The 137,287-nt window shown below is 36.5% G+C and overlaps 1 protein-coding gene across 1 annotated transcript; it reads right to left on the bottom strand.

The window, feature by feature from the left end:
* Positions 28,106–134,998, bottom strand: MROH9 (maestro heat like repeat family member 9). The gene is made up of 21 exons (XM_021063956.1): positions 134,944–134,998; positions 132,970–133,016; positions 130,072–130,151; positions 126,281–126,416; positions 125,636–125,722; positions 123,121–123,225; positions 112,367–112,502; positions 98,904–99,028; positions 92,787–92,936; positions 87,980–88,134; positions 85,284–85,449; positions 83,909–84,051; positions 82,770–82,907; positions 81,044–81,164; positions 71,874–72,011; positions 68,857–69,033; positions 61,717–61,869; positions 61,501–61,617; positions 60,832–60,934; positions 30,469–30,531; positions 28,106–28,449 (listed from the first exon to the last, which is right to left on the bottom strand). Exons 1-21 carry the CDS (start codon positions 134,996–134,998, stop codon positions 28,106–28,108), a joined length of 2,739 nt encoding a protein of 912 aa, XP_020919615.1.

Below are 137,287 nucleotides of genomic sequence, written 5' to 3'. Positions count from 1 at the left end.
ACCAGTGACTTCCATTGAGCACAGGAAGAGCCCCAGCTCACATACAGCTCTGACTCTAGCCCCTCCATCTCCAGCACCACCTCCTACCAGCACATCTTGGAGCAAGACATGACTTGTACTCACTTAAGATCCAGCTCTCCCACCAAAGCCACTGAACAAATGCAAACTGCATATGGATGCTCTCACACAAGGACACCCCTTCAAGACAAGGATAGGTAACATAACTCAGAGAGATAGAGAAAATTAACAAAATGAAAAGACAAGAATATATTTTGAATAAAGGAACAAGAAAAAAAAAACTCTGAAAATAAACCCAATAGAACAGAGATATATAATTTCTCAGATAAAGAGTTCAAAGCATTAGTAATAAGAATGCTAATTGAATTTGGGAAATGATTAGATAAATACTGTGAGAATTTTAACAAGGATATAAAATTAAAGAGGAACAAATCAGAGCTAAAAAATATAATAACTGAAATGAAAAATACACTAGAAGGAATTAACAACAGACTAAATGATACAGACGGATGCATACGTCATCTGGAAGATAGAATAATGAAAAACACACAATCAGAAAAGCAAAAAAAAACTCACATTAAAAAAATATGCATAGTTTAAGGGAGCTCTGAGACAATATCAAGCATACTAACATTTGCAAAATAGGGGCCCTATAAGGCAAAGAGAAAGAAAGGAGTAGGAAATGTATTTGATGGAATATGGCTGAAAACTTCCCCACAGTGAAGAAAGAAATAGATTTCCAGGTACATGAATCACAGAGAGTCTCACACAAAACAAACCCAAAGAGACCAACATGAAGAACATATCACAATTAAAATGGAAAAGGATAAAAGATAAAGAGAAAAATTTTAATGTAGCAAGAGAAAAACAGCATCACATACAAGGGAAGCCTAGTAAGATAATCAGCCTACTCTTCTACAGAAACTTCTCAGGCCAGAAGGGAGTGACATGATATATTTAACATGCTTAAAGGGAAAAATTTACAACCTAGGCTACTATGTGTAGCAAGAGAATCATTCAGAATTGAAGGAGACACAAAGAACTTCCCAGACAAGCAAAAACTAAAAAAGTTTATCACTACTAAACCAACATCACAAAGAGTGTTAAAGATTCCCTTAAGTGGAATAGGCTACAATAAAAGTAAGAATTTAGGCATTCTCTTGTGGCACAGTGGGTTAAGGATCTGGTATTGTCAATGCAGTGGCCAGGATTGCTGCTGTGGTGTGGGTTTGATCCCTGACACAGGAACTTCCAAATGTCATGGGTGCATTCCCAAAAAAAAAATAAATAAATAAATAAGAATTTATAGGAAAGGAAATCCCATTAGTAAAGAGAAATATATAGTAAGAACTGAAGATCAATTGCTTAAATAAGCTACTACAAAGATGAAAAGGCAGCAATAATAGAATCAACTATAACTACAATCAACAGTTAAGGGAGATATGAAGTTGTAAAATATGACATCAAAAACAAAATGTAGGGGAAGGAGTAAAATATGTAGATCTTTTAGAATGTGTTTGAACTTAAATGAATATTAGTTTAAAATAAGTAACTATAGTTATAGACCAACATATATAAAACTCCATGATAACCATAGATCAAAAACCTGCACTAGATATACAAAAACTAGAGAGAAAGAACAGTAGAGGAGACTATCAAACCAAAAAGGAAGGAACAAAAAAGAAGAAAAGAACAGAAGAACTACAAAAACAACTAGAAAACAAGTAACAAAATGGTAATAAGTACATAGCTATCAATAATCACTTTAAATGTCAATGGATTAAATGCTCAATCCAAAGACATAGGGTAGCCAATTGGATAAAAAAAAACAAGAACTTATTTGCTGCCTATAAGAGACTCACTTCAGAGCTAAAGACCCACACATACTGAAAGTAAGAGGATGGAAAAAGATATTCCATACAAATGTAAATGAAAAGAAAGCTGGAGTAGGAATACCCATATCAGACAAAGTAGGCTTTAAAATAAAGTCTATATCAAAAGACAAGGGCACTGTATAATGATAAAGAGATCATTACGAGAAGAGGCTATAACATTTACTAATCAAAGCTACAGCTACCAGTCTACGCCAGAGCCACAGCAAGTGAGATCTGAGCCATGTCTGTGACCTATACCACAGTTCATGGTAACGCTGGATCCTTAATCTACTGAGCAAGGCCAGGGATTGAACCAGCAAACTCATGGTTCCTAGCCAGATTTGTTTCTGCTGTACCATGATGGGAAATCCTGGATGGTGATCATTTGATTCTACCTCTGCGAAGAGTTGCCATCCAGGAAAATATGTTTACTCCTATGGGAATCACAATTACAGTGGCTGATGTAAAACATGATTGTTTGTCAGTGTCTCTACCTACTGTAAATATATGGTGGGCTCACATGATAAATCTAAAAAAGCCTATGGCCCAAACTACTCCTATACATCAAAAAGGATCTTCTTTCCCCTAAATGATATGTAACAATATGAGAAATTATTCCAGATCTGGGTAAAATAAGAATGTATACTTTTAAGCGACTGAAGAATTTGAATGGATGTTAATATAAAATTGAATCACCTCTTCTTGCAGGATCAAAAACAGCAGTACTTAATTATGATCTGTTAATAATAATATAGTAATACCAGGCACTAGTATTGGGAGTCAAAGTATTAATAGTACAGCTGTAATTAGAAGGATCAAACCATGTTTGAAACTGAGATATGGATCATGGTTTTATATTGACAATTCCAATAATAAAATGGATTTCACCTAAAAATCATGAGACACCTGCTAAATGTAATGAGAGGATGGTCAAACCTATAGAAGTTCCTTCATGGGCTGAATTACTGGTTACGGTATATATACTGTTCATCCTGTTCTTGTTTCAATAATAGATGAGGCAAGTACAAGTAGGAGTTATGATGGGAGAAGTAATAAATTATATTTTCTATTCAAAGAAATACCATATCACGTGCTCTAACCACTAATGGCACTAATCAATTGCCAAAGCCCCGGATTATAATAGCTATTACTATAAGAAAGATTATTAGAATGTAAAAGCAATAACAATTACATTGTAATATATCACCATTGTATTACAATGACAAATACATTGTCACTGTATTTTTTATTTCCTAATAAAGTTCAGGGCTAACCTAATTCATCATAGAAACAAAGGCTTAGGGAGGTTCCTACTGTTCTGGTTCAAGCAACCAATAGTAAATATGAAAGTAGAAATCAACTACAGGAAAAGAAATGAGAAAAAAACTGACTACATAAAGACTAAACAACATGCTACTAAAAAAAAATGGGTCAATGAGGAAATCAAAAGGGAAGTTAAAAAATACCTTGAGACAAATGATAATGAAAACACAACATTCAAAGTCTTTGGGATGCCACAAAAGCAGTTCTTAAAGGGAAGTTCATAGCAATACAGGCCTTCCTCTAAGAAGAAGAAAAATCTGTAATCAACAACTTAACCCACCACCTAAAATAATTAGAAAAAGAAAAGCAAACAAAAGCTAAAGTGAGCAGAAGGAAGGAAATCATAAAGATCAGAGAGGAAATCAATAAAATAGAGGTTCAAAAAACAATAGAAAAAAAATCAATAAAACCAAGAGCTGGTTCTTTGAAAGAGTAAACAAAATTGACAAACCACTGGCCAGACCCACTAAGAAGAGGAGAGGAAGAACTCAAATAAACAGAATAAGAAATGAAAAAGGAGAGATCTTAACAGATACTGCAGAAGTACAAAAAACCATGAGAATACTATGAACAATTATATGCCAACAAAATTTGACAACCTAGAAGAAATGGACAACTTTCTAGAGAGTTACAGCTTGCTAAAACTGAATCAAGAAGGATTAGATCAATTGAACAGACCAATCACCAGAAATGAAATTGAATATGTCATAAAACACTCCCTATGAAAAAAAATCCAGGACCAGCTGGTTTCACAGTTGAATTCTACCAACCATACAAAGAACTTATACCCATCCTTCTTAAAAATTTCCAAAAGATCAAAGAAGAAGGAACATTTCCAAAGATATTCTATGAAGCCACCATCACCCTAATACCAAAACTAGATAAAAATACTACCAAAAAAGAAAATTATAGGCCAATATCTTTGATGAATATAGATGCAAAAATTCTCAACAATGTATAAAAAGGTCATACACCATGACCAGGTGGGTTTCATCACGAGTTCACAAAGATGATTCAACACATGCGAATCAATCAATGTCATACATCGCATTAACAAAAGAAAAGTCAAAAACCACATGATCACCTCAGTAGATGTAGAAAAAGCATTTGACAAAATCCAACATCCACTCATGATAAAAAGCTCTTACCAAAGTGTGTATAGGGGGAACATACCTTATCCTAATCAAAGCCATTGATGACAAACCCAAAGCTAATATAATACTCAACAGAGAAAAGCTGAAAGCCTGCCTACTAAAATCTAGAAGAAGAAAAGGATGCCCACTCTCACCACTTTTCTTCAGCGTAGTATTGGAAGTCCTTGGCATGGCAATCCAACAAACAAAAGAAGTAAAATGTATCCAGATTGGAAGAGAAGAGGTAAAATGATCACTCTATGCAGATGACATGATACTACCTATATATAGAAAACCCTAAGCATTCCACACAAAAGCTACTTGAACTGATCAATGAATTCAGCAAAGTAGCAGAATACAATATCAACATTCAGAAATTGGTTGCATTTCTGCATACTAACAATGGAAAATTAGAAAAGGAATATAAAAATACCATACCTTTTAAAATCACACCCTGCAAAATTAAATTCCTAGGAAGAAACCTGACTATGGAGGTGGAAGACTTATATGCTAAGAACTATAAAACATTTTTCAAGGAAATTAAAGAGGATACAGAGAAATGGCAAGATATTCCATGCTCCTGGATTGGAAGAATTAATATTATTAAAATGGCCATACTGCCCAAAGCAATATAGAGTGTCAGTGCAATCCCTATCAAATTACACATGACATTTTTCACAGAACAAGAACAAACAATCCAAAAATTTATATGGAACCATAAAAGACACAGAACTGCCAGAGCTATCCTGAGGAAAAAAACCAAAAAACAAGCAAGAGACATAACTCTTCCAGACTTCAGACAATATCATAAAGCTACAGTAATCAAGACAGGGTGGTAGTGGTACCAAAACAGATAGACATAAGGAGCAATGGAACAGAATAGAGAACCCAGAAATAAACCTAGACACTATGGTCAATTAATGTTCAACAAAGGAGGCAAGAATATAAAATAGGAAAAATACAGTCTCTTCAGCAAGTGGTGCTGGGAAAACTGGACCAGCTGCCTGTCAATCAATGAAGATAGAACACACCCTCACGCTGTGCACAAAAATAAACTCAAAATGGCTTAAAGACTTAAACATAAGGCAAGACACCATCAAAGTCCTAAAAGAGAACATAGGCAAAACATTCTTTGACATCAAATACACCAATGTTTTCTTAGGTCAGTCTCCCCAGGCAACAGAAATGAAAACAAAAATAAACCAATGGGACCTAATGAAACTTACAAGCTTTTGCACAGCAAAGGTTACCATAAAAAGAAAAAAGAAAAAAAGAAAACCCATGGAATGGGAGAAAATAATTTCAAATGATGCAACCAACTAGGGCTTGCTTAATATCTAAGATATACAAACAACTTATACAACTCAACAGCAAACAAACGAAGAAACAAATCCCAGTTTTAAAATGGGCAGAATTGAATAGGCATTTCTCCAAGAAGATATACAGATGGCCAACAGGCACATGGAAAAATGCTCAACATCACTAATTATTAGAGAAATACAAATCAAAACTACAGTGAGGTACCACTTCACACTAGTGAGAATGGCCATCATTAACAAGTCAACAAATAACAAATACTGGACAGGGTGTGGAGAAATGGGAACCCTCCTGCACCGTTGGTGAGAATGTCAATTGGTACAACCACTATGGAAAACAGTATGAGATACCTCAGAAAACTAAATATAGAACTACCATATGATCCAGCAATCCCACTCCTGGGCATATATCCGAACAAAACTTTTTTGAAAAAGATACGTGCACCCCTATGTTCATTGCAGCACTATTTACAATAGCCAAGACATGGAAACCACTTACGTGTCCATCGACAGATGAATGGATTAAGAAGATGTGCTATATATATATATATACACACACACACACACAATGGAATACTACTCAGCCATAAATAACAAAATAATGCCATTTGCTGCAACATGAATGGAACTAGAGACTCTTATACTAAGTGAAGTAAGTCAGAAAAAGACAAATACCCTATGATATCACTCATATCTGGATCTAATATGGGGGAAAATGAACCTATTTACAAAAAAGAAACAAACTCTGGACTTGAGGACAGACTTATATTTGCCAAGGGGGAGGGGGAGGGGGTGAGATGGACTGGGCATTTGGTGTTAGTAGATGCAAACCATTGCATCTGTAGTGGATAAGTAATAAGATACTGCTCTATAGCACAGGGAACTATATCTAGTCCCTTGTGATGGAACATGATAGAAGAAATGTGCAAAAAAGAATGTATATATACATACATGTAGATAGGTTCATTTGTGCCATAGTTATATGACTAGGTGAACTTGCTGTACAGCAGAAATTGACAGACCATTGTATTTTTTTTTTTTTATCTTTTTGCCATTTCTTGGGCCACTCCCGCGGCACATGGAGGTTCCCAGGCTAGGGGTCAAATCGGAGCCGGAACCACCGGCCTATGCCAGAGCTGCAGCAATGCGGGATCTGAGTCGTGTCTGCCACCTACACCACAGCTCACAGCAATGCCGGATCCTTAACCCACTGAGCAAGGCCAGGGATTGAACCCGCAACCTTGTGGTTCCTAGTCGGATTTGTTAACCACTGAGCCATGACGGGAACTCTGACAGACCATTGTAAATCAATTATGATAGAAAAAATAAAAATCCTAAAATTTTTAAAACTTAACTTTTTTTTTTTTTTTGTCTTTTTAGGGCCACCCACAGCATATGGAGGTTCGTTCCCAGGCTAGGGGTCAAATCAGAGCTGTAGCTGCTGGCCTATGCCACAGCCACAGCAATGCTGGGTCTGAGCTGTGTCTGTGACCTACACCACAGCTCACGGCAACACCAGATTCTTAACCCACTGAGAGAGGCCAGGGATTGAATTTGCGTCCTCATGGATGCTAGTCAGATTCGTTTCTGCTGAGCCATAATGGGAACTCCAATAAGTTACACTTTTTATGTCCTACAAGTGTTGGCTAATTAACTCCTTATGGTTATCATGTTGTTAATTAATATCAGTTTAAACTCACCTACAAGTTCCTTTAGTGTGTTAAGGTCTCTGATGCTCATAGCTGAGTCACAGAATCGCCCTAAATTAAAAGTTATAAAATGCATGGCACCACAGTTATGTGGGAACATGTGATAAAATAATCATTAGTCTGTCAGGATGCCTTATTTAAGGGAAGGGATGGACACTTTCAAGTAGAGTGATCCTGTATAGTAAGAGCCAGAGTCGGCTATAGTTTCCCATTGGGCCTTTCACATATCTGGAGCAATAAAAAGGAATGACCCAAGTGACTTAGTGGTTTCTCAGAGCTTAATAATTAAGGAAAGATAATGGTCATGATAAACATAGTGATAAGGATTGATATAATCTGTAATAAAATTTTGATTGTGGAGAAAAATGTGAATGGATATATATAATAAGTTCTTAACAAGCTTTACCTTTAGGGATAATTATACATGAATGGATGAAAAAGATAAGACTAAGTGACTGAAAGAAGGAATATACAGATAAATAAAAATTTTAAACATTAAGGAAAACTTAAAAGTTTCGATCAGGAAAATAATAAAACCAAAATATTCTAGAACTTAGGAAATAAAATGTTACATTTCATCCAGGAGCTAACAAACAGGTAAAGATTGGAACAGAAATCTGTGACAAAGTTTGGTTGTATTTCACTGTGATTTTTGACCCTTAGATCAGCAGAAACACAGACTCAGAAGTTGGATTTAATCACAGGCACTGAGTGGTTCTTCTACCTTGTATTCTTTTACAAAAAGGCAAGGCTACTGTTACTCATACTGTTAATATTACTCCAGGAGCAGGAAGAATCAAAGGGTGGTGATCAAAAGAACTAAATAAAAAAGAGTTTATCTTGCAGCTCTTGAGTTCCCATCAATTGTACAAGTTACAAATAATGGTGTCATCAGGAAAATGGCAGCAATTACCACAGCCTTCTATCTAAAGCAGGTAGCCTGAGGAATAAAAGATAATTACTTTTATGGCTCACTAGAGTGAGATTCCTTGTCTTTGTGGCTTTGAAAAATTTGATAACAGGGGGTTATGAGGATAAGAAAGCCTTTTAGCCCTGTTCTATTTCCTAGAGTCTCTCAGCTGGAACTGAGGACCAAAAAGATATCCCAGGCTATTTCTGGATCTATGAGGAACAAGGACATGAGTTTGAGGTTGACACCAGAAAAACTGGCCATTTCACTCATAGAGTAGCACCAGCTGTACCTGAGAGAAGCATGCTAGCTAGGAACATGCCTAAAGGCAAATTGGCAGCAAAAAACAGGAATCTTATTAGCTGATGTTAGCTTGATACTCATGTCCACATTTTCATAATTTTTTTTTTTTTTGTCTTTTTGCTGTTTCTTGGGCCGCTCCTGCACCATATGGAGGTTCCCGGGATAGGGGTCAAATTGGAACTGTAGCCACCTGCCTACACCACAGCCACAGCAACGCTGGATGCGAGCCGCGTCTGCAACCTACACCACACACATTTTCATAATTTTCAAAATAATAATAATTAAAAAATTTTACTTTCCATTTAGAATGGTGGAATTCTAGAACTTGAAAGGATGTTAAGGATTAAAATTCTGAATGGCTTCACTGACACTTTGGACATGGCAAATCTTCAATGTGGGGAACTATTCTAGTGATCGCAGCATATTTAACTTCCTTCTTACCTGTTAATAAATGACAATGATACCTCTCTGGCATTAGTGAAGCAAACAAACGAAAACCTGTTCTCAGGAGCATTTGCTCCTATGTGGAAGTACTGCTGCCATGGAGAACCACCTATAAAGAAACCCACTTATTTTGGTTTTATTGGCTGTGTCCATGACGATGCGGGAGTTCCAGGAACAGGTATCAAACCCATGCCACAGCAGTGACCCAAGCCACTGCAGTGATAACACTGGATCGTTAACTACAAGGCTATCTGGGGATTCCTAAACCACTTATTTTACTTTTAGACAAAAAATGTTAAAGGTGCTAATTGATTTATCTATATCATCCCTAACTATTTCAGTAAACACTTCACAATTCTTACCATGTGTCAGGCACTGAGCTAGAACTTGAGTACATAAAGACTTACAAGACACAGAGTGCATAGTCTAGCAGAGGAGATAGACACATAAATAGTTAACCTCTCTATTATATAAACGCACATGCACAGCCAGAGTGCCAAGTAAGATGGCATGTTGAAGAGGCAAAATGAATAGATAAATTTCATGGAACTGGTTGAATTTATAACCCTGGAGAATGCACATGCTACTTTTCATTTATATCTTACACTAAATTCCTATGCACTTTTCATTTGTTAATCTAGTAAAGGAGTGCCTACTGTGTGCCAGATAAATTCCTTCTTGTAGCTTATATCTGAGTGATTTCCTTAGTTGCAGCTTTTCCAGACCTCCTCCTAAATGACTGAAAACAGTGGTGTATCTCTAAAATTAGGATACCATCAGGAGGTTTTAGAATAAGTATTTCATTTCACTATCCCTTCCGACCCAGAATATCCTAAAGAGGAGGAAACCCATCACTTATTAGTCTATATGTAATACAGAAGCAATTAGAAAGAAGTTATAATAAAAAAATGACTTTTGAAATTGCTTTAGAAATTTTAAAGTTTATGAAAATGTTACATATAATAAGAAAAATAGTATAGTGATGGCTACCATGGATTTTATCTATAGATTAAGTTGGTTTGAAGATTAGCATCTTTTTTTTTTTAATACATGAAATCTAGTCTGGGAACGAGTTGGCTTGGCTTCTGGAGATACTGGAGAATCAAATGTTCTTTGATATTTCACCAGAGAACAAAATAAACTCTTTTAAAGCACATAGCTTAAATATTTTCTGGTATGATAAAAGTTAGAGTTAAATGACTGTGCCTCGATTAAAACAAGTTTTAAAAAAGTTAAAGTTGTATTATTTCTGTTTTATAGTAAAATGATTTTTTCCTTTCTTTCCAAGTAATTACTTAGGCTCAAAGACATACCCATTTATTTTGACATCTGAACTATCACTATACCCATTATCTACTATTGAAAGAAAATTCAGAGAGCTTTAGTGGATATCAATATTTTATTGAGTGAGAAACTGTTCTTGAACAGGGATGTTTCAGGATGACTTAAGTGAAAAATAGGTAGTCATTTAATCTTTGAAATGATGATGATGATTATCATGACTGTTAAATTGGGGTTGGTTAAAAGTGATAATCTCATACCATTTTATAATCTCATATCATTTTAAGATGAATTAGGTTTCACTACTTATTATAAGAGGCATTAACATGAATAACCTAAGGTGTACTTATATCAAGGAAATGAGATAGATAGTTTAAGTGGCTTAGAGGATTTTCAAGTCTGGTCTCCATCATATTTCATCTTGACACTATGATGTCTTAGTTTTATTATCATTGCATAATATTTCATTTCTAAAAGTAGATGATATATTATTACACATGTCAGAATAAGTCTCAGAACCATAATACAAGATAAGCATGAGATGAATGAATATGGAGTAGAAAAGACTTATGGGTAGTCTCTCTAACACCAAACAATAATATTGTTGGTATTTTTAAATATGCATCAAATCAATAAATTATCCAAAAGACTCATATAAGAGCAGAAAGCCTGGTCAGAAATCTACCTAACACCAGGTGGACAACTTCCTCAGCTTGTGGGTAATATTATGGACCTCAAGATTTGGACAGCGAATAGAGGCAGGAGAGAAAATGAAGTCGAAGAAGGAAAAATCAAAGAAGAGTGATTTAGAATCAGACAGGCTTGGTTTGAAACTCAGCTCTGGTATGTATTAGTTACATGAACTTTAGCAAGTGCTTTCATTTCTTTTCTTTTTTGTCTTTTGTGTTTTTAGGGCTGCACCCATGGCATATGGAGGTTCCCAGGCTAGGGGCTAAATCGGAGTTACAGCTGCTGGCCTACACCACAGCCACAGCAACGTAGGATCTGAGCTGTGTCTGCAACCTACACCACAGCTCACGGCAATGCCAGATCCTTAACCCATTGAGTGAGACCAGGATCAAACCCACAACCTCAAGGTTACTAGATGGGTTTGGTAACCACTGAGCCACGATGGGAGCTCCTCTTTTTTTTTTTGTCTTTTGTCTTTTGGCCTTTTCTAGGGCCGCACCCATGGCATATGGAGGTTCCCAGGGTAGGGGTCTAATCGGAGCTGGAGCCACTGGCCTATGCCAGAGCCACACCAACTCAGGATCCGAGCTGCATTTACAACCTACACCACAGCTCATAGCAATGCCGGATCCTTAACCTGAGCAAGCCAGGGATCGAACCCACAACCTCATGGTTCCTAGTTGGATTTGTTAACCACTGAGCCACAATGGGAATGCCTTTTTTTTTTTTTTTTAGTGATTTTTATTTTTTCCACTATAGCTGGTTTCCAGTGTTCTGTCAATTTTCTGCTATATGCAAATTGACCCAGTCACATATACATATATACATTCTCTTTCTCACATTATCCTCCATCATGCTCCATCATTTCTTAATATATATTTTAATCATCAAAATATAGAATGTGACTACTGTAAAAGGTGGCCATAGGAACAAATCAACTGATATATGTGGAACATAAACATAAGCTTCTTGTCAAGAGAGTATCTTTGCACACATATACACATTTAGCAGCATGTCATGATCTTTCTGGAAGAAAGCACAAATGGGGAGAAAATATAGACACACAAGTATACTCTTCTGTTTAAGAGAATCTTAGGTTAAGGCATTGCACTTTGTACTGCTTAGTAGAAGTAAGCAAATAGCTCTAGAAATCAAGTTATAAATCATTGTATGTCATCTGTATTTAGTCATGTAAGCCAAAGCTAAACCTAATCAGTTTTGCCCTGAAACATGCATTAGAGCAATTCTTAAACATCAGTGAATTTACAAACCAAAATAAAACAGATTGCTATGACTAGGCTTCATCATAAGCCTACTGGATCAGAAATGAAGAGTGAAGCTCAGGAATTAATCACTTCCCCTTTTAGTACCTGTCCTGAAAGAAAAAAAAGCAAACACTTTCTGCAGATGTAAGAACTGCTGAGTGTAAGGATCAGGAAGGTCTCGTACATAAACCTGACCAGAACACACTAGATTTAGTTCCCTTGGTCACACAGGCTAGGGTAATGGCTACTTTGGCCAGCGTCTTAGTAAGGACTACCACACATTCATATCATCATTCTGCTTCACATTTTTATAATGATTTTTATTTTTTCCATTAAAGCTGGTTTACAGGAAACTATGTCTAGTCACTTATGATGGAGCATGCTTCACGTTTATAAGGTTAATGCTACTTATATTTATGCTTCACTTAGCTACAGGGAAAGCCATCTGGTTTCTATTCCAGAGTGTGAGTTTGAGTTACTCTTAAATTCTTGTGTGACCCACAGAAAGTCTAGAATTTTAAAAATTGCTTTTTTTGGGTTCTTGTGGCTCAGTGGTAATGAATCCAACTAGTAACCTTGAGGATGCAGGTTCAATCCCTGGCCTTCCTCAATGGGTTAATTATCTGGTATTGCCGTGAGCTGTGGTATAGGTTGCAGATGCAGCTCGGATCATGCATTGATTGCTCTGGCTGTGTACAGGCTGGCAGCTGCAGGTCTGATTCGACCCCTAGCCTGGGAATTTTCCATTTGCCATGGGTGTGGCCCTAAGAAGGAAAAAAAAATGCTTTTTCCACCTATTGGATATTTAACCCTGGCCAAATTTAACCTTGGCCAAATTTGTTGCTATTTCTGAGCTTCAATTTTATTCTACATAAAATAAGGATATTAATAGTAGCATCTTGATAGGAACACATTATAGTAAATTCCTATATATATAATGACTACTTCTGATTACAATGAGACTTTGAAGTCTCAAATAAACTCAGGCAAATAGCATTAGTTATGCAATGCTAATTAACAAAAATTTTCACCAACTGGAGATGGCTTAAACTATAAAACCACCCAGTACAGAGCCTGGCTTAAAGCAGGTTCTCAGAAGTACCAATTCTCTCTATAACTCCCTTTCCCTAACTCATGAAAACATTTTAAGTTCTGCCTTGCTTGTTATTTTGCAGAGTTATTATTATCACTTTTAGGATTTAATATCTTATTTTTCTTGTCTTTCCCATTACCCTTTAAACTATTTGAGAGAAGGGGATATATACTACACACATGGTGATGTCCCCAGTACCTAGTATAGGACCTTGAAACAGAAAGTACTCAACAAAAGTATCAAATTATGGGGGATAAAAATACTAAAAAAGAGTGATAGGAGAGACAGGAGTTTGTCGTGAGAAGGGTTAAGTGAGTCAGATGCAGATAGCCTAGTGCTAGGGATGTTTAACCTCTCCCAAATTGTTGGGCTTTGGCTTCTGCAAATTCTAAATTTTATTTATCCAAATTTTATTTATCTTATCACTTAATCTGAATACATATTTGAAAAGCATTTGAATAGTGTAAATATTTTCCAAAGATAAATATTTGAAGCTAAATTATGATAAATAAAGATAGCTAATAACACTAAATATGGCTAAATATGCTAGACTGGACCTAGGGTATGTAGACTAGCAGATACACTTATACTCAGTATCCCCCCGGCAATTGAGTGGCTTGAAAATATTAAGTTGAGCTGAATCACATGCTTTATTTCAGGGAAGGGAAAAAGCATGACTCAGGTAAAATTTGTTTTTGAAATTGGATTATAAAAATAAGTAGGCTCCCTACTAAGAATTGTGATTTCTGAAATATTCTTTCATTTTTAGTCAGAGTAACCAAAACAGAGGATAGCTGAAATGTGGAAAAAATGTTTTTAAAAGAAAAAATATATATCATTTACTTATTCAGTTACACTAAAAATACCACTTACCTACATTTGAAAAACAAATTATCTCTTCCATCAAAATGTCTTGTGTCAATGCAAATCAGAGTGTTGGTAGCTGCTTATGGGACTGTATAAATTTAGAAAAGACCAGCAGAGATAGCGCCAACAAAACCTTCCCATAGACAGGGAACATGGTTAAAGGTTGTCAACAGGAGGATGATTGAACAAGGTGGATTAAACTTGCTGGATTTCAAAGACAGGAACTGGATCTCTAGATCTACAAAAGAGTTCCGACAGATGAAATACCAAATGTATTAGATGCAGTTTGTAATCATAGGAGCCCAAACCAAAGGCACGGAGGAGTAGAAATAGGATCCTGAGGAGTGAAATAATTATTTGTCTGTTGTATACAGCAGGAAAATAATCAGTGTCCTTGGACATAGGAGAGGATTCTGATTAGATGAGGCTTTGCCTGAGAAGGGATAACCAGTGGCAAAGATGATGGATCAGTGTTTTCCTTATTTGTGCCATCTTCAAAGGTACTACTGTTCTTGTAAATGCCTTCAACTTCATGATAACACAGCCTGAGGGAACAGCATGATTATTACTACTGTGGGAAATTGACAGGCAACTTGTCTGTTGAAATTAAAGAGAAGGTGTCTAGGATTCCAGAATGTGTTGGCTCATGTTTCAGCTGTGAGTTGTGCCTTACTCATCTAGCCAGCAGGCACAACTCTGTTATGAATGTACCGTTTAAAAATATATATATCCTCCTTCATAAAAAGATAAAGCCATGGCTTCAAAAGAGGGCAGTCATTGGGACAGTTTTTCCTGTAGTCGTATGCATGGGTTAAGGAGACGTGGTTGCTTGTGCTTTTGTGTCAGATGGCAGTTGGTGATGTTGTGGTTTGGCAGTGCCAGAAATGAAGCTATACTGAAATAGAGGAATCTGCACTTGAGCCTAGTGCAGGAAGTGGGAGCAAGAGATAAAGTCCCAGTAACATTTGGGGTAAGGAACTGAGCCTAGTGGCTTTAGCTCCTTGAAATCTCTCTTTTGGAACCACAACGCTGGCAAGAGTGCCACCCTCTCTGTTCTTCCATGTAGAAGAACCCTGGACTAAATGCCAAACCTCTAGAACTGTTATTGCTGTAAATGAAACTGATGTAATTCCACTGTAAATGGAAGAATCCCTAGTCAAGTATTTTATGATTTATTATTATTTTATTGTTAATAAATTATTCCCTTGTCTTCCCTAGTCAAGTATTTTATGATTTATTATTATTTTATTGTTAATAAATTATTCCCTTGTCTTCCCTTGTCTTATTTTATTGTTAATAAATTATTCCCTTGTCTTCCCTTAAGTTGAATATATGTCAGCAGGCCAAAGTGCTTGGCATATGTATGGAAATCCCTCATGACTTGACTATTAGGCATGTAATTTGGATAAAATTCTGAAATGATAATCTATAGTGATTGGTCATCATCTCCTTAGAGGTGGTTAATGGTCAGAGATATTATGAATGGCTGTTCTCTGGCTCTGTCCTTGGTATCACTTTCCTGTGGGTAGTAATAAAATGTCAGTTAGTTTGTGCTAATTTCTGGGAAACAGGAACTGAGAAAAATGAAAGCATTAAATAAGTATACATGAGATTTAGTTGGTACAATTTATACTTTCTGACCTTCCCTTGTTCTAAGATATTTGGTCCTAACCCATTCCTGGCTGCTTTACATATGCTGAAAGCCAAGTTTTAGGTACTTACCATACTTCTGTCTCCCTTAAATCTGCTCTAGGAGACTAAGCATAGCAAAATAAACTTTCCTCCAACTTATAATTGTTGGCTACCTATCTTTCAAGGAAAAGTGATGAACTTTATCTAGATATTCTATTGGGTATTGAGAATATAAGACTATGCCTCTTTATCAGTTAACAATCTGAGAGGTAAAGACATTACCATAATTAAAAATAATAATTTATTAAAGTTAAATTGGAGACATTAATTTAGTAGAGTGAACCTTGGATATTGGAGTTAAAAGATTTAACTCTCCTCACTAGCTATCTACATTATTGTGCACAAGTCATTTAGATTCTCTAGACTTCAGACTCCTTGTTCATTACAATGTATCTCATGGTGTTGGTATAAGAGTAAAATGAGCTATTGCACACAAAGGCTTTGAACATGGAAAAAGGCACTAGGCATGGTGCAGTGGTGTTAACTTCAGCAATCTGTGTAAGGAGTTTTGAGATCTCTCCATGACTAGGTGTAGAAAGGTCATCTAGACACTACTTCTGGGTTTTTAAAAGCTTTCCTTACAAGGATGTTGCCTTAAATATAAACACAGAATCTGTACATATTGAAGTGAAATGAATATATGGGAATAACTTTTGGAATAAAAAGCAAAGTCAATTAAAAAAATTAATATGTGAGAGATATTGAGATTGACTTTAGAAAACAGTGCCAGATTTTTCATGTTAGTGATACATAGATCTGCAATAATTCATGGTGACTCTTTACTAAGGGATACTTTTTCTCAGTTGAGAAGATAAATTTTTGCACTACCAAAATGTATGTGATTGATAAAATATCACATATGTAATCTAAAAACTCCTTCAAGTTTGCAGCTAAGCTTCTTTTCTGATTTTTTTTTCATTTCTAACATAATAACTGAGTTAAATTATTTCATGTTTATGTCTTTAAGCCAATGGCTATACTGGAGATAAGAAGTGATTCATGTTATCACCTCTGAGAAAATTGAGTGCAAGGAGATATTATATTTAAGAATGGAACAATGGTTAAATAAATTTAAGAAAAAGCAAGGAGTGGGGAAATAGCTGAAAAGGAAGGAGAGGATGAGAGGGATGGGTCAGGGTCACCTGGAATCTTTGTCCAAATCTCACACAATTGGTATGTGGTCTAATAGGCTTAAACATTGGAGCTAAATATAGTTCCAGGGCAGCTGTCCTGTAGATATTTATTTCAAGTGTGTATTGTGTGCATATACAAGCATTGTTCAACTTCCTGAGTTTGGGTTTTCAAATTTGACTTGTAACTTTTATAAGACCTTCTGATATCCTCTCAAGAAAGAAGAAACATGCCTATTTTAATAGAGCTTGATGAACACAATATTTTGTTTTGCTTTTATGCTTGACTGCAGATTAGAAATAATCTTGCTAACTCCTTTTTCCCTCTCTCCTGTCACCATTGATACTGCCTTCTTTCAATAGAAATAGAATACATGAGTTTTGGAATCAAATACCGAATAGAAAGTTAAGAAAGGGAATAGAAACAAATATTCATGGGTCAGAAACATGGATTTGAGTGGCTTCCTGGATGATGGTTTCTATTTTTATTTTAATTCAGGCAGTGAAGTCCTCTATGGAGAATGATCAGGCAATGGATAGAAGAGCAGATCTCAGGAGATTTTAAAATGTAGGAAATAGCTGTAAGGCTTGCCTGGGGCACCAGGGTCTAATTGAGGTGGAGGAACATGAATTTCTAACAGAATATAACTTGTTCATGTGCAGTAGCACCATTCTGTGTGCATTTGTGTGATTTTTATTTAGGAACAATGTTAGTTTAGAAGCAGAGGAGGGATGACCATCAGATGAACTGATCAGTGGTTTGTGTTTCAGTGGAAGAAGGGTGATAGAATTCTGGCTTTTGTTAGGAGGGTGGCTAAAGTAACAGATAAGAGTCCTAGGCCACACAGAGAAGAAAATGAAGATGTGAGAGGATGGGCTTAACAACCTTACTGTCCTATTAAAGTAGAATACCAGGGGTAGTAGGGGTAAAATTATGGGCTGAATTTTGCCATCTCCCATTCCTTTGTTGAAGTCCTAACTCCCAGTCCTCAGACTGTGATTATATTTGGATGCAGGATCTTTAAAGAAGTAATTAAAGTTAAATGGAGTCATTGGGATAGGCCCTAATCCAATATGACTGATGTCCTTATAAGAAGAGGAGACAAGGTACAGAAATAAGTAGTAAAAAAGATCATGTGAAGACACAGAGAGAAAACAGAAAATGGTTAACTTTAGGTGTCAACTTGCCTGGATTAAGTAATGCTGGTAAAACATGATTCCTGGGTATATCTGTAAGAGTGTTTTTAGAAGAGATTTGTGTTAAATCAGTAGAGTTGAGTAAAAAACATCTGTGGTCACTAATGCTGGTAGGCATCATTCAATCCATTGAGGGCCTGAATAGAACAAAAATTTGGAGGAAGAGTGAAGTCACTTTCTGTCTTTTTGAGCTGGGACCTTCAATCCTCCCTCCAACATTGAAGTACTTTGGACTCAGCAGAATTATCCCAGCACCTGTCCTGGTCCTCCAGCTTGCAGACAGCAGATAGTGGAACTTCTTGGCTTTTATAATCATGTGAATCAATTCCTACAGTAAACCTCATGTTGAAAGATCTACAAATTTCTCATTGGTTCTGTTTCTCTGGAGAACCCTGACTGATCCAACAGTGAGAGGCCTCAGAAGAAATCAAACTTGCCAATACCTTCATCTAGTACTGCAGCCCCCAGAAGTGTGAAAAAATACATTTCTGTTAAGCCACCCAGTTAATGGTACTTTGTTATCGTAGCCCTAACAAATGAATACAGGAGGTGTCGGTGTTCTGGAAAGATAAGAGATTAAGGTCCAAAGCAGGATTGCTTGTGTTTATATGAGTGGTGTAATTCCTGGTGATGACGAAGTCCAGGGTGTTGCTGTGGGAGTGGGGGCCAAAGTGGCAAGGAGGTTAAGGTCACTGAATGCAGAAAGCATATCTGTGGTAGTGAACCTGAGCCTCTTGCCCATATTTATAAACCCAGAAAAGTGCATGGGGGCTGTTTAGACTCCAGAGTCCCTGGCCCAGCATGTAGTGGGGACAGTAGAGCATAAAGCGCAAAGCACCTTAGGCAGCCCTATGTAATTTCTTAGAGCTGACGTTTAGCACAAGGAACTGATTGTTTCTTGGAACAATCTCCAGTATAGTAGGTGACATTCATTATTGTATATATACCAAGAACTGTACCAAGTGCTTTATAATAGTTTTCTCATTTAGTCCTCATAATAAATTTAGGACAAGGATTCTATTTGTGTTCCCCCATTTCACATATGTGGGAATTAAGTCTTGCACTAGGCAAGTTGCCTTCCCCAATTTACACCAACTGGGTCACAGAGTGAGGAGTCAATTTCTGTCTCACTAGATCCAAATCTTCTGCCTTTAAACATTATAGCATTTCCTCATAATTTATCTCCTTGGAGTTGAAATAACATAAATTTTGGACTAATCTTTATCACTTTGTATCTTTTACCCTTATATACAATTTTAGACCTGTGGAGTCTATGTCTAAGATACACACTGACTCCATCCATATCTTTGTTTTACCTGGTACCACGTAGTTCACATTACTGTCAAAACTACCATATATATAGACTAGAGGGAAACCTGCAGGCCATGGAAAGCTGGGCAAGCACTGCCTTGACAGGGTTCAGAGTATCTTAAAAGGGGGAACTGGGAAAGGTACTTACACATTTTAGGGCTAGAGTTATCAAAGGGAGGCTTTCAGGCAAAAGGAAGAAAGCAAATTCTTGGTCAGAATTTGTGAACCAGGCAGGAGACACTTATCTTGGGAAAGCAGTTATGAGTCTGTGCAGTTACTGATAGGTCTGCTGTCTTTTCCCGGAGTACATGGGTCTGAATGAGCTGGTAACCATTTGAACTTGGTTTGTGATACACACCATAGTTTGGTATGCTTTATCTATCTCATGAGTCACATTACAGTTCACCACCACTTCTTTCTTGGTCTTGTGCAACAGCCTCTTTAATTTCCCTGCTTCTACACTTTCTCACTTCCAACCCTTTCTTGACAAAGAAGCCAAAGCAATCTTTTTTTGAATCTCAGATTGGATGTCATTTTCCTGCCTAAAACTCTTCAGTGTCTTCTCATTGAACTTGATATAAAGCCCCAAATTCTTAGCAGAGTCTTCAGCCCTCAATAATTCTGGTATTATTCTATGCCACTCCCCTGCCTTGCACATACTGTGCTCCATCAACCCTAGATGTCTTTGTTTCTTAAACACACCAACTCATTGCTGCTTCCATTCTTCACACATGTTGTTCCATCTGCCCGAATGATCGATCTCTAGCTCTTCCCCTACTGCATATAACCCCCACATCTCAGTTTAAAAAGTTACTCAAATCCACCTTCTATATTAGGTCTCTTTAGGACCCGATCTCAGTGCAGATTGCATTTTCTTTCACAGCATATATAAATTTTATAATTGTACACTTATTTATATGCTTGTTCAATGCTGCCTCCCCACTAGATAGTTAACTCCATGAACTTAATATTGCATCCCCAGTACTACTTGATGGTCAGCCCTTGATAAATATTAACCTAGTGACAAAGGAAAAAATTTCAAGGAGTGTACCTGGGCTTGGTTTTTGGAGAGAAGCTGGGTGTTTTTTTGATGCCACAGGCTTACCTTTTCTCTATTCATCGAAGGTGAGCTCAGTCTATGACCAGCTCTTAATTGGGAAAGATTATAAACCTAAAGTTTAAAATTTTATCTTATATAGGGATTTATCCCATACAATGAATAAAACTGTGAAGGTAACAGTTGTAAAAGGGTTTTGATAATCAAGATCTCTGTACGAATCTAAGGTACCGGAAGCATAAAGTATGAGGCCTCATAAGGTTGGAAGCAACAGAGATTAACAATCAAGAGTCAGGAAATCTGGGTTTGAACCCTTGAACTTCATGTACTAGTTGTGTGTCCTTGGGAAAATTACTCTCTGTCTTTGTGCCTTGGTCTGTCTATAAAAAGAGAATTAAAAATTTACCTTCAAGGATTGTGGGTTAAATCATATAGTGAAGTTCTCGGCTCTTACTAAGGGATTACTCAAAGAGTTCAATAGAAATTCACTATGCTCAGCTTTAGACAGAGAAATACACTATGGAGAGAAGAGTGGGAAACCTGTGGAGCCTACAAAGCCAACAAGTTATCTGCTATTTTTTTTTTTTTTTATTGTGGCTGGTTAAAAAAAATGGGAAAAATTTTAGAAACCAATGCTTCAAATGAATAGTATTAAAAATATTTTTCTTGGGAGTTCCCTTCTTGGCTCAGTGGAAATGATTCTACCTGGTATCTGCGAGGATACAGGTTCAATCCCTGGCCTTGCTCAGTGGGTTAAGGATCCAGCATTACCATGAGCTATGGTATAGGTCACAGATGTGGCTTGGATCCTGTGTTGCTGTGGCTGTGGAGTAGGTCAGTGGCTGTAGCTCCAATTCAACCCCTAACCTGGGACCCTCCATATGCCAGGGTGCATCCCTGAAGAGATAAAAATTTTTTTTTCTTCATTTAGTAAAGACTTGTTTGAATATCCTCTGAATGCATGGATTCTGTTTATTTTAAATTTCTTTGAAGTAGTTAAAAAGAGTTTCCTTGTTGGGCTTATTTTATGACTTTTAGTAAATATCTTTCAAGTGATGAACAATTTATGAGCAAGGAATGACTTAAAATACTCCCACATCCAAAGATACTACTTAATGATTTATACAATTAATATTGCATGTGTATTAAGCTTTGTTGACTTACACCTTAGCATCTTCTTGAAAACATTGTGAGTCACTAAACTGATATATTGCAATGCATTTTAAGTTCATTTTAGCTGCTGTTGGCTCAGACAATTATTACTTGGTGGTTTTCTACCATTCACCTCTTCTCCTAAATTAAAGTCATTTTTTGGGTTACTCTTGGTCAGTGTTACAACCCCTTAATGGAATAATTTTCTTTACAGCTGATATCAGCTGATTTACAGCTAAAGGAAATTTTGTTTAGGGGCATATTTCTATATCTGCTAGTGGTGAAATGGGAGAAGAAAAGAAAGTGAGAAAGACATTAACTGAAATCAAGCTGTAAAGAAATAGGACCTCGAAATATCAGGAATTGAATTCCTTGACTTTGTGGGATAGCTTGGTGTTTCTGGTCTCGTGAATATATTTTTAATGTGGTGATCCATTTGTGTCAATGTATTATTATAGACTTGAATTCCCATCACCTATGACAAAGGACCTCCAGAAAGAATATCCCCTATCATCTCCTTTTAGACTATAGATTCATAGGTCTACTGGATTATCTCTCTGTATCATAGTAAGGTGGTAGAAGGGGAGGTTTCCTTTAAGAGGAATCAGCAGAGTTTGGTGAAAAGAGAGCCTTAGGAGTCAAATATCTAAATTCTCTAGCTCTGCAATTGAGCATCTGGCCTAAGGAGGCTTGTTTAACTTTTGGAAGCTTTACCTTTTGCATCTTACCCTAATGTTACTGGGTTAGGAGGAAAAAGTGTGATATTGCCTTTTGTGATAGATAGGCTTGATATAGAACATTGCATTTTTTAGTATTCAAAGTGCAACAGAAATGCAATGTTCCCCATCTCATTCCTACTGTCGGTCTTGATAGAATCTCTCATGTAACCCCACTTGCAGTACCACAGTGGCAGCTTGGCTGGATTCCCTGACCATATTCTTGTCCCTTGGAGATCTAGCAGATTGCTAACAAATCAATTTTTCATGATAGTCTATGTTAATCACAGCCCAGCTCAAAACTACTACTTCATGTTCAATATATCTAGCTTAATTTCTTCCGCATAATATGGTTTTATAATTCTCCAAATATTTATCTAGTTTCCAATATGGGTCAGACATTGTGCAGAGTTCCAGGGATTCAGTGGCAAATGTATTTGGTCTATAACACAAAGGAGCTTATAGATTACTGATGAGAAATATGATGATTTCTGTCTTTGTCTGTTTGGGCTGCTTAAAAAAATATCATAGACTGGGTGGCTTATAAACAACAGCAATTTATTTCTGGCAGTTTTGGAGGCTGAAAGTCTGAGATTAGGTTGCCAGCATGGTCAGGTCATGGCCCCCTTACAGGTCACAGATTTCTCAGTATATCTTCACATGATGAAAATGTCTGTGAGGTGTCTTTTATAAGGGCACTTATCCCATTTTGAGGGCTCCGCCCTTATGACCTAATCACCTCTACAAAGAGGGTGGGGGTTTACCCAGTACCATCATATTGGGTGTTAGGATTTCAACATACAGATTTGGAGGAACACTAGTACCCATACCATAGGAATTTCTTTATTTACTTTTCATTGACATTGACATATTTAAAAATCATTTATTTTCCTCATCCAACAGGAAGTTCAGGAGTTGAGAATGCATGATTAAAGCATGGCTTTAATGACTCACTAGGGCTTAGCCTCCTTTTTTTTTCTTATACTCCTCCTGGTGGTCACAAAATGGCTCCCTTTCCTCTCTAGAGTGTGACTCTTTTGCCCTCCCAGGCAAAAAGAAAGGATGTTATCTGCTTTTAACCGTTCAATGTACAACAATGGAGAAGAAACAAGGTGACCGTTCATGTCACCTAGAGTACCCTGGTAGCCCAGGTCACGTTTACCGTGTCCACCACTCAGAAAAGGGGAGGGTGGGATACATGTGGTCACTGGTCCATGGATATTGCAAATCCTGCCTGGATGACCTTGTGAGGATTCTGGGCCCTAACAAGTGATTAATAAGCTCACTGTTTAGGTACTCTGTCAACTCCTGTTTCCACTTCCTGAATCTCCTTTGTCCTCTGTCCTCTGTGACTTAGGTCTTTCCTCTCCAAGATGAGGATTATGATGGATGCACTTCTAGGGGTTTTCTCATCTTTTAAAGCACCCCCCCTCTTTTTTTTGTGGGAGTTTGGGTGCACTGAGATTATTCTAGCACTGAAAAACTTATAAAAACTATAGAGGCTAGGCTTGGGGTTTCTTTGACCAATTTATTATGTCAAGACTTAGTGGGCTTGTTGTCTGTTTGTTTCCACATGTCAGAAACAATATCCATGGACATTGAAAGACATATATTTCACGTCTGAAAATTTTAATCTTTTACCTACTGTCTTTTGTGCTAGCTCTTTAAATGGCTCCTGCTGTGAGGAAATTTGAGAAAATGTAAAATGACAATACCCTTAATCCCATCTGTGAGAGAGGTCTTCTGTCTTTGTATGAGAGCAGTTCTGAAATTCTAAGCCTCTGCTTCTAATGCTTTCCACTTGAAGTACTGAGCAGTTCACTTTCTGACTTGATAAAGCTACAGCTATGGGGCTGTGGCATACCATGTTCTCCCCAAATGGGTGCAATATTATCTCAACTCCTCCATGACCTTGTTGTCTTACTATGATCCTCCTCCTTCTAAGTGATGGGGTCCAAGCATCTGGGTGGGCTTATGACTATAGTAGAAGTGGCGCTTTTCATTTCAAAGCAAAGGTTATAAAAAGCAATGCAGCTTCTTCTAGTTCTCTTGGGATGCTCACTCTTGGGGCTGTGAGAAAGTTCAGACCACATAGAGTAGCCATGGGCGGCTCTTCCGGGTAAGAGATCCAGCTGAGTTTCTAGTAATAGCCCCATCAACTTCTATTCATGTGAATGTTTGGAACTAGTTAATCAAATGAAATCAAATTAAAAGGGTCACTTTCAGATAATACTGAAAGTAGATCTGTGGATGTGTAGCATGTCAGATAACATAGAGATGTGGGTCTAAAAGATGATTAAAAAAAGTTTTTAATTACAGATTATGTTCTTCATTCTCCTCCAGAAAGGATCCTTTAGATGAAAATATTTGTAGACACAATTAAATGCTACCTCATTATGCTAATGCTTCTTGAGATACACTGTTTGCATTTTAACAGAGGTGTTTTTATGGCACAAGATAAAGGTTTAAAAGTATAACTACAGCTTTAGGGAGCTGGGTATTTCGACAGGGGCTATATTAATTAGAGTGAAGACTAAATCACTACAACAAAAAGAACTGTAAATGCAAATATGAAATAGGCAGTTGTTTATTTCTCTTTAATGTAAAAATCTAGCATGGACAGGGCCTGCTATGAGAAGCCATCCAGAGAGCCAACTCTGGGGATTCTACCATATTCCAAGGGGCATATTATTATTGTCTGCAAGGTTGAAGCTGAGTTCCACATCTACATTCAACCAGCAGGAGAGGATAAAGCAGATTTCCTCCTTAAGCCGGTGATTAGGCTAAAGTTGTATACTTTCTTCTGGTTATCATCTGTTGGTGAGAACTTTGGCCACTCAGTCTGAAGGGGACTGGCCCCTGGTTAAGTAGCCCTGTGCCCATGTTGGGTAATCAGTTAACTCAGTCATGGGTACTTTCCTTTGCCTTGAATAATTTCCTGAGAGCTGCTTCATATGCTCCACTACCACTCAACTCCGTATTTAGAAGTTATACTTTCTATTCTTTGAAAAAAAAAGATATATCTGCTGCTATGATGGTCATGGACATAATAGCTGAAAACTTCCTTAACTTGGGAAAAGAACCAGACATTCAAGTCCAGGAGTACAGAGTTCCATAAAGGATTAACCCAAAGAGAAACACATGAAGACATGTTGTAATTAAAATGACAAAAATTTGAGAGGAAAAAAGGCAAAGAGAACCAGGAGGTGATGGAGGAGGTTACTGTTTCAGGTTGAAAGTGAGGAAGAAATCCCTAGTCATCAGCCTAAAGGACTTTGAAGAACATGTAAATATCACAGGATATCATATCTTTTACAAAGTCTTCAATGTTTGTATAAGATCCACTATACTTCTTGCTATATCTTTTTTTTTAGGGGGTGAGGTTGGGAAAGTGTAGGGGGTTATGAATTGGTTTGGTTTGCTCTGCTTTGTAGAAATCTAGGAATGTATATTAGTTTCCCACTGCTGCTTTAGCAAATTATTACATATTAGTGGCTTAAGACAACACAACCAACTTATTATCTTACAGTTTTGGGTTTCAGATATATAAAATGGGTTTCACTGGGCTGAAACAAAATGTTTGTAGGACTGTGCTCACTAGGGGAGAATGCAGTCCTTGACTTTCAGCTTCTAGAGTTACATTCCTTGGCTCATGGTCCCCATCTCCATCTTTAAAGCCAGCATCATTGCATCTTTAAAAATATTTCCTAACTTCCCACCTTCCTCTTATAAAGACCCTCTAGGATACATGGGGTCAGCCTAGATCATTCAGAATCATCTCCCCATATCAAGGTTTTTTAATTTAACCGTATCTGTAAAGTTCCCTTTGCCATGTAAGCTAATATATTCATGGATTCTGGGGATCAAGAATTGGAGATCTTTGGGGGGGGTATTATTTGACCTATCATACTAGGCAAGCTGTTAGTTTAGAAGGTGGGAAAGAAAATTTTCCCTGATTTTGAAAAATTAGACCTGGAACATCTGGGCAGTATGAAATAACATGGGTGAAGGAATAACTTAAAATAATTCACTCTTTCATTATTTCTAATATTAAGTAACCCTCATAAATATCTGAAAATTTTTATTGACGCATGAGAGCAACATGTCCTGATAGCATTTTATTTATTTGGCACGTATTCATTGAGCATATATTAGGTGCAAGGTACCATGAGTTCAGGGTACTTAAGCAAGTGTAAGATACAATATCTGTTTTCAAGAAACTTCAATTTTGTGGGTCAGAAAGAAAAGGACATTGGTAATTTCAATACAGTGTGGTAGGTGCAATGACAAGTACACAGGACATTAAAGCAAAACATAGGAGCACCACTCAACTACTTGATCAAGGGGAACTGGTATCTTGGATCAACTGAAACAAGCATCTCAGATATCATCCAGGGTTCAATTAGAGAGTCAGAACTAGAGGTTTGACCATAAGCAATTGTGGAAGCAGGTTAAGAATTGTCTGCAAGGTGGCTGTCTTTACATCTGATGCTGGAACTTGAAGACTGCAGGCAGGAGGTTGGGAAAGGAGGGTGGGTATAGAGAGTAGGGACAAGCAGAACCCACAAGTTTGGGACTGCGTCATCTCTTTTTGCCTCCAACCCTAATGATGGTGTTGATGTGGTGTCCTGAAGGAGAAACTGGTATCCTTTGTTAATATTACTAACCCACCTGACCCAGAAGTCAGAGAAGCTGAAGGAAGACCCAAGGGAAGGTGGAATGGCTGCTGCCTCGCATCAGTGAGGTGAACCAGTAGAGAAATGGACACATGTGAACCGCAAGTTGACACATTCCAAAGCCCCAGCACCTGTGTTGACATAAGAAACAAGTCTTTCATCTACAAGTGCTCCCATGTGGCTGGAGTGGGTTTTTCTAGGGTGTGTTACAGGGGTGGGAGGAAGGTAAGGTGAGCGGAGTGAAAGATGAGCCTGGAGCTTTTAAGTTAAGCAAGATCACTGCAGATGAACATTTATATATCAACTTTCTTATAAAGTATTAAACTAGATCCTGATTGCCATGGGAACAAGTAACTATGTTGACTATCCAATTTTCATTTCAGAAAGTTTAAAGCCATTAGCACAGCACAATTTTTCCTTTAGATCTCAGCTCTCCACATTCTTTCCTACATGTATCCACGACAAACTCTCCAGCTTCCCGTAATACTATTCTTGCTTCAATATCTCTACCTTGAATAATTTGCTCTAAGCCCTCCTCCCCTGCAAATTCCATTTCTTTCTTTGTAAATACCGCACTAAGGAGCATTCATCCAAGCAGGATGGAAATTAGCACACTGTGTGCCACTAGGCTGTGGCCTTCCTGAGGACAGGAACCTTGTTTACATCATCCAAACATCCCCACTGTCTAGCACAGTGTCTGGCATTTAGAAGATGTCAATAGATGTGTATTGACAGCATCAAGCTCTAAGAGCTTGTCATCCCACACATTGCTTATATGATTTTTTGATTTTATTAATGGTTTTCATGAAGTAAGTCTTCTGATCAGTTTCAGACAGAAAGAGGCAACACATTTCTATACTTGAGAATAAAGAAGAGACATCAAATCTTCTAGTGTCCTTCAGAAAAGCATCTACACATATACTCAAGTTATCAAGAGGGAAAGGAAAATCATTCCTTTTCTGAAGGGTATTCCAAGAGACAGAAGAACCTCCCATTATTTATTGATATGTCTTCATTCTTTACCAATTCATCTTCATAATTATCCTCTATAAAGGTTTCGTTATCATTCTTGGTTTCTTTAATCTCCATAGGACTGCCTGTCAGGTCCTTGGGCAGGTTGTAATTATAAAGAGGCTTCAATTTTTTGATGTAGATGAAGTTAAACAATCTTCGGAAGCTTAGTTTAATATTTGAGGAGGTCAGTCTATGGGCTATTTCCTTAAAAAGTTTTTGTGTTATTCCTGCCAACTCCCTGATTGTAGGATCTTCATCCCGAAGCACACGATCAATAGCTGTGACAGTGGAAAGGACATTCGTTTAAGGTATCTCTCTCACAGTCTGTCTGAGCAGCTCTAACCCTAAATAGCCTCACCACCTTTCACAGAAGCCCCCTGCTCCTTTCCTCTACTCCAATTTTTGTTACTTTGACAAGTAGCATCCAGGAAGTTTTTATCCCCTGTCCTCACCAGACCTCATTAAAAGGACAGTGGAAATATTCACTGAGAATTTATTGAGTGCCAGGGGAGTTCCAGTTGTGGCGCAGTGGAAACGAATCTGACTAGGAACCATGAGGTTTCAGGTTCGATCCCTGGCCTTGCTCAGTGGGTTAAGGATCCGGCCTTGCTTTGAGCTGTGGTGTAGGTCACAGATGTGGCTCAGATCTGGCATTGCTGTGGTTGTAGTGTAGGCTGGTGGCTACAGCTCCGATTAGACCCCCTAACCTGGGAACCCCCATATGCCCTGGGTGAGGCCCTAAAAAGACAAAAAAAATTTATTGAGTGCCTATTATGTTCTCAGCCACCTTCTAGATAGTATCAATATATATTCATGAAGAGGTTTGGTATTATTGCTCATAATAATGAAAAAAATTGGACCATTCTAAATGTTCACAAAAGGGAAATGCTTTAAAATTAGAAATATCACAAAGTGAAATAACACATACACATTAACATGATGATGCACAGCTATATTTCTTGACCTGAAAAATGTTTATGACATATAAGTGAAAACATTTTAAAACAGGATAGTTTTAAAAATAAATATGTAATAGCTTACATCCTTTAAGAATATCTGTGATAAGGTATATAACAACATGATAATATAATTATATCCAGATGCTGAACTTGTGGGACATTATAATTTTATTTCCTAATAAAAATAAGTAGAGAGGGAAAATAGGACAAATTTAGAAAAGAGAGAGCGAGAGGAGGAGGAAGAGAGAAAGAAGAAAAATATTCTGAGAGATATGGAGGGAGAATTACAGTGCTTAGTATTTAGCAGGTGGTCAAAAAATAAGTACTGAATGATAAATGAATGGATAAAAAATGAAAAAAAAAAAAGAAGGAAGATGATGTGTCAATACAGGTTCATCAGTGTAGCCAATGTACTGAGTTCTGTAGGGGTGCCATCTAGTGGGGAATGTTGGTAATTGGGAGAGGTTATGCATGTGTGGGGGTAGGAGGTACATGGGAAATCTCTCTCTCTATCTTTTTTTTTTTTTTTTTTTTCTTTTTTTTTTTTCTGCATACACACTGGTGGAAGTTCCTGGGCCAGGGGTTGAACCCACACCACAGCAGTGACCTAAGCTATGGCAGTGACAATGCCAGATCCTTAACCCCCCTGCATCACAAGGGAACTCTGAAATCTCTGTATCTTCCACTCAGTTTTTCTGTTAATCTAAAACTGCTCTAAAATATATTACAAAAAGTTGTAACTTATAATTACAAAAAATTGTAAAAAAAAAAAAGAAGGCAGCCACTGTATTTTCTACATCACCTGTTTGTATATCTTATCCCAAAGAGGAAATAGGCAGAGGCTGAGAGAGAGAGGCTGATGATCCAAACATTTTAATAGAATAAACATTACCCTTCGTTAATTTCTTCTGCTGCAACTATACGTTGCTATGCCCTAAAATGTAAACTTTCTGAGGGATTTGCTTTGTCTGCTGTTGTATGTTCTACAGATAGAATGGTGTGGCCACACAGTCAATGCTGGAAAAATAATTATTGAGTGGATAAATGAGTGAATGAATTCTTAACTTTCTGTAGTTCCCAAGGATTCTAGGATGATTGTTAGGTTTCAAATAATGAGAGGTATAGATGGAGATATTGAAACAGAGAGAAAGAATAGAAAAGAAAAAATATGCCCCCTTAACCCACTCCTTCCATTGATTCCCTCTTAACCATCTACCCACCTCAACCACTCTCTTCCCATTCCTGGCACCACTATAGAACTCATATATAAAGTGAATAATAAATAGTGAAGTTATTTAGGCCCATACTTAAAGATTTCATTATAATTTCAATACTTACCCTCAATCATGACTTCAATTTCATCTGTGAGCAGTAAATGGCCACCCAATTTTGCCAAGTACCCTATGCACAAAGTAAAATTAAAGTTACCCCCAAATACATTATGAAAATACATTATCTTATATTATCTGGCTACTTTCATTGATTTCTTCAAAGCAAAGTATCTCTAGGTTATCCCTGAATCATCTTTTAGTTCTTTTAAGTAATTATTGTTTAGTAAAGTCTTTATTGTGATATATGTATGTGCATAATGTGCACAAATCATAATTCTACAGCTCAATATGGATGACCACAAAATGAATACATCTAAAGACCACCTAGGTCATTAAATAGAATATTTAATCCTCCCTCATGCCCTTCCCAATATCCTTCTTCCCCTTTCAGAGTACATTCTTTTCTCAACATTACATAGTGAAACTCATCCATGCTTTTCTTTTTTTTTAATTACTCAATGAATTTTATTACATTCATAGCTGTACAACAATCATCACAACCAATTTTATAGCATTTCCATTCCAAACCCTCAGTGCATCCCCCCATTCTGTATTATTTGCAAACCATAAGTTTTTCAAAGTTTGTGAATCAGTATCTGTTTTGCAAAGAAGTTCATGATGTCCTTTTTTTAGATGCCACATATAAGCGATAGGATTTGATGTTGGTGTCTCACTGTCTGACTGGCTTCACTTAGCATGATAATTTCTAGGTCCATCCATGTTGCTAAAAATGATGTTATTTCTTTCCTTTTAATGGTTGAGTAATATTCCATTGTGTATATGTACCACTTCTTCTTCATCCACTCCTCTGTGAATGGGACATTTAGGTTGTTTCCATGTCTTGGCTATTGTATTTGGTATTGCAATGAACACTGGAGTATATGTGTCTTTTTGAATCATGGTTTTCTCTGGATAGACGCCCAGGAGTGGGAATTATCAAAGGGTAATTCTATTTTTAATTTTCTGAGGAATCTCCATGCTGTTTTCCACAGTGGTTGCACCAGTTTACATTCCCACCACCAACAGTGTACTAGGGTTCCTTTTTCTCCACACCCTTTCCAGCACTTATTGTTTGTAGAATTTTGATGATGGCCATCCTAGCTGATGTCAGGTCGTACCTCATAGTGGTTTTGATTTACATTTCACTAATAATTAGTGATGTTGGGCATCTTTTCCTGTGTTTTTTGGCCATCTGTATGTCTTCTTTGGAGAACTGTCTGTTTAGATCTTCTGCCAACTTTTTGATGGGTTTTTGTTTTTTGTTTTTTTGGTTCTGAGGTGCAGGAGGGATTTATAAATTTTGGAGCTTAATCCCTTGTGAGTCACCTCATTTGCAAATACTTACTCCCATTCTGCGAGTTGTCTTTCTGTTTTGTTTAGGGTTTCTTTTGCTGTGCAGAAATTTTTAAGTTTAATTAAGTCCCATTTGTTTATTTTTGTTTTTATCGTCATTACTCTAGGAGGTAGATCTGGAAAGATTTTGCTGAGGTTTATGTGGGAAATTGTTTGGCCTATGTTTTCCTCCTAGAGTTTTATGGTATTCTATCTTATATTTAGGTCTTCAATCCATTTTGAGTTTATTTTGTGTATGGTGTTAGGAAGTGTTCTAATTTCATTCTTTTACATGTAGATGTGATTTTTCCCAGCACCACTTATTGAACAGGCAGTCTTTTCTCCATTGTATATTCTTGCCTCCTTTGTCATAGATTAGTTGATGGTAGGTGTGTGGATTTATTTCTGTGCTTTCAATCCTGTTCCACTGATCTATATTTCTTAGTGCCAGTACCATATAGTTTTGATGACTGTAGCTTTGTAGTATAGACTGAATTTACAGAGCCTGATACCATTAGCTCCATTTTTCTTTTTCAGGATGTCTTTGGTTATTCTGGGTATTTTGTGCTTCCAAACAAAGTTTAAAAAATTTTGTTCTAATTCTGTGAAAATATCCTTGGTAATTTTAAAGGGATTGTATAGAATCTGTAGATTGCCTTGGGTAGTATAGTCATTTTGATAATATTGACTCTTCCAATCCAAGAGCATGGTATGTCTTTCCATCTGTTTGTGTCATCTTTGATTTCTTTCATCAGTGTCCTATAGTTTTCAAAGTATGGGTCTTTTGTCTCTCTAGGAAGGTTTATTCCTAAGTATTTTATTCTTTTGGATGCAATGGTAAACAGGATTGCTTCCCTAATTTCTCTTTCTCATCTTTCATTGTGAGTGTATAGAAATGCGGTTAATTTCTGTGTATTAATTTAGTGTCCCGCAACTTTGGCCAATTCATTGATGAGCTCTAACAGTTTTCTGGTAGAGTCTTTAGGATTTTCTAGGTATAATATCATGTCATCTGCAAACAGTGATAGTTTTACTTCTTCCTTTCCAAGTTGGATTCATTTTATTTCTTTTATTTCTCTGATTGCTGTGGCTAGGTCTTCCAAAACTATGTTGAATGGTAGTGGTGAGAGTGGACATCCTTGTCTTATTCCTGATCTCAGCAGGAATTCTTTCAGCTTTTCACCATTGAGAATGATGTTAGCTTTGAGTTTGTCATATATGGCCTTTATTATGTTGAGGTAGTTTCCTGCTATGCCCACTTTCTGAAGGGTTTTTATCAGAAATGGGTGTTGGATTTTGTCAAAGGCTTTTTCCGCATCTATTGAGAGGATCATATGGTTTTTATGCTTCGGTTTGTTAATGTGGTGTATCACACTGATTGATTTGCATGTGTTGAAGAATCCTGCCTCCCTGGGATAAATCCTACTTGGTCATGATGGGCAATCCTTTTAATGTATTGTTGGATTTGGTTTGCTAGTATGTTGTTGAGGATTTTTACACCTATGTTCATCAGTGAAATTGGCCTGTGATTTTCTTTTTTTGTGGTATCTTTGTCTAGCTTTGGTATCAGGGTGATGGTGGCCTCATAGAATAAGTTTGGGAGTGTTCTTTCCTCTGTGATTTTTTTGGAAAAGTTTCAGAAGGATAAATGTTAGATCTTCTCTAAATGTTTGATAGAATTTGCCTGTGAAGCCATCTGGTCATGGACTTCAGTTTGTTGGAAGTTTTTAAATCACAGTTTCAATTTCAATACTTGTGATTGGTCCATTCATCTTTTCTATTTCATTTTGGTTTAGTCTTGGAAGATTGTACTTTTCTAAGAATTTGTACATTTCTTCTAGGTTTTCTGTTTTATTGGTGTATAGTTGCATTTGGCAGTTTCTTATGATCCTTTGTATTTCTGTGATGTCCGTTGTTACTTCTCCTTTTTCATTTCTAATTTTATTGATTTGAGTCCTCTCTTTTTTTATTGATGAGTCTTATAAGGGTTTATGAATTTCATTGATCTTTTCAAAGAACCAGTCTTTCGTTTCATTGATCTTTTCTATGGTTTTCTTCATTTCTATTTCATTGATTTTTACTCTGATCTTTATGATTTCTTTCCTTCTACTAACTTTAAGTCTTGTCCGTTCTTCTCTTTCTATCTGTTTTAGATGTAAAGTTAGGTTGTTTATTTGAACTTTTTCTTGTTTCCCCAGATAGGCTTTTATTGCTCTAAACTTTCCTCTTAGAACTGCTTTTGCTACATCCCATAGGTTTTGGAGTATTGTATCTTTGTTGTCATTTGCTTCTAGGTATTTTTTAATTTCCTCTTTGATTTCTTCAATGATCCATTGGTTGTTTAGTAGCATGTTGTTTAGTCTCCACATGTTTGTGTTTTTTGCAGTTTTTTTTCTTATTGTTGATTTCCAGTCATATAGCATTGTGGTCGGAAAAGAGGTTTGATATGATTTCAATTTTCTTAAAGTTACTGAGGCTTGATTTGCAGCACAGGATGTGATCAATATTAGAGAGTGTTCCATGTGCACTTGAGAAGAGTATGTACTCTGTTGCTTTTGGATGGAAAGTCCTATAAATATCTATTAAGTCCATCTGGTTTAATGCATCATTCAGGGCCTGTGTTTCCTTATTGATTTTCTGCCTGGATGATCTGTCCCTTGCTGTAAGTGGGGTGTTAAAGACCCTCACTATTATTGTGTTATTGACGATTTGTCCTCTTAAGGTTGTTAGCAGTTGCCTTATATATTGTGGTGAACCTTTGTTGAGTACGTAGATATTTAAAATTGTTTTATCTTCTTCTTGGATTGATCCTTGATCATTATGTAGTGTCCTTCCTTGCCTCTTAAAACATTCTTCATGTTAAGATCTATTTTGTCTGATCTGAGTACTGCTACTCCAGCTTTCTCTTGATTCCCATTTGCGTGGAATATTTTCTTCCATACTCGTACTTTCAATTTGTATGTGTCCCTAGAAGTGAAATGGGTCTCTTGAAGATAGCATATATATATGGGTCTTGTTTTGGTATCCATTGAAGCCAGTCTATGTCTTTTGGTTGGGGCATTTAGTCCATTAACATTTAAGGTAATTATTGATATGTATGTTCTTATTGCCATTTTATTAATTGCTTTGGATTTGTTTTTGTTGCTCATTTTTCTTTCCTTCTTCTCTTGTTCTCTCCTCTTGTGGTTTGATGACTATCTTTAGTGTTGTAATTGAGTTGATTTTTCTTATTTGTTTGTGTATAAATTGTGGATTTTTGGTTTGCAGTTACTCTGAAGTTTTGATATGTCTATATATACAAGTGAGAATATTTTAAGTTATTGGTTTCTTAATTTAAGTGCATCTCCAGTGTTTTGCATTTATACCCTTCTCTTCTCATGATTTCTGATTTTGGTGGCATAATTATGCATGGATCATTTCCTATCTTTAGCGTTTATGTACCTTTACTGATGAGCATTGTCATTTGTGGTATTTTTGTTTCTGGTTGTGGCCTTTTCTTTCCTGCCTAGAAAAGTTCCTTTAGCATTTGTTGTAAAACTGATTTAGTGTTTCTGAATTCTCTTAGCTTTTACTTATCTGTAAAGCTTTTGATTTTTACTTCAAATCTCAACGAGAACTTTGATGAGTAAAGTAATCTTGGTTGGAGGTTTTTTTCCTTTCATCATGTTATCATGCCACTCTCTCTGGCTTGCAGAGTTTCTGCTGAAAAATCTGCTAATAACCTTATCGGGTTCCCTTGTATGTTATTTGTTTCTTTTCCTTAGCTGTTTCAATATTTTCTCTTTGTCTTTAATTTTGGTCAGTTTGATTAATATGTGTCTTGGGTTGTTCCTCCTTGGGTTCAGTTTATATGGTACATTTTGTGCTTCCTGGATGTGAATGAGTGGTTCCTTTCCCATGTTAGGGAATTTTTTGGCTATTATCTCTGAATATTTTTTCTGTCCCTTTCTCTCTCTCTCTTCTCCTTCTTGCATCCCTATAATATGGATGCTGGTGATTTAACATTGTCCCAGAGATCTCTGAGACTTTCTTCATTTGTTTTCAGTCTTTTTTCTCTTTTCTGTTCCACATCAGTGACTATGTCTCATCTGTCCTCTGCATCACTTATTTGTTCTTCTGCCTCCCATATTCTGCTGTTGGCTGCTTCTAATGAATTTTTTATTTCTTATTGTATTTTGCATCTCTTCTTGTTTAAGTTTTATATCTTGTATTTCTTTGCTCAATGTTTCCTGTAAATTATCTGTCTTTGCCTCCAGTCTATTTCCAATGTCCTGCATTATCTTCACTATCATCAGTCTAAAGTCTTTTTCCTGGGGGCTGAGAATCTCCTGAACACTTAGCTGTTTTTCTGGGTTTTTTCCTTTCTCCCTCATCTGAGTTATAGCTGTCTGTCTTTTCATTTTTATAGGTTTTTTGTGTGGTGTTCTTTTTGTAGACAATAGAATTGTAGCCTCTCTTACTTCTGGTGTCTGCCCCCCTTGTGGCTGAAATTGGTATGGGGGCTTGCTGTAGGATTCCTTATGGGAGGGAATGGTTCCTGCCCATTGGAAGGTGGGGCTGATTCTTATCCCTCCAGTAGGTGGGGTTTTCTCTGGGGTGAGATTAGAGGTGGCTGTGTGCCTAGGGGGCCGTTAGGCAGCCAGTTTACTGATGGGAGGGGCTGTGATCCCACCTGGATTGTTGTTTGGCCTGGGGCTTCTCAGTGCTGATGTGCATGGCTAGATTTTCCCAAAATAGCCACCTCCAGAGAAATACATGCTGATGAATATTCCTGAAATCTCTGTCTCCAATGTCCTTCCCCCACAACAAGCCACAGTCACCCCCTGTTTTCTCAGGAGATCCTCCAAGAATTGCAGTCATCTCTGACCCAGATTCCTTTGGAGCATTTGCTTTGCCCTGGGATCTAGTGCACATGAAATTCTGCATGTGCCTTTAAAGAATGGGGTCTCTGCCTCCCCCAGTCCTGTGGAGCTCCTGTGCACAAGCCCCACTAGCCTTCAATGACAGATGCTCCAGGGGCTTTTTCTCCCAATGATAGATCCCCAGGTGTGGGGATTTGATACAGGGCTCAGAACTCTCACTCCTCTAGGTGAGTCTCTGCAATACAGTTACTTTCCGGTCTGTGAGCTTCCCACCCAGGAGGTATGGAGTTGCTAATATAATGCAATCGCCTCTACTACCTCTTAATGTGGCCTCCTCTTTGTCTTCTGGAGTAGGACATCTTTTTGAAAGTTTCCAGTCCATTTGGTTGAAGGTTGTTCATAATTTGGTTGTAATTTTGTTGTTTTTATGAGAGAAGTTGAGCTCCTTTTATTCCACCAATTTAATCCCATCTCCTCTCTCCCACTCCAGAGTCTTCCATGTTTTTCAGCATAGCAATAATTCATTCATTTCCATTGCTACATGACAGAGGTTGGCAAACTTTTCTTGAAAAACAGCTATACTTATTGACTTATTTGTTTATGGATTATCTATGACTGCCTTAACACTACAAAAGCAGAGTTGACAGAGACCATATGGTACTCAAAGCCCAAAATATTTACTATCTGGTTCTTTACAGGAGTTTGCTGAATGCTTTTTATATATTTCATCTTATGAATGAAACACTTTTTATACATTCTGCCTGTGATGGATAACGTGTTGTTTCCAATATTGGGCTATTATGAATAGTGATGTTATTGTGGGTATTCTGTACATCAATTTTGGTGTGCGTTTGTATGCATTGCTGTTTGGGATATAATTAGGGGTGGTCTTACTAGCTAGTGGATATGCTTATGTTCACCTTAATTCATTACTGCAAGACAGTTTCCAAAGTGGTTGTACTAATTTTCACTCCTACCCGTATTATATGAACATTTGCATTGTTCTTCATTCTAACACTTGATATAATCAGTCTTTCTCCTTTTAGGCAGTCTCATGGATTTGGTGGCAGTATCATATGGTGATTTTAATTTGCTTTTCTTGTGATGACTAGTAAGTTTTGCATATTTCTTGACAACTTGAATATTTCTTTTGTGAAATGTCTTTTCAAGTAAGTCTCTTGTCTGTTTTTATATTGAGTTGAATTTTTATTGTTTATTTGTAGCATATTTAATTCTGCATACTAGTCTTTAAAATATTACACCCTTTATAAATAACTTCTCCTATCCCAGGGCTAAACTTTTCTATTTGTATTTTTTTTGGATGAACAGATGTCCCTAATTTTTTTGTTTAATAATTTTTTTCAGTTTAAGTATAGTTAATTTTAATATTGTGTTACTTTCAGCACATATAGCCCAATGATTCAGATGTGTATATATATATATATATATATATATATAGTCTCAGAATCTTTCCTCTTATAAGTTATTACAGAATATTGAGTATATTTCCTTATGCTATATAGTTGCCCCTTGTTAATTATCTATTTTATATATAGTATCATATGTATGTTAATTATAGACTCCTGATTCATACCTCCCACCACCTCTTTTTCCCCTTTGGTAACTGTAAGTTTGTTTTCTTTGTCTGTGATTCTCTTTTATGTTTTGGAAATAAGTTTGTGTGTGTGTGTGTGTGTGTGTGTGTGTGTGTGTGTATTTCATATTGAGATTTATGAGCAGTTTGTATATTGTTGAGATTAATCTCTTATCAGTTGCATCATTTGAAAATATTTTCTCCCCTTATATAGGTTGTATTTTCATATTGTTTATGGTTTTATTTGCTGTGCAAAATATTTTATCGTTAATTAGGTCTCATTTATTTATTTTTATTTTGATTTCCATTATACTTAGAGGTGGATACAAAAAGATATTGCTGTGATTTATGTCAAAGAGTGTCCTGCCTATGTTTTTCTCTATAGGTTTTATAGTATCTGGTCTTACATCTAGGTTTCGAATACATTTTGAGTTTATTTTTGTGTATGATATTAGAGAATGTTCTAATTTTATTCTTTTACATGTAGCTGTCCAGTTTTCCCAGCACCACTTATTGAAGAGACTGTCCTTTCTCCATTGTATATTCTTTCCTCTTTTGCCATAGATTAATTGACCATTGGTGAGTGGGTTTATTTCTGGGCTTTCTATCCTGTTCCATTGATCTATATTTGTTTTTGTGCCAGGACAAATTTTTTTTGATGGCTACAGCTTTGTACTATAGTCTGAAGTCAGGGAGCATAATTTCTTCAGCTTCATTTCTCTTTTTCAAGAATGCTTTGGCTATTCAGGGTGTGTGTGTGTGTGTGTGCACGCGTGTGTGCGTGTGTGTGTGTTTCCATGCAGATTTTTTAATTTTATGTTCTAGTTCTTTGAAACATACCATTGGTAATTTGATAGGGATTGTGTTGAATCTGTAAATTGCCTTAGGTAGTATAGTCATTTTGACAAAGTTGATTCTTCCAGTCCAAAAACAGGGTGTATCTTTCCATCCATTTGTGCCATCTTTTATTTCTTTGATCAGTGTCTTATAGTTTTAGGAGCACCTGTCTTTTTCTCCATTAGGTAGGTTTATTCCTAGCTATTTTATTCTTCTTGATGCAGTGGTAAATGGGATTATTTCCTTAATTTATCTTCCTGATCTTATATATTGTTAGTGTATAGGAATGTAAGGGATGTATCTATATTCATTTTGCATCCTGCAATGTTACTGAATTCATTGATGAGCTCTAATAGTTTTCCGGTAGTATCTTTAGTGTTTTCTATGTATAGTACCATGCCATCCTCAAATAGCAACAATTTTACTCTTCTTTTACAATTTGGATTTTTTTCATTTCTTTTTCTTATCTGATTGTGATGGCTAGGACTTCCAAAACTATGTTGAAGAAAAGTGGTGAGAGTGTCCATCCTTGTCTTGTTCCTGATCTTAGAGGAAATGCTTTTAGCTATTCACCATTGAGAATAAGTGGTGTGGGTTTGTCATATATGGCCTTTATTATTTTGAGGTAGGTCTGCTATGCCCACTTCCTGAAGAGTTTTTTTTTTTTTTTTTTTTTTTTTTTTTTTTTTTTGCAGAGTGACAAATGCACAGACCATTGGTACCACTGACCTTGGACACCACACACTGAGGTCCTTGGGCAGGGGCTGGGTGTTGAGACTCAGGCTCTGGAGGTCAGTTCCTGGGAGATGCCAAGGGTTGGTTGTGTGGAGACAGCCTAAGGTGCTAGGAGGTGGTATGCCATGGGCTGGGGAACAGAGCTCCACAGCTAAGGGAACCAAGGAGGAGGTCTTGGCTCACAGGAGAAACAAGGAACCATTGTTGGGGAAGGCATGAGAAGTAGGGGCAGACTACCATAAGTATTTTCCCTGTACATACACAGACTCTCAGAGGGCAGGGCATCAATGGCACAGGATAGACATGGTAAGCCACCGCTCCCATGGGCTATGGGTGATAGGGAACCTCTTATGCAGGCTACATGTGCCAGGGTGCCTCTTGAGCAGGCTAAAAGCAGTGAGGAGCTAAGCATGATGAAGCACCTCTTGTGTAATCTACAGGCAGCAGGGACAAACACTGCAGTTATTTCAGACACCAGAGGTGGACATGGCCTGCCACCACTAGGGGTCCATGAACAGGCACCACCTGCTGCCCCAGGCACCTCAGAGGTTGGCACAGAGGAGGTCATAGCAACTGAGTACCATATCTTGTTGCTCTCACTCCCCTGTAAACACAAACACCCTGCTGCTTCCACTGCCAAACTCTCTGGTGCCACCTACACTTGCCTGAGGATCACTGCCACTTCCCAGGATGCTGCAACTAGGATCAGCCTGTACCACTTCCATGTAGCTCCTTGCAACAGTCAAAGTCCCAGCAACAAAGCACTGGCTACTAACCCTGCTCATTGTATCCATCTCCCTGGAAGCAAATCTGACACCATATTAAGGGGATAATAACATACATACACTGAGGAAAGAGACACAAGAGCAGCTCTCACAAAATACCAATGGTCACTCTCACATATAAACAGCCCTCAAGGACTACAGTAGTTGTTTTCCCTAAACTTACAGGATAAAAAAATATATACATATAAGCAAAATGAATTATCTCAGGAAACACTTCCAATTAATAGAACAGGAGACTACCCTGGAAGAAGCAGTCTAACAGACACAGAGTTCAAAAAGTAGATAGCAAAAATACTAAATTCAGGAATTAAGAGCAGATATGAACAGCAGATTACAAAGGAAATAGAAAATATAAGGAAGAGCCAAGAAAAATTAGAAAATTCAATTGCAGAGACAAGCTGAGTTAACGGCACTGAAAAGCAGAATGAATAAGGCAGAAGAATGAATTAGTCACTTGGAAAATAGAATAATGGAAATCACTCAATCAGGACATTCAGAAAACCAAATAAAAATATGAAAGCAATATAAGAAATCTATGGGATAATACAAAATAGGCCAATCTATGCATAATAGGGATTATGGAAGGACAAGAAAAAGAAAAAGGGATTGAAATTTATTTGAAGAACTTATGGCTGAAAACTTTCCAGATCTAAAGGAAACAGATATCAAGACACAGGAAGCACAGATGACCCCAAACAAGTCAAACACAAACAGGCCCATGCCAACACATATTATAATAAAAATGGCAAAAGCTAAAGCTAAAGAGAGGATTCTAAAGGCAGCAAGAGAAAAACAAAGAGTTAATTACAAGGGAACACCCATAAGGCTATGATTTCTCTACAGAAAAACTACAGTGCCTGAGGGAGTGCCAAGTTCCCTTTAAAGTTCTAAAAGGGAAAAATTTGCAGCCTAGAATACTCTACTGAGTGAGAATATAATTTAAAATAGAAGGAGAAATAAGGAATTTCTCCAACAAACAAAAACTAAAAGTGTATAGCAATACTATACCAATTCTAAAAGAAATACTGAAAGGGCTCCTCTAAATAAAAAAAAAGTAAGAAAAAATAGGATGGAGGAAATCACAATTGGAAGCAATCATTTAAATAAGCCAGTATACAGATCTAAAAACAAAAAGCAAACAAAAAACGTATTGTAAAAGTGATGATAAACAAAAGGAACAGCAAAAGAACAAACATGAAGATGTTTAAAAAGGACTTCAAAATCACAAAATGTGGAGAAGGAAAGTAAGAAAATCTAGACTCTTTTTTTTTTTAAAGAACATGTTTAAACCTGTATGACTATCAGGCCAAACATAGAATCAACTGGAAGACAAGATTTAAAATGGAAGTAGGGTCATGGACCTGGCATTATGTGAGCTGTGGTGTATGTTGCAGACATGCCTTGGATCCTGCTTTGCTGTGGCTATGGCCTAGGCCGGCAGATATAGGTCTAATTTCACCCCACCCTGGAAACTTTCATATGCTGTGGTTGAGGTCCTAAAAAAAAACAAAAACAAAAAAGGGGTGTTTACTAAATACATATTTATCAATAATTACCTGGAATGTCCATGGACAAAACACTCTAATCAAAAGACATAGAGTGGCAGACTGGATTTAAAAAAGAAGAGCCTACAATAATGCTATCTACAAGAGACCCATCTTAGGGCAAAGGACACATATAAATTGAAAGTGAAGGGATGGGGAAAGATATTTCATGCAAATGGGAAAAGACAGGAGAGCAGGAGTTGCAATACTCATATCAGACAAAACAGAATTCAACACAAAGGCCATAGAAATAAAGAAGGACACTATTTAATGATAGAGGGAGCCATTCAAGAAGAGGGTATTAAAATCTTTAATATATATGCCCCTAATTTTAGGAGTACACAAATACATAAATGCTAACAGACATAAAAAGAGAAATTGATGGGAATACAATAATAGGAGAATTTAACATCCTACTCACATCAATGGAAAGATCCTCTAGACAGAAAATCAATAAGGCAGCAGAGATCCTAAATGACACAATATAAAAGTTAGACTTCATTGACATTTTCAGGAGAGGACATCCAAAAATATCAGAATATACATTTTTTTCAAGTGCACATGGAATATTTTCAAGGATTGACTTCATACTGGTGCACAAAACTAACCTCAACGAATCTAAGTGTACAGACATTATTTCAAGCATCTTCTCTGACCACAATGGCCTGAAACTAGAAATCAATGACAGGAAAAAAATGAGAAAAAGCTGACTACATGGAGACTATAAACAACATGCTACTAAAAAAACAATGTGTTCACAAGGAAATCAAAAGGGAAATTAAAAAATACCTTGACAAAAGATAATGAAAACACAACCATTCAAACTCTATGGGAACTAAACCATATACAAAAATAAACTCAAAATGGATTAAAGACCTAGATTTAAACAAAAAAGGGGTGTTTACTAAATACATATCAGGCCAAACATAGAATCAACTGGAAGACAAGATTTAAAATGGAAGTAGGGTCATGGACCTGGCATTATGTGAGCTTGGATCCTCTTAGAGGAAAACATAGGCCAAACACCCTCTGACATAAACAACAGCAACATCTTCTCAGATCCACCTCTTCGAGTATTGACAATAAAAACAAAAATAAACAAATGGGACCTAATCAAACTTCAAAGTTTCTGCACAGCAAAGGAAACCCTAAACAACACAAAAAGACAAACCACGGAATGGGAAAAAATCTTCGCAAGTGAATCAATTGACAAGGGATTAATCTCCAAAATTTACAAACACCTTCAGCAACTCCTTACCAAAACAAAAACAAAAAAACAAACAAACAAAAAAAAACCAAACAACCCCATCAAAAAGTGGGCAGAAGATCTAAACAGATAGTTTTCCAAAGATGACATACAGATGGCCAAAAAACACATGAAAAGATGTTCAACATCACTCATTATTAGAGAAATGCACATCAAAACCACAATGAGGTACCACCTTACACCAGCCAGAATGGCCATCATCCAAAAGTCTACAAACAATAAGTGCTCGAGAGGGTGTGGAGAAAAAGGAACACTAATACACTGTTGGTGGGATTGTAAATTGGTGCAACCACTGTGGAAAGCAGTATGGAGATTCCTCAGAAAACTAAACATAGAACTACCATTTGATCCAGCAATCCCACTCCTGGGCATCTACCTGGAGAAAAACCATGACTCACAAAGACACATGTACTCCAATGTTCATTGCAGCACTATTTACAATAGCCAAAACATGGAAACAACCTAAATGCCCATTGACAGAGGAGTGGATCAAGAGGATGTAGTACATATACACAATGTAATATTACTCAGCCACTAAAAAGAACGAAATACTGGCATTTTTAGCAACATGGATGGACCTAGAAACTATCATGCTAAGTGAAGTCAGCCATACAATGAGACACCAACATCAAATGCTTTCACTGACATGTGGAATCTGAAAAAAGGACAGACTGAACTTCTTTGTGGAACAGATGCTGGCTCACAGACATTGAAAAACTTATGGTCTCTGGAGGAGACAGTTTGGGGGGTGGGGGGATGTGCCTGGACTATGGGATGGAAATCCTGTGAAATCAGATTGTTATGATCATTATATAACTACAGATGTGATAAATTCATTTGAGTAATAAAAAAATAATTATATATATAAAAAACTCTATGGTCAGCCTAAAAGCAGTTCTTAGTGGGAAGTTCTTAGAAATACAGGCCTTCCTCAAAAAAGAAGAAAAATCTCTAATCAACAACTTAACCCACTACCTAAAATAATTATAAAAAGAGGACAAACAAAAGCTAAAGTCAGCAGAAGGAAGGAAATCATAAAGATCAGAGAGGAAATCAATAAAATAGAGGTTCAAAAAACAATAGAAATAATCAATAAAGCCAAGAGCTGGTTCTTTGACAGGGTAAACAAAATTGACAAACCACTAGCCAGACTCACCAAGAAGAGGAAAGAACTCAAATAAACAGAATAAGAAATGAAAAAGGAGAAATCTCAACAGATACTGCAGAAATAAAAAAAAAAACATAGAATACTATGAACAATTTACATGCTAACAAATTTGGCAACCTAGAAGAAATGGACAATATTCTAGAGACTTACAGCCTGTGAAATCTGAATCAAGAAGAAATAGATTAATTGAATAGACTGATCACTAGAAATGAAATTGAATATATCATAGAACACTCCCTACAAACAAAAGTCCAGGACAAGATGGCTTCAGAGGGGAATCCTACCAACAATAAAAGAAGAACTTATACCCATCCTTCTTAAATTTTTCAAAAGGTTGAAAAAGAAGGAACACTCACAAAGACATTCTCTGAAGCCAACATCACCCTAATATCAAAACCAAAAATACTACCAAAAAAGAAAATTATATGCCAATATCTTTGATGAATACAGACACAAAAATTCTCAACAACATTTTAGCTAACTGAATCCAACAACATATAAAAAAGGTCATACACAGAGTTCCTGTTGTGGCACAGCAGAAATGAATCCAACAGGTATCCATGAGGATGTGGGTTCTTCTTTGGCCTTGCTCAGTGGGTTGGGGATCAAGCATTGCCATGAGCTGTGGTGTAGGTCTCAGATGTGGCTCAGATCTCACTTTGATGTGGCTGTGGTATAGGCTGGTGGCTGTGTCTCTGATTTGATTCCTAGTCAGGGCACTTTCATATGCCACAGGTGCAGCCCTAAAAAGCAAAAATAAATAAATAAATAAATAAAAATCATATACCACGACCAAGTGGGATTCATCCCAGGTTCACAAGGATGATTCAACACATGCGAATCAATCAATGTCATACATCGCATTAACAAAAGAAAAGTCAAAAACCACATGATCACCTCAGTAGATGTAGAAAAAGCATTTGACAAAATCCAACATCCACTCATGATAAAAAGCTCTTACCAAAGTGTGTATAGGGGGAACATACCTTATCCTAATCAAAGCCATTGATGACAAACCCAAAGCTAATATAATACTCAACAGAGAAAAGCTGAAAGCCTGCCTACTAAAATCTAGAAGAAGAAAAGGATGCCCACTCTCACCACTTTTCTTCAGCGTAGTATTGGAAGTCCTTGGCATGGCAATCCAACAAACAAAAGAAGTAAAATGTATCCAGATTGGAAGAGAAGAGGTAAAATGATCACTCTATGCAGATGACATGATACTACCTATATATAGAAAACCCTAAGCATTCCACACAAAAGCTACTTGAACTGATCAATGAATTCAGCAAAGTAGCAGAATACAATATCAACATTCAGAAATTGGTTGCATTTCTGCATACTAACAATGGAAAATTAGAAAAGGAATATAAAAATACCATACCTTTTAAAATCACACCCTGCAAAATTAAATTCCTAGGAAGAAACCTGACTATGGAGGTGGAAGACTTATATGCTAAGAACTATAAAACATTTTTCAAGGAAATTAAAGAGGATACAGAGAAATGGCAAGATATTCCATGCTCCTGGATTGGAAGAATTAATATTATTAAAATGGCCATACTGCCCAAAGCAATATAGAGTGTCAGTGCAATCCCTATCAAATTACACATGACATTTTTCACAGAACAAGAACAAACAATCCAAAAATTTATATGGAACCATAAAAGACACAGAACTGCCAGAGCTATCCTGAGGAAAAAAACCAAAAAACAAGCAAGAGACATAACTCTTCCAGACTTCAGACAATATCATAAAGCTACAGTAATCAAGACAGGGTGGTAGTGGTACCAAAACAGATAGACATAAGGAGCAATGGAACAGAATAGAGAACCCAGAAATAAACCTAGACACTATGGTCAATTAATGTTCAACAAAGGAGGCAAGAATATAAAATAGGAAAAATACAGTCTCTTCAGCAAGTGGTGCTGGGAAAACTGGACCAGCTGCCTGTCAATCAATGAAGATAGAACACACCCTCACGCTGTGCACAAAAATAAACTCAAAATGGCTTAAAGACTTAAACATAAGGCAAGACACCATCAAAGTCCTAAAAGAGAACATAGGCAAAACATTCTTTGACATCAAATACACCAATGTTTTCTTAGGTCAGTCTCCCCAGGCAACAGAAATGAAAACAAAAATAAACCAATGGGACCTAATGAAACTTACAAGCTTTTGCACAGCAAAGGTTACCATAAAAAGAAAAAAGAAAAAAAAGAAAACCCATGGAATGGGAGAAAATAATTTCAAATGATGCAACCAACTAGGGCTTGCTTAATATCTAAGATATACAAACAACTTATACAACTCAACAGCAAACAAACAAAGAAACAAATCCCAGTTTTAAAATGGGCAGAATTGAATAGGCATTTCTCCAAGAAGATATACAGATGGCCAACAGGCACATGGAAAAATGCTCAACATCACTAATTATTAGAGAAATACAAATCAAAACTGCAGTGAGGTACCACTTCACACTAGTGAGAATGGCCATCATAAACAAAATCACAATAGCCAAGACACAAAAGAACCTAATCATCCATCAACACATGAATGGATTAAGAAGATGTGGTATATACATACACAATGAAATACTTTATAATTATAAGGGCTGGCCTATTTTAAGTTTACTCTTATTCCTAGGGTAGAGACACCAGGGATTTCAGCTGAAGATCTGATATTTTTTCTTTCCAATTGACTAGCAAGTAGAAGAGGATGCAGGAACTGGAACAAAAATCTTGGACCTGCTATAGGAAACTTTGTGATAAGAATGGTAGAGAACAAAAATGTTGGCACTAGTTTACTTATACAAGGCTTGTTAAATGAGAGAGAAATAAACTACTGTTTTGTTCAAGCCATAATTATATTCAAATATTTCTTAGACTGTATAAAACTAATAAATACAATATTACCACTAAAGGAGCAAAATAGGTGGCAAAATTAGACAAAACCATCTGAAAATTAAATGGCTTTATTGAAGTGATGTTTTTGGAAGTTGCAAGTTAACTTTCAAACAGATATTTTTTTTGTCTTTTTAGGGCCACACCCATGGCATATGGAGATTCCCAGGCTAGGGGTCGAATCAGATCTGTAGCTGCTGGCCTCTGCCACAGCCACGGCAATGCCAGAGCTGAGCCACATCTGCAACCTACACCACAGCAACACACATGCTTAACCCACTGAGTGAGGCCAGGGATGGAAACTGTGTCCTCATGGATGCTAGTCAGATTTGTTTCCACTGAACCATGATGGAAATCCTATTGTTTTGAAAAACATGACAGATTAACCCAAATGCCAAAAAAGTGCTCATGGGTGTCATCTTAGCTGTGTGGAAGAATGAAGTTGATAGTGGTGGGGAGCATGAGGAATAGGAAGTGCAAGATCCATTCACAAGTAGGGCTGACAGTCAGCTCTGTTAAGTTGCTACCAGGCGGAAATGCAGGTTCAGTGTAGCCTTCTCTTGCTATCAAATAATTGGAAATCAGAGATACTTATGTGATAACTCTTTAAATTTTAAGTGTTGGTGATTGTGGCACACTGCCAACTGTCAATCTTATATCTCTGTCTCTTTCTTGTCCATTAAAAACTCCTTCAATTCCAAGTATCTCTTAGAACTTATGATTGGCATTGTGGCAGTTCTGATCACTAGGAATATAAGATAAATCACTTGTTGGGACTTTGAAGAAAGCTTTGTAAAATTAGATTGACTCAACAAACCTTTTGCCCTTTACTTTTGAGTTTCTTCCTTGGTATAACTGCAAAAATTCTGAAGGTAATCAGTAAACACATGCTAAGGATGATGGCATTATTATAAGGGCAATGATGCAATGACTATCTATATACACTCATCCTTTCTCATATATGAATGTATCAGGGGATGAATTCTCTGGAGATTGTTGAATCAAAAGAATATGCCTTGCACATTTGGGTGGATATTATCAAACTCTTCCTAAAGATTATAGTAATACACAGTCTGAACAGTAATATAAGTGATTACCTACTTTGTGCAACATGGAAAAAATGTGTACTATTAATCTTTTTGTTGTTTGTCACCTTGATGGATGGAAACACTTTCTTAATTCAATTTGCATCACTTTTTAAAAATGGCCACACCCACAGCATATGGAAGTTCTCAGTCCTGGGATTGAATTTGAGCCACTGCCACAACCTATGCTACCACTACAGCAAAGCTGGAACATTTAAACCCACAGTGCCAAGCTACAGTTTGAACCCAGGCCTCTGCAGCTACCCAAGCTGCAGCAGTTGGATTGTTGATAGCCTTAGCTATAGTAGGAACTCCTGCATCACTTTTTTGATGAAGCTATGAAAAAAACTTATGTGTATGAGCCAATGATTTTTTTCATGTACTTGTCCATATTTCTAGCAGGACAATGCCAGAAATTTGTCTTTTATTGTGGATTTGTGAGGATTCTTTAGACATTAAGAATTCATTCACTCTTTTTATGTGATATGTTATAAATATTTTATTACAGTTTGGCTTTTGACTTTGTTTATAGCGATTTTACCTTTGAGAAATGTTTTGTTTTACATGCTTTGTCAATTTTTTTCTGTATGATTTTTACATAGAATGATTTTACCTATGCTATCATTATGAAGCTAATTCTGCTATGCTATTTCATCTAATTTTATTTACAATTATGGTTTATTTTTAGCATTTGAGCCTTTGGCCATCTGGAATTTATTTAGCATAAAGAGTGGAATAGGAATAAAATAATTTTAACAATTTTAGATGGCTCATCAAAAGTCCCCAAATCATTTAAGGATTATTCCATATTTTCTTCTCTATTAGTTAAAGCCAATGATTCACTTTGAAATATTACATGTTTTGGCAGTTATTTCTGAATATTATTTTGTTCCATTTACCTGTCTATTCATTCCACATTATTTTGATTATTGTAACTATAGTAATATCTGATAAGGGTAGTTCTCTCTCGTTCTTTTTTTGGTTAGAATTTACTGGATACTTTAATGTGGTAATGTTTGTACTTTAATTTAAAATTAGAATGTCAATTTTGGAAAAAAAAGCTCTTGATATTTTAACTGACATTTCATTCTATGTGTAGATTAATTTTGAAAAGAGTTGGCATATCTAAAATTTTTATTCTTCCCCAAACTGTGGTTTAAACCTTTCTCCTTATTTAATTTTTTGTGTGTCTTTTAGTAATGTTGGCAAGCTTCTTCATAGAAGTATTGCATACATTTTAAAGTTCCTGAGAGTGAAGGGCAAGATGGTGGAAGAGTAGGGGGATGTGGTTGCCCTCTCCCACAAACACAACAAAAAAAACACATCTATATGTTAAATGACTTGCATAGAACAGCAACTGAATGCTGGCAGAAGAACTTAAACCTCCAAAAATGGCAAGAATCTCATGACATAACTGGATAAAACAAGAGAAAAGAGGAGAGAGAGAGAAGGGGAATCAGGACTGGAGTGGCACTCCTGAGAGGGAACTGTGAAGAAGAAAGGGAACCCATACCATGGAAAGTCAACTAATTGATTGAAAGATCAACTGAGTTGGAGGGATCTGCAGACACCAAGAAAAGCACAGCAGTAGGTATGAGATCTGAAAAGCAGAGTGAGAGCTGCACAGATCATCTGAATTACTGGCACAATCACCAAAAACTGACACACTCAGGTGGGGGCTGGGCACTGAGACCTAGGCTCTGGAGGGTGGCCCCCAGGAGTAGGCTGGGATTGGCAGTGTGGAGACAGCCTGAGGGACTAGGAAGCAGTGTGTCATGGGTGGAGGGAGCAATATGCTAAGGGCTGGGGAGTAGAAAGCTGCAACAGAGGGAAGCTGGGAGAAGATCTGGACCTGCAGGAGAGACAAGGCGCCAGAGTTGGGGAGAGGAGGAGGGTCAGGCTGCCATAGAATACTCCTTGCACCCCAGCAAGCATGCTTGCCCACCAGCTAGCAGAGAGCAGAGCTTCCTAGTGCATCCCCCTCCCCAACCCCACACACACCTGGCCAAACGCAACCTGCCACCCCAGAGGACACTGGCTTCACCACTTGCAGGAAGCCAACCACCTCTAGGGCTTTCCCCAGCCTGGCCTACCCACCCTCCGGAGGCACCGCACTCCCATGGAGCAGCCGCCTAGCATTGCTCACCCCTGGAAGAGCTCCACAGCCCAAGAGCACTGGGGCAAGTCCTGCCCGGCTACAGGAAGTCTGTTTCCATCGTGGTGCAGACCTGCTAGTACCATCCACCCTCTAGAAGTGTTCCTTTGTCTCTGAGCCAGCCAGCTAACCCCATCCACCTCAGAAAATGCTCCTTTGCCTCAGATCAAGCCGCCTAGCCCAGCCTACCCTCAGAAAGCATTGCACTCCAGCAGAGAAAGCCACCCAACACCACCCACCCCCAGGAAGAGCTCTGCAGCTCAGGAGCACCAGGGCAAACCCTGCCAGGCCATGGTAATTGTGCCACCACTGGAGGGTGGTCCTGCTAGTCCCACCTTCCCTTGGGAAGTCCTCCTTTGCTCAGGAAACACCCCACTGTCTCAAAGAGGGCTGGCCAACACCACAAGCCCTCAGGAAGCACTCCACAGCAGTGCCAGGGCAAACCCTGCCCAGCCACGGGGAGTGTGCCTCCACCACGAAAAAGAAAATAACAAGCAAGATGAAGAAACTCAGAAACCATTCCCAGTTAAGCCAACAGGAGAACTTACCTAAAGCAGTCAACAATGAAACAGACCTCTTCAGTCTGACAGACTTAGAGTCCAAAAGGGAGATAGTGAAAATACTGTAGGAATTAAGAGAAGATATGAACAGTTATGGAGACTTCCTAAGAAAGGAACTAAAAAATATAAGGAGAAGTCAAGAAAAATGAGAAAATTCATTTGCAGAGATACAGACTGAGCTAAGGGCAGTAAAAACCAGAATGAATAATGCAGAGGAATGTATCAGTGATGTGGAAGATAGAATAATGGAAATCACCCAAACTGGACAACAGACAGAAAAACAAATGAAAAAACATGAAAGCAATATAAGAAACCGATGGGATAATATAAAGCAGACAAATCTATGCATATTAGGAATTCCAAAAGGAGAAGAAAAAGAGAAGGGGATTGAAAATATATTTGAAGAAATTAACACTGGAAACTTTCCAAATCTAAAGGATACTGACTTCAAGACACAGGAAGCACAGAGGGCCCCAAACAAGTTGAAACCAATAGACCCACACCAAGACACATTATAATAAAAATGGCAAATGTTAATGATAAAGAGAGGATCTTAAAGGCTGCAAGAGAAAAGCAATATGTCAATTATAAGGGAACCCCCATAAGGCTATCAGCTGATTTTTCTACAGAAACTCTATAGGTCAGGAGGAAATGGCAAGAGATATTTAAAGAGTTGAAAGAAGAAAATATAAAACCTAGAATACTCTATCCAGCAAGAATATCATTTTAAAATGGAAGGGGAAATAAAAAATTTTTCAACAAACAAAAGCCAAAAGAATGCAGCAATCCAAAACCAATTCTACAAAAAATATTGAAAGGGCTTCTCTAAAGTTAAAAAAAAAAAGAGGAAGAACTAGGATGGAGGAAACCATAATCAGAAGCGTACAGATATAATCATGAAGATGTTTAAAATAAAATTAAATTAAAAAGAAAAAAGAGACATCAAAATCATAAAATGTGGGCAAGGGAAGTAAGGAAATAAATAGATACTTTTTTTTTTTCTTTTTGTCTTTTTGCTATTTCTTTGGGCCACTCCAGTGGCATATGGAGGTTCCCAGGCTAGGGGTTGAAATGGAGCTGTAGCCAACGGCCTACACCAGAGCCTAAGCAATGCGGGATCCGAGCCGCATCTGCAACCTACACCACAGCTCACAGCAACGCCAGATCGTTAATTGACTGAGCAAGGGGAGGGACCAAACCCGCAACCTCATGGTTCCTAGTTGGATTCGTTAATGACTGCGCCACGATGGGAACTCCCTAGATACTTTTTTAAATTCTCTTTTTAAAAAATTTATTATGGTAATGAAGTGTTTGAACCTACAGTACTATCAGGCTAAAACACAATTATAGGAATGGGTTAATACACTTAAAAAACAGGGCAAGCGCAAAACCAAACCAAACATTACATTCACAAAAAATGAAAAGAAAATACTCAAGCAGGTAATAATTGGAGACCATCCAACCAAAAAAAGAAAGGAAGAATGGAGAATCATAGAATCAACTGGAAAAAAAGGTTTAAAATGGCAATAAATAATCATCTATCAATTATCACCTTAAATGTCAATGGACTGAATGCTCCAATCAAAAGACACAGAGTGGTGGATTGGATAAAAAAGCAAAAACCTTCAACCTGCTGCCTACAAGAAACTCACCTTAGGGCTAAGGACACATACAGATTGAAAGTGAGGGGGTGGGAAAAGATTTCATGCCAATGGACAAGACAGGAAAGCAGGGGTTGCATTACTCATGTAAGAGAAAATAGACTTTAAAGCAAAGGAAAGAAAGAAAGACAAGGACACTACTTGATGCTTAAAGGATCCTGAATGGAAGAGGCTATTACAATTGTCAACATATGTGCCCCAAATATAGGAGCACCCAGATACCTACAACAAATATTAACAGACATAAAGAGAGAAATTAATGGGAATACAGTCATAGTAGGAGACCTTAACACCCCATTCACATCAATGGACAGATCTTCTAGAGAAAACCAATGAAACAACAGAGATCCTAAAGGAAACAACAGAAAATTTAGACTGAATTGTCATCTTCAGGACACTACATCCAAAAAAATCAGAATGCACATTCCTCTTAAGTGCACATGCAACATTCTCAAGAATTGATCACATAGTGGGGCACAAAGCTAACCTCAACAAATTTAGGAGAATAGAAATTATTTCAAGTATCTTCTCTGACCGCAGTGGTATGAAGCTAGAAATCAACCACAGGAAAAGAAATGAGAGAAAACACACTATATGGAGACTAAACAACATGCTACTAAAAAAATGCAGTGGGTCAATGAGGAAATCAAGAAGGAAATTAAAAAATACCTCGAGGCAAATGGTAATGAAGACACAACCACTCAAAATCTATGGGATGCCACAAAAGCAGTGCTCAGAGGGAAGTTGATAGCAACACAGGCCTTCCTCAAAATAGACAAAAAAATCTCGAGTCGACAACTTAACCCACCACCTAAATGAATTAGAAAAAGAAGAACAAGAAAAACCTCAAGTCAGCAGAAGGTAGGAAATCATAAAGATCAAAGAGGAAATCAATAAAATAGAGATTCAAAAACCAATAGAGAAAATCAATAAAACCAAGAGCTTGTTCTTTGAAAAGGTAAACAAAATTGACAAACCTCTGGCTAGACTCACCAAGAAGAGGAGAGAAAAAACCCAAATATACAAAATAAGAAACAAAAAAGGAGAAGTCACAAACGGATACTGCAGAAATACAAAAAACCATGAGAAAATACTATGAACAATTTACATGCTAACAAATTTGGCAACCTAGAAGAAATGGACAACTTTCTAGAGACTTACAGCCTGCCAAAACAGAATCAAGAAGAAACAGACCAACTGAACAGACCAATCACTAGAAATGCAATTGAATATGTCATAAAAACACCCCCTACAAATAAAAGTCCAGGACCAGATGGCTTCACAGGCGAAGTCTACCAGGCATACATAGAGGATCTGGTGCCCATCCTCCTTAAACTTTTTCAAAAGGTTGAAGAAGAAGGAACACTCCTTCAAAGGCATTCTATGACGCCACCATCGCCCCAATTCCAAAACCAGACAAAGACACCACCAAAAAAGAAAACTATCAGCCAATATCTTTGATGAATATAGAGGCAAAAATTCTCAACAACAGTTTAGCCAACCAAATCCAACAACATATCAAAAAGATCATACACCACGACCACGTGGGATTCATCCCAGGTGCAAAAGGATGGTTCAACATACGCAAATCAATCAACGTCATACACCACATTCACAGAAGAAAAGTCAAAATCCACATGATCACCTCAACAGATGCAGAAAAAGCATTTGGCAAAGTCCAACATCCATTCATGATCAAAACTCTTACCAAAGGGGATACAGAGGGAACATACCTTAGCATAATCAAAGCCACTTATGACAAACCCAGAGCAAGTACAACACTCAATGGAGAAAAGATGAGAGCCTTCCCACTAAAATCTGGAACAAGGCAGGGATGCCCACTCTCACCGCTGCTATTCAACATAGTACTGGAAGTCCTAGCTACAGCCATCGACAAACAAAAGAAATAAAAGGCATCCAAATAGGGAGAGAAGAGGTAAAACTGTCACTGTATGCAGATGACATGAACCTATCATAGAAAACCCTAAGGACTGAGCCCAACAAATGCTTGAACTGTTCAACCAATTCAGCAAAGTAGCAGGACATCAGATTAACATTCGGAAAGCAGTTTTTGATTTCTGTATACTAACAAGGAAATATTAGAAAAGGAATACAAAAATACAATGCCTTTTAAAAGTGCACCCCAAAAATCAAATACCTGGGTACACACTTGACCAAGGAGGTGAAAGACTTATATGCTGAGAACTATAAAACATGAATCAAGGAAATTAAAGAAGATGTAAAGAAATGGAAAGATACTCCATGCTCCTGGGTTGGAAAAATCAATATTGTAAAAATGGCCATACTGCCCAAAGCAATCTCCAGATTCAATGCAATCCCCAACAAATTACCCAGGACATTTTTCACAGAACTGGAACAAGCAATCCAAAACCGTGTATGGAACCACAAAAGATCCAGAATTGCCAAGGCCATCCTGAGGAACAAAATCCAAGCAGGAGGCATAACTCTCCCAGACTTCAGGAAATATTGCAAAGCCACAGTCATCAAGACAGTGTGCTACTGGTACCAAAACAGACAGACAGACCAATGGAACAGAATAGAGAACCCAGAAATAAACCCTGACCCCTGTGGTCAACTCATCTTTGACAAAGGAGGCAAGAACATAAAATGGGAAAAAGAAAGTCTATTCAGCAAGCATTGCTGGGAAACCTGGACAGCTGCAGGCAAATCAATGAAACTAGAACACACCCTCACACCGTGCACAAAAATAAAACTCAAAATGGCTGAAAGCCTTAAATATAAGACAAGACACCATCAAACCCCTGGAAGGGAACATAGGCAAAACATTCTCTGACGTCAACCTTACAAATGTTTTCTCAGGTCAGTCTCCCAAAGCAACATAAATAAAAACAAAAATAAACCAATAAGACCCAATCAAACTGACAAGCTTTTGCACAGCAAAGGAAATGAAAACAAAAAGACAACTTTCAGAATCGGAGAAAATAGTTTCCAATGATGCAACTGACAAGGGCTTAATGTCCAGAATATGCAAGAAACTTATACAATGCAACAACAAAAAAGCCAACAACCCAGTGGAAACATGGGCAAAAGGCCTGAATAGACATTTCTCCAAGGAAGATATACAGATGGCCACCAAACACTTGAAGAAAAAGTTCCAAATCACTGCTTATTAGAGAAATGCAAATCAAAACTACCATGAGATACCACCTCCCACCAGTCTGAATGGCCCTCATCAACAAGTCCACAAATAACAAGTGCTGGAGGGGCTGTGGAGAAAAGGGAACCCTCCTGCACTGTTGGTGGGAATGTAAACTGGTACAGCCACTATGGAGAACAGTTTGGAGATACCTTAGAAATCCATAAAGAGGGCTACCATATGACCCAGCAGTCCCACTCTTGGGCATATATCTGGACAAATCCTTCCTTAAAAAAGTCACACGCACCCACATGTTCATTGCAGCTCTATTCACAATAGCCAAGACATGGAAACAACCCAAATGTCCATTGACAGATGATTGGATTAGGAAGATGTTGTATATATACACAATGGGATACTACTCAGCCATAAAAAAGAATGACATAATGCCATTTGCAGCAACATGGATGGAACTAGAGACTCTCGTACTGAGTGGTCAACTCATCTTTGACAAAGGAGGCAAGAACATAAAATGGGAAAAAGAAAGTCTATTCAGCAAGCATTGCTGGGAAACCTGGACAGCTGCAGGCAAATCAATGAAACTAGAACACACCCTCACACCGTGCACAAAAATAAAACTCAAAATGGCTGAAAGCCTTAAATATAAGACAAGACACCATCAAACCCCTGGAAGGGAACATAGGCAAAACATTCTCTGACGTCAACCTTACAAATGTTTTCTCAGGTCAGTCTCCCAAAGCAACATAAATAAAAACAAAAATAAACCAATAAGACCCAATCAAACTGACAAGCTTTTGCACAGCAAAGGAAATGAAAACAAAAAGACAACTTACAGAATGGGAGAAAATAGTTTCAAATGATGCAACTGACAAGGGCTTAATCTCTAGAATATACAAGCAACTTATACAACTCAACAGCAAAAAAACCAATCAATCAATGGAAAAATGGGCAAAAGACCTGAATAGACATTTCTCCAAGGAAGATATACAGATGGCCAACAAACACATGAAAAAATGCTCAACATCGCTGATTATAAGAGAAATGCAAATCAAAACTACCATGAGATACCACCTCACACCAGTCAGAATGGCCATCATTAATAAATCCACAAATAACAAGTGCTGGAGGGGCTGTGGAGAAAAGGGAACCCTCCTGCACTGTTGGTGGGAATGTAAACTGGTACAGCCACTATGGAGAACAGTTTGGAGATACCTTAGAAATCTATACATAGAACTTCCATATGACCCTGCAATCCCACTCTTGGGCATCTATCCGGACAAAGCTCTACTTAAAAGAGACACATGCACCCGCATGTTCATTGCAGCACTATTCACAATAGCCAGGACATGGAAACAATCCAAATGTCCATCGACAGAGGATTGGATTCGGAAGATGTGGTATATATACACGATGGAATACTACTCAGCCATAAAAAAGGATGACATCATGCCATTTGCAGCAACATGGATGGAACTAGAGAATCTCATACTGAGTGAAATGAGCCAGAAAGACAAAGACAAATACCATATGACATCACTTATAACTGGAATCTAATATCCAGCACAAATGAACATCTCCTCAGAAAAGAAAATCAATCATGGACTTGGAGAAGAGACTTGTGGTTGCCTGATGGGAGGGGGAGGGAGTGGGAGGGATTGGGTGCTTGGGCTTATCAGTCACAACGTAGAATAGATTTACAAGGAGATCCCACTGAATAGCATTGAGAACTATGTCTAGATACTCATGTTGCAACAGAAGAAATGGTGGGGGAAAAACTGTAATTGTAATGTATACATGTAAGGATAACCTGACCCCCTTGCTGTACAGTGGGAAAATAAAATTAAAAAAAAAAAAAAAAAGAATGACATAATGCCATTTGCAGCAACATGGATGGAACTAGAGACTCTCGTACTGAGTGAAGTAATTAAGAAAGAGAAAGATCAATGCCATATGATATCACTTATATCTGGAATCTAAGATACAGCAGAAATGAACCTTCTCACGGAAAAGGAAATCATAGACTTGGGGAATAGACTTGTGGTTGTCAAGGGGGACGGGGAAGGGAGTGAGAGAAATTGGGAGCTTGTGGTTAATGGATCCAAACTATTGCTCTTGGAATGGATTTGCAATGAGATCCTGCTGTGTAGCACTGAGAACTATGTCTAGATACATCACAACACAACAATGGGAGGGAAAATTATGTATACATGTATGTGTAACTTGGTCTCCATGCTGTACAGTGGGAAAAAAAATAAAGTTCCTTTTCAGATCTTGCTCCTTCCTTCCTTCCATCTACATGACTTGTACACCTAGAATTAATTTTTGTGTAGGGTGTCAGGAATTTGTGAGTTTGTGTGTTTGTATTACTTTTTTATTTAGACTTTTTATTAGACATATTTTGATCTGATATGCTTTGCCAGTTCTAATTTTTATATTAGGTGTCTACATGTATGTGGGTTTCACAGGTCTTGCTTGTCTTTCTTTGAATGGGTAATAGATGGTCTAAAATTCCCTAGATATAATTTCATACCTTGATCTTTTGCTCTTCCACATGAATTTAGAATCAAGTTGTCAAGATCTATGAAATTATCTGTTGGTTTTTTATTGTAATTGCACTGAACTTATTGATCAGCATTTTTCAAAGGCATCTCAATGGGGATTGTAAATGGAATAATTTGTGAATAGCACTCTTACAATTTTTACTGAATATTAAGCATATTCTTGAACACTAAAATGTGTTAATGGACATTAAATGCTGTACCAACCTAGGACAAAGCTGGCAAGAGAGCTTGGGAGACTTAGACCATAGCGATAAGTTTTTTGAGGCATAGAGAAATATAAAAATAGTGAAGAATAGATTGGGAGCTGGAAGTCCTACAATTAAGTAGGTAAGGTTTGCAATTTTGCAATAGTTATCCATTCATAGCTGAATTCCATCTATCAATGATTTCTTCAAGAAGGAGTTATGGTAAAAAATCTTATGCTGAACCTTGTGTTTTGCAAATATTTTTCTATTATCTTTATAGTTGGATATAATTTTGATGAGTATAAAATTTTCAGTCACAACTTTTTTTCTAGTTAGGATTTTGTAGGCACTGTTGTACTATATTTTGGAGTTGAATACTGAAGTGGAGATATCTAATGACAGATTTATTTGTTTTGTAACATAAGTGATTTTTCCCACTTAAATTCTCAAAAATTCTTTAACTCTGAAGTTCTATAACTTCATTAGGAAATGTCTTAATGTTTCATTCTTTATGAAATATTTCTTGAAAGTTTTTTTTACTGTCTCAGCATATTTAAACAAAATTTTTTACTTCTTAAATTTTTTGTATACATTTTTTCCATTCTAATTGTTCTTTTTTCAGGCATATGATTTATGCGTATTTACATTTCTTTCTTCTATCTTTTCTACCCATCATTTCTCCCTAATTTTTCAAACTCTTACTGGTTAGTTTACATTTAATTTTGCTAACATTTCTCAACTTTCACTCCTTGTCCCTTACTGGGTTATCAATAGTACACATTTTCTCTTCTGTTGGTTGCAGTGTAGTTTTTTTGTAATGGTTATAGATTTCTTCTTACACTTTACCCCTATACTTTGAAAGCTTATTTTTCATGGGTTCTCATTATCCATTATGTATTCTCCTATGTGTTTGTATCTTTGGATCTTTATTTCTAACATTTTTTGATTCATGGATGTATTTATCACAACTTTTATCTTGTCTGTACAAACATTTCCTAGTTTGATTTTCTTCTTTCTTTCCTCTCTTTCCCTCCTGGAAATCCTGCTTTAGAATGATAATGCTATTTCTTTTTAAAATTACTTATTTTTGGATCTTGCAATATTATATACAGAGGAGTGTTTGTGGAATGTTCCAGTGTAGGATTAAAAATAGCATAAATTCTTCCTGGTTTGAAGCTCTTATAACACGAGGTTTTCTCTCTCTCTTTCTCTGTGTGTGTGTGTTCCTTTACTCCTCTCTGATGTACTGTAGTGCTGATCATAATTCAATTTGTCTTCTACCCTGACTAATGATGGACTCTTCCGCTCTTTTTCACAAATATGATGTGGCTAAGTATTTCCTCATTCCTTTGTGCCCTGGCTACTTCATGATGCCAAATGGAGTCAAGGGAAGATCCCACTACCAAGTTAGACTCAGTTCCTATCATTATAAATAAAGGAATATTAGTTTTGATCTTCAGTGATGAAAATCAAGTGGGGGAAAATCTATTTGGTCAGGTCTGTCCAAGGTCAAATACTTTAGTTGTCTTCTTTAAGAAATTTCTGGCCATGCCTTAACTTTACATTTTCATTTTAAACTTTATTGGATTTACAGTTCTTCCTCATCTGTTGTTTGTGGTCACAGATGTTCATGTTTTGTTGAAGGTAGCTTTGAAAACACATATTAAATATATTATTCTTATTCTTTGGGTGGTGATTTTTTAGCAGTGAAGAGAACAATTAGTAGCGGTTTGCCACCAGCTTTAATTTTGAAATTTACCCTGTTGAATATACTTTGTATGAAAATTTAATCTCACATCTATGCTCACTGTATATTATAAAATAGAATGCCATTCTCATCATAAATGTTAACTTCTGTTCATCATAGATATCACCATGACAGATAACTGCCCATACAAAGAAAATGTATAATTTATAATTTTTAAAGGAAAACTGGCTGCTACCCCATTGTTTACCTTTTAAGACAAATTAGGGAGTGAGACTTGAATTTTACTTACCTATTAAAATAACTGATGCTCTCTTCAGATATGGTCTGGAGCTCCCTAGGAACCCTAAGGTATCAGATATCAAATCTGTAATGTAGTTCACATGAGAAATGAGCTGAGAATAAAAAGGAAAAAAATATTCTCTTACTTCCCAAAAGAGCACATTTACTTTCTCCAGAGACGCTTCAAGAGAAAAGAACTTGGTTGTTTTCAGGGCTAGTTTGAAACTTTGGGGTTTCTATGTATGAACTTTACTTGCAGGTATGATTCAGCTTATTACAGGATACTCAAACTTTTAGTTTCCAACATTTGGTAAATATCCTTCCATCCCTATTTGTCTACCTGCAATTTATCCTGGTTTTCTGAGAAAGAGCTTACTAGGCCATCGACAAGAAATTCCAGCTTTTCTTGTGGTCATCTGAAATGCTATTCCTACCTTTACAACACTCAAAGTAGGTGGGTTGCAGAAAGAAAAGATAGACTATCAATGTTGAGGAAGAGAAAGTAGAAAATTTTAATTTCCTCTGGTCTCAAACCCTAGGTGTAATTGCTCATTTATTATCTTCTCTTTGTATTCTTTCTCCAAGATTCACTCTTGTGCCCACCATGCTTTTCATTTCTTTGTATATCCTTTAAGTTCTTTCCATAACTTATGATACTAAATCCTGAGGACTTACTTACAAGATTGTTACAAATGTTGAGTACTACCAGCTCAAAATTGTAATATTCATCCTTGAGCAAATATGATGTTGACCATTTTAATTCTGAGGCACAGATTTCTAATGTATGTTTACATGCCTGTGAAGGAGAGAAGTCAATAAAGATATAATCATCTGGTGTTACATAAGATACTGTGAATCTCTGCAAAACTAAGAAAACCAAAATCACAGGACTTACTTTAACTACTCTTGCCTCTGTATCTTCCAAAAACAGGATCAGAGGTACCAAGCCTCCAAGAACTACATCATTCAGCATCCATGTGTACTGACTCATGTCTCTAAGTAACTCACCAAAGTGTCGAATGGCCATACTCCGAATGCCTCCGTTACTCTAAATACGCACAGAGAAGACATCATTTGAGGATATACATATACATGTATATATACATATTATATGCTATAGACACTATACATAGTATATATGCATATGTTTATATGTATAATTATTATCATTTAGTTTTATAAAAGATTCACCTTGGGTCAAAGTAGTCAGCTTTTCTTTCAAATTTAAAATAAGATTTGCTTACTAAAATTCAGAAAATCCCCTGTGAAAAGTGAGTTTCTTTTTCCTTTTTTTTCTCAATGAATTTTATTACATTTGTTTTATTTTATTTTTTTTTTTTTTGCTTTTTAGGGCCACACCCACAGCATATGTAGTTTCCCAGGCTAGGGGTTGAATTGGAGCTACAACTGCTGGCCTACAACATAGCCACAGCAATGCCAGATCTGAGCTGATTCTGCAACCTACACTACAGTAATATTCCATCGTACATACATACCACATCTTCTTAATCCATTCATCCTGCAGTGGACATTTAGTTTCTTTCTATGCCTTGGCTATTGTGAATAGTGCTGTTTTGAACATAAGGGTGCATACATCTTTTTGAATTTTAGTTTTGTTTGGAGATATGTCCAGGAGTAGGATTCCTGGATCATATAGTAATCCTATATTTAGATACTTGAGGTACCTCCATACTGTTTTCCATAGTGGTTGTACCAATTTAAATTCTCACCAACAGTGGAGGGGTTAGCTTTTTATCCACACCCTCTCTGGCATTTGTTACTTGTTGACTGGTTCATGATGGTCATTCTGACCAGTGTGAGGTGGTACCTCATTGCAGTTTTTATTTGCATTTCCCTAATAGTTAGTGATGTTGAACACCTCTTTATTGGTCTACTGGCCATCTGTATGTCTTCTTTGGAAAAATGTCTATTTAGGTCTTCTGCACATTTTTTGATTGAATTGGTTTTTTTTTTGAGTTGTATGGATTTTTTGTATATTTTGAAGATTAGGCCCTTGTAAGTCGAATCATTTGCAAATGTCTCCTATTATGTAAGTTGTCTTTTCATTTTTCTAATGGTTTCCTTTGCTGTACAAAACCCTTTATGTTTTATTAGACCTTGTTTGTTTATTTTTGTTTTTATTACTATTGCCTTGGGAGACTGACCTAATTAAACATTTGTATGATTTATGTCAGAGGATGTTTTGCCCATGTTTCCTTCTAGGAGTTTAATAGTGTCATGTCTTAAATTTAAATCTTTCAGTCATTTTGAGTTTATTTTTGTGCATAGTGTGTTCTAATTTCACTGATTTAAATGCAGCTGTCCAGTTTTCCCAGAACCACTTACTGAAGAGAGTGTCTTTTTCCTATTTTATATTCTTACTTAAATTAATCAACCCTAGGTGTCTGAATTTATTTCTGGGGTTTTTATGCTGTTCCATTGATCCTTATGTCTATTTTTGTGCCAATACCACATTTTCTTGATTACTGTAGGTTTGTAATATTGTCTGAAATCTGGGAGAGTTATGCGTCCTTCCCCACCACCCCAAGATTGCTTTGGCAATTGAGTCTTTTATGGTTCTATACAAATTTTTGTATTATTTGCTCTAGTTCTGTGGAAAAGGTCATGGATAACTTAATACGTATTACCTTATATTTGTAGATTGCTTTGGATATTACAGCCATTTTAACAATACTAATTCTTCCAATCCAGGAGCATGGGGTATCTTTCCATTTCTTTGAATTCTCTTTAATTCCCTTGATTAATGTTTTATAGTATATAAATCACCTCCTTGGTCAGGTTTATTCTTAGGGTTTTTTTTTTGGTGCAGTTTTAAATTTCTTTTTATTTTACATTCCCTTTCTGATACTTCATTGCTAGTATACAGAAATGCAAGTGACCTGAATGTTAATCTTGAATATTGCTGATTCGCTGAATTCATTTATAAGATTGAGGTGTTTTTGTGTAGAGTCCTTAGGTTTTCTGTGTATGGTATCATGTCATCTGCATATAGTGACAATTTTATCTCTTCTCTTCCAATTCGAATACATTTTATTTTTTTTTCCTTGTGTGATTGCTGTGGCTAGGACTTCCAATGCTGTGCTGAACAGAAGTGCTAAGAGTGAGCATCCTTGTCTTGTTCCAGATTTTAGTGAGAAAACTTTCAGCTTTTATCCATTGGGTATTTTATTGGCTGTGAGCTTCTTATAAATGGTTATTATTATGCTAACATATGATCCCTCTATACCCATTTTGGTTAAAAGTTTTTATCATCAATCAATGTTGAATTTTGTCAAATGCTTTTTATGCATATTTTGAGATGATCATGTGATTTTCTTTTATTAATATAAATCGATATGCATATGTTAAACCATCCCCATGAAGTTGAGATAAATCCCACTTGGTCATGGTATATGATCTTTTTTGTTTGTTTTTGGATTTGATTAGCTAAAATCTAACAATTTTTGCATATATATTCATCAAAGATACTGGCCTATAATTTTCTTTTTTGGTAGTATCTTTAGTATTGATATTAGGTTGATGGTGGCTTCATAAAATGCCTTTGGGCATGTTCCCTTCTCCTCAGTCTTTTGGAAGAGCCTGAAAATGATAGGTCTAATTACCTTTATGTATGTTTGGTAGAATTTCCCTGTGAAGCAATCTGGTCATGGACTTTTGTTTGTAGGGAGTTTTTTAAAAACTACTTATTCAATTTCACTTCTAGTGCTTGGTCTGTTCAAATTATCTCTTTCTTCTTGATTCAGCTTTGATGGGCTATGTGTTTCTAGAAAATTGTCCATTTCTTCCAGGTTGTCAAATTTGATGGCATATGATTGTTCGCAGATTCTCTTATAATTATTTTTTTTTGTATTTCTGCAGTATCAGTTGAGATATCCTTTTTTCATTTCTTATCTTGTTCATTTGGATTCTCTTTTCTTCTTGGTGATTCTGGTAAAGGTTTTGTCAATTATGTTTACTCTTTCAAATAATCAGCTCTTGTTTCTGTTGATTTTTTAAAAATCTCTCTTTTATTTATTTCCTCTCTTTTTATAATTTCTTCCTTCTGTTGACTTTAGGTTTTGTTTGTATTTATTTTTCTTTTTTTTTTTTGAGGCAAGCCTGTATTACTATGAATTTCCTCTAAGTATTGCTTTTGAAGGATTCCATAGAGTTTTGTATGGTTGTGTTTTTTCTTTGTTATTTGTCTCAAGGTATTTCTTAACTTCCCTTTTAACTTCCTTTTTTATTAGACCTATTGGTTTTATTAGTAGTATGTTATTTAATCTCCATGTAGTAATTTTTTCCTCACTTCTTTTCCTGTGGTTGGTTTCTAGTTTCATGTTGCTATGGTCATACAAGATGCTTGAAATCAATTTGTCTACCCCTAAATTTGTTGAGGTTAGTTTTGTGCCCTAGTATGTGGTCAATCCTAGAGACTATTTCATGTGGATATGAAAAGAATGTATATTTTGGTTTGATGTCCAACTTATTGTATTATTTATCCAACTTATTGTATTATAATTATAATAATTATTTACAATATAATTATTGTATTATACATCTAACTTATTGTATTATTTAGGATCTCTGTTTCCTTATTGATTTTCTGTCTAGATCTGTCCAATGATGTGAATGGGGTGTTAAATTTTCCTATGATAACTGTATTCCTTTATGTCTGTTAGTATTTTGCTTATGTATTGGGGTGATCCTGTATAAGGTACATATGTGTTGACAAGTGTAAAATTCTCTTCTTGTACTGATTTTTTTTCATTATATAGTATCTATTTTTATCTTTCTTTATGGCCTTTTTGAAAATCTATTTTGTCTGATATGAGTATTGTCACTCCCAAATTCTTGTCATTTCTGTTTTCATGAAATTATCTTTTTCTATCCACTGACCTTCAATTACTTGTGTCCTTTGCTCTAAGGTGGGTTTCTTTTAGGCAGTATATTATAGGCATTTTTTTAAAATCTGGTGTGCCCACTTTATCTCTTTTGATTGGCTCATTCTGTCTATTGATATTTAAGGTAATTATTGAGAAGTATGTATTTATTGCCATTTTAAACCTTGTTTTCTAGTTGATTCTAAATTTCTTCTTTGTTATTTTTATTTTTGTGGTTGGTGATTTCACTTTATTTTATGGTTGTTTCCTATTCTTTTTGGTTTTTGTAAATGTATTGTTTGGTTTTGATTTGCGGTTGCCCTGTTTTTCAAGTATGTAACTCTTTCCAATATTTGCTTGCTTTAGACCAATTGTCATATAGACTCAAACTCATTTAAAAAAAAAAGTCTAGATTTCCTTACCCTTTTCCCCCATATTGTATGATTGTGATTCCATTTTTACATCTTCATGTTTATCCTTTGGCTGTTCATTGTGGTTATCATTTCTTTCACAAATAGGTTTTTGTGTGTGTGTGTTTGATATGTATACTGACTTATTTAAGTTATTTCCTTCCAGTTGTGATTTCTTCCTTCCTATATTATTGTGGTTCTATTCTATTTAAGGAGACCTTTCAATTTTTCTTTTTTAGTAAACATAGGTTTACTAGTGCTCTATTCTTTTATTTTTTTGGTTGTCTGAGAAATTCTTTATTGTCCTATTCTAAATGATAATCTTTCTGGATTAAGTATTCTAAGTTGCAGATTTTTCTCTTTCAGAACTTTGACTATCTCTTGCTACTCCCTTCTGGCTTGTAGTGCTTGTGTAGAGAAATAAACTGGTAGCCTTATGGGGAGGTTCTCTTATAATTAACTCTCTTTTGTTTCTTTTTCACATTTAGAATCCTCTTCTTATGTTTAAATTTTCTAATTTTTATTATAATATATCTTGGTATATGCCTGTTTGGGGTCATCTTATCTGGAACTCTCTGTTATTCCTATATCTAGATACCTGTTTCCTTCTTTAGATTTGGAAAGTTTTCAGCCATAATTTCTTCAAATAATTTTATTTCATCTCCTTCTGGGATCCTTATTATGCATAGACTGGCATGCTCTGGATCTCTTATAGAGCTTGCTTGCTTGCCTTCCTTCCTTCCTTCTTTCTTTTTCCATTTGACTTTCTATCTGCTGTCCTGCTTAGGTGATTTTCATCATTTTATCTTCTGAGTCACTTATCTGTTCCTCTGTATTATTCATTCTGCTATTCATTGCTTTTGTCTTGGAAAATTAATTTTCTCCTTAGAGTTTCTAGTTTCTTTTTACAGTAATCTGCATTTCTGTCTATAACTTTTCTTAATTCCTTCAGCATTTTCAATACCTCCTTATTGAACTCAGTGTCTGTTAGACGAAGAGGTTTTGTTCCTTCATTATTTACTCCTTCAGGGTAAATTCTCTTGATCTTAAAACTCGGAATATTTCCTCTGCTTCATTTTGCTTATAATTCTCTTACCCTGTGAGTTTAGGGGAAACAATTATCTACTGTAGTTTTGGAGGGTTATTTACACATGGGAGTGTCCCTTGGTAGCTTGTGTAGGTTTACTTTTTTTTTTTTTTTTTTTTTTTTTTTTTTTGTCATGAGAGCTGCTTTTGGTTTGGATGCTTGCTATCTATTATCTCAATGTTTACAGGCCATCATCCCTTTGATAGGGCTTGTGCAGGTCTGCTTCCTGTGTACACTCCTGGTGAGATTAGGGCCACAGGTAGCACCCAGTCACAGGGCTCTCAGCAGTGCGGGCAGGCTGTGCCCTCCTCTGGAGTCAGAGATGACTTTAGTGTCTTGCACCTGCACTTGTAGCCTATACACACAGGTAGAATTATTCCTATGTCAGTCCCACCCTCCCTTTCCTTAAATGGCACACTCCAACAATGGCATCTTGCTTCTCTGGCCATCCTTCACATTGTCCCATAACCCCTGGCTGTGGCACAATACTCCTTAGGCACATCAGGCTGTTTCCATGGAGCCAACTCTAGCCCTCTATCTGAGCCTCAGACTCAGACCCTGCCTGCCTCAGTGGACTAGTGTCTTAGGTTGAGGTGTTCTTGGCAGATGCACTATCTGTGCAGCTCTCTCTCTACTTTTCCCTCCTCAGACTGGCTGCTGTGATTTTCTCTGTGGCTTGGAAGCTCCCTCTCTCTCTCAGCTAATCCCCCCACCAGTTTCTTGCAAGTGTGAGAATTCCTTTCTTCACTCACAGCTTCTTTCCAAAAGTGATTGTCCTATCCATCCTGATTCCCTTTTCTCTTGTCTCTTTTTTTCCCTTTTATCCACCCAGTTATGTGGAGATTTTTCTTATGCCTTTGGAATCTTGAGACCTTCTGCTAGCATTCATAAATGTTTTTGAGACTTGTTCTACATGTAATATTGTGGGGGTTTTTTTTGGCATATTTATGGGAGAAGGTGAGCTTTACGTCCTACTCCTCTGCCATCTTGATCCAATTCTCCTGATGAAATACATTTTTTTTTGGTCTTTTTAGGACCACACCCATGGCATATGGAAGCTCCCAGGCTAGGGTCTAATCAGAGCTACACCTGCCAACATACATCACAGCCACAGCAATGCCAGGTCCTTAACCACTGAGTGCAGCCAGGGATTGAATATGCATCCTTATGGATAATATTCAGGTTCATTACCACTGAGCCATAGTGGCACCTCCTACAAAATACTTTTTAATTGAAGTTTTATATGATAGTAATATATTCATTTGGGGCATTGCACCAAGAGACTGAACAACCTGCTAAAGATTTTACAGTTAGTAATTGTAGAAAAGGGATTTGAATCTAGAAAGTCCAGATTAAGAGTTAACCAATATGTAGGCCACTAAACTACAATTCCTCTTTCATCTAAGAACAGAGGCCATGCCTGCATTCTCTTTTCTTATGGAAAGACTTTTCCAGGTTCTCATAGTGTAGCTTAAAACCAGAAAACAAACAGAGCTTACCTGATTAATATCATTATCCCTGGAAAAGAAATGGTGGCTCTGCACAAAATTATTGCCTTCTGTTGACTTATTCTGAGATGTAATATACTGCCTTAGATGGGGCTCTAGCTGAATGATGAAACCTAAAGATCTCACATATCTAACTGTGTAACTCACATGATCCATAAGAGGACAGTAGCTTAAAGCTATTCTGGTACACAGAGAAGAGTAGGTCACTTTGTCCAGTTTGCCTAAAAGTCTTCGAAGTGTCATCAAGGCCCGAATTACAACAGTCTTGTCTTTGGAAAGGAGAGCATCCAAGATGGATATTAATAAGCTGCAGGAATTTTCTATCTACATATAAAAGAAAGAAAATGGGGGAATTTGGGATGTAGAAGGAGACTTGAGTTAGCATTTGGTATGTACATCTCTGATTCTGGGCAGAATTCAGTGACGCCCAAAGCATTCAGAGCTGGCTTATAGAGTCAACTGTTATATTGTCAAAAATTTTCCAAGCTGATCATTAAAAAAGTGACTATTAAAAATTTTATAGGAGTTCCCACTGCAGCATGGTGGGTTAAGAATCTGACTCAGTGGATTGGTCACTTCAGAGGCATGGGTTTGACCCCTGGCCAGGAACAGTGGGTTAAAGGATCCAGCGTTGCTGCAGCTATGGCATAGGTTACAGCTGTGGCTTGGATTCAATTCTTGATCCAGGAACTTCCATATGCTTCCATTTATGGGTTTGGCCATAAATTAAAAAAAAACCATTGCAATGAACTCAACGTTGTCTCTGTGAGAATTCAGGTTCTATCCCTGGACTGGCTCTGGACAAGGATAAGGATCCAGCATTGACATAAGCTGCAACATAGATCACAGATGCAGCTCAGATCTGATGTTGCTGTGGCTGTGGTGTCTTGTCAGCAGCTGTAGCTCCAATTAGACTCCCAGCCCAGGAAATTCAATATACCACAGATGTGGCCATTAAAAAAAAAACCCATATTTTTTATAAATTTAGAAATAAATAAAAACAATGGCAATAAGTATTTTAAACTCATCATTTCCTATTTCTTTTGCTGCCTTTTTCTCTCTTACACCCTTGAGTTTATTTGGGAATATCTGTATGGGAAGAATACTAAATAATGATGTGCTGCTGTGAATCTCTGCCCAAATCAGTGTTTACTGACATCCCTTTTATAGCTTTAAATCAGCCATGGTGAAGTATTTACACCAAAGAAATTGGTCTTTTTACTAGAGGGCTGATTGCTTAAACATTTATCAACACACCATTTGCAGTATAACCTCTAAAATAGGTGACAATGACCTGTTTGGATATTAGGGCCACTGAGCTGCTGAGCCATGTCATGGCATAAGTTGCAGATCAGAGACAAATGGAAGATAAAGCAACTAAAACATGCAAAGGAGACACCAATGAAGATAAAGAAAAAACAAACTAAAAGAAATAAATACTTACATGTATACATTACAATTACAGTTTTTCCCCCACCCTTTCTTCTCTTGCAACATGAGTATCTAGACATAGTTCTCAATTCTATTCAGCAGGATCTCCTTGTAAATCTATTCTAAGTTGTGTCTGATAAGCCCAAGCTCCCGATCCCTCCCACTCCCTCCCCCTCCCATCAGGCAACCACAAGTCTCCCCCTTGCTGTACAGTGGGAAAAAAAAAATAAAAGCTAAAAAAAAAAAAAAAAAGAAAGAAAGACATACTATTTGCCAAGATAATAGCCAGAGGATACTTGTGTTTGGCTAGAAAATTGAGTCTTTATAAATACATATTATGTGAAACTTCAGTCTGGATTAATCTCCACTATTTATTTTTCACTTTTCTTTTTTTTTTTTTGGTCTTTTTTTAGGGCTGCACCCATGGCATATGGAGGTTCCCAGGCTAGGGGTCTAATCAGAGCTACAACTGCTGGGCTATGCCACAGCCACAGCAACATCAGACCTGAGCTGCATATGCAACATATACCACAGCTCATGGTGACACTGAATCCTTAACCCACTGAGCAATGCCAGGGATCAAACCCGCAACCTCATGGTTCCTAGTTGAATTCATTTCTGCTGTGCCACAACAGGAACTTATCTTTCACTTTTCTAGATAACTTTGTCACAGATCTCCCTTTTAGTTTGTTAATCACACTGGTATTAAAGGCAATAAATAACTTTCTGTTCATGATAAATACTATTGACTTGTATGATTTATCTAAAGGAAATAAACTATGCTCATTTCACTTTAAATGCAAAATGAGTGCCACTGACAGTATTTAAGCTTTCAGAGCTTATGCTTAACAGAAATACTATGATTTATTATTACATTTATTATTAAATCAGTAATAACTTATGGAACATCTACAATCTCAGCATGTGAAAGGGACTTTGGAATTTACAAGAGAAATATAGATAGGAGTATGTTTGATTTAATCTTCCTGGAAGGCAAGTAGTATTCACATGAGTCAGGGAAACAATATAGGACAGTGCTTCTCAATTTTAACCTGTATTAGAATCACCTGGGGGATTTTTGAAACCACAAATTTATGGGCACCACCCCCAGAATTTCTGATTCCATAGGCCTGTGGTAAGGCCTGACAAATTGCATTTTTAACAAGTTTCTAAGAAATGCTGATGCTGCTGGTTCAACAGTCATAGGTAGAGAACGATTAATATAAAATCCAATATAAGCAAATGCATACAGTTGATGTGTCTCTGAAATGGATGAAACTTCTGGAGATCAGTACATTCAGTGAAATTTAACTTGAGCTGATCATTGAAAATAAGAAAAATGTGAGTGGGTAAAGGAGGAAAGTGGTACAAGGGAAGAAATAACTTGAGCAAGTGCTCTGAGATACGAATTAATGTGTATGCATGTATGTATGCTGGAGTAGAAAATTATTTATGTATATGTGATTTTTATTGTAATAGGAGTGTTTCCATAGGGCAATGCTGATAAATTCTAAGGGTAATGAATGATTTTTCTGGGAAAAATATAAAAAAGGTGATAAAATAAATAAATTGACTTACCACATCCTTTCCATTCAACCCTGTTTCCTTACTGATAAAACACCTGACCTTGATATTGCTTTAGGTATGTATAAAAAAATCAATATTTTGTCAGTAAGGATATTGAGATTATGACTTTGATGGTGCTAGCAGGCACAAATCATACACACACATACCTCATTGATAACTGGTGCCATGCTGCCAATTTTCTGAAGACTCAGTTTGCAAACTGCAGGATCAGAGTCATTGACCCAATTTCTGAAGAGAACCAAAAATTCTTCTGGGAATGGGTCCTTGAAGAAATTATTGAGAAGCTAAAAGAAAACAGTTAAGTTCATACATAGGCAGAGTAATTGCCAAGCATAAATTCTGCTTCAGTCATAAAAACAAGATATGTTCAATAAAACTAGAATGCAAATAACACTAAAATTCTAAATATATGCATTTTTACATATATTTCTGTGCTCACAGAGGGAAGGAGAAGTAGCAGATATAATAGGAAATACATGTTTTGCTTTATGTATATGCTTAGAGAAGTTTTCACATATTTGGAGGTATGGTGAAGTTATTTTGACTTATGATTTAACTTGAAATTTATGCTAAATAAAACAGCCTGTTTGTTCCCAGGCTATGGGTCAAACCAGAGCTGCAGCTGCCAGCCTACACCACAGCCATAGCAATGCTAGATCTGAGACTCCACTGTGACCTACACTGCAGCTCACAGCAACACCAGATACTTAACCCACTGTGTGATGCCAGGGATTGAACCTGCATCCTCATGGATACCAGTCAGGTTCCTTATCACTGAGCCACAAAGGGAACTCCAACATACTTTAATTGTTAAAGAAAAATGTTCATTGACTAGAAGTAAAAGATATCTATGTTAAAAGTATTAAATGTTTCCCTTCTTGGGACACCAATGGTGGTCCTCCTTTAATAAGACTCCCTTCCCAAGTGACAAGGCCATACTGATTCATTGTGTACATGTTGATCTGTTTTGTAAGAAAACCTTGAGGGAATGTATTCCAGGATTGTTTGATGTTCTTTGTTCTGGTAAGATATAAAACTGAGCTGAGAACCATGCTTCTCCAGAGCAGTTCCCCAAAGTTATCTGAGAGGTTGTCTCTTGGGCCATAGCTATCAGTTTGGCTCAAATAAAACTCTTTTCAATTCCTATTATAAATTATTTTATTAATTGTTTCCATTGGCATATATAAATTTTTCTCTCCATTGTTAGAAACTAAGTGATCCCATTTAAATGATCTTCCTCTGCCACACTATAGTCTGGAGGATGCATTCCTTGATAGTCAATATTTCATACTAGGAGGTCATGCCTATTATGGGCGAGGTGCTGTGTTAGTAAATGGGGACATTATAGTGAGCAGAGTGTTCTTGATCCATGTCCTCGTGAAGACAACAGACTATCTGAAGAGTATGATACTGCACAATGATAGTATACTACTCTAATGAAAGCAAAGCTGCTAACTGTGATCAATACTAAGAAGGAAAACTACAGGATGCCACAAAAACATTTAACATAGTACTGAATGTATGTAGTGTAGATTGAATTCAAAATAAAAAATGATATTTAGATTTGAATTTTAATATGTAGTTGGCATTATTTGGAGAAGACATCACCAAAGAGGATAACCCATGTGCAAAGGCCATGAGTAGATGAAGCAAAGTGTTTCTGAGCATCTGAAAGATGGCCAAAGGGATAGAATGGAAAAATAAACGGGAGGGTGGTGAGGTAGGAGGGCAGCCAGAGCAGTGGCCCAGAACATAGAGGCCAGGTTAAGGAGATTTAATCTTTAACAATTAATCCCCAAGATGAAGATGCAATTAATAGGAGCCTTTATTCATCTAACAATTAGTAGCAAATATATACATATTTTAAAAATCTCTTAGAGACACAACAATTTAATAAAAAATAGTTTTCATGGGAGAATTTAAGGCAATCCTGAGAAACAAAAACCAAGCAGGAGGCATAACTCTCCCAGACCTCAAGAAATATTACAAAGCCAGTCGTGAAGTCAGTGTGGTACTGGTATCAAAAAGACATACAGACCAATGGAATAGAATAGAGAACACAGAAATAAACCCTGACACCTATGGTCTACTAATCTTTGTCAAAGGAGGCAAGAACATAAAATGGGAAAAAGAAAGTCTATTCAGCAAGCATTGCTGGGAAACCTGGACAGCTGCAGGCAAATCAATGAAACTAGAACACACCCTCACACCGTGCACAAAAATAAACTCAAAATGGCTGAAAGACTTAAATATAAGACAAGACACCATCAACTCCTAGAAGAGAACATAGGCAAAACACTCTGACACCAACCTCATGAATATTTTCTCAGGTAAGTCTCCCAAAGCAACAGAAATAAAAACAATAAACCAATGGGACCTAATCAAACTGACAAGCTTTTGCACAGCAAAGGAAACAAAAAAGAAAACAAAAGGACAACTTAAAGGATGGGAGAAAATATTTTCAAGTGATGCAACTGACAGGGGCTTAATGTCTAGAATATGCAAGAAACTTATACAACGCAACAGCAAAAAAGCCAACAACCCAGTGGAAACATGGGCAAAAGGCCTGAATAGATATTTCTCCAAGGAAGATATACAGATGGTCACCAAACACATGAAAAAATGCTCATCATTCCTGATTATTGGAGAAATGTAAATCAAAACTACCATGAGATACCACCTCAAATGGCCATCATCAACAAGTCCACAAATAACAAGTGCTGGAGGGGCTGTGGAGAAAAGGGAACCCTCCTGCACTGTTGGCGGGAATGTAAGCTGGTACAGCCACTATGGAAAACAGTATGGAGGTACATTAGAAATCTATACAGGGGGCTACCATATGACCCAGCAGTCTCACTCTTGGGCATATATCTGGACAAATCCTTCCTTAAAAAAGTCACACGCACCCACATGTTCATTGCAGCTCTATTCACAATAGCCAAGACATGGAAACAACCCAAATGTCCATTGACAGATGATTGGATTAGGAAGATGTTGTATATATACACAATGGGATACTACTCAGCCATAAAAAAGAATGACATAATGCCATTTGCGGCAACATGGGTGGAACTAGAGACTCTCGTACTGAGTGAAGTATGTCAGAAAGATAAAGATAAATACCATATGATCTTGGTCATACCTGGAATCTAAGATACAGTAGAAATGAACCTTTCCACAGAAAAGAAAATCATGGACTTGGAGAATAGACTTGTAGTTGCCTAGGGGGAGGGGGAGGGAGTGGGGTGTATTGGGAACTTGGGGTTAACAGATGCAAAGTATTGCTCTTGGAATGGATTTGCAATGAGATCCTGCTGTGTATCACTGAGAACTATGCCTAGATAATTACAATGGTGCACAACAGTGGGAGGAAAAATTATGTATACATGTATGTGTAATTCGGTATATATACCACTGTTCCCATGCTGTACAGTGGAAATAAAAATTGTGTTGGGGGAAATAACAATAAAAAATATTGCTAAGACAGATCAAGTACAGAAAAAAATTAGAGGAGTTCCCATCGTGGTGCAGCAGAAATGAATCCGACTAGGAACCATGAGGTTGTGGGTTCAATACCTGGCCTCATTGGGTTAAGAATGCAGCATTGCCATGTGTTGTGGTGCAGTTCACAGACGTGGCTCGGATCCTGTGTTGCTGTGGCTGTGGCATAGGATGGAAGCTGTAGCTCTGATTAGACCCCTAGCTAGGGAACCTCCATATGCCATGGGTGCGGTACTAAAGAGTAAAAAACAAAAACAAAAACAAACAAACAAAAAAAAAAACAGAAAAAAATTAGAGAGTGTGATAACCTGAGAGAAGAGAGATTGTTTTTTCAACATTCTAAAGAGCTTTTCAAACAATTGTTTTTTCAACATTCTAAAGAGCTTTTCAAACACTTATTACTTGTTCAAAAAATCAATAACTTCCTTAAAGCAAAACATTTAAAAGCACTTAAAAAAAACTTTGTGGTATTTATAATGGAAGAAGAAACCAAGAGGAAAGTTTAAATGGAAAAGAAAGAGAAAGCTATACGCACTGGGAAATTTAAGAGAACCCTTGTCCATTTGTGGTCAAACTGAAAACGGAGGAAATCAAACATACAACAAAGATTACTACAACATAATAAAAATGTTATAAAAATTATATAGTAAAATAGATATTTATGCTGTAGTTGAAAGTAAATTCATAACTTTACTTAAAAAGAAATGTTTAAAATGAGCAAATTATTTTCTGAAAGTATGAAAAATAAAATACTGTAAAGTTAAATAATGGTAAAGAAAATTAGTATAAGGAAATCGTAATAACACAGAAAGAGATTGATTATGGAATTGGGAAACAGAAAAACACTGGAGTTAAAACATGTAATGCCTTGTGCTTAGACAAAAAGTCTTAAAATAGATTTTGACCAATATAATATAAAATGATGAAATGAGCAGTGGGATGAAAGTTATAGAACATATTAAAATTTAAAGAGAATATCATATACTCTCTGTGTCAGTGGCTTTTAACTAAGAATGAACACCAGGACCTTCTGAGGCAACTTTTCTATATTACATATGCCTGATCTTTGTCCTTCTCATAAGGAAAATAAAATTAGGTAACAGAAATAGATTGGGAACATTGAAAGACTGATAGTTATCAATGTGTATATTTCCAAAAATGGATCAATTTAATTCTTGATTGATCACCATACATCAAAGTGTAAAGCCATGATTCCCTTTATAATTAGTAACTAATCCACAGGGTGATAATTTGTACTACATGAATATTCTGTTCTCCAACCTTTCACTTACCAGTTTCAAATTTCATTAATGATTTTTTTTCTTCACTCAGTTATGACATTGGGACTTGCAAAGTGGTGATTTTCTACTTCTAGTGTTACTTCTACCTTACTGGCTGGCATATCTCTCTCTCTCTGTCTGTGTGTCTCTCTCCTTTTGGAAATAACATATACACATTACTGCATTAAATAGGTAAGCTCCACAATTTTGAGTACCATCAAGGACCTATTACAATTATTTGCAGTTACTATTGCTTTGCTGGGTAAATTTATTTAGTAGGAGCTCCTTCATGTTGACTCTTGTGTCCTTTTGACATGATTTATCTATCTTTGAGCACTTCTTTGTTTGTAGAAAATTACATGGCCCAGCTTCATCTTATATTTTTCTTGCCTCCTGAAATCAACTATTTCTTTAAAGAAACAATGTTTCTTTCAGTGAGTAATGGTATTTAGAAGTCATTGGAAATAAGTACTAGGTACTTAGAATATTGGAATATCATGTCTTCTTGGCCTTCACTTGAGCTAGGAGATATTTTTCTTTAGTCATGAGTTCATTTCAACAATGTTGATATATTCAATTAAAATCTAATATATCAGAGTTTGTTAACTTTTTATACTTTAAAAATGTTTTTGAATTATTGTTGACTTAAACCACTGTGTCAGTTTCAGGTGCAGCAAAGTGAATTAGTAATACATATATACATGTATCCATTCTTTCTCAGATTCTTTTCCCATATAGTTTATTAGAGAATATTGAGTTCCCTGTGCTATACACTAGGTCCTTTTAGTTATCTATTTTATATACAGTGGTGTGTATATGTTACTCTCAACCTCCTAATTTATCCTTGTCCCCATGTTTCCCTTTTGGTAACATAAAATTGATTTTATTATGTGAAAGGATATTCTGCCTATGTTTTCCTCCAAGATAGTGTCCAATTTTACATTTAGGTCTTTAATCAATTTTGAGTTTATTTTTGTGAATGGTGTTAGAGAATGTTCTAACTTTATTCTTTTACATGTAGCTGTAGAGTTTTCCCAGCACCACTTATTGAGGAGAATTTTTTTCTCCATTGTACATTCTGCCTCCTTTGTCATATATTAATTTTCAAAATTAATTATTAAGCTATAAATTAATTAAATGTCATAGATTAATAGGTGCTTAGATTTACTTCTCGGATTTCTATTCTGTTCCATTGATCTATATTTCTATTTTTGTGCCAGTACCATACTGTTTTGATGACTGTAGCATTGTAGCATAGTCTGAAATCAGCCTTATTCCTCCAGTTCCATTTTTCATTTTCAAGACTGCTTTGGCTATTTGAGATCTTTTGTGTTTCCATACAAATTTTAGATTTTTTTGTTATAGCTCTGTGAAAAATACCATTGGTAATATGATAGGAATTGCATTGAATCTGTTCATTGCCACAGATAGTACAGTCATTTTGACAATATTGGTTCTTCCAATATTGTGTAATCCAAGGACATAGTATATCTTTACATCTGTTTGTGTCATTTTTGAAATCTTTCATTAGCATCTTATAGTTTTCAGAGTACAGGTCTTTTGCCTCCTTAGGTAGGTTCACTCTTAGGTATTTTATTCTTTTTGATACAATGGTAAATGGTAATTGTTTCCTTAAGTTCTCTTTCTGATCCTTCATTGTTAGCATACAGAAGTGCAAGAGATTTCTGTGAATTAATTTTGTATCCTGCCACTTTACCAAATTCATTGTTGAGCACCTATAGTTTTCAAGTAGCATATTTAGGATTTTCTATGTATAGTATCATGTCATGTGAAAACAATGACAGTTTGACTTCTTCTTTTCCAATATGTATTCATTTTATTTCTTTTTCCTCTCTGACTATCATAGCCAGGCCTTCCAAAACTATGTTGAATAAAAATGAGAGAGGATATCCTTGCCTTTCTCCTAATCTTTTTTTTTTTTTTTTTTTTTTTGTCTTTTTGTCCTCTTAGGGCTGCACCCATGACATATGGAGGTTCTCAGGCTAGGGATCCAATTGGAGCTCTAGCTGCTAGCCTATGCCACAGCCACAGCAAAGCCAGATCTGAGCCATGTCTGCAACCCATAGCAGAGCTCACAGCAATGTCAGATCCCCAATCAACTGAGCAAGGCCAGGAATTGAACCCACAACCTCAAGATTCCTAGTTGGATTCATTTCCCCTGCACCACGACCTTGCTCCTAATCTTAATGCAAATGATTGCAGCATTTCACCATTTAGAATGATGTTAACTGTGGGTTTGTCATATGTAACCTTTTTTATACTTTTATGTTGCCACATCTTTCTCTTACCTGGAAAACCTTGGTTCCTAATAGCATTAATATGTTTACTTATTTTCTTTCTACCAATGCATACCATAGCCTTAAAATTATATCAACACATAAATATATAATAAACCTCCTGATGAAAAATAAGTATTTATTTGCCCTTGTAATTTATCTCACTAAGGAGAGTCTAAATAAATCTCACTAAAGCACTGCATTCATATGTTACTTGATAACCTTCACAAATTTGTGTCATGAGTGTGTGTGTGTGTGAGAGAGAAAGAGAGCGAGAGGGAGAGAGAGAGGGAAGGAGGGAGAAGAGAGAACCATAGACTTAATTGAGAAAAATGCTAAGATAATAATAGTTAAATGTGTAATGGAGAGATTGTGTTGGTCACAACATGGAACTGTATAAATAAAAGTATTTTTTAAATGTTCAACCTCTCCAAAAATTTAAGCAAGAACAAGTCAAATCACCTCAAGACATCACATCTACCTCTCACATTGGAAAGCTTCTCCGTGGTGGTGAAAGTGCTCTGGGATAAGCACACCCACAAGCTGCATGGGGAGCATTGATTGGTATTGCCTTCCAGATATCCATGTGCCATTAAAAATCCTTAGTCTGCAGAATGTTTATACCCTTTAGCTATTATTTCAGATTCTTGGACTCTATTATAAGAAAATTATCTAAAATATCAAACAAAGGAAGATTTAGGCACAGAGATATAAACTCTTTGTATTTATATTAGTAGCAAAGTAGAAATAACAAATTTACTTAAAAGTAAATGGTATAGGCATTGATAATACTATCTTAGTTATCACTGTCTGATAAGACCAAACTAAGGTCAGCACATAAGCACATAGATTGTATGCCCAGAACAACTGAAGGCCAAGGGACCTTGTAGTTGATCTAGAAAGTTGATGATTGCCCAGAAGTTCCAAACAGAGAACATGATGGAAGAGTGTGGCCATTGCCGAGCTCTTTGAAGCACAAGCATGTGAATCTCTAATAGTAAGCATTATATTCATGATGAGATAGGCAACTAGATTTCATTAAACATCATTAGGCACATTAATGATGCTTATATAAATCTTACATCATCTATACATTTCTTTAAAATGTATAATTTTATGGGAGGGATTACATATGTCATGTTTAGACCTATTTTGCACTACAATAAATAATAGTCACATAATAAAATTAATGAAGCTTCAAATGGATTAAGCTAGTTTGAAAATCTTTGATTTGCTACTACTGTGTTCAGTTATTGCCCAGAAAGCTTTAGAACTACACAGTATAGTGTATAGATATGCCTTTTATAGTTTTTAACTGTTTTGCTGTGAAGTTTGAAATCATTTCAAACTTTTTTTTTTTTTTTGGTCTTTTTGCTATTTCTTGGGCCACTTCCGCGGCATATGGAGGTTCCCAGGCTAGGGGTTGAATTGGTGCTGTAGCCACTGGCCTACACCAGAGCCACAGTAACGCGGGATCCGAGCCACTTCTGCAACCTACACCACAGCTCACGGCAATGCCGGAGCTGGGCAAGGGCAGGGACCGAACCCGCAACTTCATGGTTCCTAGTCGGATTCGTTAACCACTGTGCCACGACAGGAACTCCAGAAATCATTTCAAACTTTTGAAAATATTTGGCCTTGTACCTTAGATCAACACTTGCATATTATATATTACTTTTATAGAAAAATTGGATTTGACCCAGATAATTTCAATTTATAGAACTTTCTACATGCCTTTTGTAAGCAAAATTACTGCCTCAATTTGCTTGGCTCTAGTGTAGTTTTCCAATATTTGATGTGACATTCATATGCAAAATAATATAGCTCATCTTTTTTTTTACCCAGTATTTAGCCCATTTCTTTTTTTTTTTCCCAGTTTGAAGTATTGTTTGGATCCCAGATATTACCTGCTCTCTTTAGTAAACTCAATTATTCATATATACTTTAACAAGTATGCAGATATATATGAACTGGTATTACAAAAATAATTAGTTTGTGTACCCCCCCCACTAGGAAACTACAAAGGTCAACTCCTGGAGCAGTCTAAAGGGACAATCCTTTCATAATTCAGATCTATTTCCACCTTATCCCGTTAGCTTCAGATATCTCTCATTGTCTTAACTCTTGGTAAGAATCAATATTCAGAGAGGGAGATTAAATGTTAAGAGTTTTGATTTAATTTTGGACAAGGAAAGGGAAGGAGAACCTAGCTTTTCACAGTCTCCAAATAAAACTCACTTCAGTGAGGAATATTATTGTGATGACACTGTCTTCTGATCTTCTAGGACCTTCCACAGAGAGCTTGTAGAGATAATGCAAAGTCTCTGGAAACTGTGGAAAGTTATATTCACTGAGAGTTCTGTAAAAGAGAATAAAGCATTGAATTAGCAAAGACAATGGAAACATTCCCTACACCAAAAAATGCTAATGGTAGAAAAGAGGGAGCCATTATCCTCATGGTTTGTATCACTCAGATTAAGAGAAAGATATTCTTGAATATTCCCTAATCCAAGGTAAACTGCAGTCCCATTATGAATTCTATGCAGACTCTGAGGGAGTGTGTAATACCTGAATCACTGATAATACCTCTTTCCTTAATGTCGCCCCTCTTTCCTATATCTTCCAACCTGTGCCATGGTGCAGAATTCCCTATATTACTGCACATTTATAGCTGGCTGATGCCTGCAGAGCAGGAATAAGCTAATAACAAACAGAGTAAAGGAAAAAGCAGATTCATCTCTAGTTATCCATATCTGAGCGTCCATCTATGACTGCCCAAATGGAGAAAAAAAATAGCACAAAATAAATATCTTGGCAATTCAGGTTGGCCACACAGGTCACCTTTGTGGTTTCTTGCCAAATCCTTCCTTTGAATGACATAATAAAGAACAGAGTTTGGGTCTATCCTGGGTTACTTGGGAGAAGTGGTGAGCCCTGATTCACTGAGTAGTTCTCTATAATATACTTGGGGCATGGCTAGGCTCACATTTATTTTGACATGCTGGCCTGGATTAGATTTGCAGGACTGGGAGGGATGATGTAATAGAGATTCCATTTGATGACTTCAAGTTGGTATTCTAAACCAGTGCTTCTCAAATTGGAATGTGCCTGCAAATCACTAAGGGATCTTGCTAAAATGCAGATTCTGATTCAGTAGGTCTGGAATGGACCATGAGATTCTACATGTTTCACTCCCAGCTGATGCTGTTGCTGCTGATGTGTGGACCACATTTTGAGTAAGAAGATCCAAATGTACTAAGGCACTAAGGATAGACTCTATTTGCAAGGTGACGGTATACTACACTTTGATAAAATGAGATGTGTTCTTCAAATCTCTATACAAATAAAGTGTGGTTTAAAAGCACCAAGAGCTCAGAAACCATACAGACTGTAGTTTCTGGGTCAGTTACATCTTCAAATGGTCTATTGTGTTGTCAAGGCCATTTATCTTGATTCTTAATCAGAAAATCTGATCATAAAATCAGATGCTTGCTATGCACTAATGGGTGAACTACAAAAAAAAAAACTTTCTGGTACAAGAAAAACAAAAATCCTCTTCTGTCATATCCCAAAATTATTTATCTCATTGATCACAGGTTTTGATTAGACCTCTTTAAAATGAAGCACATTTATAGCTGGCTGATGCCTGCAGAGCAGGAATCAGCTAACGACAGAGTAAAGGAAAAAGCAGATTCATCTCTAGTTATCTATATCCACCTGTTCTATGGAGAGAGGATAATTTGGATTCTATATCATCAATAAGAGGGTAAGGCAAGGAAAAAATTATCCTGAAATAAAAACCTCTCAAAATAAGTGAAAAAGTAGAAGTCAAACCACAATTCAGATCATTAGGAGAGATTTGGAAGTTGAAGTGGATATTGACAGTGTTCCCACATGGTTTAACTGAAGAACAATAGGGTAGGGGAAAGAGACCAAAGACACATTACAGAACCCCTGTTCTTACTTGGCAATAAGGTAGACTCCGTGATGGTGAAACAGTACTTGGGAAAATTGGTTCCAGCAATTCTTCCTCTTTAGAGCAGTGTCCACCTGTTGCAGTCCAGAACAATTCAGCAGAACTCGCAGGGCATCTCGGGCATAGCTAAGGCCCCAAAGAATAGGAAAATCATCACCTGCCAGTGGCCTCCACACACCTAAATACAGAGGGAATCTGCCTTTTCATTCTATGTTGGACAGGATGTCAGTTTTGGGAAAGGGACTACTAAATGCTCTTCATTTCCCCTGATTAATAGGACATGGGATGCAAAGTTAAAGTGAAATTGTAGCATGTAAAATCTAGAATTAATCATAGAGAACCTTATTAGTTTATTAGTTTACTAACATCTTATTAGAAAAATATGTTAAATGATGTGAAAACATGCTAAAGGTACCTGTTGATTTTCTTCTTTGGATAATAATACATTCTCATCTACTTAGGATGATTTGGTGTATGTCTGCTTACAGAAATGGAGATTAGATTAAATCTCTTAATGTGATTGATTGTGTTTTACAGTTCTGCCTTGCATAGAAGTCCACACCAGATGAGGACAAATAGCAGATATTTGGGTTGAGATTTCCCTGAAGAGTATCAAAGAATACTGTGTGAAAAGATAAGAGCTAGATCCTACTTTATGTGAACAGAATGACTGCATGTTCTCATAAACCCAGAATCACATCACTTACCACAAAACAACTTTATAGTTCACAAAGCACATTTGTGTACAATGCTTTATCTTATGTGTAATCTGCCCTGAGAGATGACTATCGGAGTAAATGGCAGAGTCTGAACATGTCTAACTTTGGATCTGTTGCTCTTCTCTGTCCTCTCTCTCTGTGGTAGCCTCCCTTCATGGAAGGAATAAACTGTGTTCTGTGGGAGTAGTTCCTTTATACGCTACACACACTTAGGGAAGGCCCTAGCTATCTTCTAGGTATTTAGGATAGTTACTTTACTGAAGGCACTTTACCCTTCAGAGGAGAGAAAACTGTAATAAATGAGTACACTGCACATGGGATTATAGAGCCCCACATGAACCCAAAGGGGTAGAAACACTTGACAGCTGGGAGCTCATTTCTTTCAGTCTGAAACAACTGTAGTCTCACAAAGGCCTGTCCTCTGTCATCAGTCTCAGGTTGCTGCTGTAAAACAGTTGAAGCATGAGGGCCATTAAGAGCTGGGGGAAAAACTGGGCCACTGCTTTCTTGTAAGAACCAACAGGCAGCAATGTGCACAGGGCCTGGGATGCCTATAAGAGAAGGAAAGAGAAGTCAAGAATGTAACCATCTCCCTTTAAACACAATCATCAATGGTGAGGAAAGTGGTAAGAGAGGGTCTTCGTGACCCCTTCCCCAGACTCCTTGAAGGAAGCCTGAAGCATGCATATGTATTCATTTATTCAACACAGCTCAATAGCAGTTACTAAATCTGTTTTGAAGCAAGAACTGTGCCAAGCATTCCATGACAATGGGCTTCCAAAGCACTATTAACAGGTCCTGGCCACCAAATCAGCAGGAAGCAAGCTAATTCCCCAGGAGGGTATACCTCTCAAGGCTCCCTTCATATGTGGCCATAAAGAATAGTTTACCAATAACCCAGGTCCTCCCCATGTGTCAACTATCCAAGGTGGTGAGATATTTAAGGAGAGGCAGGCTAGGTCACTAACAAATTGCTTGTCCCATTGACCATTGCAATACCCCCACATAAGATAAACATATTCTACCATGTCACAGTTTTAGAGCATTATCCACTTTTGTCTATTGTGTCTCTGAAAGACTTGAATGTACTTTCAGGAGTGGCTATTTTGGTCCTTGGGGAATGTATAATGATGGACACAAATGAGGTTAGACCCTCAATGTCCATAAAGCCTATGTGATCTGGCTGGCGGCTATTTCTCTGATACCATTTCCTATACTTTCATCCTTGGTCCATTTTCTCCAGATGTTTTGGCTTCCTTGCTTTACTGACATACCAGGCAAGCTTCTGTCACTACATGGCTTTTGTCTTTCTCTGTCTAGAACACTTTCGCCCAGAAATCTGCAAGGATCACTTCCTCACTTCATTCATGTCTTTGATTAGATGTCACTGCAGCAGCAAAAACTGCCCTGACCAATTTATCTAAACCTTTCCCGTCACTTTCTTTTCCCCACCCTGCTTTGTCTCCCTTCTAAGCTTTATATTATCATCACTTTCTTTTTCCCACCCACTTTGCATCTCTTCCAAGCTTTATATCATCTGATTATGACAGTTTTTTTAAAATTGTCATTCATTGTCTATGTCTCTTACCAGAATAAAAGCTTCATGGATTAGGGTGTGACACAAGTAGGCACTCAATAAATATGTGTTGAATGAATGAATGAGTGAATGAATGAATGAGAGCCAGACTGTGTCAAGGAAGTATGAATGAATCTGTGAGAAGGCAGGAATTTTCACAATAAGAAAACAACACTAAGAAAAATAAATACACATCATATTATTTACCGCCACAGGCATCATATTAGTTGCATCAAGAGAAAAACGTCTTCTTTCCATTATTCTTTCCTCCATTTCCCCAGGCTTTCCTTTCAGTATCAATAAAATTGTCTTCAGCACATGAGGGGCCACACTTGCCTCAGAGCCAGCTGCATGCCACATCAGTATCAAAGTGCTGTAAAGACAGCCCCCGATAATAGGAATCACAGGTTTTTCATTTCCTACTCAACACTATGACATGAGTTAGAAAAAGTGGCTTATTTTACGTCTTTACAGAGCAAAGACATGGTAGAAAAATCCAAAACCAACTGATAGTCACATTAAGTTTCTTGTTCTTGAAAACAGAATTTTAATAAGGTCTTAGGGAAAATATAGTCTATAAGTCTGCAAGTTTATTCCTTACTGCTGTTTAAATATCTGTCCAGCTCAATTTCAGGAACTTATCAACTTTCTCTACCCCCTACTCTTTTCTCCCACCTTATTACCTTGTCTGCCCAAGGATAACAGAATATTTTAAACCTGGTATGGAAATATAAATTAATATACAAATATATCAATTGGATGTTAGGGAAAAGCTAAATAAATAAAAACTATATAACTTGAAATTAGAAAATTAGGGAGTTCCCATTGTGGCATAGCAGAAACGAATCTGACTGTATCCATGAGGATGTGGGTTTAATGCCTAGTCTTGTTCAGTGGGTTAGGGATCCGGTGTTGCCCTAAGTTGTGGTATAGGTTACAGTAGTGGCTTGGATTCCACATTGCTGTGACTGTGGTGTAAGCTGACAGCTGTAACTCCCTAGCCTGGGAACTTCCATATGCCATGGATACAGCCCTAAAAAGCAAAAAAAGAAAAGAAAAGAAAAGAAAAGGAAAAAAGAAAATTAAATTTAAAAATAAGCCATATTTCCAACTAACACACATTTAGTCAGTGACATAACTATGACTGAAACTGGCTTCTCAGCCTTTAGTTCCTGAACTCTTTCCTTACATACTCACCACTCTTCAAGATTATTCTTACTACTGCTCCTCTTAAACTGCTACACACCTGTGTGTTGGTGTATTCTTAATATGTTGTCAAGCCATGCTGGATTGTGAACCCTGTGGCTCCTTCTCTCTGCATGTAGGTTGCTCATAGTAGGGGCCAGTTCCCTCAGAGCATGGACATACTCAGCTCTCTAGATCCCCATTACTCAATTGCTTTTGCCTGAAGGGCTTATTCATAGAACTATGCTTAGAACCATATGGACATCAAATTTCCCAAGCCCTGTCCTGTTCTCTTACATCTTGATCACAACTTCTGGCTGATCAGATCTTCATTTTGTTTCTTTGTTTAATCTTACCTTACCTTACAAATCCCAGTCTTTTCTCCCTCAATCCTTACATACTATTGCAGAAGACCTGCTGGTGACTATTTTAAGTTTTACACAATTCTAACTATGCTTGCTTTCTGTACCTCCTCAGTACATACTGTTTGTGATGGATTCAGTGGCAGTTTATATTTTATGTTCACTCTCATCAACAAAATGTGTGAAAGCTGGTAATATTCACACACAGTGGTTACTTAGTTCCTGAATGAGAAAACACTGGGTGTTATATTTTTAGTTTCTAGGAATTTTCTAAGTATTAAGATACTTTATGAGCTTAAACTTCCTAAAAAGTGCAATCTTTCCATTGATGAAAGAAAGTCAGTCATGTAATTGGTTTAGTATTTTTTGATTTCCTTGCCCTTTTACAGACATTAACTAATTAAATCCATATAACAGCTGTGTAGATAAAAAGAACATTTCTCATTTCACAGATGAGGAAACTGAGGATCAAGAATTTTATGAAACATTATGTCACAGAGGATGCAACAGTCAAGGCTGGGATGCAATTCATATTCATTTGTTTCCAAAGCTTGAATCCTTTCCATAATGTAATTTCCTGCCTTTTACACTGTTACTAGTAGAGAAGTAATACCTTTCTTTCCAATGTACAAACTATAGAAATTGAGTGATTTAATAAGCTGGTCTAACATGACTGTTAGATGCATAGTGTCCTGTATGCTCACATTAACATACTTTCTTCTTAAATATTTCTCATTACTATGGATCATGAATTTCAGACAAACTGTTAAGGGATGGAGGACTCCCAATTATTCCTGGGAATTTTAAATTTTATTGGTAGGTGGAAATACCTTATGTCTCTCCTTCATAAATGAGAAAAAAACACTAGGAATTTATCACATATGGGGAAAAAACATGATCACTTTGAAGAGAGGTCTTTTTAATGTGTGATATGCAGCAGAACACATATATACATTCTTTTTCTCATACTATCTTCCATCATGTTCTACTCTAAGAGATTGGGTATAGTTTCCTATACTGTACAGTAAGACCTCCTTGCTTATCCATTCTAAATGTAACAGTTTACATCTACTAACCCCAAATTCCCCATCCATGCCTCTCCTCCCCCACTCTCTCCTGGCAACAAAGTCTGCTCTTTGTCCATGATCTGTTTCTGTTTTGTAGATTGTTCTTGATGGTTTACTGTGTGCCATGTGTTTTATGAAGACATGGCTAATACTTTAAGCCTTAAAATCATCCTATGTGGCATGAAAATAGATGTTCTCTTTCAGAAAAAAGAAATTAGATCTGACTTATCCAGGTCCATCTAACTCTGGAGATGTGAACAAACCCTGTGGAAGGGGCAAGGGGCCTTACTTGTCTGCTGGGACTGGATAATCCATAAGTTGAAAGATAACCTTCTTTGGTGAAGTACGTGTCAACAAGGTGATGACCCTCAGCATAGTTTGTTTCATAATCTGAGAAGCATTCCCATACAATTTCTTATAAATAGCATCCACAATTTTAGACACCTGGAAAAACAATTTCACATGTCAACAAGAGTCTTTTGTTCCACAGCCACTTCTAAATTGAAGAATTTCTTAGACATAAGAATCAGTTCTTAGAAGGACCAAGGTAGCAACTAACACAAAAATAAGCACTAGTGGAAAGCATATTTATGTGTGTTACTACACAATGAAAATATTTATTTGAGTTAGAAATAAATATATGCATTTTTTCCTTCTAGTTTTAATGAGATATAATTGATACAAAGCACTGTATAAGTTTAAGGTGTATAGCATATTGATTTGATTTAGATATATCATGAAATGATTCTCATAAATTTAATGAACATCTGTCATCTCATAAAGTTCTAAAATAAAAGAGAAAAAAATTTTTCTTGTGATTTATGCTTTCAACCACTTTCATAACATAAAGCAGTGTTACATTTATCATGTTGTACATTATATCCCTAGTACTTACTTGTCTTCTAACTGGAAATTTATACCTTTCAACTATCTTTATCTAATTCCCTCCCCCCACACCTCTGGTAACCACAAATCAGATCTCCTTTCCTATGAGTTTGTTTTGATGTTCCTTTTTTTTTTTTGAAGTGTAATTGACCTAGAACACTGTGTGCTTCCTGGTGCACAACATAGTGATTCCATATTTCTATATATCATTGCAAAATTGTCATTATGATAAATCTATTTCCACTTGTCACCATGCAAAGATATTACATTATTATTGACTATGTATGTTTCCCATACTGTACATGTCATCCCCACAACTCACCAGAGCATGTGTCCCTAGGTGAGTCCAAGTTGCTGCCTACCTCTCTGGGAGGTTCTCTAAGAACAGAAGGTGGGTTTGACTCAGGCTCCTTTCAAATGACTGCTTCTGCTCTGGGTCTTGGAGCAGGTGAGATTTAGTGTATATCCTATATCCTTAATAATGAAGTCTTTTTTTTTCTGCCTTAGGGCTCTACTAAAAGAAAGCACACTGGCCTTCAAATCCAGATGTTCTGAGGGATGGGTACCCCAATGTGAGTTTTAGACACCTTGCCCCTTGGGGAGAACCTCTGACATTGTCATTCTCTCCCAGGTTGGGGGTCACCTACCTGGGGATGTGGATCCTGACAATACAGTGTCTCTGCCCCCACCAACCTCTCTCATTGTGGTTTCTTCTTTAATTCTTTACTCATAAAATATATTTTCTTCTAGTTTTCTGGTCTTTATCATAAATGGAAGCTATGTTGCAATTTGGTGTACCTGTTGGAGGAAGTGAGCTCACAGCCTTCCAATTCTGCCATCATGGTCTATTCCCAACCTATGCTTTTATTGATGGGGGAGAATACCTATTTTTTAAAGAAGGTTGTTTGGGGAGAGTAGATGTCATCATATAAAATTTATAAGCTGGAATTCCTGTTGTGGCTCAGTGGTTAACAAATCTGAGTAGGAACCACGAGGTTATGGGTTTGATCCCTGGCATTGCTCAGTGGGTTAAGGATCTGGTGTTGCTGTGAGTTGTGGTGTAGGTCACAGACGTGGCTCAGATCCCACATTTCTTTGGCTCTGGTGTAGGCTGGTTGATACAGCTCTGATTATACCCCCCTAGCCTGAGAACCTCCATATGCCATGGGAGCGGCCCTGGAAAAGGCAAAAAGACAAATACGTTTATACACACACACACACACACACACACACACACACACACACACACTCAATCAATTCAGAAAGCATATGTATAATTCAAGTCCTTTAAAAAGAAAGTCAAAATAATGAAACAGAATTACAGCAGAACAACATACTTCAAAAAAACTTTATGACAATTTAAGGAAACTTGAATCTCTACATTGAAAGAGTGAGCTCTGTGTTGAAAGAATGGCCCAGAGTGGTAAAAACTGAGTCCTAATCTTGCAAGGTTTTTATAGGCCCATTGTTTGTTTATTTTTCACCTTTTAATCATGTTTGAACGGGGAGAGTTTTAGCTAGAGCTGGAATTTTACTCAAATGAATTGTATATTCAACATCAAGGATTTCCCATCATGACTCCGTGGAAATGAATCTGACTAGCATCCATAAGAACTCAGGTTCAATCCCTGGCCTTGCTCAGTGAGTTAAGAATCCAATAATGCTGTGAGCTGTGGTGTAGGTCGCAGACGAGGCTCAGATGCTGTGTTGCTGTGGCTGTGTCATAGCCAGCAGCTACAGCTGCTATTCGACCCTTGGTCTGGGGACCTCCATATGCCATGGGTGCAGCCCTAAAAAAAATGAAAACCACAACATCAAATGTAATCCATCCAGGTCATCTCATTTCTTATTTTGAAAACAATTTTCAGCAATCATAAGCAGAAAAGTTGGATGATGTAAATTACATTCCATTGCAATTGCATTACACATAATTGAATTACTATGCACAACCCTCTAAACAAAGAAAAATGAAGTGTTTAGTGTAGAATATTTGTCCTACCACGTGCGTTCCAAGGTGAACATAAAACCGTTGTTCTCCAGTCTCTCTTAACTCTTGGGTTTAGAGCATCTTTTTTCTCATCCTTCTCCTACTATTTAAAATTCAGCATGCTCCTAAAACAAGCCTGCTATGTTTCTTTATTATAAATTGTAGAAGTGGTGATTTCCTTCCATCCTCAAGGAAAGACTTGCTGTATTAGATTTATTTAGAGATTTCCCACAAACCTATGTGCAATTCAGGAGATTTTCTAGATAATTTTATAGCAATTTTTCATTTTAACTGACTTTAGAATGTAACCCTGTTGAAGATAATAGTTCTCTATATTCAATACTTCAATTGTTTGTGGGAGCTGGGTGGGGAGATAAGTCACCAAACCCCATTTTCGTTCAGTTTTTCTCTCTGTATTTAATGATTTTATTGTAGTGTAGGCTAGTTTTACACATTTGTTTTCCATTTGGCTTCTCTTCATCTCCAGGTCTTAATATCTAGTTTCTCTTTCTCACTGCATTAGAAGACTTCATTTTGTCAAGGAAATGACTGATGCCCTCCAGTTTTTCCCTTGATTCTGCTTACCTTTCTAAATGCTCCTGTCTTTAGAAGCATGGAAGTTTTCAAGAAGGATTATTTCTGCTTCCTGGCTCTCTGAATTTGAGTGCAAGAACTCAGTTTATGTGCAATAACATAACACTGCTGTGTCAGGAGAGGGAACTGGGAGTTCATCCCTTCTGTCACTATTAGGGCTGGTTTCATGGGCATGTGAACTATGCATTTGCACAGGATCCCACATTCAGAGGTCCCTCATTTTGTTTCAACCTCGGCCATAACCATCTTGAGATTTTAAATAAGCTTTTCCTTGAGCTTGTGTTTCATAAGTGAAATCTCATGGGACAATGGAGCATACATGTGTGTGAACAGGGGAGATTAGTGCAATATGTGAGTCAGCAGTGGTTCCTGCAGCCCATTCACAGTGAGCATTCACAATGCCCCAAGTGCATAGAATTCCAGTGGATCTATGATGTGTAGAGATTCAGTGAGAAATCAAAGCGGGTATAAGATAAGCATTTACTGATGCCTCAACCACTTGGGCTGAAAATGACAACATAGAAGGAAAGAGAAAGATGCAACAATTCATAAAATCTTTTCCTTTCAATCTTTCCTTACTCATGAATAAGATGGAGATACAGAATGTTAATAGAATATATGAATGACAAGAAAGGAAATAAATACAGTTAAGTTAGTTTTGTGTAGTGTTTCTTTTGGTAAGAATTAAATGCATTTGCCTATAAAGATATGAAATATGAATTCAGTCTTTGGTTAAGTTTAGTGCTTTTATATTTGCATCTGTAACTGGCATTGCACAATATAAAGATGGATGGCAAAATTCATGCTATTTATTTATTTATTTATTTATTTTATTTTTGCTTTTTATGGCCACATCTGTGGCATATGGAATGTCCCAGGCTAAGGGTCAAATCAGAGCTACAGCTGCTTGCCTATGCCACAGCCATAGCAATGCGAGATCTGATTCATGTCTGCCACCTACAACACAGTTCATGACAATGCTGGATCCTTAACCCACTGAGTGAGGCCAGGGATTGGGCTTGCATCCTCTTGGATCCTAGTTGGGTTCATTAACTGCTGAGATATGAAAGGAACTCCCCATACTAATAATTTAAACTTTTAGTTGTTATGTTTTTTTTAACTTAGAAAATAAAAAAACTCCATGACAGATTAAGAGAGATAGACACTGTGGAGAAAAGGAAAATCACATTCATATGCTTGTACTTTTAACAGTATTTTCTCTATGTTTTGAATAAGAAGCCCCACATTTTAGTTTGCATTGGGCCCCACAAATTATGTGGCCAGCCCTAGAGTAAACTGAGGGTTCTTAAAACTTTCCTTAATGGTTACACAGGGGATTTCAATTATAGCTGTACAATTGAATTGTTGTTAATATATTTATTTAAACTTTGAGGCAGGTAAAGCAAAATGTTACACTTTGACATGATTGGTGCGTGAGTGTTCATTACATTATTTTTGAAATTTTTCTGTATGCTTGAAATATTTTATATAAAAAGTGTCATTTCATTGAAGTGACAGAATGAACAACAGCTAGAACTATATGTGGACAGATCTAGGCAAATAACAAAGACAGGGAAAGCACATTAAAGAGTAAACTCTGCATTCTCCCATTCATTGTCAAATATCTTACCATGGTGATCTTATGGGCATGATATTCCAGAGTCAATTTCAGCATGATTGCTGCCTCAGATGCAGTTTTATGATCAGTGGCAGAGAGTCTCATCAGGAGACTCCACACAAAGTCAGTTAGCAAGGGTGGCAATAAGGTTTGTCCCACGATCTGAAAGCAAAAAAGAAAGCCATGATCTCAGGGCTTACTTATATCAACAGAAGAAAAATGCTGAACTGAGACATTTTAGGGGAAGTTTCAGGGCCAAGCAGGGCCACATGACTTTTGTGGGTCCTAGGTGCTTTTGCTATGGTGGACCTCTTCCTCCATTAAAAATACTAAAAATTATATTTTACAAACTGTGTTGCTATTAAGATGACTATAATTCAGATTAAATTATATTTTTAACATTTTTTTCTTCTGACAAAGTGATTAGAACATTTTCATATGACTAAATTGGCTCTGGGAGAAATAACAAAGCATGGGATTAAAATTAAGAGGAACTGACATGGAGGGCAGACACCAGAAGTAAGAAAAGCCACAACTCTATTATCTGTAGAAAGGTCACCACACCAAAAACCTATAAAAATGGAAAGACAGAGAACTATAACTCAGATGAGGGAGAAAGGAAAAACCCCAGAAAATCAGCTAAGTGAGGAGGAGATTCTCAGCCTCCAGGAAAAAGACTTTAGATTGTTGATGCTGAAGATGATGCAAGACATTGGAAATAAACTGGAGGCAAAGATGGATAACTTACAGGAAGCACTGACCAAAGAGATACAAGATATAAAACTTAAACAAGAAGAGATGCAAACTACAATAACTGAAATAAAAAATTCACTAGAGGCAGCTAACAGTACAATACAGGAAGCAGAAGAACGAATAAGCAAGGTGGAGGACAGATTAGTAGAAATTATGGATGCAGAACAGAAAAGAGAAAAAAGATTGAAAACAAAGGAAGAGAGTTTCAGGGAACTCTGGGACAATGTTAAACACACCAACATCCATATTATAGGGGTGCCAGAAGGAGAAGAGAGAGAGAAGGGGACAGAAAAAATACTCAAAGAGATATAGCTGAAAACTTCCCTCACATGGGAAAGGAACCACTCACTCAAATCCAGGAAGCACAACGAGTACCATATAAAATAAACCCACGGAGGAATACACTAAGACACATATTAATCAAACTGACCAAAATTAAAGACAAAGAGAAAATCTTGAAAGCAGCTAGGGAAAAGAAACAAATAACATACAAGGGAACCCCAATAAGGTGATTGGCAGATTTTTCAGCAGAAACTCTGCAGGCCAGAAGGGAGTGGCATGTTCTACTTAACGTGATGAAAGGAAAAAACCTCCAACCAAGATGACTTTACCCAGCAAGGCTCTCATTCAGATTTGAAGGAGAAATCAAAACCTTCACAGATAAGCAAAAGTTGAGAGAATTCAGCAACACTAAACCAGCCTTACCACAAATACAAAGGAACTTCTCTAGGCAGAAAAGAAAAGACAGCAACAGGAAACAATACTTCCGGAAATGACAAGGCTCGCAAGTAAAGGTATATATACAGTAAAAATACAAAATCATCCATGCACAAGTATACCACCAAAATCAGAAATCATGAGAAGTGGTGGGTACAAACTGGAGATGAACTTGCAATTAAGAGAACAACAACTTAAAACAATCTCATATACATATAGACTCTTATATCAAAACTTCAGAATAACTGCAAACCAAAAATCTACAATTGATACACAAACAAAGAAAAATCAACTCAAATACAATACTGAAGATAGTCATCAAACCACAAAAGGAGAGAACAAGAGAAGAAGGGAAGAAAAAAATCAACAAAAACAAATCCAAAGCAATTAATACAATGGCAATAAGAACATACATATCAATAATTACCTTAAATGTTAATGGACTAAATGCCCCAACCAATAGACACAGACTGGCTGAATGGATACAAAGACAAGATCCATATATATGCTGTCTTCAAGAGACCCACTCCACTTCTAGGGACACATACAAATTGAAAGTAAGAGTATGGAAGAAAATATTCCATGCAAACGGGGATCAAAAGAAAGCTGGAGTAGCAATACTCATAACAGACAACATAGACTTTAAAGAAGAATATTTTAAGGGACAAAGATTGTCATTACATAATGATCAAAGGATCAATCCAAGAAGAAGATGTAATAATTTTAAATATCTATGCACCTGACATAGGTTCACCACAATTATAAAGCAACTGTTAACAACCTTAAAAGGAGAAATCGACAATAACACAATCATAGTGGGGGTTTTAACACCCCACTTATAGCAATGGACAGATCAACCAGACAGAAAATCAATAAGGAAACACAGGCCCTGAATTATGCATTAAACCAGATGGACTTAATAGATATTTATAGGGCATTCCATCCAAAAGCAACAGAATACACATTCTTCTCAAGTGCACATGGAACATTCTCTAAGATTGATCACATCCTGGGCTACAAATCCAACCTCAGTTACTTTAAGAAAACAAATTCATATCAAGCATCATTTCCAACCACAACTCTATACAACTGGAAATCCACAACAAGAAGAAAACTGCAAAAAACACAAATACGTGGAGACAAAAACCGCAAAAAACACAAACACGTGGAGATTAAACAACATGCTACTAAACAACCAATGGATCACTGAAAAAATCAAAGAGGAAATTAAAAAATACCTAGAAACAAATGACTATGAAGATACGACACTCCAAAACCTTTGGGATGCAGCAAAAGCCGTTCTAAGAGGAAAGTTTATAGCAATACAAGCCCACCTCAGGAAACAAGAAAAAGCTCAAAGAAGCAAGCTAACCTTACATCTAAAGCAGCTCAAGAGAGAACAGACAAGACCTAAAGTTAGTAGAAGGAAAGAAATCATAAAGATCAGAGCAGAAATCAACGAAATAGAAACAAAGCAAAACATAGAAAAGATCAATGAAACGAAAAGCTGGTTCTTTGAAAAGATCAACAAAATTGATAACCCCCTAGCCAGACTTATCAAGCAAAAAAGAGAGAGGACTCAAATCAATAAAATTAGAAATGAAAAGGAGAAGTAACAACGGACACCACAGAAATACAAAGGATCATAAGGGACTACTATATGCAACTATATGTCAATAAAACGGAAAACCTAGAAGAAATGGACAAATTCTTAGAAAAGTACAATCTTCCAAGACTAAACCAAGGTGAACTAGAAAAGATGAATGGACCAATCACAAGAACTGAAATTGAAACTGTGATTAAAAAACTTCCAACAAACAAAAGTCCAGGACCAGATGGCTTCACAGGCAAATTTTATCAAACATTTAGAGAAGAGCTAACACCTCTCCTTCTGAAACTATTTTAAAAAATTGCAGAGGAAGAGATACTCCCAAACCCATTCTATGAGACTACCATCACCCTGGTACCAAAACCGGACAAAAATTCCACACAAAAAGAAAACTACAGGCCAATTTCACTGATGAACATAGGTGTAAAAATCCTCAACAAAATACTAGCAAACAGTATCCAACAATACATCAAAAGGATTGTACATGATGATCAAGTAGGATTTATCCCAGGGATGCAAGGGTTCTTCAATATCCGCAGATCCAACAGTGTGATACCTCACATTAACAAACTGAAGAATAAAAACCATATGATCCTCTCAACAGATGTGGAAAAAGCCTTTGACAAAATCCAACACCCATTTCTGATAAAAACCCTTCAGAAAGTGGGCATAGCAGGAACCTACCTCAACATAATAAAGGCCATATATGACAAACCCACAAAAAAAAAATAAAATTAAGAGGAACTGTTGGAGTTCCTTGTGTACAGTGGGTTAAGTATCCAGTGTTGTCACTGTAGCAGCTTATGTTGCTGCTGTGGTGTCTGTTGGATCCCTGGCTCAGGAGCTTCAGTATGCTTTGGACACAGCCAAATAAATGAATAAATAAATAAAAGTAAGAGGAAATATAAAATATCGATTTTACCCCATTTCAACTATTCAAATACTATAAATTATCATAAGCTTCTTTAGCTTTGGGAATCAGTTTTCTCAGATCAAAAACAAGCAAAAGATGTCAAAAATGCAGGAGAAGATGGGCTAAGAGAGGCAGGGTCATTCAAGGGTATGGATTTTCTCTTTCTCAGAGAGGGATGAAGCAGAGTGAAGAGAAAAAAATAGGGCCCATATGTCTATGACTGATAAACAATAACTGCAATTCAAGCAATCTCATTTTTAAAGTTAGAGAAATATCCATGGATCATAAGCTGTGAACAAAATCACAATATTATGGGTCTCTCAGTTAAAAAAAAGATAAATGAGCTACATTTCCTCCTTTTGTACATGTACCTATATAGAACATATATCCAAAAATTTCTTTCTGTGTATGTATGCCATTCTCTCAAATACAGAAAGTACTCAGTATTTCTGCATTCCCATTAAAGGGATAGGGCATAATAGCTCTTTTTGGTCAATAGGTAAAGATGAGGTCTGAGTGAAAATCGATGACTACCAGGATTCTTCCTGCTACCTGGATTCTTATCCTCTTATTTGCATCTTTGGACTTTGTCTTTGGATATGGTCCTCTTGATATCCTTAATATAAACTTAGATTCTTTCAACCACCTGTCCCAGTCTACCTCGGAAAGTCTTTCCCTCAGGGTTTTCTAGTATTGTCCTTACACACAATGCTAGCTCTAGGGCTGCTTTAATCTCACAATTGGGAACTAAATAAACACAAGGACCTAGGGCACTCTTCCCCAGACCCATGTTTTTCTAAATATAATGGGTATTCAACCCAGGTAAGAGAGAACACAAAACTGCAAGTGGAGATAATGAACTGCCAGTCCTATTCTAATTGTGGGGTTCAGGATATCAATCCCAAGGCTCTGGAGTGAAGGATGGAAGGATATAGGATTTTTCTAGTAAACCTATACAGATGCCTAGTTTCTTCAAGTAAGTAGACAACTTCATAGTCAGCAAGGCTTGTAATTTTTTTTGTCCTTTATAGGGACATATGGAAGTGGCATATGGAAGCTCCCAGGCTAGGGGGTCTAATCAGAGCCATAGTTGCCAGCAACAGCAACCCCAGATCCAAGCCGTGTCTGTGACCTATACCATAGCTTACAGCAAAGCTAGCAAAGCTAGATCCTCATCCCACTAAGTGAGGCCAGGGATCATCATGGATACCAGTAGGGTTCTTAACCCACTGAGCCACAATGGGAACTCCTAGGCTTATAGTATTTTGAGAGGACATGGATTAAGAATAATGTTTGATTTTGGAAAGATGCACTGTCATGCAGATGCATATTTAGGACATCTATGCAGTATTTTTTATCACACTATATGAGATATACTGCTTCTACATCTCCTCAGTCTCCCACAATTCTATCCCACCTAAAACCATAGGACTCTCCCAGTTCAACAGATGAGCTACTCTAAAGGGCCTCCCCAGCATTCTTGCTAAGCTGTTGAATCAATGTATGTAGCTAGAAGACCATCTGTTGGACAGCACAACCTGAGATCCAGTGATGGGCCACTTCTCAAGCCCTATGAATAAGTTCCTATACTTTGAGGAAGGTGAGGGGTTATATATAGTTATAAGGCCTCATGTTTTTCCCCAAGGGTTGGTTTAATGTAAAAATGATTTACTTGGTATTGAGTTTTCTTGCTTAAACCTAATTTTTAAAAATTTAATAGTTTTTAAAAACAAAATATAAATCACATTATTTGATATTTGCTGAATAAATTATAATAGCATTGAAAAGGCTGTTAATTGTTGACTTCATTCATTTTATTAGAAAACCAGAAGTTCCCCATATTTAGTGGCTTATTAGCCACACAAAAAGAAGAATAACAACTAGGACAGCATACCTCATTTGCATTCTGTAGGATTAAATAAATGATATAAATTACTATATTCAGGAATAATAGGCATAATTCTTATCAATAGAGATAAAATCAGGAAGCCAAATACCTTATCATTTACTCCTTGAATTACTGAATTTAAAACAGAAAAAAATTATTAAAAATATATATATTTTTGAAATAAGTTCCCACTGGAAGTAATAACACACATGAAACAAAAGCAATAGGATAAGGTAGGGGCTAAGTTACCTGAGCAATTTTACTTTTGTCTCTTTGTAAGATCTTGGGTAGAAATTCTATATCAGAGGGAGCAGGTAGAAGGCAATGACTTCCAGGCCTATCATTCTTTGTATTTTTATTTTTTGTAATATCCACTGCATTAAGGAAAAAATTTTAAGGTTTTTATTTGATCCTTATTGCTATTTCCAATTTCCTCTTCCTACCCAATTCTGCAAATCTTAAGTTTTCTGAAATGTAAAGTCTCTGCTGACAGTTTAGTCATATAAAACATTGTAACTACACTGAACCAGAGTTTATAGAGTGTTTATGAGAGACCTCTGCAAAATATGAATAAAGGACATAGATAATTTTAACGGGTTAACCAAATATCAAGTACATTAACTCATCAAATGTATTACTCAGTTAAATGGAAGAGCTACTGCTAAGCTGGAGAGCCTATTGGTAAAAGAGCAGACTTTGAGGCATTTTGCAAAGAGCTATGGGAGTGATACAGCAAGAAAGAGAATAGCCCTCAACATAAGCTTGAGGTGCAAATGTCTTTAGTTCCAGAGAAGGTAGGTTTTAAATGACTTTGTTTGCTAACAGCTTTCTAGGGATATGAGAGATATGCAACATTTAAAGTGTATAATTTGCTAAATTATTTTATGTGTGTCTACACTTAAAATATTACCGCAATACAAAAAAGATTAATTTCATTCAAAAGTTTCCTTGCGTCTTTTCTAATTGCGCAAACCTGCTTCCTGAACCTATTCCCTGAGTCAAAGGCAACCACTGATCAGTATTCTCTCAAGTTTGTATTTTCTAATTGTATATAAGTGGAACCATTTAGCATGTACCCTTATTGTTTGGCATCTTTCATTTGGCAAAATTATTTGCAATTCATCCATGTTGTTGCATTTATCAGTAGTCGATTCTTTCTAGTGATGAATACTATTTCATTGTGCATATATACCATCATCTGTTTATATACTTGCCTTTTTGTGGACATTTGGGTTGTTTCCAGTTTTGGGCTGTTACAAATAAAGGTGCTATCAACATTCATGTACAGGTCTTTGAATGGATATTTCCTTTTGCTTCTCTTAGGTAAAATGAAGCTGTGGAATGACTGGATCATATTGTAGATGGGTGTTTGACTTTTCAGTGTTCTACCAAATTATTTTCCGAAGTTGTTTCATTTTACATTTCCTCTAGCAATGTATGAAGAGTTCTAGTTGCTTCCCATTTTGAAAAAGACATTTATATATCTTTTGAAAGATGCCCAGGAGTGGGAATGTTGGATCATATGTTAGTTCTATATTTAGTTTTTTAAGGAAACTCCACATTGTTTTCCATAGTGGCTGTACCAATTTACATTCTCACCAACAATATACAATGTTCCCTTTTCTCCAAAACTTCTCTAGCATTTATTGATTGTAGATTTTTTGATGATGACCGGTGTGAGGTGCTATCTCACTATGGTTTTGGTTTGCATTTCTCTAATAATTAGTGATGTTGAGTATCGTTTCATATGCTTTTTGGCCACTTGTCTGTCTTCTTTGGAGAAATGTCTACTTAGTCTAAATTTTTTTTAAATTTTTGTTAATGTAAAGCTATATGAGATTTATTTTTTGAGGGAGTGCCAAAACCTGGGACTGTGAATGAAATTTTTCTTATATTTTGGAGATTAATCCCTTCTTGTTTGCTTCATTTGCAAAGATTTTCTTTCATTCTGTGGGGGTATCTTTTCATTTTTTTAAATGGTTGGGATTGGCATATACACACTACTATGTATAGAATTGATAAGTGACAGGGACCTACTGTATAGCACAGGGAAATCTACTCAGTGCTCTCTGGTGGCCTATATGGGAAGGGAATCTGGAAAAGAATGATATATATATATACACATATATATATATGTGTATATATATATGTATATATGTGTGTATATATATGTGTGTGTATATATATATATCTCCATTCTCCATTTTAATATGTACATAAACATTCACATAGAATGGAGATATATCCGATTCACTTTACTGCACATCTGAGGCTAACACAGCATTCTAAATCAACTAAACTCTGGAGTTCCTGTGGTTGCTCAATGGCTAATGTATTGGACTAGGAACCATGAGGTTGTGGGTTCCATTCCTGGCCTTGCTCAGTGAGTTAAAGATCTGGCATTGCTGTTGGCTGTGGTGTAGGTCGCAGACATGGCTCGGATCCTGCATTGCTATGGCTCTGGCGTAGGCTGGCAGCTAAAGCTCTGATTAGACCTCTAGCCTGGGAATCTCCATATGCCACAAGTGTGGCCCTAGAAGAGAAAAAGATCAATCCATCAATTAAGGAAACTCCATTAAAATTTCTTTTTAATGCTATTAACAACCCCCCCCAGAAAAAAACACTCCCACATTGAATGGTCACTCTTTTCAATTTTGGACATTTTAATAGGAGTGAGGTGGTGTCTCATTACAGTTTTAATTTACTTTTATTTCATGACTGTATATTGGTCATCTTTTGATGTGCATCTTTGCTTCTTTAGTGAAATGAGTACTCAAGCCTACTATTATTATTTTACTTTGGTTTTTTTTTTTAAACTGAACTTTAAGTGTTCCTTAAAATTCTAAATACAAGTCTTTTATCAAATATGTAATGTGAAAATATTTTCTCTCAGCCTGTGACTTATCTATTAAATGTCTTTAAAAGGGCAGAAGTACTTTTTTTTTTTTTTCATTTATGGATCATGCTTTTGGTATTGTATTTAAGAAATCTTTGCTTAGCTCAAGGTACAAAGATTTCTTCTAATTTCATAGTTTTAGGTCTAAATGTAGTCCTACTTATCTATTTTGAGTAGCTTTTTTTATGCAAGAGATATAGATCAAAGTTCTTTTTTTTTAATATGGGTCACCAAATTTTCCAATACCACTTATTGGAAGTTTATCCCTTCTCCACTGAATTGCCTTTGAAATTTTGTTGAAAATCATTTAACCATAAAAGTATGGGTCTCTTTCTGGAATCTTTATTCTATCAAAAGCAATGTTTAGCAGAAATAATGACTGTACATCTTTGTCTTTTTCCTGATCTTTTGTGGAAATCATTCAGTATTTTACCATTAAGTATGATTTTAGGTATAGAATTTTTATTGATGTAATTTAGCGGTAGAGGAAGTTTCTTTTTTCTTTTTTCTTTTCTTCTTTTCTTTTATTTTTATTGCCATGTCCATGACATATGGAAGTTCCCAGGCTAGGGGTTGAATGGGAGCTATGACTGCCACAGCCACACCAATACCAGATCCAAGCCACATCTGCAACCTACTAACATAGTTTGTGGCAGCACCAGATCCTTAACCCACTGAGAGAGCCCATGTGTCAAACCCACATCCTCATGGATACTAGTTGGATTATTAACCTGTGTGAGACACAATGGAAACTCTGGAAGTCTCTATTCCTAATTTTCTGAGAGTTTTTATTAGGAATGGATGTTGAATTTTGTCAGATACTTTTTCTGCATCTACTGAAATAATGGTATGTTTATCTTTTTTTCATCTGTTAATGTAATATGTTATAATAGTTGATTTTCCAACATTAAATTGGCCTTGTACTTCTGGATAAATTCCACATGCCTATGATATATATCTTTTTAATTTAGTGTTCTATTCAATTTGCTAAGCTTGGTTAAAATTTTTTGCTTCAGTGTTCTCCGGGGACAAATTACAAATCTGTAGGGTTTTTTTGGTTTTGTTTTTACTTTTCTTGTAATGTCTTTATGTGATTTTGGTATCAGAATAATGCAAGCCTCATATAATAAATCAGCAAGCAAATTTCCCCAGTGTCAAATCATCTAAATCTTTTTTCCAAGCTGGAGTTGATGCTGAGTTGGTGCTGTCCAATAACAAGGATTCATTTCACTCTAGACATAAACAGGGACAGCCGATACGTGGTTATCCAGGCTTCCCGTAGCCACAGAGAGCCCATCCAGCACCTTTCCCCGTGGTTTCTTGCTCTATCTCTAACCACAGCTGGAGTTTTTAGGAATCTATGCAAGAGGCAGCCACCAGACTTGTGCCATTATTTTGATAGCCTATCACCACTAGTGTGAGCTCTCAAAAATAAAAATAGCAGGTGAGTAAGGAGTAGAGTTTGATGAAGGACAATACACTAAAGAGGTATATGAATTTTAAAGCTGTTTGTCCCAGGTTGCTGTAGACCCATCCATGCCACCTGAAGCTCACCTCCTGCCACACTCTGCATGGCTGTGTGTTTGCCACTTGGCTTGCTGGAGTTCCTAGGACTGTACTAGTCTCTCTTCCCATGTACAGATGCATGACTGACTCATTCCCCTTTCCTCTCAGTCCTCTCTTCCCTTCATGTCAGCAGCTCCGTTTTTTAGATCTCAACTCAGTCATTACTTCCTTTGTGAAATCTTCCCTGAACTTTCAGTTTTATAAACTCTCATAGTCCCATTTACCTATCATTCAGAGCACCTAACCATATTTCACACTTATTTGGGTTTATCACTTGATTAATGCCTGTCTCCTATTATTCTCTCATGAATAATCCAGGAAGGCAGAGATGCCATTTTTTTCTTATTGTTACAGATCCAGTGCAGGTGCTCAATAAATATGTATTGAATGAATAAAGGAAGAGAGGATTTTCTTTGAGAAAGAGCATGAGTTATCCAGTAACTAGATCTGCTGGAACTTCTCCTGTATATTTGCCATGACTATCTACTGATGCCTGAAAAATAGCACAGGGAATTGAATTTGTTCTGGAAAACTGAGTTTCACTATTTGCTCAGGATGTATTGTGGAAATTCTTCTGTGATGAGGTTAATAAAATGCTTTCTTGAAATAAAAAAATAAACAAATCAGTAGGAATTCCCTCATCCTCACATTTCTGGAAGAATTTGTACAGAATTAGCATAATCTCTTTCTTAAAAGTCTGCCAGAGCACATAATCCTGGAGTTTTCTTTGTGCATATGGAGATTTCTTTGCAAGATTTTTAACTACAAATTCAACTTCTTTGCTAGATATAGAATATTCAGGTTATCTATTCCTACTTGAGTGAGCCTTGGTAATTTGTGTCTTTCAATAAATGCGTCTATTTAAATTGTCAAATTTATTGATATAAAGGTGTTCATAATATCAGTTACTCTTTTACTATCCATAGAATCTCTAGTGATACTATTTATCTCATCTTTATATTGGTAATTTGTGTCTCTTCTCTTTTCCCCCTATGATGTTCTCAAAGATTTGCTTTTGGCTTCATTGCCTTTCCTTAATGTTTTTCTGGTTTTCACTTGTATTGCTTTTTGTTCTGACCTTCATTATTTTCTCTTCTCTGCTTACTTTCTTTTTTTTTTTTTTTTTTTTTTGGCTTTTTGCCATTTCTTGGGCCGCTCCCGTGGCATATGGAGTTTCCCAGGCTAGGGGTCTAATCGGAGCTGTAGCTGCCAGCCTATGCCAGAGCCACAGCAATGCGGGATCCGAGCCGCATCTGCAACCTACACCACAGATCACCGCAACGCTGGATTGTTAACCCACTGAGCAAGGGCAGGGATTGAACCCGCAACCTCATGGTTCCTAGTCGGATTTGTTAACCACTGCGCCACGACGGGCACTCCATTACTTTCTATTTTATTTGCTTTTCTTTCTTTACTTTCTTAAAGTGGAAGCTAAGCTCATTTATTTGAGAACTTTGTTCTAATATAGGCAAATGGTGATAGTAATTTCCCATTTGGAAACTTGTTTAGCTGCATCTCATATAGTTTGAAATTTTATATTTTATTTTCATTTATTTCTAAACACTTTAAGCTTCCCTTTCTGTTGTTAAGGAATATTGGTTATTAAGAGAGAAGTTATCTAGTTTCCAAATATTTTGCTTCTTCAAATACCTTTCTGTTTTTGATTTCTAATTTAATTCCATCTTGAATATATTTGGTATGACTTTACCTTTTGATTTTTAAGAATTGTTTTATGGCCTATAATATGGTCTATATTGGTAACTTTTCTGTTTTTTCTTGAAAATAATTCTTTTCAGTTTTGGTTGAGTATTCAGTTAGGTCTAGTTGGTTTAAGTCTATGTCCTTATTAATTTTTTGTGTCATTATGGATATTGAGAGGGTGGTATTCAGTTCTCTGATTGTAAGTACATATCTATTTCTCATTGTAGCCCTATGTTTTTGTTTAATATATTTTGATTTTTTAATTTTAATATATTTTTTGTTTTCAGGTACATATGTGTTTTGGATTGCTATGTCTTAATTAATTGATCCCTTTATCATTATGCAATTACATGTCTTTTTCACAGGAAACATTCTTTACTCTTAAATATCTCTCTGTCCCTCTGTGTCTCTGTCTCTTTCTTTCTCTCTCTATATATTATATATTGATATATATATCATATGCAATATATTAATATATGATACTTCTATAGCCATTTCTGTTTTCTTTTGACTAGTGTTAGCATATCATTTTCCAAATGTTAATTTGAATTTTATTTGTATGTTTATATTCAGGATAGATTTCTGATAGCATAAAGCTGAATCTTGCTTTTTATTCAATCTGATGATCTCTGCCTTTACATTGGAGGTATTTGGAGGGTTTATATTTATTCCAAGTGGGTTTTAAATCTTTCTTTTACTTTTTTTCTATATTTTCTCTCTATTTTTCTTTCCATTTTTGTCTTTTTGATTACATATTTTTTATGATTCTATTTTTTCTCCATTTTGTCTTGTAATATACAACTCTTTTCTATATTATCTAAGTAGTGGTTTTAGGATTTATATTATACATCTTTAACTTACCACAGTTAACTTTGAAGTGATATTTTATAAATTTATCAATAAGAACCTTAAAGAGTATATGTAATTCACCCTCTTTCAAGCTTTTGTGCTGTTGTTGTCATATATTTAGCATTTACATTTTTATTTTTTGCTTAAAACAGTTGATTCTCACTTAAATAGATTTAAATAATAGGGGAGAAATTTTTAATATTTAATATATTTCAATCCAGTGCTCTTTATTCCTTTATGTAGACCTATATTTCATTTGGCATTATTTTTTTGCAAGAATTTCCTTTAAAATTTTTGTACTACAAATCCAGTATGAATGAATTCTGTCAGCTCTTGTATATCTAAAACTATTTTATTTCTCTTTTGCTTTTGAAAGATACTTTTGCTGGTTAAAGGATTCTTGACTGACACCTTTTTCTTTCACTATATTATGAGGTTGCCTATGCCTTGTATTGTTTAAAGATAAATTTGCTATCATCTTTACCTTTGTTACTCTGAATGAAATGTATTTTTCCACTCTTGCACTATTTGAGATTACAGTGTTGCCCATGAAAAGATTATCAAAATCATTAATTATTAGAGAAGTGTAAGTCAAAACAACAATGGGATATTACCTCATACCTATCAAATGGGCAATTACATAAACATTTTCAAATAAAAAATGCTGGGGAGGGTGTGGAGAAAAGGAGACCTTCATACACTGTTGGTAGGAATGTAAATTGGTACATCCACTATGAAAAACAGCATAAAAATTACTCAAAAAACTGAAAATGGAACTACCCTATGATCCAGCAATTTCACTCCTGGGAATCTGGAAGATGTATCTGGAAGAAAGGGAAACACTAATTTGAAAGGATACATGCGCCCCTATGTTCACAGCAGCACTATTTATAATGGCTAAGATACAAAAGCAACTCAAGTGCCCAGAAAAGAATGAAATTATTCCATTTGCATCAATATGAATAGACCTAGAGAGTATGATGCTTAATGAAAGGACAGACAGTGAAAGATGAATCCTGCATGATATCTCTTATATGCAGAATCTAAAAATAAAAAATAATGCAAATGGATTTATGTGTAAAACATAAATAACTCATAAATATAGAAAACAAAAACCAGTGGTTACCGAAGTGTAGAGTGAAGAGGGGATGGGCAAATTAGGCATATGGGATTAAGAGATACTAACTACTATGTATAAAATAGATAAGCAACAAGGATATATTGTATAGCATAGGCAATTATAGCCACTATCTTGTAATAACTTTTAATAGAGTATAACTTGTAAAAATACTGAATTACTATGCTGTATATCTTAAACTAATATAATATTGTAAATCAACTCTACTTCAATAAAAACATCACACTGTTAATCCCTGTTAGAATTTTTTTTTTTTTGTCTTTTTGTCTTTTGTCTGTTGTTGTTGTTGCTATTTCTTGGGCCGCTCCCACGGCATATGGAGATTCCCAGGCTAGGGGTTGAATCGGAGCTGTAGCCACCGGCCTACACCAGAGCCACAGCAACGCGGGATCCGAGCCACGTCTGCAACCTACACCACAGCTCACGGCAACGCCGGATCGTTAACCCACTGAGCAAGGGCAGGGATCGAACCCGCAACCTCATGGTTCCTAGTCAGATTCGTTAACCACTGCGCCACGACGGGAACTCCTGTTAGAATGTTTTTAATGTAAGATATCATATCTTTCATCTACATAGGTTCAATTTAGGTCTTTTAGAGATTTTTCTTTGTCTTCCCTTACTCTGCATCTTTTTACCTAACTTCTTGAATAAATGGAATATAGTTATACTAATTGTTTTAATGTCTCTTTCTATAAATTGTATCATCTGTTATTTCAGGGCCAGTTTTGATTCATTTCCCTTCCAATAATGGGTTGAATATTTCCCCCTTTTATTTTTTTTTCTACTGTACAGTATGGTGACCAAGTTACACATACATGTACACATAATTTTTCCTCCCATTGTCATGTTCCATAATAAGTGACTAGACATAGTTCCTATTGCTACACAGCAGAATCACGTTGCTAAACCATTCTGAAGGCAATATTCTGCATCTATTAACCCCAAGCTACCAGTCCATCCCACTGGTTTCCGTTTATTTTATGCTCGAGTACTTTTTAGCTTTCATGAATGTAGTGTTCAGTTATGATTTGTGGTTGCCCTGTTTTTTAAGCATGTTAAGCCCTTCCTATATCTGCTTGTTTTTTCCTGATAGTCATATAGGCGCAAACACATCATTAAAATAGAAAAAATAATCTATTTTTTTCTTTTTCTTACTTCTCTTGCCCACATTGTATCATTTTGATATCTTTCTTTTTAACATCTTCTTGTTTAGGTCTGAATTCTTGCTTATTTAAGTGTCTGCTTTCAAATTCTGGTTTCCTCCATCCTAATTCTTCCTATTTTTTTTTTAAATTTAGAGAAGCCCTTTCAGTATTTCTTTTAGAATGGGTTTCATGTTGCTGTACTCTTTTAGCTTTTGTTTGTTAGATAAATCTGTATTTCCCCTTTTATTTTAAATGATATTCTTGCTGGATAGAGTATCTAGGTTGCAGATTTTTTCCTTTCAATGCTTTGAATATATTTTGCCACTCCCTTCTGGCCTGTAGTGCTTTTGTAGCGAAATCAACTGATAGCCTTTTTGGGGTTCCCTTATAATTAACACTTTGCTTTTCTCTTGCTACCTTTAGAATCCTCTCTTTACCTTTTGCCATTTTTATTACAATATGTCTTGGTGTGGGCCTGTTTGAGTTCAACTTGTTTGGGGCTCTCTGTGCTTCCTTTACCTTGATATCAGTATCCTTTAGATTTGGAAAGTTTTCAGCCATAATTTCTTCAAATATATTTTCAATCCCCCTTTCTTTTTTTCTCCCTCTGGAATTCCTATTATATATAGGTTTGCCTGCTTTATATTATCCCATAGGTCTCTTATATTGCTTTCATGTTTTTTTTTTATTTGGTTTTCTGTCTGCTGTAATATTTGTGTGATTTCCATTATTCTATCTTCTATGTCACTAATTCATTCCTCTGCATAATGCATTCTGGTCTTTATTTTCTTTAGCTTAGTTTATATCTCTGCAAGTGAATTTTCTAGTTCTTCTTGACTCCTCCTTATATTTCTAGCTCCTTTCTGAGGGAATCTGCATTACTGTTCATATCCTCTCTTAATTTCTTCAGCATTTTCACTAACTCCCTTTTTGAACTCAAAGTCTGTCAGATTGCAGAGGTCCTTTTCATTTTTGACTGCTTTAGGTGAATTCGCCTGTTGCTTTAACTTGGAATGGTTTCTGATCTTTTTCATCTTGTTTGTGTTTTTCTTTTTCTGTGAATTTGGGGAAGCCAAACTGTAGTCTTGTAAGGCTATTTCTATGCAAGGATATCCCTTTGTATTTTTTGGGGGGGGTTATTTATTTTTGGTGTGGGAGTTTGAATCTTTGCTGTCTCTTCCGTGTGAGCAGGCTATTGTTCCCATGATACTCAGTGTGTTTACAGGGAGAAGGAGGCAATGGGTAGCTCTGTCAGTCAGAGCCTGTTTGCTGGGCTCTCAACAGAAGCAAAGACATTCAGGAAGGTGGCACAGGCTACTCCTATTTACTGGGACCTTGAAAGTGGTAATGAGCTCTGGGAGGATCTGCAAGGTGACTAGAGCATTTGGCAGTAGCAGCAGCAGGGTATGTGAGTTCCCAGGAGGCTGAGAGCAACAATAGCTTGTGTTGGATTGCAATTCCCTCCTCTGAGGTGATTTTCCAATCACTGCAGGTGGTACCTTTTTCAGGGACCCCTAGTGGGAGTGGGCCATGACCATCTCTAGCATTAGTGATAACTGCAGTACTTTGCCTCTGCTACCCGTAGACCATGAATGAAGTGATCTGTCTCACTCAGCCCACATAGGAGGTGCTTGCTGCACAGGCTGTTCCTAGTTGCAGGGTCCTGGAAGTAACAGAGAACTGGCATATGGGTACTGCCCTGAAAATTCAGCAGTGGAATCAGCAGGGCTGGTGTGTTCCCAAGGGTTCAAGAGTACCAACAGGTGGTATTTGGTCACAATCCCCTCCTCTGTGATGCCTTTGATGTGACTGGGGCTGCAAGTGGTGCCTGCTCACCAACCCCTAGTTGTGTTGGCCACTGCCACCTCTGGAGCCAGAGATAATGGCAGTGGTTTGCCCCTGCCACCTGTAAATCATGCAAGAAGCACCTCATCCTGCTTAGCTCCCACAGGATGTGCCGCACAAGGTGCTCTTAGTTGCAAGTTTCTGGGACGAGACAGTGATCAAGCATCTGGGCACTGCCCAGAATGTTTGGCCGTGGCAGCTGCAGGGCAGGTGTACTCCCAGGGGAGCGAGAGCAACATCGGGTGGTGTTCTGTTGTAGTATCCTTCTCTGTGATGCCCTCTGAAGTGGGGATACAAGTGATTTTTGTTCAGATAGCCTCATCAGCAGTGGGCCACACCCACCTCTGGATTCAGGGTTAATTGCCATGGTTTGCCTCTGCCATCCACAGGTCCGGCCTGCAATGGGCTAGCAAGTGGCTTCCTGCTGCTGGAGACACCTGGTCCATAGCAGGCTAGAAAGTGGCTTCTGGCCGTGGGGGGCTGTGGCTGAGATTCCAAGTCCAGTGTGGGCTTGTGAGTGGCTTCCAGCAGTTGGAGAGGCCCAGTCTGCAGTGGGCCAGAGAATGGCTTCTGGCCACGGGGGGGAAGAGGGGGCTGCACCAGGGACATTATGCCTTCTGAGAGCCCATGGGCACACATACATTGGGTCCCAAGGAGTTTCCTATGGCGTGACACACCTCCTACTCTCATCCTCCCTAACAATTGTGCCTTGCCTTTCCTGAGGTTCTGGACCTTCTCCCGGGTTTCCTCTGCAGTGGCTTTCCATGCCCCAGCCCTTAGCTTACTGCTCCTCCTGCCAGTGGCACACTGCTCCTTAGCCCCTTGGGCTGTCTCCGCACTGCCAACCCCAGCCCATTCCCAGGGACTGACCTCCAGAGCCTAAGTCTCAGCACACAGCCCCCGACTGAACATCTCAGGCTGTGGTGTCTGTGCCAGTGGTTCAGGTGATGTGTGCATCTCTCACTCTGCTTTTCCATTCTCAGACCTGCTGCTCCACTTTTCTCAGTGTCTTTGAGGTCCCTCCAACTCGGCTGATCTTTCTGTCAGTTAGGTGGCTTCCCAGGGTGTTGATTCCTTTTTTCCTTCCCAGCTCCCTCTCAGGAATGCTAGTTCCATTCTGATTACTTTTCCCTCTCTCTCTTTATTTTCTTTTGTTTTACTCAGTTATGTCAAGAGTTTCTTGCCCTTTTTGGAGGTATAATTTTTTCCTGCCAGCATCAGTTGGTGATGTGTGTGACTCATTTTATATGTAGATGTGTTTTTTTGATGTATTTGTGGGAGAGGGTGAGAGTGACCTCTTACTCTTCCACCATCTTGTCTGCACCTCTCTGCATTGAATTTTGTTTCTCTACACGCTTTGTAATATTTTATTGGATGCCAGACATTGTTAATTTTAACTTGTTAAACAATAGCATTTTTTTATTCCGAGAAGTATACTTAAGTTTTGTTCTGATAAGCAGTGAAAATATTTGGAAATTGATCCTTTTAAGTCTTGTTTTTAAAATTTGCTAAGTAGAACTAAAACAATTTAGGATTTTTTTTCCCTCTAATGGGGCCAAATCCCTTTGAGTATTCTACTTCATTACAAGTAATTATGAAGTTTTAGTATCTAGCTTTTAGGCATAAGCACTATTCCCAACCTTTTGAAATTCAGTGTATTTTCATCTTTAACCATTTTTGATAACTACTTTCCTCCATGGCCCCATCACAAGCCTCAGGTAGTTTATTCATATGTGTGTTCTGATCACTACATAGTTGAATAGTTAAAGGGGACTCTCTGCAGATCTCTGGAACTCTCTTTGTGCACTCCTTTCTGGCCCTTTGCTCTGTGAACTCTAGATATATTGACCCCTCTGGATTCCCAATACTGTTTTTTAACTTGATGAGACCCTTGGGTTACTCCTTTCTGGGCTGCAGCCTAGAAACTTACTCTAGGTGGTAAACTCAGTCAATTGTAGACTCTGCCTTATTTGTTCATTTGTTCCCATTTCTTAGGAACCATTGTTCTTTGTTATCTGATGTTAGTGACTTGTGAACAATTAGTGTATATACAATATATATACACCAATATATAATATTATATTGTATATATTATGTACTAATATTATATATATTATGTATTATATATAATAATATATCATATATATTACACAATAATATTATATATGTGCATAGAATACATAATCTTAAATAGTTATTTATTATGGGAGTGTAAATCTATTCTCTGTTTAAGCATTTGTAATTAGTTTGATACCTTCAAGTCTTGTTTTTATGTATCTCTTTTTAAAAATCCTATTGGTAATTTTTCTTCTTCTCTTTCTTCCCTGCCTCTATCCAGCATTTCTGTTCACACCATTAGACCCAAAACCAATTTTAAGTACAGTATACTATAGAAGAACCAACTATAGAATTTTTTATAATTCTAAAAAGATTTAAAATACATTTTAAGGTAGAACTATAGATCTTAGGGCCAGACATGGAAATCTATAGACATAGAGCCTCCTTGGGACCCACAAGTATAATATTTAGGAACAGATTCCTAGTAATCCTTAAAAAAGATAATCTTGCTTACCATTCTGACATTTTGCAATACAGAGGAGGTGGGACATTCCTGAGAATGCTTGTTGTGTGATTGAAGGATCAGTATGGGAACACAAAAGAGACAGTTCTGCTGCCAAGACACCCAAACATGGAGCATCCACACTTGCCTAATGAAAAAACAAAGAAGAAAAATGCATTTGTTATGGATAATCAATGTTAAATTTTGTGCCTGAGCCTCTAATACTTGCACATCTATATCTATAGCTAATTTATATCTATCCATCTATATTTCAGACTATGATTAGAGTTGAGCTTCAGAGTTCACAAAATTTGTATTAAAATCCTATCTGTTACTGAGCCACAACTTTTTCATCTTGAAATGCATATAACAAATGCTACGCTGTAACAGTTACTGGTGGGCTAAGGGTGTAGCCCTTATGCCAAAAATAAATTTCCTAGCAATAGTTAGTTTATATTCCATACATTAGGTAGCTAGTCGTAGGTAGCAAATTCCTAGGTAAGGCACGTGGATATCCAAAAACTTTCATACTTCCTTCTCCGTATATGAAATACTTCAGATCACTCTCTAAGTCACTGGAGAAATGTTACTTTTCTTCCTAGATTTTCTCTTTTTCTTCCAGGGAAATTGATTTTTTAAGACTCAGAATATTTATTTATTTATTTTTTATAATAATTTTTAGTTTTTCCATTATAGCTTATTTACACTCTAGAATATTTATTTCTGATGTCAAATGTACTAACAGAACATTTATTATCTACTTCCCCAAATTACATGATGCATAGGCTTTTCAATTATTTAGAAATTCACCTTGACTGTTCTTTTTTTTTTGCCATATTAAATGCAGATATGGGGGGGATAGATACATAAAATAAGAGAAATGGTAAAAAAAAATTGATTTTGTGAAGGTATGAGTACCATTGCCAATTCTTTTAAATGAAAAGGACTCTGGCCATCAGTAGGTTTGTTAAACTAGTGGGCCTACAGAATCTTTTTGTCTTCAAGTATTCTAGATAGATACTTTGATGTTTGGAGTAAAGTTTGGCAGTAAAAGTTAAGGTCCAAGTCAACCTTCTAGGGAGATCCTAATGCCTGCTTCTCCTCTCTATTTCTCTCATGTACCCTTATCCTTGCTTGACCCACTCGCATATCTCTGTGCATCCATCTCAATCTTATATACATACATGGATTTATTCCTAAAGAAGAATGTGAGGTGTCAGGTAACCTGGGTTATAGACCAAGGGTGTAAGCCAATTGTATACTGAGAGTGATGGTCTCTGTAGAAGAAGGGAAGATAACCTCTTGCTTCTGTGGATGTCTTCCTTGCATTCTTTTAGATCTAGTCTTTGTAAGGCTACCTGGGGCTCCCCCTATTTTAATAGTCCTATGATTTAATAGAATCTAGAATCAGAGAGTAGAGGTTACTGTTCTCTCTAGACCCTAGGGAGAAATGTTTTATTTTTCTCTGGAGAGTCTCTTCTTTGGGTTTATATTCCAAGTTTCTTTATAGCCTTTTGTGTCTACTTCCTTTCATCTAGTATAAAGTTTTCAACTTTCAGTGATGTTATAGTATATAGCAGACTTCATTTCCTTTTTTTTTGACTGAGTAATACTTCACATTGTTTGAATATACCACATTATATTTGTCCATTCATTCATTAATTGACATTTGGGATTTTTCTAATTTTTGGTATTGTGAATTGTGTTGCTATGAACATTGGAATGTGTGTGTGTGTGTGTGTGTGTGTGTGTGTGTGTGGTCGATCAATAGATTAATCCTAGAATTGAAAATCAATACTATGGTCTCATAAATCATGACTAAGTAAAATTGTCCAGGGCATTGGCCATACTCCCTTTTAGTTATATTTCCTTTTGGCATATAAATATGTCTTTTCCACTGCTTTTTCGACTAAATTCTCAACTGTGCCCTAAATTATCTAGTTTTGGTAATCATTTTTGTTCACTTTATTGAACTGGAGATATCTCTTATATTCAGAAGTTTTTCCTCAAATGTCTCAAAAATATTGGTTGTCTAGTCATTTAATAATTGGATACCACTGGTGGGATTTGTGTGTGTGAAAAATGTCTATCAACTGTTAGGCTTGGCTTTAGAGTAGTCGGGGGGGAAGCTGGTGTCATGCTGAAGTATATCTAAGCAACAGAATCAAGGTGATTTTCTAAGGAAATTTACAACTTTTTTAGAGAAAAAAAAGGTCCTCACATTTTGCCCGCTAATGGACTCACATCTCTGTGGAATATAGTGTGTGTGTAGAGGGGGATGGGAGGCAACATAGATTCTTCTGTATAAACTTTCAATGAGTCTTTTCAGTGAATGCTTATGTCTTCAGCTTTCCTCTGCCTCCTATACTTCATCATTACTTGGATTTCCATAGCTCCAGACTTTTCAGGGTTCCATAGGACAAACTGCCTCCCTTTTCAGCTGTCTCCCATCCGAGTGTTCATGTGCTCCTGCCTTTCAGCTTTCTCTGCCAGACTTTATAAGTTGCCATCTTCTATTTCCTCTGTCATCCAGAAGTTTCCTGATATTGATAGCCCATTGATACCTTGTCACTAGTTCTCATTGTTGCCGTGATATTATACATTTAACAAATTTTATTACTATCATTTGGGGAGGGAGAGGAGATAGACATCTGTTATCTTCGACTAGGAATCTTCCACCTGCATTTATATGCTGATGTGCCAAAGGAACAAACCCAGGAAAAAAATCTCTGTTAATGATATACTGTGACAGGTTTAGCTTACATTTCTTCACCTGTTCGAAAATTAATAGTTTAATTGAAAGGACAAATATACTTTGACTGTATTTCTGATAGAATACAAATGAAAGGACAGGGGCCTCTGAGAGACTGGAAGAGAGAGGCCAGGTAATTTATGAAGAAAAAAATCATTATCCAGTGAATAGAAAATACCTGAGAGGACAATAGGTTAGGTAGAGAATGGGAGAAGAAGTTTTTGCTTATTATTTATAGTATGTCAGATATAGAGATACAGAGAGGGTGCCTGTAGGAAGTTTAGCTTTTAATACGTTAATATTTTTTTAATTGTTTTAAGTATTTTCCCTAAACCTACATTAATTTCAAAGAATTAATTATCTTTAGAAGACATTATTTTTTTTAATTTTATTTATTTATTTATTTTTTCCACGGTACAGCATGGAGACCAAGTTACACATACATGTATACATAATTTTCCCTCCCATTGTTGTGTTGTGATGTATTTAGACATAGTTCTCAGTGCTACACAGCAGGATCTCATTGCAAATCCACTCCAAGAGCAATAGTTTGGATCCATTAACCACAAGTTCCCAATTTCTCTCACTCCCTTCCCCGTCCCCCTTGACAACCACAAGTCTATTCCCCAAGTCTATGATTTCCTTTTCCGTGAGAAGGTTCATTTCTGCTGTATCTTAGATTCCAGATATAAGTGATATCATATGGCATTGATCTTTCTCTTTCTTAATTACTTCACTCAGTACGAGAGTCTCTAGTTCCATCCATGTTGCTGCAAATGGCATTATGTCATTCTTTTTTATGGCTGAGTAGTATCCCATTGTGTATATATACAACATCTTCCTAATCCAATCATCTGTCAATGGACATTTGGGTTGTTTCCATGTCTTGGCTATTGTGAATAGAGCTGCAATGAACATGTGGGTGCGTGTGACTTTTTTAAGGAAGGATTTGTCCAGATATATGTCCAAGAGTGGGACTGCTGGGTCATATGGTAGCCCTCTTTATGGATTTCTAAGGTATCTCCAAACTATTCTCCATAGTGGCTGTACCAGTTTACATTCCCACCAACAGTGCAGGAGGGTTCCCTTTTCTCCACAGCCCCTCCAGCACTTGTTATTTGTGGATTTATTAATGATGACCATTCTGACTGGTGTGAGGTGGTATCTCATGGTAGTTTTGATTTGCATTTCTCTAATAAGCAGTGATTTGGAACTTTTTCTTCAAGTGTTTGGTGGCCATCTGTATATCTTCCTTGGAGAAATGTCTATTCAGGCCTTTTGCCCATGTTTCCACTGGGTTGTTGGCTTTTTTGTTGTTGCATTGTATAAGTTTCTTGCATATTCTGGACATTAAGCCCTTGTCAGTTGCATCATTGGAAACTATTTTCTCCGATTCTGAAAGTTGTCTTTTTGTTTTCATTTCCTTTGCTGTGCAAAAGCTTGTCAGTTTGATTGGGTCTTATTGGTTTATTTTTGTTTTTATTTATGTTGCTTTGGGAGACTGACCTGAGAAAACATTTGTAAGGTTGACGTCAGAGAATGTTTTGCCTATGTTCCCTTCCAGGGGTTTGATGGTGTCTTGTCTTATATTTAAGGCTTTCAGCCATTTTGAGTTTTATTTTTGTGCACGGTGTGAGGGTGTGTTCTAGTTTCATTGATTTGCCTGCAGCTGTCCAGGTTTCCCAGCAATGCTTGCTGAATAGACTTTCTTTTTCCCATTTTATGTTCTTGCCTCCTTTGTCAAAGATGAGTTGACCACAGGGGTCAGGGTTTATTTCTGGGTTCTCTATTCTGTTCCATTGGTCTGTCTGTCTGTTTTGGTACCAGTAGCACACTGTCTTGATGACTGTGGCTTTGCAATATTTCCTGAAGTCTGGGAGAGTTATGCCTCCTGCTTGGATTTTGTTCCTCAGGATGGCCTTGGCAATTCTGGATCTTTTGTGGTTCCATACATGGTTTTGGATTGCTTGTTCCAGTTCTGTGAAAAATGTCCTGGGTAATTTGTTGGGGATTGCATTGAATCTGGAGATTGCTTTGGGCAGTATGGCCATTTTTACAATATTGATTTTTCCAACCCAGGAGCATGGAGTATCTTTCCATTTCTTTACATCTTCTTTAATTTCCTTGATTCATGTTTTATAGTTCTCAGCATATAAGTCTTTCACCTCCTTGGTCAAGTGTGTACCCAGGTATTTGATTTTTGGGGTGCACTTTTAAAAGGCATTGTATTTTTGTATTCCTTTTCTAATATTTCCTTGTTAGTATACAGAAATCAAAAACTGCTTTCCGAATGTTAATCTGATGTCCTGCTACTTTGCTGAATTGGTTGAACAGTTCAAGCATTTGTTGGGCTCAGTCCTTAGGGTTTTCTATGATAGGTTCATGTCATCTGCATACAGTGACAGTTTTACCTCTTCTCTCCCTATTTGGATGCCTTTTATTTCTTTTGTTTGTCGATGGCTGTAGCTAGGACTTCCAGTACTATGTTGAATAGCAGCGGTGAGAGTGGGCATCCCTGCCTTGTTCCAGATTTTAGTGGGAAGGCTCTCATCTTTTCTCCATTGAGTGTTGTACTTGCTCTGGGTTTGTCATAAGTGGCTTTGATTATGCTAAGGTATGTTCCCTCTGTATCCCCTTTGGTAAGAGTTTTGATCATGAATGGATGTTGGACTTTGCCAAATGCTTTTTCTGCATCTGTTGAGGTGATCATGTGGATTTTGACTTTTCTTCTGTGAATGTGGTGTATGACGTTGATTGATTTGCGTATGTTGAACCATCCTTTTGCACCTGGGATGAATCCCACGTGGTCGTGGTGTATGATCTTTTTGATATGTTGTTGGATTTGGTTGGCTAAACTGTTGTTGAGAATTTTTGCCTCTATATTCATCAAAGATATTGGCTGATAGTTTTCTTTTTTGGTGGTGTCTTTGTCTGGTTTTGGAATTGGGGCGATGGTGGCGTCATAGAATGCCTTTGAAGGAGTGTTCCTTCTTCTTCAACCTTTTGAAAAAGTTTAAGGAGGATGGGCACCAGATCCTCTATGTATGCCTGGTAGACTTCGCCTGTGAAGCCATCTGGTCCTGGACTTTTATTTGTAGGGGGTGTTTTTATGACATATTCAATTGCATTTCTAGTGATTGGTCTGTTCAGTTGGTCTGTTTCTTCTTGATTCTGTTTTGGCAGGCTGTAAGTCTCTAGAAAGTTGTCCATTTCTTCTAGGTTGCCAAATTTGTTAGCATGTAAATTGTTCATAGTATTTTCTCATGGTTTTTTGTATTTCTGCAGTATCCGTTTGTGACTTCTCCTTTTTTGTTTCTTATTTTGTATATTTGGGTTTTTTCTCTCCTCTTCTTGGTGAGTCTAGCCAGAGGTTTGTCAATTTTGTTTACCTTTTCAAAGAACAAGCTCTTGGTTTTATTGATTTTCTCTATTGGTTTTTGAATCTCTATTTTATTGATTTCCTCTTTGATCTTTATGATTTCCTACCTTCTGCTGACTTGAGGTTTTTCTTGTTCTTCTTTTTCTAATTCATTTAGGTGGTGGGTTAAGTTGTCGACTCGAGATTTTTTTGTCTATTTTGAGGAAGGCCTGTGTTGCTATCAACTTCCCTCTGAGCACTGCTTTTGTGGCATCCCATAGATTTTGAGTGGTTGTGTCTTCATTACCATTTGCCTCGAGGTATTTTTTAATTTCCTTCTTGATTTCCTCATTGACCCACTGCATTTTTTTAGTAGCATGTTGTTTAGTCTCCATATAGTGTGTTTTCTCTCATTTCTTTTCCTGTGGTTGATTTCTAGCTTCATACCACTGTGGTCAGAGAAGATACTTGAAATAATTTCTATTCTCCTAAATTTGTTGAGGTTAGCTTTGTGCCCCACTATGTGATCAATTCTTGAGAATGTTGCACATGCACTTGAGAAGAATGTGCATTCTGATTTTTTTTGGATATGTGTCCTGAAGATGCTAAGACATTATTTAAAGAGAAAGATAACTTAGTAAATTTTTAGGCTTGCATGACTGTGATAAGATATTTGAGGCTAATTCTTAGTTTCCTGCCTTCTAAATAATGTCAGTGTGCTTCCACCTGGTGGTATTTAGCAAACACTGCAGATCAGAGTAATAAGGTATCCACTTGGTTTCTCAAACAAGCCTCAGTTATACTTTAGGAACTCTCAACAATTTATGAAACCCTCCTGCTGTATGTGTAAATTTACATATATTTTCTTTTCCGTTTGTGGGGTGGGTTGTGTGCAAGGGAGAATGAATTTTATGGTTGTAATTTAATGAGTGATAGACGATGAACCCCCCAAATATCTTAATCACTACCTGAGTGGAATTGACTGGAAGTTATAAATATATATATATATATATATATATAGATAGAAAAACAGATAGATAGATTATATATAACACATACATAATATATATATAGTATATACATATACACTAAGTATATAAATTAATAGTTATATATATTGAAATGCAAAGAGAAGCATATGAATAGTCACCATCAATTACTTTCTGATTGCATAAACCATGTTCGGAACTATGCAGAAAACATATGGAGTGATGCATTACACTTAATCTCAAGCCTCACTTTCAAAGTTTTCTGTGTCCATTTGAATATACAGCCCAAACCATCTGAGAAATAGAAAGAAACTGCCTTCCAAGGCCAAAGAACCAGAATATTTAAACAAGATGCTCAGTCTTTATTTGAACACTGAGATAGGGAGTCAGCATGATGCAAAGAACATCATGGGCTATATTTCCCCATTAAGTGAGTTTTATTATAGTATAAAGCTGATTTTAAATAAAATAATAAAATTTCAGCTATGTTATAAGGCCGATCTAGGATTTTTGTCTCCTTAAGTCTAGAGACCATACAATTAATAGAAATGGATACATAAAGGTAATGTCACAAATGCATATTACTGATCCACCATAATTCTGAATTCCTGAACGGATTTAAGCAACCAGTTTCACAATTAGGAGCGTATTTTTGAAAAATCACAGTGAAGGATGAGTTGTGAAGCAAAGACTGAAAACACAGTATCCATAGGAGATAAAAGTGTTCAGAGATAGTCTGAGGCTTCTTAAAAGATGGGAAATGATATCATTCAAAATACATAAAACCTCAGCTATAATTGGCAGTTATGAGGCACCCATTTGTTCTCCATCTGAAGGACAACAGTTAAAAAAAAATCTGATAATATCCAGGTGTTTGTGAAGGCCTGGGGAAATGGGCACCTTAATATTTACAGGAATGCAAACTGAAGGACAACTCTGTGTTACTAAAGTCTAAATTCTTCATACATTTTTGTCTATTATTTTCTTAGCATTTCTAAGTATATAGTCTCATGCTTACAGAAAAAAATGACACTTTTTGTATTGCTTGAAATAAAAGAACCCTAAATATACCTCAATATTCATTCAACTAAAAAATAGTTAAGTGCTTTCTGTTTGGTTTCCTTTGCTGTGCAAAAGCTTGTCAGTTTAATTAGGTCCCATGGGTTTATTTTTGCTCTTATTTCTATTGCTTTGGGAGACTGACCTAAGAAAACATTTGTAAGGTTGATGTCAGAGAGTGTTTTGCCTATGTTCTCTTCTAGGAGTTTGATGGTGTCCTGTCGTATATTTAAGTCTTTCAGCCATTTTGAGTTTATTTTTGTGCATGGTGTGAGGGTGTGTTCTAGTTTCTTTGCTTTGCATGCAGCTGTCCAAGTTTCCCAGCAATGCTTGCTGAATAGACTTTCTTTTTCCCATTTTATGTTCTTGCCTCCCTTGTCAAAGATTAACTGACCATAGGTGTCAGGGTTTATTTCCGGAATCTGTATTCTGTTCCATTGTTCTGTCTGTTGTGATGACTGTGGATTTGTAATATTTTTTGAAGTCTGGGAGAGTTATGCCTCCTGCTTGGTTTTTGTTTCTCAGGATTGCTTTGGCGATTCTGGGTCTTATGTGGTTCCATGTAAATGTTTGGATTGTTTGTTCTAGTTCTGTGAAAAATGTCCTGTGTCATTTCATAGGGATTGCATTGAATCTGTAGATTGCTTTGGGTAGTATGGCCATTTTTTAATATTGATATTTCCAATCCAGGAACATGGAATATCTTTCCATTTCTTTACATGTTCTTTGATTTCTTTGATTAAAGTTTTATAGTTCTCGGCATATAGGTCCTTTACCTCTTTGGTCAGGTGTATTCCGAGGTAAACTTTCAGAATGGGAGAAAATAGTTTCAAATGATGCAACCGACAAGGGCTTAATCTCTCGAATATATAAACAACTTATACAACCCACAGCAAAAAAGCCAATCAATCAATGGAAAAATGGGCAAAAGACCTGAATAGACATTTCTCCAAGGAAGATATACAGATGGCCACCAAACGCATGAAAAAATGCTCAACATCGCTGATTATAAGAGAAATGCAAATCAAAACTACCATGAGATACCACCTCACACCAGTCAGAATGGTCATCATTAATAAATCCACAAATAACAAGTGCTGGAGGGGCTGTGGAGAAAAGGGAACCCTCCTGCACTGTTGGTGGGAATGTAAACTGGTACAGCCACTATGGAGAACAGTTTGGAGATAACCTTAGTAATCTATACATAGAACTTCCATATGACCCCACCATTCCACTCTTGGGCATATATCCAGACAAAACTCTACTTAAAAGAGACACATGCACCCACATGTTCATTGCAGCACTATTCACAATAGCCAGGACATGGAAACAACCCAAATGTCCATCAACAGAGGATTCGATTCGGAAGAAGTGGTATATATACACAATGGAATACTACTCAGCCATTAAAAAGAATGACCTAATGCCATTTGCAGCAACATGGATGGAACTAGAGAATCTCATCCTGAGTGAAATGAGCCAGAAGGACAAAGACAAATACCATATGATATCACTTATAACTGGAATCTAATATCCAGCACAAATGAACATCTCCTCAGAAAAGAAAATCATGGACTTGGAGAAAAGACTTGTGGTTGCCTGATGGGAGGGGGAGGGAGTGGGAGGGATTGGGTGCTTGGGCTTATCAGACACAATTTAGAATAGATTTACAAGCAGATCCTGCTGAGTATCATTGAGAACTTTGTCTAGATACTCATGTTGCAACAGAACAAAGGGTGGGGAAAAAATGTAATTGTAATGTATACATGTAAGGATAACTTGATCCCCTTGCTGTACACTGGGAAAATAAAAAAATATATATTAAAAAATATAAAAAAAATAAAAAAAATTTCATGACCACAAAAAAAAATAGTCAAGTGGATCATAATACATCAAAACTGTAAGCTATAAGCTGTAGTTAAAAGAATGAAGTAAATCTGTGAAAATATCTGTAGGATATCTATGTTCAGTGAAAAAAGAATATTGCAGACCTTATGTAAATTTGTAAATTTAGTAAAGAAAAACTAAGTAACAAACCTATATATCTCTACTGTGCATGTATATTTGCATGTGTACAGAGCTGTTTGGCAGGACACCTCACACAGACATGGTTGGGGAGGAGGTTGGGGTGGAGAAGAAGTTGGTGTGGAGAGAAGGTGGGGTGGTGAGGGTAGTAAAGAATTTTTCTATGTCTTTAGCATGTTTAAGATGAAATTCTCAAGAGTTACTTGTGTACATTTAAAATAAATAAATGGTTAAAATATTTTAAGAAAAATAGCAATAAGGAAAGCAAGAATGGAAGAATTTGTAAGTTTTTAAAAAACACTGACTGTGATCCATAGAGGAAAATCCAGAGAGTCAGCAAAAGTCTAGTTTTGACATACTCACACTGTTTGTGTAAAGCATAAAGGGTCTTAATCGGTTGTTTGAGAAACTCTACTCTCACTGACATAAAGTCACTGGGATATTGACTCCTTTTCTAGTATTCAAATCCCGTAGCATAATAACACCAGTAAGCATCTAACACTTTAAAGACCTAAGCCTCAGAAAGCAGCACTGTAGAAATGCAGTCTTCAGAAACAGGTGGCATGATAACTCTGTGACTTACATATCCCCTGACTTTCCTGGATGCAAAACTTAGCACTCTGTTGATGATAGTCACGACTCTGTCCTGCATGTACAGACTATCTTCATTCATCCACACAGCCATTTCCTGTAGAGAATGCAAAAACCATCATAGAACCATACTGTTTCCATTTCCACAAGTCCCCTTCTTCTGGTTTACACTTTCACCAAGTCAAGATTCCCTATGGTCTCCCAGTGGTTTCAAATTTAACCTTATTTGTTTAAAAATATAACAATAGGCTGGTATGTTACTATCTAGTATAGTATATCACCTACCATAATAACTATACTGGGATTTTATTTTATTTTATTTTATCCAACTAGTATTTCCTAATAGCTACTATAACAGTCACTTTTCCAGGCATCATGAAAAGTTAACATGAGGCTATGATGAGATTATCATCAGCTGTTTCTCCTCTTTTCAAAATTTGTATTCTCTCTTATTTTTTTAAAGCAATCATAAGATTTGCTTTTCATTTTTTAAAAAGAAACCAAATGTTATCTGATCCTTAAATGTCATTTTATCCCAGAATTTCCTCTGCAAATTCACCATCCAGATATTCTTTTGCATGTAGTTTAGAGTATTTTTCTGGAGGCAGCTCAGTGAGAAAGTTCCTGCTAATTTTGACTTGTTGCTAAGTTTGGTCTATCTTGATGTACCTTCTACCTATTTGTTCTAAATCCTTAGATGCAGGAACATATTTATAACCTTGGGAAAGGAGGAAGACTGCATGCGCCTCATATATTAAACACTCTCTTTTTTTTTTTTTTGGTCTTTTTAGGGCTGTACCTGCAGCATATGGAGATTCCCCGACTAGGGAAGCCTACACCACAGCCCAGCTACTCAGGATCTGAGCTGCGTCTGCAACCTACACCACTGTTCATGGAATGCTGGATCCTTAACCCACTGAGCAAGGCCAGAGATTGAACCCGCATCCTCATGGATAACAGTCGGGTTTCTTTACCACTGAGCCACAATGGAAATTCACTCTTAACAGACTTCTTAAGACAGACTGTTGGAGCCCTTACTATGTTGGCCAAATTACTTCCCCTTCACTGGCTCCCATTGTGTAATACTGTTCTGAAGTTTATTTACTAGTGCAGAAGAGTCTCTAAATCTCAGGGGGAGGAAGGAAGTCAGGCTTTGCCTTTTCTAGGAGTGAGATTCAGCTCTTTTTGAGGATCAGGGGAATTTCTAGAAGTGGTAGTATAAGGACAAGGTGGTTAAGTAATAGAATCCCAATTTAGAGTAGCTCGTCTACTACTGTATTAGAGTAGTTCTTCTACTACTGTGTTAGAGTAGCTCCTCTACTACTGCGTTACAGTAGCTCTGCACACATTATTTCTCCTCTCTGCTTCCATTCCATTATCTGAAAACTGGGAGAAATAATTTTAACTTTCTCATATGGCTTTTTAAAAAAGTGATTTAAATAACGCATGTATTAAGTATTCAGTTTAGTGTCTGACATAGAATAATTGCTCAATAAGTAGCATAGGGTGGTTGAAAAGAGCACATCTGAAGAGACGGTTGCAATGATTGGATAGTAATAACTAAAGAGTTGTGTGATTAAGTTTTTTAAAATGCATGGGAAACATTTGACTCAAATTGGCACAAATTAGCTCAGTATATTTTATTATCCTTCATATTTCTTCTTATCTTCATTGACACATTGTTTCTTAAGTGTATTATATGATTTACAAAACCTATGGATGCTCATGGTAGAGTAAGTCGATCTAGTTTCTGAGTATTTCCAGACAGCTGCCGCCTGATGCCCTAATGTTAATAATGCAAAACTGAAGACCATAATATGTCCAGATCAGTCTCTGTCTCTGGCTGGGACATTAAAAACACAGTGAACTCTTGGATATGAAAAGTGGGGTTATGGATGGTTGTTAAAAAGTCTTCTGATATCCATGAAGATAGGATACTCACAGAGTTCCCTAGCCTTAGAGTTGTTAGGGAAGAACATGAATACAGACACTATCAAAATATGGTTCAACATTATGTGGACCTGAAAGTAGTTTAGGCCAATCATCCTATGCTCTGCTACCCTGTATTCTGTTCACTCTTACATTGCCACATAATGTTTGGCTTCATGAGTGTCTGTTGATTTTAGTCTCCCAAAATTGAATTATTAAAATTATGTCTCTGTAGGAGTTCCCTTGTGGCACACCTGGTTAAGGATCCAGTGTTACCACTAGAACGGCTTGGGTTGTTGCTATGGTGCTGGTTTGATCATCTGGGAACTTCCACATGTTGCAAGTGCAGCCAGAAAAAAAAATAAAAATAAAGGAAAGCAGACTAATTCTTTTTAAAAAATTGTCTCTAATTCAAATAAAGGGATGTTATTTCATTTGGGAGATAATAAAACATTCTGAAAAGTAAAGAAAAATTTTCAGCCACCAAATACTTGAAGATGTATGGGAAATGGTAAATAAAAGTAAAATATAGTATACTCCTTATAACAATAAAAACATGTTAATTTTTATCCCTTTACCTTTAAGATTTGCAGTTTGTAGAGGTCTTTAGACACTAAGATCAGAAGAGTGTCCTCAAATATGTTAAAAATATTTTGGTATAAATTCTGGAAAACAAGAAAGTTTTACAACCAGCCAGCCAGCCTTAGATAAAATTTTACCAATGCCTATAGTTTTGCATCTTGGAGTCCTGAATTCTCACAAACTGAAGGTAAGAAAGGAGAGAGGTAGCTATGGAGATGAAATCTCATTCAATATCATGTACCATGAATCTACCTTATGGGCAAGTGAACTCTGTATCTCTGCTAAGAAATAAAAATTGCAGATGTTGCTACTCTTACCATAGGATTCTTCTCCCTCCGTCTTTATTGGCCCCCATTTCCTTTTTTGCAACACTTGCCAGTAAACTTGCTCTTTTTGCTAAACAAATTAACTCAAATCTCTTCACAAATCTGTTCCTATAAATCCTACACAATCTATTAAATCCCATGGATTGTAGAATTCACAAGTCTAGGGATCTTGATTAGTGCTGGAACTTGCTATTTATCTGTTATACCTAAAAGAGTAAAAGAGAAAATAAAGATGACAACTTTTGGGCAGACATTCTGTGGGATCTCTGTGATGCATAATAGGTCTCATCATAATTAAAGGAAGTAAAGTCTTACATCGAGGTCTTCTTGGTCATCTTCGTTCTTTCCAATTTCTTTCACTTTGTCACGACTTGGTATAGCAAACAACATTTTAAAGGATGACTCTATTATTTTCAATTGGGATTCAAACTGCAATAAGGGATCTACAAAGCTGACAAGAAAAAGGTATACCTATTAAAATTGAGGAAAGAACAAATGTAACCTAGTTTTTTCTTAATTAATGAGACTGTACTAGAAAATGAAGCCAGACTTTTGGCTTTATATAGCATGTGGGATTTAAATATTATTGTAAAAATGACAGTAGTGCTTTAAATATAAAGGATTTTTTTTTGTTAAAAGTAGTTTGTAATCAGTTATTTAGAATTCAAAATGTATTTCTCCATAGACATAATAACATAGCCCATAAAGCCACCCTGAGGTTTAGGCAGTTGAAATATTTACTGCTTCATTTTTTCTATTTCTAGCATTTAATATTTCTGATATTGGGATACATATTCTAATTGATGGCAAAATAAACCTTCCCATCAGCAGCTAGAAAGATAAGTTGTGACATGCCTTTGTTAAGTGTGATCTGGATTTTTTTGAGGTGAAAATAATTATATTTTTTTTAAAGATGGCAATGCAGTTGGTAAGATAGGAAATCTTGTGCTGAACTAAGAATCTTTTTCCTCTGCTGGACAAGAAGATCTAAATATCTAATATCCATTGTTTGAAATGGAATCTCTTGGAATATATTAGATAATTTTCAAATCTTGGGAGGATTGGGTAAATGGATTATCACACTCTAAACAGCTAGCTATCAAAAGTTTCCAATACTATTTTCAGTGGTAAATTTATAAGAATGTACGGCTTGTTTTAGGAAAGTGTAAAATTAATACTTTGATATTATAGAAAATAATGTCCTTTAATGTACTTTGAAATCACTTTGCCAGTCCTAAAAACGCTAAAATGGTCCAGGTCATGAAAAGAAATTGGGAGAGTAGCGTAATACTCTGATGCCATGCTGAAGTGCTGATGGACAAAGAATTTTTAAAATTTAAATTGTGAAGAAGGCTGAAGGTCAGATATTGGTGATACTAAAGAAGAAGGTCCCATTCAAATCTATGGGTCAGCATGGGTAGTGATCAGGAGGAATACATTATTTGGTCTAAATGTTTTTTTTTTTTCCAAAAGAACAGTTATTAAATTACTAATGTGTTTTATAACCAGTGACATCTTAGAATTAGGTATTGTAGTGTAAATCCTTTCTTATATTGCATAATGTATGACCAGGTAGTATAGAAAGAAACTTGAGAAGAAAAAATAAGGATTCCTCACAAATTACTACATTTTTCTCAATTTTTGAACTAAGTATTTGTTTCAAATATTGGAGTGAATTGAGAAGTAGGGATAAAATAAATGTATTAAATTTTTTGACATTTTTTATTTCTTTCTATCATGAAGCAATAAATATTATCTAAGATCAGTAAGCAAAATTTTTACAAGTTTAATTTTAAGAATCACAATTGAGTAAGGAAAGGTAGATACCTCCTAACAAAAGCATGGGAAAATTGCATTAAACATGATCAGAAATAAATCAAGAGGGCTGTATTAACATGATACAAGTTTAATTCAAATGACATAATATTAAGAGAGGCATATATAATTATTATAAAATAATAAAAGGCATAGTTATATGAAATGTCTCAAAGAACATAGAAACAAAAATGAAAGATTATTAAGAATAATTATTAAAAGATACAAATTATTAAAGATATAAGGAGAAATAGAAAGAGCTATAGGAAAAGTATAAGCACTCAATTATTAGCATATTGTAGGTAAAAAAATTCTGCAAAATAAGAGATAGTCAATAAAGGAATAAATAAATTGTATTAAATGAGATAACAAGGATTATCTTTTTATGTAATCATGGCATGCCAACAAATATTTATCATATATTGATCTATAGAAAATTTCAAAATATAAAAATATATATATATTTTATTCTCAATGAAAACTATTTTAAAAAGTTAGAAAGTTCAAAGTATTTAAAAATATCTGAATACCATCTAGAATTTTTTTCATTTAAAATAAGAGAAAAATTAAAAATAGCATATAACTTAAGATTTTAAAACAGCTGAAAGTATAACTAAAGAAATGAGGGACATAAGCTAATGAATATGTTATTTAAAAAAAGAAAACAAGGAAATGATAAGTATAATGATCACTATGGCAAGTTTAAAGATTTAAAAGAGAAGAAAAAGAGGAAGCAGAAACATAATAATTAACAAAATCTAAATTAGTCAAAAAAAGAAATAAACTACTATATGGGCTTAATAGAAACAAAATTTATTTATATTATTAAATTATACAGGTATATATGCAAATACAGCATGTGTGAATCTTTTATTATTTTTTATTATTCACTCCACATGAGTGAATCTTTATGTACCAAACAATAAGTGGCCTATATGTGAAAAGCAAAATCTGTAATAAATTTTAAACAATAAAGAAGAATTGTTATGTGGGAGATTTGTAGCACATGGAGATAGACCAAAAAATTAAAATACAGAATAGGTGATCCTAATCCTGGATATGGCCTTGCCATGAACCTTGTAAAATAATATAATAAGCAAAATTTTGTTTACATATATCTATGTATACATATGTATATATGTATATGCATATCTTCTATATGTGTATATATATATATATGCATATATTCTAGGTGACTAGGCTTTGAAGAAACACTAATTAGTGCAGTTCTTCTGAAGAATAAATTGATACTATCAAAAGTTCTAAGAAGGGTGAGTTCCTGCTGTGGCTCAGCAGGTTAGAATCTGACTAATATCCATGAGGATATGGCCTTGCTCAGTGGGTTAAGGATCCAGCATTACCATGAGTTATGGTGTAGGTTACATATGTGGCTCAGATCCTGTGTTGCTGTGGCTGTGGCCAGAAGCTGCATCTTTGACATGACCCCTAGTCTGGGAACTTCCATATGCCATAGGTTCAGCCCTAAAAAGCAAAAAAAAAAAAAAAAAGTTCTGAGAAGATTAATTCCATATTTGTTTCCTTGGCTTCAGTTCAGGGGAAACAGTTGCTAAATCAGGATTATAAGTACAAGATTTCTAAAAGAAGCAGAGCAGGAAGGAAAGAGGGTTTGAGTAAGAAGAGTATGGATTACAGCAAGTTCCAAGAATGTTCAGCCTTGATAATGGGGATTCAAGCTGAAGTCACCCATTGGAATTATTCATCCTACCATGCTGTGTCATCAGTGGGAGTAGCCTGCAGGAAGCGAGGCCTCAGGGACTATGCTGGTAGATCTACACAGGAGCCATTGACTGATGAGGGTCCCCCAACAGCAGTGAATTTTCATGGCTGCCTATCACTAAAACAGTAACCTCATTCTCAGAAGGGTGTTTCAAAGAAGTATTTCAGAGTAGATGCAGTCCTGTGTACAAAGATGACTACCATAATATTGGTAAAACATATAATTTAGAAAACAGCAAAATTTGAGAATATTATGCTGCCATTAAAATGAAAATATGATTTTACAGAAATAATAAAAAATTAAGACAAAGTTAAAGTGAAAACTAGTATAGGAAATTGCTTGTGCAACCTGCTTATGATTCTGCAATGATTACCTTATCTACCTATCCATGAAATAAAGAAAGGTTTAAAAAGAACATGTGAAAGAACTAATAATTGCTGAAATAGGATGGTGGAATTTGGAGTAATTCTTTGTTTCATGTTTGTGATATGTATCAATTACATTTTACAGGTATTCAATCATTGAAATAAGATAGCATTAAAGCTTATTATACCTGGAGTTCATGGCCAAGATTATGGCTTGGCCACTTAACAGGCCTGAGTAAGCATCCCATAGGCTGTTAGCTGTTTGTGCCTATACATACCAGAAAAAAGAAAAGAATCAATGATGACAGACTTATGGGACTCATAACACTATTGTGTAAATCTGTCTTTTACAGAGACCAAAGGGACCAAACTGGACTTGGAGGACAAGCCCAAATGTTCATAGAAGTGTTGAGACCCATACGCAATGCTAAATGCTGGCCTTTTACAGTCAACTATGGTTTTATATAATTACTGTGTCAAGACAAAATTGTGTTAGGAATTCTGTTTACCAAGTGCTCTTCTATACACCACTCTGTTAAGTGCACTCTACTCAGTGTGGATTCTACATATTAAGATGCTAGCAAAATTTGAGAATATTATGCTGCCATTAAAATGCCATTAAGTCAGGCCTTACTGAAGAATATCCAAACTAATACTACTATATAATGAGAACCACGTAGAGGTCAATGTATAGCTAATATAACTATTTAAATTTATAAATGATGATCAGTGGGACTCCGCTAAGAATTTCCAGTTCTTTATTCAAAAAATTGGAGAACTGGAGAAGGCCTAATAGAATAGCATCACTTCTCTTCTGTGCATCCCACTCTTGTTCATGCCAGACCATGTTGTAATGTCACTTTCGTGTGTCTGGTTTATTATTGTTGCTTACAGAAATTCTCAGTCTCTATTTCTGAAACAGCTAAAAGTTCTCTTTTATGTACTACAGCATAATAATGATACTTCGAAGGGGATTTATTTCCTCTAGAGAATAGGCAAATGCATGCCCCTAATTACTTATCACCCTAAAAAAAAAAGCTCTTCTCTGTTTGTTAAGTGATGCTTTGCTGACCCCCACATTAAATGCCCTGTGAGATCTATGTTCTACCTCTATGGGGTGTGACAGGTAGCCTCATGCATAGTGCTATATGCCTGTCTATTAAGTCCATGTTGTAGACTGCATGTTTGAATTTTGAGACATTTCTATGTTGAAACCTTAATCACCAAAGTGATGATTTTAGGAGGTGGGGCCTTTCGGAGGTAATTAGGTTTGGATGAGGGCATGAGGATGAAATCCTATGATGAGATTAGAGCCTTGGTAAGAAAATATGTCTCCTTTAAAAGCATTCCCAGGATAGTCTGGAAATTACCAGAGGAGAGTAAGCAATAAAAATTGTCCAACATGTATAAACTCATTCTCCAGGGGCATCAGTCTAGGGATTTTAGGAATTTGCTGGGAATTTCACCTGCTTTTTCCAATTACGCTTTTTGTTATTGTTCAGAATATATATCATGCTTACCAGTATTTCCAAGAAATTCTTCAGTTCTTCCTCTGAGGAGAATTGGTAACATTCTGGCTTTAACTTCTGTTAAGGATATGTTCTTTCTTATATCATTTTCAATTTCTCCTTAATCTCTATGGCTCTTTGTTTAAACCCCACAGTAATGATAAACTTGTCACAATCCTGGAAATCTGTACTTTCTAACATATTTCATAATGCTGAGTTCTAGGGCCAGTCTGGTATGTCTTAAGTTTCCATATTGATTATTTTGGCTTTCTCCTCTAGGCTATCCATCTGCTTTATTTATATATATATATATATAGATATATCTTTATATATATCTATATATATATCTTTATATATATAGATATAGATATAGATATAATATCACTGACATTTTTGTCCAATATCTCTCGGCATCCTTGGCTGGAAGAATTGGAGTTGTACCAACCTGACTTGTTTCATAAATCTCAGATGTTTCAAATCACATACATATAAGGTATGTTACTTATGCCAATCTTAGCCAGGGGGAAAATGGTGTTGTCATAATAGTCATTGTTTTGAGGGAATTTGAACTTCCCTCTGATAATTCCCAAACTATCCTGGGAATGCTCTCAAAGCAGCCACAGACTTAGCCTTCTAAAATACTATATGAGTCTGTACCTTTCCCTTCATCTCTAGCTCACTAGAATGCCTCCTTCCTCTGACAATAGCATAATATCAAGAGTGCAGAGAGATGGCGCATCTGAATTGATGGCATGAATACCAAAATATCCAACCTTTTAGGTTCCTGCCTGTGCTGGTGCCTTAAAGAAGACAGTGATGCTGTTGCTGATCCTCTTGTGCCTCTACCAAACTAGTTAAGGCCAGATTCCAAGACAGCTGAAGGCTGCACCCAGAATAAAATCACCCCCTGCTTTTAAATCTAGTTAAATCATTTTCTGCTACTGCAAAAATACCAGAACCAGTACAACTACACTATGTACAACTACACTCTCAGTACTGTAGTTCTTTCAGTTTTTACTTATTCTTGTATTCATTTCTTGCTTATGATTTAAACTCAGTAACTGGGACTGTGCTGTAGTGAGACTCTTCCCCATCTTCTAGCCCATTGTCCTTGAATACTGCTTATGCCCCTTGAAAATCTCTTCACACAATATGTGTTCTTCTCTTGCAGGCTTTGCTATCCTGGGAGTTCTGCCTCATAAGGAATGGTCCAGATATGCCTGAATTCTAGTGAGAACTCAGTTTAGGCTCAAATCATGACCTCTACAGGAGACAAGTTTGGTTTTTGTCCCAAAAATCATTTGACCATCTCTTTTTTTTTCTATGTACAACTATTCACAACCTGTCAGGTTGTGTCCTAGGGCATACAAGGATGAGTAAGAACATGACTATGCTGCAAAGAAAAAGCTAGAAACAGTTTTTTTTTTTTTTAAATCAAACTACCTATTTTTCCTTCCACCCACTGTGGAAGGAAATTAAACATTAATTAAGACAGGCTCATAATGGAGATGGTGAACAAGATTGTTTATTCCCCAAGAGAATTCAGTTACAGTAATATCCCCATTAAAATTCACTTACCACACGGTGCCATTTGACACTGGACTGCAGAATCTGGATATTACTTGCTAGTTAGGGAGAAGAAGGAGACAAGTTAAAAGGGAATGAACTCTTACCTCTTTGGTGGAATATTTCCAAAGTAAATATTTGTATAACCTTACTGGCAAAGCCTTACAAAAATAGTACATGCATACACATACGCACTCAAGAAAACTTAAGCAAATCCAGTATAAATATTATTGAACCACACAACTAAAAGATTAGCAAACAATATGGAGCCATATTAAAAGAATAAAGAATCAGGGAGTTCTCTGATGACCCAGAAGTTAAGGATTTGGTGTTGTCACTGCTGTGGCTCAGGTTCAGTCCCTGACCTGGGAACTGCTACATGCTGCAGGCATAGCCAAAAAAAAACAAAACAAGAACGAATCATAACCAAGTGATACTTATTCCAAACATTCAAGGAAGGTAGATAAAAGAGAACCCATAATATGATTCTCAACACTAATTGCTAAAAAAAAATTATAATTTTTATTGAGGTAAAAAATTCTGATAAAAATTTGTCTATTCTGATAGAAATTCTTAATAAATAGATATGTAGTCAGTTTCTTGGTATGCCATGTGAACACAAAACCAGAACCAGATGTAGTAAGGAAATAACTAGACACACTCTAATTAAAATAAAGTACAAGACAAAGATTATCATTATTATTACTATCAATTGCCATTTCTGGACATGCATCCAATGTTATTAGAAAATAGAAAGAAATAAGTATATTAAAATTAGAAGAAAACTATATTATTTTTAAATTATTTAATTCATGGGAAAGAATATAAGTGCCTTTAAAATCTCTCTGGTATCAGGATGATTTAATTAGAATTGGAGTAATCAGTTACAGAAATGCTTGGTAAAACTCCCTTATAAAACCTGGTATGTTTTTATTTGTTTGAAGGGGTAGCCCTTTGAAACTATTTTTATTTCTTTCATTTTAATTGTTTAATTTTCTAGGTCTTTTCTATCTTTTTAAAATTAATATCCTTAGTTTTGAATAATTTTAGATTTACAGAAAAGTTGCAAAGAGAGTAGAGAATTCTCACCTTATGTAAGCATGATACATTTCTCAAAGATGAAAAATTAATATTGGTATATTTGTATCAAATAAACTATAGACTTTATTTTTCCACTAATGTCTTTTTCCTGTCCCAGTATCCCACATTGAATTTCATTGTCATTTCTCCTTTGTTTTATAATTGTTTTGCAGTCTCTCCTTGTTCATGAATTTGATTATTTTGAAAATGGTACTAGTCAGATATTTTATAGAATGCTCCTCAGTTTGCATTTATCTAATATTTTCCTCCTGATTTTAATGTAAATATAGCTTTTGGAAAATACATAACAGAAATGAAATGTCCTCATAATGAGAAAGAATCAGATTTTGAATTTAATCCATAGTCCTCTATTTTTCTTTTATCATATTTAGAGATGTGGCTTCACTTTTAAGTAAGCCCTCTTTGCTTCTGCCTTCCTTGGATTCATTTTGACTGCCCCCCCCCAACTTCTCCTTGTGGATACTTGATTCAATTATTTCCAACATTTCTGGTTTAAAATTCTAAGTATTTAAAACTATAAATTTTTCTCTATATATTCTTCCAGCTATATGCTATGGGTTCTGGTATGTAATGCTATTGACATTCTATAATTTCCATATTAACTTTCTGTTTAACCTGAGAATTCTTTACAACAGTACTTTTTATGAAAATGGTAGAGTTTTTGGTTTCATAAATTTATCTTTGGCTTTTAATTTTTTGCATTGTGAACAGAGAATATTTGTTATAAAATTTTGGAATTTATATAGAAACACCTAGCTTAATGTAGGGTTATCTTTTGTGAGTATACATTTTTGTGGGTACTAGGAAAAGATATATAATTTTTTTCAGGGCTAGAGAGTGATATATATGGGTTTCTTTCTCCCAAATACATATATACACACTTACCTCTGTCTGAAGCATATCCTAAATTCTTACTTGCTTTAATACTCCTTGATGACATGCTGACAGGTGAATTAAAGCCTTCTAATACTAATGCTGCAAAAGAGTACTTTGTATTGGTACATGAACCAGTAATTTTCCAATAACTTTGTTTTGCTTTATCAGTTTTGATGCTACTATGTTATATGGTATGTAGATTACATTAATTTTTGATTGCTGTGTAAAAAGTCCCCACCCACTTATTATTTGAGGTTTCTGTGGGTCAAGAAGGTCAGGCTGTGCCTAGGGCCTCACATGGCTAGAAGCACGTTGTCCTATGAACTGTGCTCTGGATCTTCTTCCAAGGTCATTTAAGTTGTTAGCAGATTTCAGTCCTTGAGGTTGAAAGACACAAGCCAGCTGTTCTCTTGCTGGCTCTGTTTGAGGGCAACTTTTAGCTTCTAGAAGCTGTCTGCAGTTCCTTGCTTTGCGGTGCCATCACAGGGGCTTATCACACTACCAATATCTGACTTCTGTCTCCAACATCAGGACCCAGACTTAAAGGGATCATTACACCAGGTGCATTCGTAATCTTCCTTTTGATTAGCTCAAAGCCAATCTTCTAATAACCTAATTACATCTGTAAAGTCCCTTTTGCCATATTGTGTAACATAATCATATCCCATCATATTCAGAAATTCAGCCTGTATCCTCGCTTGATTTTTCAGCTTTAAAAGGAGGGATTTATACAAGGCACAGATACTGAGAAACAGGAATATTGGGGGACATCTTAAAATTCTTACCACATAGATTTTTATAATTATTTTATTTTCATTATGGATTATAAACGTTCTCATTGTATGATACTTTAAAAAACCACAGGTAATGTTTTCAAGCTTAATTCAAAGCTAAACTCAGAATAATCTGAATTAAGATATTGTTTACATTTTCTTCATATACATTTTCTTATCTTTTTATTTACAGCATTTTTGAGATATTTTATTTTATAAATATCTCTAGTAGGTAGCATATTCCTTGGTTTTCTTTGTTGTTTTTTTAAATTGTTATTTCCACAACACAATTTTTTCCTACTGTACAGCATGGTGACCCAGTTACACATACATGTACACATTCTATTTTCTCACATTATCATGCTGCATCATAAGTGACTAGACATAGTTTCCATTGCTACATAGCAAGATATCATTGCTAATCCATTCCAAAGGCAATAGTTTGCATCTATTAACCCCAAGTGCCCAATTCACCCCACTCCCTCCCTCTCCCCCTTGGCAACCACAAGTCTATTCTCCAAGTTCATGATTTTCTTTTCTGTGGAAAGTTACATTTGTGCTGTATATTAGATTCCAGATATAAGTGATATCATATGGTATTTGTCTTTCTATTTCTGACTTACTTTACTCAATATGAGAGTCTCTAGTTCCATCCATGTTGCAGCAAATGGCATTATGTCATTTGTTTTTATGGCTAGGTAGTATTCCATTGTGAATATTTTCCTAATCCACTCAGCAGTTTATGGACATGGCAATAAATACATATCTATCAATAATCACCTAAAATGTCAATGGACTGAATGCTCCAATCAAAAGACACAGAGTGGTGGATTGGATAAAAAAGCAAAAACCTTCAACCTGCTGCCTACAAGAAACTCACCTTAGGGCAAAGGACACATATAGATTGAAAGAGAAGGGGTGGGAAAAGATATTTCATGCAATGGACAAGATAGGAAAGCAGGAGTGGCAATACTCATATCAGAGAAAATAGACTTTAAATCAAAGGAAATAAAGAAAGACAAAGAAGGACACTATTTAACGGTTAAAGGATCCATTCAAAAAGAGGATATTACAATCATCAACATATATGCCCCTAATATAGGACCACCCAGATACCTACAACAAATACTAACAGACATAAAGGGAGAAATTGATGGGAATACAATCCTAGTAGGAGACGTTAACACCCCACTCACATCAATGGACAGATCCTCTAGACAGAAAACCAATAACACAACAGAGATCCCAAAGGAAATAATAGAAAAGTTAGACTTAATTGACAATTTTAGGACATTACACAGACAAAAAAAATCAGAATGCACATTCTTCTCAAGTGCACGTGCAACATTCTCAAGAATTGATCACATAGTGGGGCACAAAGCTAACCTCAACAAATTTAGGAGAATAGAAATTATTTCAAGTATCTTCTCTGACCGCAGTGGTATGAAGCTAGAAATCAACCACAGGAAAAGAAATGAGAGAAAACACACTATATGGAGACTAAACAACATGCTACTAAAAAATGCAGTGGGTCAATGAGGAAATCAAGAAGGAAATTAAAAAATACCTCGAGGCAAATG

The sequence above is a fragment of the Sus scrofa genome, chromosome 9 (assembly GCF_000003025.6).
Source record: "Sus scrofa isolate TJ Tabasco breed Duroc chromosome 9, Sscrofa11.1, whole genome shotgun sequence".
In the NCBI taxonomy this organism is placed as follows: Eukaryota; Metazoa; Chordata; class Mammalia; order Artiodactyla; family Suidae; genus Sus; species Sus scrofa.
Note: the sequence above shows the minus strand (reverse complement) of the source record. Positions and strands in the feature narration are given on the sequence as shown.

Bases quoted from the DNA above. Each gene is read 5' to 3' on its own strand.
- MROH9 (XM_021063956.1), bottom strand. From the start codon at position 134,998: ATGTCATCAAGGAGTATTAAAGCAAGTAAGAATTTAGGATATGCTTCA. The intron at 130,152-132,969 runs GTAAGTGAATTT...TGGTATGTATAG, and splicing joins GTGTCAAATGGCACCGTGTG to GCACAAACAGCTAACAGCCT. The intron at 30,532-60,831 runs GTAAGTAAAATT...CTTTGTGCATAG, and splicing joins AGCATCAGTTATTTTAATAG to GGTACTTGGCAAAATTGGGT.